The sequence below is a fragment of the Anolis sagrei genome, chromosome 5 (genome assembly GCF_037176765.1).
Source record: "Anolis sagrei isolate rAnoSag1 chromosome 5, rAnoSag1.mat, whole genome shotgun sequence".
NCBI lineage: Eukaryota > Metazoa > Chordata > Lepidosauria > Squamata > Dactyloidae > Anolis > Anolis sagrei.
This window is the reverse complement of record NC_090025.1, coordinates 171,442,012-171,577,606: the sequence shown is the minus strand read 5'-3', so window position 1 is coordinate 171,577,606 and position 135,595 is coordinate 171,442,012. Positions and strand designations below refer to the sequence as shown.

At 40.3% G+C, this 135,595-nt stretch overlaps 5 protein-coding genes across 6 annotated transcripts; 2 read left to right on the top strand and 3 right to left on the bottom strand.

Moving 5' to 3' along the window:
* Nucleotides 1–490: 490 nt before the first annotated feature.
* On the top strand, nucleotides 491–22,098 carry DRAM1 (DNA damage regulated autophagy modulator 1). The gene is made up of 7 exons (XM_067469234.1): nucleotides 491–1,310; nucleotides 13,418–13,485; nucleotides 15,725–15,867; nucleotides 17,516–17,693; nucleotides 18,977–19,035; nucleotides 20,746–20,838; nucleotides 21,737–22,098. The coding sequence occupies exons 1-7, from the start codon at nucleotides 1,120–1,122 to the stop codon at nucleotides 21,779–21,781; spliced, it is 777 nt and encodes a 258-aa protein (XP_067325335.1). The 5' UTR covers nucleotides 491–1,119; the 3' UTR covers nucleotides 21,782–22,098.
* An 18,284-nt stretch (nucleotides 22,099–40,382) lies between these two features.
* WASHC3 (WASH complex subunit 3) lies at nucleotides 40,383–61,618 on the bottom strand. The gene is made up of 7 exons (XM_060776876.2): nucleotides 61,445–61,618; nucleotides 56,309–56,407; nucleotides 53,249–53,314; nucleotides 52,783–52,914; nucleotides 52,544–52,651; nucleotides 45,758–45,822; nucleotides 40,383–43,726 (listed from the first exon to the last, which is right to left on the bottom strand). The coding sequence occupies exons 1-7, from the start codon at nucleotides 61,493–61,495 to the stop codon at nucleotides 43,642–43,644; spliced, it is 606 nt and encodes a 201-aa protein (XP_060632859.2). The 5' UTR covers nucleotides 61,496–61,618; the 3' UTR covers nucleotides 40,383–43,641.
* A 7,331-nt stretch (nucleotides 61,619–68,949) lies between these two features.
* NUP37 (nucleoporin 37) lies at nucleotides 68,950–94,088 on the bottom strand. Of its 2 annotated transcripts, none has more exons than XM_060776879.2 (10): nucleotides 94,017–94,088; nucleotides 92,951–93,162; nucleotides 88,823–88,947; nucleotides 85,889–85,961; nucleotides 83,796–83,890; nucleotides 75,102–75,192; nucleotides 73,051–73,232; nucleotides 72,570–72,620; nucleotides 71,500–71,593; nucleotides 68,950–69,484 (listed from the first exon to the last, which is right to left on the bottom strand). In XM_060776879.2, the coding sequence occupies exons 2-10, from the start codon at nucleotides 93,104–93,106 to the stop codon at nucleotides 69,371–69,373; spliced, it is 981 nt and encodes a 326-aa protein (XP_060632862.2). In that variant the 5' UTR covers nucleotides 93,107–93,162; nucleotides 94,017–94,088; the 3' UTR covers nucleotides 68,950–69,370. The 2 variants fall into 2 exon arrangements, with proteins under 2 accessions (XP_060632862.2, XP_060632860.2); XM_060776877.2 differs by having other exon boundaries at nucleotides 93,951–94,051.
* Nucleotides 94,089–94,108: 20 nt separating this feature from the next.
* Nucleotides 94,109–133,214, top strand: PARPBP (PARP1 binding protein). Its single transcript, XM_060776881.2, has 11 exons — nucleotides 94,109–94,227; nucleotides 97,317–97,470; nucleotides 106,305–106,529; nucleotides 109,609–109,719; nucleotides 111,642–111,812; nucleotides 116,779–116,933; nucleotides 125,200–125,383; nucleotides 126,620–126,786; nucleotides 129,530–129,611; nucleotides 130,527–130,689; nucleotides 132,345–133,214. The coding sequence occupies exons 2-11, from the start codon at nucleotides 97,321–97,323 to the stop codon at nucleotides 132,677–132,679; spliced, it is 1,743 nt and encodes a 580-aa protein (XP_060632864.2). The 5' UTR covers nucleotides 94,109–94,227; nucleotides 97,317–97,320; the 3' UTR covers nucleotides 132,680–133,214.
* On the bottom strand, nucleotides 132,963–134,337 carry PMCH (pro-melanin concentrating hormone). Its single transcript, XM_060776880.2, has 3 exons — nucleotides 134,071–134,337; nucleotides 133,309–133,501; nucleotides 132,963–133,043 (listed from the first exon to the last, which is right to left on the bottom strand). The coding sequence occupies exons 1-3, from the start codon at nucleotides 134,335–134,337 to the stop codon at nucleotides 132,994–132,996; spliced, it is 510 nt and encodes a 169-aa protein (XP_060632863.2). The 3' UTR covers nucleotides 132,963–132,993.
* Nucleotides 134,338–135,595: the final 1,258 nt, after the last annotated feature.

Sequence of the window (135,595 nt, the reverse complement as noted above, 5' to 3'; positions counted from 1 at the left end):
CTGTCTGCACGATCTGATGTGATCTATTGTTCCATTTGCTTCTTTGCAGAGTCTACATTTGGGATCTGACATTGACTTTTCAATTCTGGCTTTGATGGCATTTGTTCTAATGACTTGTTCTTGGGCTGCCAGAATCAGGCCCTCCGTCTCCTTTTTAGAGTTCCATTTGTGAGCCACAGTCATGTTTTTTTCTTTGTCAATTGTTGTTGTTGTTGTTATTATTATTACCTACCTGTGGAATGGTTGCAGCACTTTAACTCTGTGCTATGGAATTCTAGGTGTACTTTGGTGAGGCATCAGCACTCTTTGGGAGAAGTTTGAAAAACTACAAACACCACAACCCTGTAGTATTGAGCCATGGCAGTTCAAGTGCTGTTAAACTGCATTGATCTCTAAGTGTAGACGCACCAAAACTGGAACAAAAGGTAGAAGCGAAAGCGAAAGGAGAGCCTGCTTCCGCAAAAAAAGGGACAAAGAAGGAAGGAGATTTCCTCATGTGATGAATTGGAGAGAGAGAGAGAGAGAAAGCTTGCGCCTTTGTCCAATTCCGTGGCTTACTGTAGTTTACAGAATTTCACAATGCCGCCGAGGCCACTTGGCAAAGACTGCGGGGAAATTCCTTCCCCGGGTTTGCTGAACCTGCGACTCTGAAGAAAGGAAGAAGAGAGAAAAGAAAAGAAAAGAAAAAACCCGGGTGGAGGAGAGGAAGAAAGCCCGGGTGGCGGGGGAACTTCTCACAAGGGGAAAGTTCCCTTTCTCTCTCTCTTTTTTTCCCCCCTTTCTTTCGCGAGGGAGAAAAGGAGATCCACCCAAAAAGGCGGCGCGTGGGGAAGGCGTGGGTTTCTTTTTTTCTTCTCCTCCACCTGGAACTTTCTGTCCCAAATCTGTGAAATGGGTGCGTGGGGTGCCTGCAGGAGACTTCCTCCAACTCCGAAGCGCTTCTTTTAAGCGGCACCGGAGGGGACTTGGGGTTTTCAAAGAAAGCGGTGCGTGACTTCAAGGGCTTTGTGACTTCACTGGCGGGGGCGGGTGGCTCACGGCCCTCTGTGACCCCCAGGCCTCCTCCTCCTCCTTCCTCCTCCTTCCTCCTCTTCATCTTCCTCCTCCTCCTCTTCCTCGATGGCTGGCCCCGGAGAGAGCCAGGCGCTGCTCCCGGGCAGAGCAAGGTGGGCGCAGAGGATGCCCGGCTGCCTCAAGGGCGCGGCCCTCTTCCCGGCCCTCCTCGTCTCCTGGTCTTCCTCCGCCTTCATCGTCTCCTACGTGATCGCCGTCCTCGAGGGACACGTGGAGCCCCTCTTCCCCTACATCAGGTGAGTCGCCCCTGGGAATCAGAGAATCATGACCTTAGAAGAGACCTCATGGGCCAGCCAGTCCAACCCCATTCTGCCAAGAAGCAGGGAAATCGCATTCAAAGCACCCCCAACAGATGGCCATCCAGCCTCTGCTTAAAAGCTTCCAAAGAAGGAGCCTCCATCACACTGCTGAATGGCTCTCACAGTCAGGAAGTTCTTCCTAATGTTCAGGTGGAATCTCCTTTCTTGTAGTTTGAAGTCATTGTTCCTTTGCGTCCTACTCTCCAGGGCAGCAGAAAACAAGCCTGCTCCCTCCTGCTTATGACTTCCTCTCACATATTTATACATGGCTATCATGTCTCCTCTCAGCCTTCTCTTCTTCAGCTCTTTTAGCCACTCCTCATAGGGTTTATTCTCCAGACCCTTGATCATTTTAGTCGCCCTCCTCTGGATACATTCCAGCTTATCAATATCTCTCTTCAATTGTGGTGCCCAGAACTGGACACTGTGTGATTCCAGTTGTGGTCTGACCAAGGCAGAATAGAGGGGTAGCATGACTTCTCTAGACTCCTGTTGATGCAGGACAAAATCCCATTGGCTTTTTTTGCTGCCGCATCACATTGTTGACTCAAGTTTAATTTGTTGTCCACAAGGACTCCAATATCTTTTTAAGATGTATTGCTTTCTTGTCACACATCCCCCATTCTGTATCTTTGTATTTCATTTTTTCTGCCTAAGTGGAGTATCTTGCATTTGTCCCTGTTGAACTTCATTTGGTTAATTTTGGCCAATCATCTCTCTAATCTGTTAAGATCGTTTTGAATTCTGCTCCTGTCCTCTGGAGTATTAGCGATCCCTCCCAATCTGGTGTCATTTGCAAACTTGATTATCATGCCTTCTAAGCCTTCGGCTTAGTCATTAATAAAGATGTGGAACAGGACCGGGCCCAGGACAGAACCCTGTAGCACTCCACTCATCACTTCTTTCCAGGAAGGAGACCCAGCCCTGGGCAGAGCACAGCATCCTCCACTTGCAAGAGACCACAAGGGCATTCTGCCAGCCAGGAGCACGCAATCCATGCACACCTCATAGATGGTCATCTAGCCTTTGTTTACAACCCCCAGAGAAGGGGGCCAACTTGGGCCCTCCAGGGGTTTTGGACTCCCAACTCCCACCATTACTAACAGCCTCAGGCCCTTTCCTTTTCTCCCTCAGCCGCTTAAGCGTGAGGGCCTGAGGCTGTTAGGAATGGTGGGAATTGGAGTCCAAAATCCCTGAAGGGCCCAAATTGGCCCATGCCTGCTCTACACACCCCAAGGCAGTGTATTCCTCTGCCCAGCAGCTCTCACCATCAGGAAGTTCCCAATGTTGGAACGGCATTCCTTTTCCTGCAATTTCTATCCATTGCTTCCTATCCCAGCTACAGTTTGATTATTTTTTTATTTATCATGTCAGGAGCGAACCAAACAATTGCACTGCATTAAAAAAAACACAGATTTTGCAAACTTGGCATTCTATTAAATGTCCTTTGATCAGTAGCTGGCCACTTGGGTGCCTCTGGTGTTGCTGCAAGAAGGTTCTCCATTGTGCAAGGGGCAGGTCTCAGGTTGCATTGCAGTAGGTGGTTTGTGGGTTGCTCTTCTCCACATTGGCATGTCATGGATTCCACTTTGTTGCCCCATTTCTTAAGGTTGGCTCTACATCTCATGGTGCCAGAGCACAGTCTGTTCAGCGCCTTCCAAGTTGCCCAGTTTTCTATGTGCCCAGGAGAGGGGGGGGGGGGTTGTCTCATTTAGTATTAGCCATGGATTGAGGTTTTGGATTTTTAGCCTGCCACTTTTGGACTTTTGCTTGGTGAGGTGTTCCAGCAAGTATCTCTGAAGATCTTAGAAAACCATTTCTTGATTTAAGTTGTTGGCGTGTTGGCTGATATCCAAACGGGATGGACCGGAGATATCAATGCCTTGGTCTTTTCACTATTGCTTGCTACTCCCCGGCGGATGTCATGTGGTGAAAAACTGGCTAAACAGTGTAATTTCTCCAGTGGTGTGGGGTGCAGACATCCCGTGATAATGTGGCATGTTTCATTAAGAGCCACATCCACTGTTTAACGTGGTGAGATGTGTTCCACACTGGGCATGCAGACTCAGCAGCAGAGTAGCAAAGCGCAAGGGGACATGAGAGAAGCCTTCCTGCAGGATTGCGAGACATACGGATGTCCCCTGGGCAATGTTTTTGTAGAAGGCTGATTCTCTCATTCCAGAAGCGACTTGCAACATGCAGTTTAATAATAGTAACTTTATTTTTGTACCTTGCCTCTATCTCCCCGAAGGGACTCAGGGCGGCTTACATATGGCCCAATGTGCCTAAGACATCACTTAAATTAAAAACACATAATTCAATAACAGAATAAAAATCAAACAATATTTTAAATTCTGTGCAACAGGTTTAACCGTTGAGCTGCTGAACTTAGTGACCAAAAGGCCAGTGGTTCAAATCCAGGGAGTGGGTTTTTTTTTTTTGTCGTGTCAGGAGCGACTTGAGAAACTGCAAGTCGCTTCTGTTGTGAGAGAACTGGCCGTCTGCAAGGACATTGCCCAGGATGCCCAGATGATTTGATGTTTTATCATCCTTGTGGGAGGCTTCTCTCATGTCCCCGCATGAGGAGCTGGAGCTGATAGAGGGAGCTCATCCGTCTCTCCCCGGATTCGAACCTGTGACCTGTCGGTCTTCAGTCCTGCCGGCACAGGGGTTTAACCCACTGCACCACCGGGGGCTCCTTGGGGAGTGGGGTGAGCAATTGCAAACCCTGGCATTCTACAGCATTGTGTCATGGTGGTTAAACTGGAGGCAAACTCCATTCATTCTACAGCAGGCATGGACAAACTTAGGCCCTCCAGGTGTTTTGGATTTTAACTCCCACAATTCCTAACAGTCTACCAGCTGTTAGGAATTATGAGAGTTTAAGTCCAAAACTCATGGACTTTTAAGTTTTCTCATGCCCATTCTACAGAGTTGATAGATGAATCATAAGTTTCTAGAGCAGTAGAAAACAAACAGTGGCCATCTGGTCTGTGTTTAAAAGCTTCCATAGAAAAAGACTCCACCACACTCCTTTGAATCCATTGCTTCATGCCCTAGTCTCTTGAGTAGGGGTCCTCAAACATTTTAAACGGGGCCTATTCATGGTTCCTTAGACCAGTGGTTCCCAACCTTTTTTTAATTATTATTATCAGGGACCACTTCACTAGGGACCACTTTGACCAGGGACAACTCTCCAACATTAGTGCCAAAAGAGTTACGAATCGGTTTTTGGTCAACTTTAGATTTGGTTTGGTTATTTGGAGTGCTGATTCCGAAAATTGCATTGGATAGACCACATCAGCTCTAGTTTCTGATACAGAACATATGCCATCCAGCAGTTGCCCTAGTGGTGCAGTGGGTTAAACCGTTGAGCTGCTGAACTTGCTGACCAAAAGGTTAGTGGTTCGAATCTTGGGAGCGGGGTTAGCTCTCACTGTTAGGTCCAGCTTCTGCCAACCTAGCAGTTTGAAAACATGCAAATGTAAGTACTGCCTTGGCAGGAAGGTAATGGTGTTCCATGCAGTTATGCTGACCATATGCCCTTGGAGGCGTCTATGGACAACACTGGCTCTTCAACTTAGAAATGGAGATAAGCACACCCCTCCCCCCCCCCCCAAATTGTCAGACACGACTAGACTTAATGTTAGGGGAAACTTTTACCTTTACCTTAGTCACCATCTGCTCGTCCACAGAAAACCATATTTAATAAGCCTCAGCACTATAAGAGGATTTCATGAGACCCGTTGCTTTCGTATTTCAGTTCTTGTGGACCACCAGTGGTCCATGGACCACAGGTTGGGGACCGTTGTGATGGAGGCAGGGATGTATTATAGTTTGAAAAAACATGAATGAATTCCTATGCACACTACATATATCTCATTTGTAGTGCAAAAAAACATGAAAGAACAATCCAGTATTCATTTCAGTGGGAAGTGAGGACCGGCTTTTGGCTGATGAATGATGAGATAGACAAGTTAATTCGGATTGTTACGGTTGCATGCCTTCAAGTCATTTTAGATTTAGGGCAATCCTAAATCTAAATTTTAGGGCAGGAGCCAGTTCCTCTTCGTTTGAGGACCCTTGCTCTAGAGCATGAGAAAATAAGCTTGACCCCTTCTCAATATTACAACTTTTCAAATATTTGAACATGGTTATCATGTTCCTTCTCACTCTCTTTTCCAAAATAAACATACCCAGCTCCCTGAGCTATTTGTAGGACTTGGCCTCCAGACCTTTCACTGTTTGGATCTTCCTTCTCTGGACAGATTCCAGATCATATTGCTTTACTAGGACCATCTTCCAGGCTTGTGGGATTTGTGGTTCAGTGTGGTATTTAGAGGGTGCTATGCCTTTCCCCCCAAATTGGGAATTATATCAACTTAATTTTGTTGGATTGTCAGCATGGTGTAGTGTTTTGAGTTTTGGATTATGACTCTGGAGACTGGGATTGAAATCCCTGCTCAGCCATGAAACCGGATGACCTTGGGCAAGTCACACTCTCCCAGCCTCAGAGGATGGCAGTGACAAACCACTTCTGAACAGACTTTGGCAAGAAAATCTTGTGATAGAGTCATTTCGGGGTCAAGAATGGTAGTTTAGGGCAATAGATTGGTAACACTCAAAAGGATGATATAGTAGAGTTGTGCTAGTCTGCAAGCCTCTGTCTCAGGCATGAGCAAACTTGACCCTTCAGCTGTTTTGGACTTCAACTCCCACAATTCCTATCAGCCTACACCGGCTGTTAGGAATGGTGGGAGTTGAAGTCCAAAACACTTAGAGGGCCAAAGTTTGCCCATGCTTGCTCTATCTCAGTGTTTCTCAACCTGGGGGTCGGGACCCCTGGGGGGGTCGCAAGGGGGTGTCAGAGGGGTCGCCAAAGACCATCAGAAAACACATGACCAACAGAATACACTGTGTATTCTGATGGTCATGGGGGTTCTGTGTGGGAAGTTTGGCCTAACTGTACCATCGGTGGGCTTCAGAATGCTCTATGATTGCAGGTGAACTATACATCCCAGCAACTACAACTCCCAAATGTCAAGGTTTATTTTCCCCAAACTCGATCAGTGTTCACATTTGGGCATATTGATTATTTGTGCCAAGTTTGGTCCAGATACATCATTGTTTGAGTTCACAGTGCTCTTTGGATATAGGCCAACTACCGCTCCCAAACTCAAGGTCAATGCCCACCAAACCCTTCCAGTATTTTCTGTTGGTTATTAGAGTTGTGTGTGCCAAGTATGGTTCAATTGCATCGTTGGTGGAGTTTAATTTAAATGTACCATAAATCCCAGCAACTACAACTCCCAAATGACAAAATCAATTCCTCCACCCCACCAGTATTCAAATTTAGGCATATTGAGTATTTGTGCCAAATTTGGTCCAGTGAATGAAAATACATTCTACATACCAGATATTTACATGATGATTCATAACAGTAGCAAAATTACAGTTATGAAGTCGCAACAAAAATAATGTTGTGGTTGGGGGTCACCACAACATGAGGAACTGCATTTAGGGGTCACAGCATTAGGAAGGTTGAGAACCACTGCTCTATCTATTGGTGCATTGCAAGTTTTTAGGAAACTAGAATGCCAGAGTAGGATGGAGTAGAACAGAATGTCTTATTGTTCATGAAAACCTTTGGTGTGACCTTTGACAAGTCACACTCTCTCAGCCTCAAAGCAAAGGCAAACCCCTTCTGAACAAAAATTGTCAGGAAAACCCTATGATAGATTCTCCTTAAGGTCACTATAAAATAGAAAATTTTCAAAGGCAAACAATAACAACACATGGGAATATAACAACAATATGGAACAAAAATGGAAGAAGTCCCTCACAGGTTGGGAAAAAAACAAATATCAGTCTGTCACATTATGTCATAGGAGAAGGCCTGAACCAGAAAGGGGCTCGCTGGCAGAGAATGCTATGTATCTACCATTAAACTATCAATCCCAATATTCCTAAGGATAGGGCCATCAATATGAAAATAGTAAAAAATTGTGTAGTAGGGCTACAGGCCTACAGATAACAGCAGGAAGCTTGTGTGTTACATCAACAGGATCAATTGGCAGAGTTTTCCTTTTTGTAAATGAAGGCTATCATTTTCAAACTGCTCCATGGAAACAGAAGTAAGGATTTAACTTCAGAAAATAGATAACAAATATGTTTAGTAGGTAGCAAAGAAGAACTCAACAGGAAAAGTAGCACATGTGAAGGATTAGGCTATCATTTTTATATATAACAGAATTCATCCTGTCCACCAAGTAGATTTAGGATTATATCTGAAATCACTAGAAAGGACAATTGCAGTAATTAGCTCTCATCTGTATTAGTGTGAATTGTTTTTGGTCCTCCAAATATTTTGACTTATACTTCCCAACAGGCCCTTGCATGTTGCTGGTAGTAAGGAACTGAAGATGTTGAAATTCAAAACATCTGGAGGAACGGAAGGTGTTGCAATCCAAAACATTTGGAAAGTTACCTCTTTCCTGCAATGGAAGTTTTCTCAGAACAAGGGCTGCAATCAAGTAGTTCTCAACCTTTTTGACCAGAGACCACTTTGGACAGGGGCCACTCTCCAACATTAGTACCAAAATGGTTACATATTTTAGATTCGGTTTGGTTATTTGGTGTGCTGATTCAGAAAATTGCATTGGATAGATATCAGCTCTAGTTTCTGATACAGAACATATGCCATGCAGAAAACTGTATTTAATAAGCCTCGGTACTATAAGAAGGTTTTGCTAGACCAGTTGCTCTTGTTGCAACGGTGTAGTAAAGATGAGGCCATGGGCCATACTTTAGTTATTGCGGACTATTGGTGCACAGACCACAGGCTGGGAACCACTGCTATGTACCAAGAATAGGAACTGCAGCTGTGCAAATGTTGGACAGCAGCTTCTGGTGTTTCTCTGTTGGCTATGCAGGGCAAGGCTGTTGGAAATCACAGTCTAACATCATCTGGAGAGCACACGATTCACAGCCCTACTATCTAGATAAGGCTTATACCTCCCAACAGGCCCTCCACATTTGTGGATGTAACTTTTGTGGATTTGATTGTTCACTTATTTTATTAATAACTTCCCTGTTTGAATCTTTGAGTCCTCCAGCATGACTCTGGCCATGCTGAAGAACCCAGAGATTCCTAAGGAGTTGTTCTCCCCTCCTATTTTCACAGGGGTCTTCTGTTCCTAAATTACTGTATATACTTGAGCATAAGCCTAGTCTTTCAGCCCATTTTTTTGGCTGAAAAAGTCTCCCATGGCTTACACTCGAGTCAAGATAATTTATTATTTTACTCAGTTATTATTATTACATTTATCATTTTACTATATTATTATTAAATTTATTATTTGATTCTATTATTGTTATTATTGCATTTATTATTTTACTCTATTACTGTTATTATTACATTTCCATTATATTACTCTATTATTATTATTATTACATTTATTATTTTACTCTGTTATTATTGGAAGGCTACTTAAGCACATTTACATTGAAGAAGTTAAGAATAATGGTTTAATCAGAGTTGGGCAGTCTTATCTTAAATTACAGTTTAATGCAAATGCTAAAATTTTTTTAACTTACTGATGCCTCAATTAATGTAATTCTATTGGTATGTATTTTCATTTTGAAATTTACCAGTAGCTGCTGTATTTCCCACCCTTGGCTTATATTCAAGTCAATTTGTTTGCCCAGATTTTTGTGGTAAAATTAGGTGCCTTGGCTTATATTCGGATCGGCTTATACTAAAGTATATATGGTATATGAAAGTGGATGGGCTGTTGTGAGTTTGACGAGACTCAGTAGTATATGTAGAGTTTAGCATAAGTGCCCTTTCACATTACACAATTACAGTCATCCCTCCACATTTGCTGAGGTTAGTGGCACCGAAATTCCCTGTGAAAGTGAAAAATAGAATAAAGAAATTACATTAACAATGGAAGGTGGCCTCAAACTGCTATGTGTTTTTTGCCCATTTTTTTTCTGGGAGAGATTTGCACGAGGACTCTGAAGGCATAGGAGGTTAACTCAGACATTCCCATCCCTTTTCCTTAATGCACACACAGCATACTTTGGTGGCATGCGTTTTGTAGTTACCACTGTTTGAAATCAGATTGAAGTTGCATTGAAAGATCAGTGTAGATGTGCCCTTTGTCTTAATCTTCATTTTGATCATGTGCTTTTATGATTGTCACAAGATGCCCTAAAGTTAACCTTTGTAAAAGGAGAACCTTGGTTTGGAGTCAAAGCCAAGTAGAAACTGAGATTCCAGGCAGAGCTGTGACTTTGGTGCCTTTTGACCATCTGATAGAGAAGTTGGCTTTACTGCAAGATTATTCAAAATGATTCTCACAGCATACTACATAAGACATATAAAACCACATAGTGGGATTCCTCTATTCATTGCGAGAGACCTCTAAAAATTGTAAACCATTGCAAAAATGTTATATCATGAAATCACAAGTTTTTTTAAAAAAATCAGATTGATAAAATGAATAACTTCTCTAATCTGTTCAGGAAGTCACAAAAATGTGGTTTGAGCCTTAGAATATTATCACAGATTTTAAGGAAGTACACCAATTATAAACACTGATTTATCAGTACACTAATAAAGCAAGCAGCATCATAGAAACATAGAAGTCTATGACAGATAATGCCAGGTTTCTCTTTAAGGACATAGCAATTTGCAATAAATCCTAAATACTTAAGGATTTTTTTTAAAAAAACTCTCTTTATTATCAACCCTTTATTTGTTGCTGAATGGGGAGCATAACATTCAATTCAAATACTTTTTTGGTAAAGTGTCATTTTGAGCATAATGAACTTGAAAAATCACCTAGAACTTGATGGAAAAGAAAGACAGCAAATTCCAAAAGATAAGAATTGTACATGCTTGAATTTTGAAACAGTTATTAAATCCTTTCCTTTAAGGGTCCTTCCTATTGATCTTTATTGTTGTATTTGTCCTTATTAGAATCTATCTTGAAAAGAACTGTAATCATATTCTGGCTTCCTGGAGCCCTCGGTGTCTTGGGAAGACAGGAGGACAAATGTCAGCGTGCTGGAAGAAGCAAAGACCATCAGCACTGAAGTGATGTTCTTACACCACCAACTCTGCTGGACTGGCCATGTTGTCCGAATGCCCGATCACCATCTCCCAAAGCAGTTACTATACTCCCAATTCAAGAACGAGAAACTTGTCAATTGGTACCAAACTTGTTTTGACAACATTGGACAGCCAGTGCCCTCCTTCCTGTTCTGACTGTAGTGGCATCTAGCTAGTGCAACATGGCTAGTGTCTGTTACATGTTACTTAGGTTGACATTCGCTGGGGCACAAAGGCAATCAGAGAAGGGCTTGGGGAATGGAGGGTGTGATTTCTCCTCTCCCTTCCCCTCTCCCATGTTGCCCTTGCACCCTGGCAAATGTGAATCCAGGCTTTGAGCAATGGACACTAACCACGTCATACCCGGTGACTACCTCTGTGTGGACAGTCAGGGTGGTTGCCCAGTGGTTTTGCACTTCTGGAAAGTCAAGACTCCTTCCCATCTCTGCAGTAGCCAGGGGATGGCAGTCAAAACCCTCCCAGGGGCAATCCAGAATTTGACACTCCAGATTGACCCTGGAGTAAAGAGTCAGTGTAAATGTATCCTAAGGAACAAAGGAAGCCCCACTCTAGAAAGTTAGAAATTTGGGAAATGGATGAAAATTTAATTGGATGGACAAAATTCTTATTTGGGGAGAGTGCCCTCATTCTGTCCATCCTCTCATATGTAATCATACTTTTTAATGTACTGTGCTGTTAATTTAGTAGTGTTATTAAAATATAGTTTTGTAGTAGGGCTTATTTGTTGTTATTGTAAACTTTATTTATACTCTGACTTTCCCATCAAAACTGCAGCAGCTTGCAAATTAAAATGGTTACAGTATAGGTAAAAACACAAAAATAGTCAATATCCAAATAGGATTAAAGTATTCACATTTCCAAAGCATTTTAACTCCTACATCAAACCTGAATGTGAAAAACTTAAATAAGGATGAATGATTTTCAGTGCAATTTGGAATGCTCTTAAGCCATTAAGTGTTCATGGAAGAAGTTCAGATTGTGCGTGAGTCACCTGTACAGGCGCTGTTCTCATCTTACCTAGTGTTCTTCAAAGGATCTGAAGTGATCACAGCTCAGTATATTATTCAGGTAGCACGGGCCAGTTTCAAATTGCAAAAGTACTTCAGATTTGTCCTAAGTGGTTCATTTGAGTTTCACACTGCAGGTAAATTTCCTCCTGGCTTATTTCTAATGAAATTGTGAATGTAAGATACTTTTAAAAACACATAAACATGCTTCTGAAAGATGTCTTTAAAAAGTTATTCAGTCATATTCAACCCAGCCAGAGGTTGATACTGATAGAGTTGAGTTGTTAGTTTTTTTACTCAGGACCAAGCTATAAGGGCTTGGATATGTTGACTGTCACAGGATGTCTATGCCCTACACCGCTGGAGAAATTATACTGTTCAGCCAGTATTGTACCACCTGATATCCATTGGGAAGTAGCAGCCTGTAATGAAAGAACAAAGGCACTGAGATCTAAGGCCCATCTTCTACTCAGATATCAGCCACCGTCCCAACACCTTAAATCAAGAAACAGCTTGATATAAGATCCACAGAGATAATCGCAGGAATACCTCAGCAAGCAAGAGTCCAAAAGTGGCAGGCTAAAACCCAGAACCTCAAGCTGTGGCTGATATCAGATGAGAAATCCCACCCCCCTTCCTAGAAACACAGAGGACTGGGCAACTTGGAAGGGGCTGAACAGACTGTGCTCTGGCACCACGAGATGCATATCCAATCTTAGGAAATGGGGCTACAAAGTAGAGTCTGCAACATGTGTGGAGAAGAGCAAACCACAGACCACGTACTACAATGCAGCCAGAGCCCTGCCACAATAGAGGACCTTCTTACAGCGACACCAGAGGCTCTCCAAGTGGCTAGCTTCTAGTCAAAGGAAATCTAGTATAATGCCAAGTTTTTAAACTTTGTGTTTTTAAATAATTATAACTGTATCTTCAACTCATTTCTGACACGATAGATAAATAAAGTATGCTAAGGATACTTAACTAAATAGCCTCCCTTTACCCAAATCTCCCAAACCTGATTAAAATGTCATTGACTGTGTCTTCAATAGCTGGCAGAATGGATCTCTTCTTCCTTGTGTATCTAGTGCCTGGTAAAGTAGGTTGAGTGGGATTATGTCACAATTGTGTCCAAGTAGCAATCACGAATATAGAATAGTGACAGATGGGTAAGTCTAGGTAAGGGTTCCGTATTCACAATCGCTACTTAGCAACCATGGTGACACTGTTGTCAGAAGGGTATCTTTCCTCTTCGCCCATTGCCCAACCTACTTTACCAGACATTACCTATATGGGGAGGAGGAGGTTCATTCTGCCAGCATGGTGGCAGAGCATAGGTGACACATGTTTCCATTAAGTTTGGGGAAGTTACTTAGGCAAATATTCTTATTTAGATGATGTAGGGCCTTTCCACACAGCCATATAACCCAGAATATCAAGGCAGAAAATCCCACAATATCTACTTTGAACTGGGATTTCTGAGCCCGCACTGCTATATATCCCAGTTCAAAGCAGATAATGTGGGATTTTATTCAGCTGTGTGGAAGGGACCCCAGTTAAGGACACTGGCCATTAATTCTTTTCTTTTCGAACATAAGTGGTTATTGACTTACAGCTTCTGGGAGCTGAGATCCAAAAAAAGGTTCAGGTTGTTACACTTGTGTATTTGGGAGAGGGTTTGAACATCCTTCATTGATTTCAGTAGAAGTTGTAATTATTCTGTCTTGCTCCTCTTTGATTAGCAAAGCCCTACATTCTCAGGCATGAAATATAATCCAGCTTTCTATTAGCAGACAGTAAATTTAAGTATGTTTATTAATTTAGTAGAATAAGATTATTAATGTGACCTCTGCAAATTAAATTAAAATATGCTCTTTTTGGTTTGTTTGCATTTGTATTAGTGATACAGGAGCAAAACCTCCAGAAAGTGGTATATTTGGATTTATGATTAACGGTTCTGCCATCCTAGGTAAGTATCTGTCTGTTTGTTTATACTGTAACTGTTCCATATTCATGATCACTACTAAGTCATGATTGTGACAGTATTGCCATGATTGTGTCTTTACCCACACACCCACTTTATGTTGAATGAAAAGTAATGCCTCCACCTTCTTAATTCCTCAACAGATGGCAGTACTGGTATGTGGCAGGTACTGGCTTGTTTAGTAGACTCTCCTTTGCAGTTCCATTTGGGCGGAAAGCCTTAGCATTGAATGGTTCTGTTGTTAAAGTATGAAGTATGGAACCCTGCACAGACGGTCGGTCAATGCGACTTAAGCAACGTGCAGTCATTGAATTCTTGACAGCAGAAGGTGTCACCCCAAAGGAGATTCATCAGAGAATGCAAGCTGTTTATTGTGATTGTGTTGATGTGAGTACTGTGCATCATTGGGTGAGTAAGTTTAAAGATGTTGATGTGGGAACATCTGACTTTCATGACAAAAAGTGTTGGACGTCATGTGACAGCAACCACCGAATTTCACAAGCAAAAGGTTGACAGATTGATTCAGGACAATCATCATATCACTCAGAGAGAAATTTCAATCATAATTGGCATTTCACAAGAACATGTGAGTCACATTATTGCTTTGTTTGGCTATCGGAAGATGGGTACCCAGAATGAGAGAACTGTGAGATGCTGGTTGCGGAAACAGAGTGTCGACTTCTTCCGTGACGGCTTCAGAAAACTTGTTCATTGTTGGCAGAAATGTATCCAATTGTTTGGTGATTATGTGGAAAAGTGAATAGTGGAAATAATCTAAGGATTATTTCTGCATTTGATTTATTAAAATATTCCCATCCAAACCCAAGTAACACAGGTGGAGGCATTACTTTTCAGTTAACCCTCGTAGATATGCTGATATAGGCTTCCTTATTTTATTGTTGTCATTGTTGCTGCTGCTATTTATATCTTGTCTTTTTCTCTGTCTGAGATGCAAAACAAATAATTCAAAAGATGTCATTTCATGCCTTATCAGTCACTGTTGTCTTAGTCTCTTCATTTCTGTACTTAATTCAAAGCAATCATGCTTATAACCTATTCCCATATATATCAACATACAAATTAAAGCCTATCTTATGTGCCCCTGCTACTCTGTCATAAAGTTGGTATGGTAGATATAATTTGGGATGGGGAATCCATTGACATTTGAATGTTGACTGTGTGGATAGGAGATTTGCTGTTTTGCAAGACTGGGAAAGCTACATATTCACCCCTATCCCATACAATTAGCAAAAGTTGGTGGCTTCAAACATTCATAGATAAAAGGAGTGAGTTACGCTATACTCTCGCCAAGCTCAATTATATAGTGTCTCTTAAGTTAACGAAGGGTGCATCTATACTGTAGAATTAATGCAGTGTAACACCACTTGAACTGCTATGCCTCAATGCTATGGAACTATGGGTGTTGTAGTTTGACAAGGGCTTTAACTTTATCTGGCAAAGAGTGCTGGTTCCTTACCAAACTATACCTCCCATGTTCCATAGCAATGAGCCATAGCAGTTAAATTATGATCAAACTGCATTAATTCTACAGTGTAGATCCAACCCAAAACAGAATTCAGTGCATGTTATACAGATGGTGTGAGGTTTTGCAGATTTCATCGCTGGTTTTGAGGAGGGAGATTATGGTTGCTAACCAATGATACTTGGAGAGCCACATGTTCCCCATCTCTAGTAGAACATGTTCATTGGTTGAATATAATTGCTTGGCATTCTGCATTGAATGCAGTTGTGAATTTGCGATATAGGATTACAGGATGCCAAGCAATTATACAATCTTTTGTTTCTATTCACACTTGTGGCACTTTTAGTATCGCAGAGACCTCCCGAAACACACCTTAAACTCCAGTGAACTACTTTGAGCAACAAAAGTGGTGGTGGTGGTGGTGGTGGGCACAGGATGGCATGGGCATATCTTTTGCCCCTTTTTGGGTAGCAAGGAGGTGGCTCCATCATCCTGAAGTCCCCCTCCCCATTCAACTGCACTACAGACCTTGGTGGCTCGGATGATCTCCTGGAGTTCAAGGTGGGTTTGGAGATCCATTCCTTAGGTCATTTGAAGCTACATTTACGTTGCTATGAATGTGATGCAGAATGTTGCCCAATATTTTCCTTTTGTTGTCAGAACCAAACTAAATTATTAAGTAGTTTGCTTTTTGAAAAATGTCTGAATATTTTTTTTGCTATCTCTCTGTGTGTCTTTTAGGTGCAGTTACAATGTATATCAGATATCTAATTGTAAAAAAGCAAAATGAAATTACGGATTTTATTTCTCCTTGGTGCAATCTGGCGGCACTGACCATTGGGCTGCTGGGCTGTATTGGAATGGGAATTGTTGCAAGCTTCCAGGTAACGCTGAATAAGTACATCTTTATGTTTGTCATGTATTAAATTGTGCACCATGAAGCATTGAATGTCCTATTCTAAAAGAATTTTAAGATCATGCTTTCAAAACAACTCAATTCAAAGCAATAGCAGAAAACTAGAATGGATATTGCAAGAAATGTTAAAATTATTTCCATTTAACATTGATAAAAACGGTCCTAAAAAGGTCTGTCTGAAGCCATTTACAGGTGTTTTCATTCCATTATGTGACTCCAATTATGTATTGTTTCCAACCCAAAGTTTAGAAAAGTTACTCTTTTTGCAGTATTTCAAACCCCCCTCCCATGTACTTCTGATATTTTTGGAGTATTTTTACTACAGAATGTATGTAGATCATGAAATAAGTGCTTTCAGTTTGCAAGGAATTTTTCCATAAGAGGGAGAAGAAAATGATTAAATCTTCAGGACAGATGGAGAAGTAATTTTGAGCAACATTAAAAAAATTGTTAAAGGCTGACCAGAAAATAACAAGACCCTCATTAGCATTGAATGGCCTTGTAGCTTCTCTTCCAGGGAAGAAACAATCAGGGCCAGCTAACACCTCGCAACAAAAGATGCCTCCAGGCAGAATCAGCCAGGCTTTGAGCCAGTGAGATCATTCAGTGCTAATCAAGGTGACATGAGAGAAGCCTCCCATAAGGATGGTAAAACATCAAAACATCCAGGCGTCCCCTGGGCAAAGTCCTTGCAGACAGCCAATTCTCTCACACCAGAAACAACTTGCAGTTTCTCAAGTAGCTCCTGACATGAAAGGAAAAATCAGGCATGGACAAACATCGGCCCTCCAAGTCTTTTGGACTTCAACTCTCACAATTCCTAACAGCTTGTAGGCTGTTTGGAATTGTGGGAGTTGAAGTCCAAAAACACCCGGAGGGCCTAAGTTTTCCCATACCTGGTATTCTTCCATTGCTTTGAGGAATCCAAAAGTCCTGGAAACAGATGAAAGTCATAGCAAATTACAGGAAAACGAAACCACCTCTCCTAGTATTGGGGATTAGGGATGGCATTAAAAATGTCATCACAACATAATCTTGTTGCACTTGTGTTTACCAGGATTTGCCTGGCATGGCTTAGAATAATTCCTTAGTCCAGGATGATGTGAATAATGAGTTTGCTTGAATTTTTTTAAAGTCATGCTCAATAGGAAAGAACCCATTAGTCAGCTTCTACTCAGTGGAAGTACTCCCTCCTTCAGTACATTGAGCAAGCGTAATAAACTGTTCTGAGATTCCAGGTTCTCTGGTATTATTTTGATTGAGATTACAGCCTCTTGGTAGTAACCTATTATTAACATATTGCCCTAAACAGCAAGCAATGCTAATGATCCAAACCATGCTCATATGTTGAAGCAGGGATTTTAGACTGACGTTTGCTTTTTCAAAACGTAATAGGCTAACTTTTTAAAGAATAATGACAATCTTGGTTGGCAAAATATCTCAAGGAAATGATCCTGTATAATTCGGAGATTGAACATTTGAGCAAGCCATAATTACAGAGTCTTTTTTATCTAACCCTGCACCTGTTTTTCTGCTTTTGGTAGTTTGTGTCTATATTAGTGCAACTGAAATCTTCAATAAGGCCTTCTCAATTGTCTTCTCAATTCTCTTTGCAGGAGCTCACAGTCCCTGCTGTACACGATGGAGGAGCCCTTGTGGCATTTCTCTTTGGTACTTTCTACATTATGTTTCAAACATTCATCTCTTACAAATCGTGCCCGCAGTGGAGTACTCAGTGTATATGCCTCATAAGGCTGTTCCTCTCTATAATTACTGCAGTCGCTATCCTCCCCAGTATCCTTTTTGGGACATTTCTAAATATACCAACTGGACATTTGGTTGGGGCTTCAGGTCACTGTAATCCAAAGATGTGACTTAGGTATCTAAAATTTATTTATTTATTTATTTACAGCATTTATATCTTGCCCTTCTCACCCCAAAGGGGACTCAGGGCAGATCACAGAACACATACATGACAAACATTCAATACTGTTAAACAGACAGGACAGACAGCTGATAGAGGTATTTTGTTGGCACCCCCCCCCCCCCCCCCAACTTCAGCATTCTGGAGGGAGTGCTGTTGTTCCATCCTCTATGACGAAGAGCCTTGATCACAGACTTCCTCCTTCTTTTGATAGCTGGCATTTTTCTGGTATTTCTTTTATGGTACCAAAAATACCTCATTGCTTAAGCTGTACCTAATTTCTCTACTCACAGCTCACAGCTGTTTTCGAGCTGCTTAGGTGGACAGTAAGCTAGGCTGAAGGTCAGGTGCTCAACCTTTCCAGGCTTCGAACTGCCAACCTTTTGATTGGTAAGATGTATTGCTGCTGGTAATTAACCAGCTGTGCTGAAGCCCAGCCCAAAACATTTTAATATTTCTAGGTCTTGTAATAACTTTCTATGTAAATAAAGTAGCATGCTTATCTCACTTCAGTCAACATGTTGCACAAGCCTAGGAATACAGTCATAATATCTGAATAATATGAGCATTCCAAATTAGGATCTCAGCTATTTGATGGCTTATTCTGAGGTATCAGCTCTTTCAGTTTGTTTCCATCACAGATTTAGTTGCAGTAGAAACATGGCAACAGTGAGAGATCTGAGGCCCAAGACTCTCAAGTACTGGACAGACAATCCAAAATGAGAAAATCAAAAACAGAAGGGGGTAGAATTGATCTTTTGGCTTTTGTGAAATTGTGTTATTGGAGTTTTGTTGTTGTTGTTGTTGTTGTTTTTCTTTTCTTTTCTTTTCTTTTTTTTTTGCAGGACTCCCCTCAATCTATGCATTTAGAAGTTAAATAACCAGTCCTGGAAGTTTCCAGTCATGCTTGTTTGGGCAAGAAATGACTATCAGGGAAGTTGAAAGTGGTCAAGGATTGCAAAAGCATCACTGTTTTTGTAGCAACAGAGAGCAGGGTTGCATGTGGTCCCACGGCTGGATTTTCCCTATCCTTGGTTTACTTGTTAAAGGTGTATAGCAAAAGTGTGCAATTTGTGCGACATGGGTAGCATAGTACATTTTATGATTCATTTTTAAAACTCTGTTATTTCCTCCTTAATCTTTCATTCTGCAGTGATTGCATGTGCTTCACTAATTTCCATAACAAAAATTGACTGGAATCCAGGTGAAAAGGTAAAACCTCATTAGGTAAAATATTTCATTCTTCAGCCAGTTAGTCCATGATTAACTGCTATTTAATTTTGGCTACGTTCAATAGAGAATTGCAATTTTTTTTCCTGGAGCAAGTGCAGGGGTAATGTGACCACAGTCTTCCACAGTTGCCCTGGACTACATGGATCCTGGGGGCCATTCAAACTCCCAGACCCCATGAGCAGAATAGCACCTTGTTCTCAATCCCAAAAAAGAGAGATATGCACACACACAAGGGATATATAATACATTTAGAAGATCAATGCACACACACAAGGGGTACATAATACATTTAGAAGAACAACACAAACACACAAGGCATTTTCACACACACAAGAAACATTTTCACACACACAAGGAGTATATAATACATTTAGGAAAAACTTTGTGCTACTGTTTTGGTTTTGCAGTTGATGGTAGCTGCAAATTTCTGTTATTTTGTACCTGTAATTTCCAGCTATTTTGTCTGTGGATATTTTGTGCCACAAGAGGGAGCAGTGCCCTTATGAATTCTACACAATAATTAAGATGTGTATTGTAGAAGGCTTTCATGGCTGGAATCACTGGGTTGTTGTAGGTTTTTTCGGGCTATATGGCCATGTTCTAGAATGCCTCTAGAACATGAACATGGCCATATAGCCCGAAAAAACCTACAACAACCCAGTGATTCCAGCCATGAAAGCCTTCTACAATGCACATCCAATTAAGATGTGCTTCTAATGACACTGTTATGTACCTTTATGTGCCTTCAGGTTGTCTGTCAACCTATGGCAACCCCACTAACTGTCAGTTTTTCTTAAGATGATTTGTTGTTGCCTCCCTCTGAAACAGCCTAGAGTGCACAGTATTCCCTAGCGTCCTCCATCCTAGAATTAAACCAGGCCTGACCCTACATAGCTTCAGAGGGCGCATCTACACTGTAAAATTAACACACCTCGACATTACTTTAACAGCCAGGCTCAGTGTTATGGCATAATGGGAGATGTAGTTTAACAAGGTCTTTTGTCTTGTCTGACAAAGAATACTGGCACTTCACCAAAGTGACAAAGAGAGCTGGTGCTTCACTGGAGCCCCCAGTGGCACAATGGAATAAACCCTTGTGCCGACAGGACTGAAGACTGACAGGTTGCAGGTTCAAATCAGGAGAGAGTGCGGATGAGCTCCCTCTGTCAGCTCTGGCTTCCCATGCGGACATGAGAGAAGCCTCCCACAAAGATGGTAAAGCATCAAAATATCCAGGCGTCCCCAGGCCAATGTCCTTGCAGATGGCCATTTCTCTCACACCAGAAGTGCCTTGCTGTTTCTCAAGTCGCTCCTGACACGAAAAAACAAACAAAACAAAACAAAAACCAAACAATAGCTAAATATCTCGCAGTATGTAAACTGGACAAGTCCATGGAGTGGAACTATGGCAGTTGAAGTCATTATCAAGGCACTATAATTGTGCTGTGTTGAAAAGACAACAGAATAACAAAAATCACCAACACCACCACAACCTCTTCCTTAATATGATCTCAGTTGGTGTGGTGCTCGAGGGACTCTTGGATAAATATTCTCAGCAGGGGACCTCAATTTTAGAGAGACCTACATTTAAACAATCATCTACTTACAACATTGCACTCCCAGAAAATGCTAAACCTTTTAAATCTATTTAGAGTTTGTTCTTATTGTTTTCATTTCTTCTTCCTATAGGATTATGTGTATCATATTGTGAGTGCATTCTGTGAATGGACAGTAGCCTTTGGTTTTGTGTTCTTCTTCCTAACTTTCATCAACGATTTTCAGGTGCGTATAATAGATGGCAGATGATTTCATATTCAGAGCAAACAAGTCAGCCTTTAAAAGCAACTTTATAAACTGTATTTTAATTAATTTTGAAGAAAAAGCAGAAATGAACCTCTAATTTACACTTTGGGTCTAATCTGTTGTTTCTTGCTGTTTGCTGCAAACTTTCGCTCTGTTATCTATATATCAGAACACTAACAAAACTTTCAAAATTGCATTATTGTTTCGTTATTGGTGATTTCTATGACAGAAGCAATTAGGAACTGCCATTTATAACGAAATTTTGAAAGTTTTGTTAGAAAAATTTTCACCACCAGAATTTCAGCAACATTATAGAAGCAAAGCACCAGCGCCCTCTAGTTTTGTAAGTACTTTAGAACTATTTAGAACCATGGATCGCCCATGCCTAGTATCTAAATATCCAGGTCTGTTTTTGTCCAGATTCTAACATAAGAGTGAGAATTGTGTGGCCCTCCAGATGTTAGACCAAAAGCAACTATCATTGAAGTTTCTCTTCATAGGCTATGCTGACTAGATCTCCTAGGAACTGGAGTCTGGAAACATCTGGAGGACTTTGAGATTCATAGAATCATAGAGTTGGAAGAGACCTCATGGGCCATCCAGTCCAACCCCCTGCCAAGAAGCAGGATAATCTCATTCAAAGCACCCCTGACAGATGGCCATCCAGTCTCTGTTTAAAAGCCTCCAAAGAAGGAGCATCAACCACACTCTGGGGCAGAGAGTTCCACTGCTGAACAACTCTCACAGTTAGGAAGTTCTTCCTCATGTTCAGGTGGAGTCTCTTTTCCTGTAGTTCCCAACGTTCACCTGATAAATGAGAAGTTTATGTATAATGAGTTACTGATGTGTTGCTCTTCTTGTTTTGTTTTCATTTTAGAGAATTACTGTACGGATAACAGCAGAACTACATGAAAACCTTTGACTGCAGTCATTGTACTTAGGATCATAGATGCTGGAAATGGAGGGGATTATTCAACAAATTCTTCCCCAGAAACAGGGACAGTCAAAACTAATGTGACAAGGACCTGCTATATCAACGTTGAGATTTGTGTAAGGAAGAGAGCATGTTGCGTTTACTGATAATCATGAATGTATCATTTTTAATCTTTGTTTTAAAACTCTTTTGTATTTTAAATATGCTTTTGTTTTTACTTTTGAAAAGTAAATCATTGAAAAATGCAACTCTTGAAGTTCCTTGGCTGTATTTGTTTAGTCAATAAAAATAACCTCAAAATGAAATTCAGGCTGCGATCTAATGCTGTTATTTTGAAGTAAGTCCCATTTGAATCAGTGGAATTTCCTTTCAAGTGAATGTGTTCTGAATTGCACTTTAAAATGGCCACTATTTAAAATGCACTACCGTAGAGTCTCGCTTATCCAACCTTTGCTCATCCAACGGTCTGTATTATCCAATGCAGTCTGCCTCCCACCCGGATCCACTACTGTTTCAATACATTGTGATGTTTTGGTGCTAAATTCATAAATACGGTAATTACTACATAACGCTACCTTGTTTTGAACTGCTTTTTCTGTCCATTTGTTGTAAAACATGATGTTTTGGTGCTTAATTTGTAAAATCATAACATAAATGGATGTTTCTTTTCCTTAATCTCTCCTTATTATCCAACATTTTCGCTTATCCAATATTCTGCTTGCCCGTTTATGTTGAATATGCGAGACTCTACTGCAGGGGTCCTCAAACTTTTTCAACAGAGGGCCAGGTCACAGCCCCTCAAACTGTTGGAGGGCCGGATTATAATTTGGAAAAAAAATGAATTAATTCCTATGCACACTCTACATATCTTATTTGTAGTGCAAAGAACACTTTAAAAGAATACAATAATTAAAATGAAGAAGAATTTTAATAAATATAAACTTATTAGTATTTTAATGGGAAGTGTGGACCTGCTTTTGGGTGATGAGATAGGATTGTTGTTGTTGTTGTTGTTGTGTGTTTTCAAGTAATTTCAGACATAGGTTGACCCTGAGTGAGGGCCGAGTAAATGACCTTGGAGGGCCGTATCCAGCCCTCGGGCCTTAGTTTGAGGACCCCTGCTCTACTGTATTTGCACTACTTAAACGGCCACATAGTGTTAAGATTGTGATTTAAGGACTGGGTTAACACAGTTGTTGTTGTTCTTGTTTTGTGCCTTCCTCTCAACATTACCTAATGTTGACCCTATTGCAATGTTTTCTTGGGAGGAATTGCCCATGGAAGTTTTACCATTGCTTTCCTCCGAGGATGGGAGAGTTAACTTGACAAAAGTTTCCTTAGCTGAATGCGAATATGAACCCTTGTCTCTGGAATTGTAGTCCCAACACCCAAAGTACTATACCACGCTGACTCTTAACATATTGATGTCTGCCTTTCGAGATTAGGAAATAGCTCTGATATCGAGAAAGGTAGTTCTTGCATCCAAGTCCCTTTCGGAATTAATGGGGCTTTGCACCATGTGACTTCGCATCTTGCTAGTGACGTCAATAGGCAAATCCTGTCATGTGTACTTGGAAGTAGAGTAAGTGTGTATGGAATTTAAGTGTGTATGGAATTTCAGTGTAAAGAATAATTTACCTATGAGTATTTTTTTAATTAGAATAGAAATGGTTACAAGCCTTGTTATAAACACACATACACAAATACTTATTTTGTCCATGGTTTTAAAAAAGAAAAGATGACAATGTAACATAGTGAATTCTAGGAGTCCCTGGTGGTACATACAATGGGTTAAATCCTTGTGCCTGCAGGACTGCTGACCGAAAGGTCTGCAGTTTGAATCTGGGGAGTGGGGTGAGCTCCCATCTGTGAGCTCCAGCTTCCCATGCCGGGACATGAGAGAAGTCTCCCACAGGATGGTAAAACATCCAGGTGTCCTCTAGGCAATGTCCTTGGAGACAGCCAATTATCTCACACCAGTTTCCCAAGTTGCCCCAGACATGAAAAAAATATTCTCACTTACACAATATTAATTTTCTAACAAATGGAATTGAATTTTTAGATTTACTGTACATGGCAATAGTTAAAATTAGGTAAAATACATGTAGAGAACTGGAAAAGAATATTGGAAGAACATCTGGTAGTATGCGAAGATATGACTACTAATCTTGACATTGGACAACAAGAGTATGTTCTATTATGTTACACAGAACATTTGGAACTTTCAAAACTTTAGATCAGGGGTCCTCAAACTTTTTAAACAGAGGGCCAGGTTATAGTCCCTCAAACTGTTGGAGGGCCGGATTATAATTTGAAAAAAACAAACCATGAATGAATTCCTATGCACACTGGACATATCTTATTTGTAGTGCAAGAAAATACTTTAAAACTTTAAATGAAAAATTTTAACAAATATAAACTTATTAGTATTTCAATGGGAAGTGTGGACCATTTAAAAACATTTAAAAACAATACAATAATTAAAATTAAGAACAATTTTAACAAATATAACCTTATTAGTATTTCAATGGAAAATGTAGGCCTGCTTTTGGCTGATGAGATAGGATTGTTGTTGTGTGCTTTCAAGTCATTTCAGACTTAGGTTGACCCTGAGCGAGGGCCAGGTAAATGACCTTGGAGGGCGTTATCCAGCCCCTGGGCCTTAGTTTGAGGACCCCTGCTTTAGATGATGTGTATAATAGCACTTGAGTTGAATATATAGATGTAATAATTACGACAAACATAAGTTCTCTCCCCCTCAATCCCCTTCCTCTTCCTCGGTGATATAATAGAGGTATGTACAGTCCTAATCTGCTGTTTAGAACTCCATTACACTTACTCCCCTTCTTTGTTCTCCTTTTTACTTTGTGCAATTTTTAAAAATACGTAATAAAAATTTATGAAAGATTAAGAATAAATTAACCTTCTGATAGTGCTAGTAAACAGTCTTTCTTTGGAGGGAAAACTAGGGCTTCGAGAAATACTCTTAAAACCAATGATTGCAATTTTTTGTTTGTCATGTCAGGAACGACTTGAGAAACTGCAAGTCGCTTCTGGTGTGAGAGAATTGGCCATCTTCAAGGACGTTGCCCAGGGGATGCCCGGATGTTTTGATGTTTTATGATCCTTGTAGGAGGCTTTTCTTGTGTCCTCATATGAGGAGGTGGAGCTGATAGAGGGAGCTCATCTGCGCTCTCCCTGGATTCGAACCTGCGACCTGTTGGTCTTCAATCCTGCCAACACAGGGGTTTAACCTGGGGGCTCCAGTGATTGTAATAATATGCGGAAACCCTCTGTAACTCAGTAGTAGTACTACTTATCTACATATGTATAGGTTAAATCAATTGCTCTTCTTTATAACTAACAAGCACACCAAGAGTTTTGGAAGAACATACCTCTTTTTCCTATAGTAAGAGAAGAGATTAATTTAAAGTTAGGGACAACAGGAGGCATGGGATCCACTAAGGTAGGCATCCTCAAACTGCGGCCCTCCAGCTATTTGGGCCCCCAACTCCGAGAAGCCCTAGCCATCATGTTTAATGGTCAGGAATTCTGGGAGTTGAAGGCCCAAACAGCTGGAGGGCCGGCCTCAGTTTGAGGATGCCTGCACTACAGTTTGGCTCCAGAACCACCTGTGGAAACCAAAATCTATGGATACTATAGTAGTAAATTGTGTCTTTTATATAAAATGGCAAAATCGAGACTTGCATTATGGATAGGGAGGATTATTTGAAAATGCTTTCTGCACTATACAGTAGATGGCACTAGTAGACCACATTGGTAAATCATTAGGCTAGAACGCACTAAGAATTGACTTATCGCCTGATGAAAAAAGAAATGTCTTGATAGCTTCACTCTCCCAGCCAGGCACCCATGTAATGTGGCTGATTTTTCCGTGACTGTAAAGAAAATCAGCTATTAATCTTCATAATCACACAATTCAGATAAAATAGTAAATTCACTTAGATTTTCCTCTCTTCAAAAATTATCAGTTGCTGAAGTTTTGGCCTTCAAATCCCACCTGCTTTAGGGATTCTGGGCATAGTAAGCCACACATGCCTGATGAACCACGTAACTCTAAACATATTTAGTGTTAGAAGTCATCTCAAGACAATAAGAGTTCTTCTTTATCTCCATCATATGCTAAGTATAACCATACTTACTTTTTATAATCTGTGCAGCAAATAACTGTGTGAAGATGAGAGTGATCAAAGAAGCCAAACCCAACTGTTCTGGTACAGCTGTACCAGGAGCTCCAACTTTATTTGCTTTGTATTAAATGTTTGATTGCAGTCCTAGGTTTCAGGGACTCTGCAGATAGGTGGCTTCTTTTGGTTGCAGTCATAGGGCACGTCACCTGTCCATCATCGTTAAGTTTTGGTCCCGCCCCTTGCTCAGGTCAATTGGGAAGGGAAGGGAGCCATTTTTAGTTAGTTTCAACAAGGGAAGCTAATGTACAAAAGCTTCAACCCTCAAGAATTTCCAGGAAAACAGCCCTAAAGACCAAAGAACTCCAGCTGGAGAGTCTACTGCCTTACTGGTAGGTCCACTTGGCGTTCGAGACGCAGTTCGACCCGGTAGTGGAGCCCACATCAGTAAGGGTTAGATTACAGTCAACCTGGGAGACGTTAAAAGGGGGAATTTTCCTTTAAAGAAGAAGTTATTGAAGATAGTTACCTGTCCTTTGTGGGCAAGATTAGGAATTCACCAGTTGCCTAAAAGCTTGGAATCATTTGCTTAACTTTACTGAAGACAAGAGAAGTTTTTATTTGATTGTTCATTAATAAAAGACTTTGTTGTACTTCACAAGCCATCTAAAGACTATTTGTGGTGAAAAACCTCTGAGAACTTCTCTTTAGGTTCCCTGGCTTCCCGCTGAGCCAAGGTTGCACGTCCTATTCTAAAGGAAATTCTTCACAGGCCCAGCGCGTGACAGAGCACCAACTGTGGCTCTAACAGTGTAGATTTGTGTGTGTGTGTGTCAGGAGCAACTTGAGAAACTGCAAGTCGCCTCTGGTGTGAGAGAATTGGCTGTCTGCAAGGATGTTGCCCAGGGGACACCCATATTTTTTTTATGTTTTACCATCCTCGTGGGAGGCTTCTCATGTCCCTGCATGGGGAGCTAGAGCTGACAGAGGGAGCTCATCTGTGCTTTCCCCAGATTCGGACCTCTGACCTGTCTTCAGTCTTCAGAACTGTTGGCACAAGGGTTTAACCCATTGCGGCTCCTAACGGTGTAGATGTTACTGAAATATACAATCAGGAATAGTTTGGGCTATTCATGCAGGGTGTTTTTGGTGTGTGCAATGCACAGTGGTTGTGTGTAACTGACAATGTTGGAAGTGAAATTCCACATACAGAACCACCCAATCTGCAGTTGGACCTCTGTGTTGAAATAATCATGTGCATTGTGATACAAGAGGACTGTCACGTGCAGTGGCTTATAATGTGCATTTGTGCTACATTACTGTCCAAGGGTTACGTTGTGGAAGTCGACAGTTATTCCACTGGTGGAATAACTAAGTTCTTCTTCTGGTTGTTTTGTTTTTAATTGTATTTTGCCCTGGGCTTGGCCCTGTTGTTGTTGTTCTTGTTGTTATTTATTTATTTATTATTTATCATTATTATTTACTTTATTTGTATATCGCTGTTCTCAGCCCTTAGGCGACTCACAGCGGTTAACAACAAGAACAGCAAAAATTCAATCCTATCAACACACGGTATAAAAAACAGTTAACATCGTAACATATTATAGAAAAGTATACAATTAACAACAATATACAATTAACACCAATAGCCATTCACTAGCGTCTCATCACTAAAAACTAAAAACCTGTTGCTGTTGCTGTTGTTCTCCTTCTCCTTCTCCTCCTTCTCCTTCTCCTCCTCCTCCTTCTCTTCCTCCTCCTCCTCCTCCTCCACCTCCACCACCACCTCCTCCTCTCCCTCCTCCTCCTCCTCCTCCTCCTCCTTCTTCTGGTGTTTATGCTATGAGTCACCTCTGCAATAGTGCTGCCAGGTACTTCAAAATACTTCAGTTTTAGATACTGGACCTTGTATGGCTTCTAGGCCTTGATTGGTTCACACAAGCGGCATATATGTACCCTTATAACTCCTTAAATTTGTTCCTACATATATCTTACAACACATTACCTGAAAATCACCACAGTATTCACTGCCTCCATCAACTTAATTGGAGAATCACACCATGAAAGGTAATCTTCAGAGAGATTCACTTCGTTGGTGTGTTTCTTCCGCTTCGTTCTCCTGGGTCAAAAGGGGACTCCTGAGAACGTGCAGAGTGCATGCCCCATCACTACCATTTTCATTCCCAAGCAGTAAATGCAAAGGAAAGCACTCTTTATGGAGCAATTCATGATTTTTACTGGGCTTAAGAAGTTGGTTGTCATGTGCAAGTTTAATTTTTCTAAACCATGTTTGGTTTGTTTATCCAATTTTATTCTTAGGTACTGTGTCTTTAGGGTTAAGAAGTACTGCTAATGAAAGGAGAATTCCATCAGAACATTAGGAAGAACTTCCTGACTGTGAGAGCTGTTCAGCAGTGGAACTCTCTGCCCCGGAGTGCGGTGGAGGCTCCTTCTTTGGAGGCTTTTAAACAGAGGCCGGATGGCCATCTGTCAGGGGTGCTTTGAATGCAATTTTCCTGCTTCTTGGCAGGGGGTTGGCCCATGAGGTCTCTTCCAGTTCTATAATTCTATTATTCTAATGGCCTGAATACCCAATTCCTTTTCATTGTGACTACTTTCCACTCTTTCCTACCTTTTTGTTTCCTATTGTTTCCAAACCATAAAGAGAAATTGGCATCCCACCCCATGGAATGGCTGCTCTCCTACTAAATCTCCTCCAAGGCCTTTGGTAGGAAACATGATCCAAAGCTTTCTAAAAAGCCATTGACACTTTATTTCGTGGGTCACCAGTGCCCGCATTTGCTTGCTGAAGACATCCCAAATCGTTCCAAAGGGCTGAAGCATGACTCCCCTTACATAAGCCATGTTGACTGTTTTTCACCATGGCATCATTATTCCTTCAACAGTGAAAAATCGCTCAACCAGAATGCAGGAGAAAAATGACTTGAGGTTTATGCCCTTTATTTATGGAGACAGAACCTAATCGGTGTCTGCAAAGATTCCAGACCAAAAAAACACAAGTCCTGCCTGGTTTGTTCACCCTGGCAAAAGGAGCCAGGTCAATTTGTCTTTGAAACAAGCATGTCATCTCTTTATCCCAGGCACATGCCTGGACAATGTAGAAGCTGTTGCCTCGATTCTTAGCGCTTTCGAAGGATGCTTGGAGACTGGGCTCAAATAAGAGCAACTGGTTCAACATCAAACACACGGACAGAATAAATTCAACTCACATCTGGATTCTCCTCTTCCTCGAAGGGCTCTGTGGAGCAGACGGAGGTGGCAGAATTTCAAGGTGATTGAATGGATTGATTGTAACACTTCATACTCCCTTTGGTGTCGAAAACCATGACTGGAATTCTGTTGGTGACTTTTAAAAGCATGAGTTAGGGTAACTGCATGTTTCCAGGACAAGTCATCTTTTTCAGAGCTAAAATTTCTCTCCTGGCAGATTTTTAAATGTCTGGGAATTTTTTAAGTGCCCACTGCTGTTTGACTTTCTACTTGCCAGTATTGCCTGCAAGTCATCACAAAAACCTGTGATCTGAAATCTATATAAATAAAAATGTAATGTACATTTGTGGGATTAACATAACTCAAAAACCACTGGGCAAATTGACACCAAATTTGGATAGCATAACCTAATAAACCACTCTTTGTCCTTCACTCAAAATTTGTAAGTTGTAGTTCTTGGGATTTATAGTTCACGTACAATCAAAGAGGATTCTGAACTCCGCCAATGATGGAATTGAACCAAAGGTGACACACAGGACTCCCATGACCAACAGAAAACACTAGAAGAAGTTGGTGGGCATTGACCATGAGTTTGGGAGTTGTAGTTCACCTAAATCCAGAGACCACTGGGGACTCAAACAATGATGGATCTGGACCACACTTGGCATGAATATTCCATATGCCCAAATATGAACACAGATGGAGTTTGGGGGGAATAGACCTTGACATTTTGGAGTTGTAGTTACTGGGATTTATAGTTCACCTACAATCAAAGAGCAGTCTAAGCCCCACCAACGACAGAATCGGGGCAAATTTCCCACACAGAACCCTCATGACCAACAGGAAATACTTAAGGCCATCCAGTCCAACTCTCTTCGCCAGGGAAAGAAAATCTAATCAAAGCCCTCCTGATAAAGAGCCATCCAGCCATAGATATAGATAGATAGATATTATTCACACAGAGAGAGATATAGTATCATAGATTTGAAAGGGACTCCTAAAGAAGGACAATGATACGTTGCATATTCCAGAGTAGGCAAACCAGACACTCCCCACATGAACACTGACAAAGAAACAATAAGAAATACTGTTTACCCACAAGCATAAATAAATTACATAAATTAGATACCATTACTTTATTTTCCAGATCACCAGACTGGGCCACAGCAACGCGTGGCAGGGGACGGCTAGTCTATATAAATAAAAATGTAATGTTAGTGTGTGGGATTAACATAACTCAAAAACCACTGGACGAATTGACACCAAATTTGGACACAATACACCTATCAGGCCAATGAGTGACCATCACTCATAAAACACTGAAAAACACAGCAGAAGAGACTTAAAAAGCCAAAAAAAAATACATTACAAAGCATGTGCAAAATATACACACAAACACACATATATACACATATACACAAATACACACATATGCACATGTTGTTGTTCATTCGTTCAGTCGTCTCCGACTCTTCGTAACCTCATGGACCAGCCCACGCCAGAGCTCCCTGTCGGCTGTCACCACCCCCAGCTCCTTCAAGGTCAGTCCAGTCACTTCAAGGATGCCATCCATCCATCTTGCCCTTGGTCGGCCCCTCTTCCTTTTGCCTTCCACTTTCCCCAGCATCATTGTCTTCTCTAGGCTTTGCTGTCTCCTCATGATGTGGCCAAAGTACTTCAACTTTGTCTCTAGTATCCTTCCCTCCAATGAGCAGCCGGGCTTTATTTCCTGGAGGATGGACTGGTTGGATCTTCTCGCAGTCCAAGGCACTCTCAGAACTTTCCTCCAACACCACAGTTCAAAGGCATCGATCTTCCTTCACTCAGCCTTCCCTAAGGTCCAGCTCTCACATCCGTAGGTGACTACAGGGAATACCATGGCTTTGACTAGGCAGATCTTTGTTGCCAGTCTGATGTCTCTACTCTTTACTATTTTATCAAGACTGGACATTGCTCTCTTCCCAAGAAGTAAGCGTCTTCTGATTTCCTGGCCACAGTCTGCATCTGCAGTAATCATTGCGCCTAGAAATACAAAGTCTGTCACGGCCTCCACGTTTTCTCCCTCTATTTCCCAGTTGTCAATCATTCTTGTTGCCATAATCTTGGTTTTTTTGACGTTTAGCTGCAACCCGGCTTTTGCGCTTTCTTCTTTCACCTTGATTAGAAGGCTCCTCAGCTCCTCCTCGCTTTCGGCCATCAGAGTGGTGTCATCTGCATATCTGAGGTTGTTAATGTTTCTTCCAGCAATTTTCACCCCAGCTTTGCATTCATCAAGCCCCGCACATCGCATGATGTGTTCTGCATACAAGTTAAAAAGGTTGGGTGAGAGTATGCAGCCTTGCCGTACGCCTTTCCCAATCTGGAACCAGTCTGTTGTTCCGTGGTCAGTTCTGACTGTTGCTACTTGGTCCTTGTACAGATTCCTCAGGAGAGAGACAAGGTGGCTTGGGATGCCCATCCTACCAAGAACTTGCCACAATTTATTATGATCCACACAGTCAAAGGCTTTAGAATAGTCAATGAAGCAGAAGTAGATGTTTTTCTGAAACTCCCTGCCTTTCTCCATTATCCAGCAGATATTGGCAATCTGGTCTCTGGTTCCTCTGCCTTTTCTAAACCCAGCTTGAACATCTGGCAACTCTCGCTCCATGTATTGCTGGAGTCTTCCTTGCAGGATCTTGAGCATTACCTTACTGGCATGAGAAATAAGGGCCACTGTACGGAAGTTGGAGCAGTCTTTTGCATTTCCCTTTTTTGGTATGGGGATGTAAGTTGATTTTTTCCAGTCTGATGGCCATTGGCATGCATCGCCTTGACAGCATCATCTTTTACGATTTTAAACAGTTCAGCTGGGATCCCGTCGTCTCCTGCTGCCTTGTTGTTAGCAATGCTTCTTAAGGCCCATTCTAATTCATTCACCACACCGTCAAAGCTATCCTCGATATTGTTATCCTTCCTATGCACATATATACACACAAAACACATATAAACAGAATGGGCCACAGCAATGCGTGATAGGGGACAACTAGTCTATATAAATAAAAATGTAATGTTTGTTTGTGGAATTAACATAACTCAAAAACCACTGGACGAATTAACACCAAATTTGGTCTTTGGTCTTTTAATTTTTTTAACCTATTCTCTGATATGATTAATCTGATATTTAAAATTGTTGTTGTTATTTTGGGAGTCATGATCAGCAGGTAAATGTTACCTAAATCAATCAATTATTAATAAACTCCCAAATGAGAGAGAGAGTCCTTTTCAGGAAGAGGGAAGGAGAGGGAGGTTACTTTACTTCTTTCCTTTCCCATCCCATCGTTCCCAGCTCTAAAATTTTGCTCCTGCCACTTTTCCTCCAAACATTTTGGGGAAAGTGTTTCCAAAGTGAGCTGGAGCAGCAGAGAAAAAAAAGGATCAAACCCATATGATGTACCTGCTGCATCTCCACTCTAAAGTTACCCCTCTTGAAACATCTTTTCTCCTTCCACAGCAACAGCAAAAAGTGGAGTTGTTGGGAGTTTTGTTGCACACATTGGTGTGTTATGTTTAGCTAGGCTCTCACCTCCAAAACCACATGAATATAGTCAAGCACACTTAGCACCTGGCCACTGTCTCCCTCACTTGGTCTCTTAAGCTGAACGTCTGTTGCTTTGATCAAGACACCAATTGCTGAAGGCCAAATAAAATCCACTGCTAATGCAAAAGCATGAAAGTGAAGCTTTAAAAGAGAGGGGGGGGGGGAAGAAAAACCCAAACTTGGCCCGAGTGGCAAACCCTGGCGAACCTCTTTTTTGGAGCTTTACGAGGAGAGAACATGAAAGAGGTGAAAGAAGGACACGCTGTAATCCTCTGGAGTGGTCCCATGTGGGGTTTTTTTCTGGTTCAGTGAAGGCGGGGTGCATTTCATTCTCGTCCTTCCCTGAAAGCACAAAAGAATAAAAATAAAAAAACCCAGAGATTGGCAGCTTTTAACTCCCCAAGTGTTTAAACATACGGTTCCAGAATGTCTCCACTGAGCCAAAGAGAGATATAGTTTCTTGTGGGTTTCTGAGCTTAATTTGTGTTTTCGATTAAACAAAGTGAACGTTAATGCAGATCTAAAAAGAAAAGATGAGAAATAAAGAGTTCATGACAAGTACGGGGCTGAGATTTTTCAAATAAAAAAAACAGCTGGACACATCAAGAAGAGTTGTCTTCAACAAGAGTGATTGCTCTCGAGAATATGTACGCTTTACTTTGGCATTTCCTCGCTTTGGTTTTGGGGCACATAGTTGGCAGCGTTTGCTCTTTCGTCTTCAGGCTGCTGTCGTCATTTTGTGTTACATAATAATTCAGATCACACAGATTGTCTTGGCAAAACAAATATATTGTGCACAACTCTAGTATGTGCATGTAGTTCCACCTCTTCTGTTCCAGAGCCACGTTTTCTTTGTGACCATAAACAATTTTTCACTACCTCCATTTTGTGATCTTTTTTCAATCTCATGCTACCTGACAAGCTTAATACTGTGCATGTATGTTTAAAAAAATCTTGTGGCTCTGTGAAAAGGCAGGAGGCTACAGAGGGGTATGCCAACACACGAGCATAGTGCTTGGTGAATGGCAACATCAAAGTTTGCTTTTTGGATTTTTAAGCAATGTTTTTGAGCCATGGTTGGCTGAATCCCTGGATGCAGAAGCCATGGTTCCAGAGAGTCAACTCTATTGGAAGATACATTCTCAAAAGAGCAACAACAAAATTCAGTCCAATTATTTTGCACCTACCATCTCTAGCTTTAAAACGGCAGAATCTTTTTTCCAGGGCTCCTGAGTCTTCCATGTGTAGTGAACTGTAGCTGGGAATTGGCAGAGTCTGTAGGATCTTTTCTGTTAAAAAGACCATCTGCATGGAGTATATTCCAAAACAAGGTCATGGGAAGGCAGATTATGAAGTGAGAAATTGTTGGGCTATGTTTTAAATTACTAAAAAAGCACCAGCTATTATATCAAATTGGGTTTTATTTTGTATGTTCATGCATTGTTGTCGTCGTGTTGTCGTGTTGTTGTTGTTGCTGTTAAATTGGAACTAGCAATACATCTGAGTATTTTCCTGAGATTGTAGCTTTGGTTTCCAGGACCAAAATGCTTTTCATTATTCTACTGGCAGGTATTTACATTCCTAAAATCAGTGTCTGGCAATGAAAAGGAAACTGAAAAGACAGCTTGAAGCTTCAAAGCCTCTTCTACTTTAATGAACTCCTTATGAGCAATACTCTTGTTATTGTGCAAAGAAATGAAGAAGCTGTAATAAATGAAAAATTTTAAAAGCAAATTAAACATCTGTAATGATGTTAATTTAAGCAAATAATATAAAATATGTATGGTAGTACTCTTGGGTTTCTGATAATGCAAAAGTTTGCAAAGAAATTTATTTCAGACTTTGCTGTATATCTTTTTTTTTTTTGAAAACCAGAATCTCCATAACCACAACTGTTTGAAAATCATAACCTTTTGTGAAAGCATGATCTTCGAGAGAAGAGCAAAAAAACCTCATTTGAGTAAAATCTTCTCTTCAGTGGTATATATCCACTAGGGCTGGGTAACCACGGAAAAATTTGTTTCTAAACTTGATTAGTTTTTAGGGGGTTTTTGCGTTTTGTTTTTTAAAAGAATTCCGAAATTTTTCTTTAAAAAAGTTCAAAATTACGAAATTTCGTAAATTACGAAACAATTACGAAACAATTACGAATCGATTCGTTAATGGCGGACGCGATTGCGCAATATGCAAAAAAAAAAAACCCTCCAAATGGGACAGGGGAAACTTCTGAAGCTTCCCTCTCCCTCTGTTGTTGACTGTTGGTGTGATAATTTATTTTTTATCACTGATAAAACAAACAACAACCCTAAAACTTGCACCAGACATACGGAAACAATTACGAAAGAATTTCGAAACAATTACGAAACAATTACGAAATAAATTGAAAAATTTGTTTCGATTTTTAATTGCTCCTGCATGGCTCGATATTGGATCATATGCTAATTTAAATACGAATTAATAACGAATTACAAAATTAACGAACGAAACCGCCCAGCCCTAATATCCACATGTACTTATGCAAGGCAATTTGGCTTTCAGATGTTAGACTGATAACCTACAAGGGGCGTTCATTGAAGATTTTCCCTGACCAACTTCTATTTATTACAAGATGCTAAAACTGCACATGTGTAATGATATGTCTCTATATGTTATGTGCCAATTTACAACTCAGAAGTGATAATAGTCTTAATTTTACATGTGCTGAAGTAGTGTGAGGTTTGATAATGGATCCAGTGGAATACCGAGCAGTCATCAAGTTCCTTTACTTGAAAGGCCACACACCAAAGGAGACATTCAATGAGATGAAAGAGGTTTATGATGATGATTCCCCTTCATATGATGTACCCAAGAACTGGCATCATCAATTCAAATGTGATCAGACTTTGGTGCAAACAGCTACAATTCCAGGGTGACCCCTGTCTGCTACTGATGAACACATCATCCAGCAAGTGGAGGTTGCCATTTTGGAAAATTGTCATGTAACCATTCGCCACCTAGCAAATGTCAAGATTAGTGTGGGGTTCATGGAAAAAATCCAAGATCATCTTCACACACATAAGGTATCTGCTTGCTAGGTCCCCCGGCTGCTCACACCTTTCCAGAAGCAGGAATGAGTCAAATGCGCTCAGGCTCTATTGATGATGTGCCATGGAAACCAGGAAGACTTTTTCAACAGACTGATCACACAGGATGAAAGCTGGGTCCATCACTATGATCCTGAGACTAAAGTCCAGTTCATGCAATGGAAGCATCATGGCTCATTACCTCCAAAGAAGGCACGTGCCCAACTCTCGGCAGGCAAGGCCATGCTCACAGTATTTTGGGACCAGCACCGAGTAGTATTGATGAATTTCCTAGCAAAGGGTACCATGATTACTGGGGCATACTATGCTTCACTACTGTGGAAGGAAGCCACCAAAACCAAGAGACGTGGCATGCTCACCAAAGGTGCCCACCTTCTGCAAGACAATGCACCAGTTCACAACTCACATGTTGTCCAAATGGAAGCATGTTCCTGTGGCTTTGAAATTCTACCGCATTCCCCTTATTCACCCAAGCTCACACCATCGGACTTCCACTTCTTTCCAACAATGAAGTAATTTTTGAAGGGCAAGCATTTTTCAGATGATGAGACTCTGATTTCCAAAGTCATAATGTTGCTTTTGGAGCAACCTGTCAACTTCTACAAGCAAGGTGTTTACAGTTGTTTAAAAAGTTGGGAGGAGTGTGTGTCCCTATGTGGCACCAATGTAGAGAAGGACTAATAGCTGTACCAAGGTTCATTGCTCTCAGTCCACAGGAAGTGGGCCAGGGGAAATCTTTAATGAACACCGCTTATAGTTGTCTCTGTTCTGTTAGGAACCGAGATTATGCCAATGCACAAAATATAGAAGTTCTTCAGAAGTGTTTTCTTCAGTGCCCAAAAACATCTACTCTCCCATAAAATATCTTGTTTCTATATCATGCTCTTAAGAGACAAAAATAGACTTTCGTTTACTCACAATCTTCATCTATTCATCACACAGGTACATAACCTGTCAGTCCAGTTACAGATGGTTTCGAAGTGGTTTCTTTGTGCAGGCAACACAGGACATCTTTCTTTCAATCAACAGCAACATGGGTTTGCAGTTAAGAGTGCAAAGTCTAATGGCGTCTCTGCTCTAAAATGGAGTCTGAGCTCTGAGCAGTCTCAGAACTGATCATGTGGTCTGCAGCCCCTCCCACGACTTCTCAGAAAACATAAAGGGAAAGTTGCATACCAAAACATACATATACAATATAGTAAGCAAACAGAATCATATACAAACTAATTAGTAGTGGAGGCTTGAAGAAGAAGAGTTTTAAAGAAGAGTTGTCCTTAAACCTAAAACTTGCATATCGGAAAAATTAGGCTTCAATCTGGCTGCTAGTTCCTACCAGCACAAAATAAATACCTGTTGAATCAAGAGTTGATAAATCAATAATAGTGTAAGTTCAATGAGTTTGTAGTTGAGACTAACAATTACCCTAGAGGCAAGCAGCTAACACTGAAACAAGAAAACACAAAATCTGGAAGATTTGCCTCACCCAGCCACAAATGAACAGGATGCTCGGTCCTCACTATATTGAGCTGTGCTCCTATTTGCATTACAATGCACCTTCTTATATTTACATCAATAACTTTCACTCGACACAATTCTCATTCTGATTTGTTTGAAGTATTTATCAAGTGATCCCTGTCACTCTAGTAGTGGATTTTCCATGTTGTATTAAAGCAATGGCAAAGCTCCACTGAATAAATCTCGCCAAGAGGAACCTTTGACAGCATTGCTGTGGGACTGAATGGAGCTGAAGACATATAACAAACAATTTATGCACCTCTTTTATTTCCAGGTTATAAATGACATTTCTCCATTCCAAGCATATTTCCTGGTAATTTCCATTAAATACTAAAACTTTGTACTCCTTGAAAGAACATGGCATGCATCTTCCTCCCCAGTCGAAAGAATTTGTGGAGTAGATTGTTTAGATCAATGGAATCAAGACATATGTGTGGCTCCTTTCCCAAGTGTCATCCTGTGCAGTCCACCCCCTGCTCCATCCCCAGTATGGCCATACAAGTTGTGTGTTTGTGTGTGGACTATGAGAGTTGTAGAACTGAAAACTATTCCAAGCTCTGCATGCAACGGAGGGAGACAATTACGTTAGTTCGATGTATATAGAGGCATGATGCCCACCATAATTTTCAATACTGCCCTGCAGGTAACACCCACCAATTATTTTCTTTCATTCAGTATTAGCTGTTCCCAGTCATGCTTTGCTGTCACCTCTATCTGGTTCCTTCCTTCTCTTTCTCTCCCCCCCTTTTTCTGTCCGTTCTTTTTTATCTTCTTCCTTCCTTCTCTACCTCTTACTTTCCTTCCTTCTTTTTCTCCTTCCTTCTTTCTCTCCTTCCTTCTTTCTCTCCTTCCTTCTTTCTCTCCTTCCTTCTTTCTCTCCTTCCTTCCTTCCTTCCTTCCTTCCTTCCTTCCTTCCTTCCTTCCTTCCTTCCTTCCTTCCTTCCCTATTTCTCTCCTTCACCTTTCTCTCCATCCTTCCCTATGGCCTTCTTTCCTTCCTTCAGTTTTTGTATCTTTCCTTCCTTCCCTCCTTCCAGGGTAGTCATTTTTGCGCAGGCGCTGTAACATCTTTTTGCTTTTTTGTGTTTTTAAGTCCTTGCCACTTTTTTTTGGGGGGGGGGGGGGGGTTGATGGTCACTTGTTGGGTTGGTAGGTGTCTTGTGGCCAAATTTGGAGTCATTTCGTCCAGTGGTTTTTAAGTTATGTTAATCCCACAAATGAAAATTACATTTTTATTTATATAGACTATAGTACAGCACTGGTAAACTATGGATGAGGACAGGCAGATGGAAACAAAGTGTGAGCTTTGTATACTATAAATCCCCAAACTTAGTTCTGTAACAGTCCAGTGTCTTTCTTCTGGTTATTTGCTTGAGATGGCAGATGTGTTGGCTTGTAATTTTAAAACATATGGGAAACATCTGCATCTGGGTCATTCTTTATTGCTATTTGCTGTTGACCATCGCGCAGGGCTGAGATTTATATTAGTTCACACTTCCCTTTCGTTGGGTGGTAATTTCAAGCAGTTTTAGTAGGGCTCTTTCTAGTGAGGATGGGAAGGGGTTGTCTAGGGTGGCAACTAACCCTAAGACTATTTTTTAGTATATTAAAGCTCTCACAATCCACTACCTAGCATAGCAAGTGTCTCTGCCAGTTGGTATATTCTGGTGACTTTAGCCCTAAAAACCAACTTTTCCATGTTTCTGGTGGGATGCAGAGAACCAGTAGAAGAACATTGACAAATCCCAAATGGATCTTTGCATTGGGTAAAAAAAAAAAGCATTTTCCTAAAATCTCACCAGGATTCATTTAGGTGAATTTTTTATTGTATAGTTCTCCTGTCCAATTCATCGAATTTTAGGAGGTGCTAGTTCTCCATCTGCAGCTGCTTCCAATTTGTAAGATGAAAAGTATAAGAATGGCACCATGACATAACGACTAGTTCAGTGGTAGTGCTAGGAGCCATCAATCTTGAAGAAACACCAGATCAGAAAAGGGACTTATTTCGTGTAAGTGGATGCTGTTGTCCATTAGATTTCTCAGTACGTTGGAAAAAATGATGCTTCCAGATATGTCATGTCATTGATACTCAAGATTTATTGGGCTTTGACACACTGGTCTTCTGTTTATTAGCTTCCTAGATTTTCCAATAATCTCCTCAATCTGCTTCCTTATCACAAAAGAATATGTTGAGAAGGTGACACACAATACAAAGACAGAGGAACTGCACAATGTTTTGAGGATTACATTAAGAACGGCTAGGTGGCCATCTGTTGGGGGTGCTTTGAATGCAATTTTTCTGCTTCTTGGCAAGGGGGTTGGATTGGATGGCCCATGAGGTATCTTCCAACTCTATGATTTGATGCGGAAATTGTATATGAGAACATTCTTAATTGCTATGGTTCCATGCTGGGTTTTTGGTCCAGTGGAGAGGTTCTTAGAGGCTCTGCTAAAGAACTCTAGTGTTGTGTGCAACTTTCTTAACAATGCCAGAGCAACTAGGAATCCTATGTTACTTGGTTTTGCTGTACTTAAAGTTGTTGGCCTTTGGGAATCGTGCATCTGTTGGGGGATTTTTTTTTTAAAAAAAAGACTATTATGATTTTTGTTGGAGCCCTCGGTGGTGCAATGGATTAAACCCTTGTGCTGCCAGGACTGCTGACTAAAAGGTCAGCTGTTTGAATCTGGGAAGCCGGGTGAGCTCCCGTCTGTCAGCTGCAGCTTTCCATGCAGGGACATGAGAAAAGTCTCCTACAGGATGGTAAAATATCTGGGTGTCCCCTGGGAAATGTCCTTGCAGACAGTCAATTCTCTCACACCAGAAGTGATTGCAGTTTTTCAAGTCACTTCTGACAGATTTTTTTTGTCCTATTTCCTTTATTACAGCAAGCCCATTGAAAGGTCACTCTTAGTAGAAAAGTGGACTATCTATTTTTAAACAAACAAATTAGAAAAAGGATTTAAAAATAAAGATGTGCTGTTTCAGATTACTCCAATATTTGCATCTACATGTAGGACAAAAAAACCACAAGTTTGCTTTACAAAAGATAACTTTAATTATGGATGCATGCTTTTCAAATATAGAGGATCAAGTTCAGAGTGTATACAATATTTGTATTATTAGGCAGCATCGGTAACAAGAAATTAACTACTGTAAGTAATTTCAGGCTGACAAACAGATATGGTTTATGAAAGTTGCATTTTTAAATGAAAAAAATCTAGATACAAGTTCAACTCTTAGATTTGTTGCTTGAAAGAAGTTGTCTTGATCTATTCCAAAACAGTTCATATTTTCAGACTTAAAGAAATGCCCTGGAATGTCTTGTCTTAACCAGAAAAATGGTGTGAGATTTGACTTTGCAGCTGCAGCAGGAACTCTTCTGACCCGAGAACCATAAATCCCTGACCCCTCATGGCTCAACTTCAAACTGAACACTTATGGGCAATGGCCATCTTGGCTTTCGTTGTACATAACGTATAGTTAGCATACACAAAGCAAATTGGAAATAACTGAGTAGCAATGTGATCAGGCCAACTAGGAAAGTAGCAACAGATAGATACAGGGTAAACAACTAAAGGATGCGTGAGATGTACACAGAGCTATCTGCCATATGTAGATGCATGAGGAATTCATGATCAAGTGCAGCTTGTTATTGAGTATACATAGTATTAGTATCCTTTCCCTAGTGTCCCTGTTTGTGTGGGAGAATCCTATGGTTTACAGGGACGCTAATACATATTCCCCTGATCACACTCTTTGGTTCTTCCCATGAAAACAATCAAGAACCTATCAGGAACAAAAAAACCCTTACTGTTATGCCCATAACAGTCTCCTGTCTTATTTCCAAACAAGACAGGACTCTGATCTCAACCTGAGAGCCTTCTTTAAAATCTGGCTTCTCATAGCAGCAATAGAGTTGAAATACTTGCTCAGATGTACGTAGTGTTAATCCTAGCGAGTCCAAAGTGATTGAAGCCACTTCTGTTGGTAAGAAAGACCAAGCAGGAGGAATTAAGCAGTGCTCTTAGTTGTGAATTTTAGGATTTTCTAGAATTCTGGTTATTGGTTTGGCAAATGGGACCCATATGTGTACATTTAAAGCATGCTCAAAGAGTACAATATGAAATCATCTTAAGGCAACTTAAGATCACCAGTGAAAATCACCTCAATTATAGTCCTATATTCCATTTTAACTTCCAAGGGGATATCCCATGGAATTCTGGGATTTGCAGTTTAAGGAGAAACATCTGAAACTCTCAATCTGAGATCCTCAGTTCCTTCTCCAGCTATGAGCTCTAAACTCCCCCAGGGTGTTGGCATGGCATTAGAAAATATTGGCATTAGAAAATATTGACCATTTCCACTACCTTGGCAGCCACCTCTCCACAAAAGTCAACATTGACACAGAAATACAACACTGCCTGAGCTCTGCGAGTACAGCATTTTTCTGAATAAAGCAGAGAGTGTTTGAGGACTGGGGCATCTGTAGGGAGACCAAGGTGCTTGTTTATAAAGCTATTGACCTCCCAACCCTGCTATATGCCTGTGAAATGTGGACTGTCTACAGATGTCACACTCAACTCCTGAACAATTCCATCAGTGTTGCCTCCAAAAAACCTGCAAATCTCTTGGGAAGACAGGCAGACAAATGTCACCATGCTGGGAGAAGTGAAGACCACCAGTACTGAAGCGATGTTCCTACGTCATCAACTCTACTGGACTGGCCACGTTGTCTGAATGCCTGATCACCATCTCCCAAAGCAGTTATATACTCCCAACTAAAGAACGGGAAATGTAATGTTGGTGGACAGGAAAAGAGATTTAAAGATGGGCTTAAAGCCAACCTTAAAAACTGTGCCATAGACACTAGGAAATGGGAAGCCCTTGCCCTTGAGCTGGAGGTCAGCTGTAACCAGCAGTGCTGAAGAATTCGAAGAGGCACGAATGGAGGGTGAAAGAGAGAAACGTGCCAAGAGGAAGGCACATCAAGCCAACCCTGACTGGGACCGTTTTCTACCTGGAAACCGATGTCCTCACTGCGGGAGAACATGTGGATCAAGAATAGGGCCCCACAGCCACCTACGAACCCATCACCAAGACACTACACTTGGAGGACCATCATCCTCAGGCTACAAGGGATCGCCTAAGCAAAGTTGTCATGGTAGTTAAAATGGACACAGAACATTATATTTGTGTAATATGGATGGGACGCAATGTTGAAAATTTACTTAGGGTCCTTTATATAGTATTTGATCGCCAAGGCTCCTTCCGATTCTTCTTTCCCCACCCATTAAGACATATTCACTTTGAAAACCTAACAACGGATCTCTTTATCATGTAACTCATTTGTTTTGAAATAAGCAGTAGGTCTTGTGTGTAAGCAGTTTGGTTGCAGCAACCTTTCAAATGCTAAGTCACAGAAATATTTGCTTTACTATACTAAAAATCCCTAAGAAAATAAGGTTTTCCCCCTATAAGCAACCTGAATCTTTTTTTTCTTGGCTTTATTGTAATATGGATGAACAAGAAACAAGAAATGCTACACCAGACACTGAAATACCATTGGAATCCAGTCGACTTGGCTGGCAGTGATACAAAAGGCAGATTTTTTTTTCCTGCTACGTTACCTTAAGAGCGAAAAGCTAGACAATGGGAAAAACAGTGCAGCATTTTTGTGTAGCAGTTTCATCTCTCAGAATAAAGATTGGTTCGTTTCATACAACCACCAAGCTCCTCTCTTCTTCTTTAGGCCTATGTCTTAAATTACTGGGACAAACAAATATTTATCCCAATATATGCAAATTGAAGTTTGAATTCCAATTCAATCATGAAGGAACACAATGCAAGAAATAATACATAGCATTTAGTTAGCCGTATGGAGGGGAAAGCCAAAACATTTTGAGGTAATTTACAAGGTTTTGCCCAAAGAATGGTCTGAGTGACAGAATTCTGTTGGGTTTATACACATGAATATGAGTCCCTCTCACACCTTAACTTCACCCTGAGCTTTCTTGGAACAACCACAATCTAAGTAAAGGCCACTACACAGTGAATTTCAGTGCACATGCTGCCAGCCTCCCTTCAGCAGTGACTGGGGCCTCCATTTAAAACTCTCTGGAAGACAATGAGAAGATCCCAGTGCAACATTATTCTTTCTTAAAGAATACTTGGTCTGGATTAAGCCACCTGGCAATCCTTCAGATTAAGTACTCACAAATGAAGTTTGAGAAGGGCCTCTGAAGAAAAACCATGGATGCACACACACTACAAAACCCCATATCCCAAAGCCTCTAGTCACTAAAGGAGCATTCGCTGTCAGAGGATTCCTCTGCGTTTGCTTCATCTTCCCAACCAGGCACTGCAGCGTCTGGTGTACTGAAAGGGAAAAGTAAGAAATCACAACTCCATAGTTTAGAATGCCAACAGACATAAAAACTAAGTGTCAGACTTTAAGAGCTTCTGGAAGAGTAGCTGCATTAGGCCACAGCAGCAACACAGCAAAAAACAAAAAAAACAAAAACCAACATTAAAATAATTCACAACTAAGAAACACTGTTTTTTTCTAGAGAATGCCTGCACCAACTGTATGAAGAGGGCCAATAAGGTGTAATATATGCAAGAGTGTGCAAGGAGGCTGTAAATGTGAGATAAGGTTACACTGGAGTTACAATAATAAATAATAATGAAACTTTACTTATATTTCGTCCTATCTCCCCTGGGGGACTCAGGGTGGATTCCAACAAACAAAAAGGCAAACTTTCAGTGCCTCAATAACATTAAATGCAAATATAAAAACCCAAGAAAACACCACATAAATAGCAACTTCAGCATAACAACTATAATTTAAATGAAACATAATCAATTGAAAATTATAACTAACATAGAACTTAAACATAAAACATCCAATTTAATATATCAAAACAACATGAAGGTTCACAAATGTGTGCATACATTGCATGGCCAAAGTTGTGAAATAGGCTAACGTGATCTAAAAAGGCTCAAGTGCATTTATACTATCCAATCAACTGTCTGGTATTAGCTTCTCTTCATCTAACCCTCCTCCTCCTCCTCTCTATATGCTTGTGAGCAAAGATAGGCTTTCAGCTGTTTTTTGAAGGAGAGAAAGGAGGGCAGCTTTATTTCTTTATGGAGGGAGTTTCAGAGAAGGAGGGTGACTGGGGAGAAGGCCCTCTCTCTCTCAATCCCGCCAGCCGTGCTTGAGATAGGGGTCAGAATGAGAGCAGGGCCTCCTCCAATGACTGTAGTGCCCGGGTTTCTTTATAGGTGGAGATGCAGTCAGTCAAATAACCTGGATCTGAATCCTTTAGGGCTTTAAAGGTAATAACCAGCACTTTGTATTTAGCCTGGAAACAGACTGGCAGCCAGTGGAGCTGCCATAGCACGGGAGTAGATCTCTCCCTGTACAGGGCTTCAGTTAGTAATCTGGTTAGGATTCCTGCACAAGATTTGCATCTCCTGAGAGAGGAAGCACAGCTTCTTCAGGCTGATAATGCAGGACGTTTCCCAAATAACTTAAACGTTCCCCTGGAAGGGCTTAAATTATATTTCTTATTCGAAGTCTATTGACACATACATCTTAATTCGATTTTCAAGGTTCTCTTGAAACTTCTAAAAAAACCAACATAATGTATATAAGTCTAGAAATGTTAGTCAAGAAATTGAATACCCAAACCTGGAATGGCTTATACAATGTTAATACTGTTGTTTGACTCTTATCATCCCTTTCTTTGAGTAACATAGGGAAAGGCAAGGGGTTAGCCCATCCTGGAAAAACCTAAAAGAAGCATCAAGCTCCTTTATCCTTTCCACTGCCATCCACTTCTGTTTTTGTTTTAATGCCTGTGCAGAGAAATGGGGGAAGTGAGTGCCCCTACAACTGATGCTGAACTTCCACATCTTAGCAGTATGACCCATGGCTTATTCACAGGTCATGTCAAAATCCATAATTCTGGCCTAAAGGCTGCCCCTAATTCACACAGTGGTATATAAAGGTAAAGGTCTAGTTGTGTCCTACTCTGGGGGTGGTGCTCATCTCCATTTCTAATCCAAAGAGCTAGCATCGTCTGTAGACGCCTCCAAGGCCATGTGGCCGGCATGACTGAATGGAACCTTCCTGCTGGAGCAGTACCTTTTGAACTACTCACATTTGCACGTTTTCGAACTGCTAGATTGGGGCTAACATTGGGACCTCACCCTGCTCCCTGGATTCAAACCGCTGACCTTTTGGTCAGCAAATCCAGCAGCTTAGCAATTGTACCTACTTCGCCTCCGGGGGCTAATATATGAGTATCTATGGTAAGCTTCCCCCCCTTCCTAGTTGCAAACCCCAACTCCACCAGGTCTCAATGACACTAACGTTCAAACTAAAAAGAAGTTGCCACTTACTCAAGGAGATCTGGATTTAACCCCTCAGAGATCATTTTGTTTCTTATGGCCATTACAGGTACACCCTGTGAAAGAGAAATGTTTAAGGTCCATAATAAAATCTCACTCAAAGCCCAATGTTCTGCTAAATAAAATATCCCCTCCCAGGGGGAGAAAAAAAAAACATTTAAGGAAAACTTTTAGAGCTGAGAAATTGATGTTATTCAGCAAACATAATTAGGATGATCAAATGAGTTTTTCTATGGCTGCTCTACAGCAGGAATGAACAACTTGTGGCCCTCTAGGACAGCTCCCATCACCTAAGATTGTTTACACTGACTGAGTTGCAATCCAACAGCATCTGGAAAGCCACACACTGCACTCTCCTCCTTTACAGGTACAAGAGATAGAGGGTTTTGGGGAAAAATCAGTTTTCTTGTAACTTGGTTTATTCTAGAGTCAACAGTTAGGTTACCCCTTAATTTAATTATTCTCAAATAAGGAGCGGAGGCAACTATTCTCTTTCATCAACTGCCATTCTTGATGTGAATTTCTTCTCTCATTCCTTCTGAAACTGATGGAAGGCACTCAGTGCTATTTTTTAGCTACTACGTATACCAGATGTGCAATGTGGGTCCAAATCACATTATCACTGTTTGGCAATATGATCACAGTGGAAGTGCCAAAGAAAATAAGAAACTTATCCTGCAAAGAAAATAAAAAGTGGATAAATACGTCAATAGCAAAGCAAAGTCCAATTCCACACTGATGGCATTTGATTTACTAACTGCAACCCAACAAGAGATGCAGAGAACAGAATTTGTACATGCATGAAAAACATCAGATTCTGGACATTTTAAACAAAGATTCATCTAGCCCAGAATTCTGCCCACCAATCACCAGTGTGTTACCTATGGGAAGCCCCCAAGTAAGGCATGAATGCAGTAAAACCCTTTTGCGCACATTTCCTAGTCACTGCATTGTTTAGGACAGGACTGCAAAAATCTGTGGCCCTTAAATATTCTTTGACTCCAACCACCAACAGAAATGGCATATCAGAATATGACTATGACCTTACCCACACTACAGTATTATAGAGGTTTGACACCAGTAACTTCCATGGCTCAATGCTATGGAATGCTGGGATTTGCCGCTTGTGCAGTATTTACACTTCTCCCTCAGAGTGCTGTGTTGTCACAACAAACTCTACAACTCAGGATTTCATAGGATGGACACTAGTTAAAGTGGTATCAAACTGCTATAATTTTGCAGTACGAATGGTCTCCATGACCCATGGTATTTTAACAGGAATATGCACAGATTAGAAAATTATTTTTTTGGTGATACTGGAAAACATTGATGGTGTTTCCCAGGGTGCACTCAGTAACAATCTAAAATGTAGAGGTAGTTAGTTGAATCATGTGTGTTGAATTCAAAGACATGGTTGTGTTAGTCTTGACTATCAGCACATGGGACTCTGTAGCACCTTTGGGACTAACTTAAGTCCACAAAAGGTTATAAAAGTGTAATAAAATTCCTAATATTCCAAACTTACATGAGTAAGTCTTTGAATGCTACATATATGACTGGGTAGTTGTTACAAATGCACAGTTTTATTGTTTTAGCAAGCTTATGTCTCGCTGGATCCCCAGAAGTCACACAGCTTATGGGAGCAGCACTCTGACCATCTTGTCTGGAATAGATTCCACCATGTGAATTAATATATTTGATTCAACAAATAAGATTTAAGTATCTTGAAGTGTTGAAATGATTAAGGAATGTGTATGTTGTTTTGCCATGTGTGCTGGGGAAAGCTATTCTATTCTATTCTATGTACAAGATTGGGTAAGCATTTTTCTTCATCTCCTTTGACCCTTTCTTGATAATTACAATCAAGAGCTTTAATATAGAATGGTTTCACCAAATTCCACCACAAGACCTCTGTTGAAACACAAAATGTTCATAGTGGTGGGCATTAGTGAATTCTGTATAGTCTTTCACAGAAAGTTTGCCTACAGTTTAGAGATTGCTCTCCCTCAAACTGAAGCAACCTCTTTTCATATTTTTTCTAGCAAGAGGCCCGTGACCAATTTGAAGTCCAAACCCTCAGCTAGGGACAATCCAAGAAAATCTTGCTTCTGTGTTTCTGCTGTTGAAGCTCCAACAGAACTTGTTGCTTTGCCATCATTGATTCAAAAGGTCAAAAGGAAAAAATAACAATGTCCAATTTCTGATTTCCAAGGTCTACTGGAGGTCTGAAAAGGACGTGAGAGGCCTCAACATCTAAGTGAACAGTAGTATGTGGTTGGTTTTGGCAGGGAACGTATGTATTTTGGCCAAGGTAAGTCAGAAGGCATTAAAAAGTAGCAGAGAGCCATGGCTGGCGCTCCAGAGAACAGTGTCTCTATTAGCGTCACTGTGGAAAGCAGAGAAAGCGGTCAAGGTTGGCAAGCAAAGACGGCGCTAATTTGGTGATTAATATTTTCCTGTACACACCGGTACTTGGGGCTTTCTCCTCTCTGCTCCCCCCACAAAAAAACTGGTGATCTCCAATAAAAACAATTAAGTTCAGCAGTTTAACAGTGGGAATACACAGAGTTGCCATAGAGTCACTGAGATCTTTTTATGACTGGGCGTCTCCATTAGCCATATGGAAAAAGCATGGAGTGGTTGGGTGGGGATGGAGCCTTGTAGCTTGATTCTATTCTGATAAACATTTTCTTCCAATTTGATAGACTTCAAGCAATGGCAGAGCTTAAAACGAGAGTCCCAAAGGTTCTCACCTAGGCTTCAACCCCAGGAAGTGTCATGGGAAATATGAAGTAAGAAATGGATGAGATGAAACCCATATCGATGCTTTGATGCAGTTGAGTTTTTACTTGCCAAAAACTTTATCTAACATACATATCACACTGAAATGATTTATAGTCAAATAAAAACACACGAATTGGATCATATAACTAATGCAAGAAGAATTTAAGATCATATTCTGGGGGCCTATAAATGGTTAGCTTAAGGTTTTATGAAACAGGTGGAGACGTTGTCCCAAGCAGAAGATAATTTACTTCCAGGCCCACCTTTAAGACTGGAGAACCACAGCGTTCCCTTGCAATTTAAAAGAGAAAGCTTATCTGTCTTAAGGGCCAGAGCTGGCTTGGTTATTGCTACAGATGGCTCTTGATATTATACTCTCTTCAATTTTGAGGCTTGCACCACATATCTGAACTCGTTACACCCACTGAAGCAATTTGCTTCCCATGGATTTTTGCCATCATTAATATTACTTTAAATTTGCTAGTGGGGCTATCTAATTCTTCAGTTATCGGGTCAGAATAGATCCATCTCCTTAGAGACTAAATTGTACCTTCTAATTGCTATGCCACAAACCTGGACACATGCTTGGAAGGGGGCGGAGGCAGGGGGTCTGCCCTAAAACTGGTAAGTTGCCTCAGATTGCCAAGTGGAAAATCCTTAGCCTCCAGGGGTTCAGACTTCATTATGGCAAGGCATTATGGGTCAAGTACACTCAGAAAGATCCCCACAAAAGTTAAAAAGTGTAATCCCTCCCCAGCATACATGTTACTGACTTCTTTCCCACCAAGAGCCCTGACCTGACTGCCTTGAAGCCTCAGCCAGCTTTTCATGCTGGTCTGAGAAACCTATTCCTTGCCAAACCCCTTGCTAGTCTGTGCTCCAGCTTCTCCTCCATGTCTCCTGTCCGGCCAAAATTGCCATCTTGCCATTCCAAAGACACCTTGACCACCTTTTAAAGCTACTCCTGGTCATCCACTAACTCACACCACTCCTTCTGCTCCAGTTTTCTCCTCTCAGAAGCAGTGGGGTGAGCCAGTGGATCTTGGGAGAGTACAGGAGATGGAGAGAGGCTGGAATACAAGGAATGGAGCAAGAAGATTGAGTTAGTTAAGAAGCTGGTACAAACTCACAAATAATCAAATCTGGGAAAGAAAAACTCGCAAATGTGGAGGGCTGTCTGTTTTCCTTAGAAAAGGCCCTCTTGAAAATGAATCATCATTGCTGGCTGAAGGTTTACTTGAAGAACACACAGAGGAAGGTTTCTCCTGTGTTACTTGTTGATTGAGGAATGCATTGATCTCAGAACAGTGAACTGTTCCATGTTCACTACTTTAAAGATGAGTGTAAATACTATCTTGGACTATCTACCCATTTAAGTCATGTTGAGGCTTCTTGATTATTGTGTTGGTCATAATTAGCAAATGCATGTATTTATTTGGTGGAAATGTGGGCTTTGTTGTTTATTTGTTCAGTTGCTTCTGGCTCTTCGTGACCTCCTGGACCGGCCCACGCCAGAATCCCTGTTGACCATGGCCACCCCCAGCTCCTTCAAGGTCAAGCCAGTGGCTGCAAGGAAAACTTCCATTCATCTTGCCCTTGGTTGGCTTCCTTCCATTTTCCCCAGCATCATTATCTTCTCCAAGCTTTCCTGTCTTCTCATTATGTGGCCAAAGTACTTCATCTTTGCCTCTAATATCCTTCCCTCCAGTGAGCAGTCGGGCTTTATTTCCTGGAGTACGGATTGGTTTGATCTTCTCACAGTCCAAGGCACTCTCAGAATTTTCCTCCAGCACCACAGTTCAAAAGTGTCTACCTTCCTTCGCTCAGCCTTCCTTATGGCCCAGCTCTCGCCATAAGGGGAATAACATTGCTTTAACTATGTGGATCTTCGTTGCCAGTGTGATGTCTCTACTCTTTACTGTTTTATCAAGATTGGTCACTGCTCTCCTCCCAAGAAGTAAACGTCTTCTTCGAAAGGTAGTATAAAATACATTAAATAAAAAAGGCCATGTTCATGCCTAAAATGCACATTCTGCTAGCACAGGGGAAAGGCAAAAAACTTCTAGATCAGCTTCTAATATTTTCCATTGACATTGAAGGCATGGCATGTGAAAAGGAACAAGTTTGTCCTCTTTCCATAACTCAATTTTCAAACGAGAAAGAACTAATTCAAACTCAGGAAATGGGCATCTTGTAAACAGATCTATGTGCATTACAGCAGTTTTCCCCATGATAACCTATACTGGCAATGGGACTATGGGAACCATTGCAGGATGGATCCAGAGGAGCCGGGTACCTACAAAGGGCACCAGGTTAGGGAATGTGATAGTAAATTGTCAGGCATGCATTTCAGCTGCCACACCAGTCTTTCCAGGTCCAGTGGTAATTATCAAGCCATACAATGCCAGTGCCCCATTCCAAATTCACAGGAAAATTGTGTGCGCCAACAAAACAGCCCAGTGGAATATCCTAACAACTTACTGAATCTGAATGCTTTGTACTGAAGCCTGACTCAACAGCAACTGCTGGGCACAAGCAATCCAATTAAGCTGTTAGTTCCATTTTAATTTCAAGAAGGCTGCACATTATGGTCCAATAAGGGGAATTATGCCAATGGCTGGTTAAAAATAAGACCAACTTGCATGGTGTGAAGGCAAAAAGCACCTCTTAGGAAAAAACATGAAGGCTTATTTCCATTTTATTCTCCAGCAAAGGAAAATGTGGATGTGCATCCTTTGCCTTTGCCCCACCAAACAACTTTGGTGAATGGGAAACCTGAATGGCTTTGGTCTCCCTTGCTTAACCGCATTTGCTGGCCTTCTTGACTCCATGGAGATACAAAAGGCCAATGTCTTGTATTCCAAGGAAAAGGATGAATGATCCATCCATCTCCATTACAGAAGAATTAGAAATATATATAAAACTTTCAATAAAAGTAAAAGGCTTATTTCCATTTTATTCTCCAGCAAAGGAAAATGTGGATGTGCATCCTTTGCCTTTGCCCCACCAAACAACTTTGGTGAATGAGAAACCTGAATAGCTTTGGTCTCCCTTGCTTAACCACATTTGCTGGCCTTCTTGGCTCCATGGAGATACAAAAAGCCAATGTCTTGTATTCCAAGGAAAAGGATGAATGATCCATCCATCTCCATTAGGTAAAGGTCTCCCCTGACCTTACATCTAGTAGTGTCTGACTCTAAGGCGTGGTGCTCATTTCCATTTCTAAGTCGAAGAGCCGACGTTGTCTGTAGATAATTGGACAACAATCCAATTTGGGCAATAATCCAGATGGTTATTTGGACAATAATCCAAATGAGAAGCAATTAAGCCCTATGCCACTATGGCCACCACTGAGCTAAACAGCATCTTTCATATCACAGCTAGAACCACTTTTCCAACTCTTGGTCATTGTCACAGTGTGCTGGGGAAGCCTGGCTGTACATGAACCAGTGCACACAATACATGTATAATACGACACCTGTGAAACAATAGGAGATTAGGAGTCAGGAGAATTGCCTTCAAAGACAGTTTTACTTTATAGGAACCCCCAGTGGCACAATGGGTTAACCCAGTGGTTCTCAACCTTTGGGTCCCCAGGTGTTTTGGCCTACAACTCCCAGAAATCTCAGCCATTTACCAGCTGTTAGAAGGCCAAAACATCTGGGGACCCACAGGTTGAGAACCACTGGGTTAAATCCTTGTGCCGGCAGGACTGCTGACTGAAAGGTCTGTGGATCGAATCTGGGGAGTGGGATGAGCTCAAGCTTCCCATGTGGGGACATGAGAGAAGCCTCCCACAAGATGGTAAAACATTTGGGTGCCCACTGGGCAACATCCTTGTAGACGGTCAATTCTCTCACACCAGAAACAACTTGCAGTTACTCAAGTCGCTCCTGACATGAAAAAAACAAAACAAAACAAAAACACAACAAGACTATAGCATGCAGTCACATTTGGTATCATGCTAAATCTGAGGTAATAAAATTGGCTTACCACTTGAACCATTTTGAGATATCTGGCATAGCGGGGATCCTTTGCTACAGTTGTGATATTTTTTGTGTCTTCTTCTGTCTTCTGTTGTCCAGCTTCAGGTGAATTACCCTATCATACACAGAAAATGTTGTGGGTCAATCTTTTAAAAACACAGCAAAGCTTTGTGGTTTTTAAAAGAAAGATCACCTTGAAAAAAATCCCAATTAGGAAGTGTCCAGTTGCTTTATGCTGATTTTTACCTCTAAATGAGGTGAAACGTTTGTTGACTGTGGATCTATAGGGAGTTGTGAGACAGGGCCATTTGTAATATTGTTGTCGCTGGTGCTGGATACTTCAAGCTTGACATCTTCTAAGCCTGGGATAGAAGACAGCTGAAAATGGGAAGCAATGAGAAATAATTTTTTGGATTGGTTAAACAATTCATAGTGGCTTAGTCAGCAATTCTTCAGAATTCCGAGTTACATTGATGGGATGCTTGTGATTTAAGCCTTGCACGTTTTCAAAAAGTTCACCTCCACGTTGCCCCACTCCAGCTATTTCCCATCTGTTTTCATTCACATTCAGTCATTCTGAAGAAATACTCTTGTTTTGTTTGCAGACTGACACAATTTTTGATTAAAACTGCACTTTACGAATTACACAAGCACAATCTTTTAAGTATGTTGAAAATAACCACTAATAAGAAGAGATGTATTAGGCACAAACCTTTGCATCCAGAATATTGAGTGTAGTTTCAATTTGCTGAATACGGAGGGAAAGTGCTGACAATTTCTGGGAAAAGAAGAAGTGAAACATTACACAATACTTTATTCACTGTTAATTTTTTTCCTACGCCCTTCCTCTCCTGTAAGGTTTGCCTCCCCCATGGACACTTATTACCTCAGTCTTTCAGAGAAAAATATGCAGCACATAATACAAGTATAGTGTAAGTCTTGTCACACAGATGGAAACACCTCATGATCGATCACAAATATTACCACATGGTTGATCGCTAATACAAATACTGGGCCATGAACTTGATACCTTTAAGCAATAGAACACTTACCACACTGAGGAACCTTGCAAATATTTACTAGCTTAGAAAAATGTTTAATAGCTCATTTGCCCCAAATTACTCACATCTACCAATTGTGGCTTAAGGAACAAGGAAAAATAAAAGTGTTGGCTTTCATACAACCTTTTTCCTTAGTTGCCTGGAAGCAATTCCTTCTTGCCACATTGCTGCCCCTGGCTTGCTTATAACAACATTTGAACCTGGTTCTTTGGCTTCTCCAGAGAAAATGGCCTGTTGCTGGTTCATTTCTCTGGCTTTGTTGTAATATAGAGCTATAGCCGATACACATATACATGTCTGGCACAGAGAACTTTTGTCAAGTCACCAAATTGTGATATGGAGATTATTTTATTTATTTACTTGTATCCCACCCTTTTCACCCCAAAAGGAACTCAGGGCAGCCTCACAATCATCAGCAATTTGATGCTCAACAAACATATTCCAAAAATAACAACTACAATTAAAACAGCAATGAAACACCAATTTTTAAAACCGCAATTAAAAAACCGCAATTAAAATCACGCAAATTCAAAATCAAAGTCCAGAATCAGTCCACTGCCTCGTTGCTCTCCATTATTGTACTGCTATAGTTACTGCTCGAATGCTTGGTCCCATAACCTTAAGTTATGGAGGGGGCTGTTCTGATTTCATTGGGGAGGGAGTTCCACTGATGAGGGACCACCACTGAGAAGGCCCTGTCTCCCATCCCTACCAGTTGCACTTGCAAGGGAGGTGGGATTTAGAGCAGGTACTTCCTCCACGATCTTGACCTCCGAGGTGGGTCATAGAGGGAGATATGTTCAGACAGGTAAGCTGGGCCAGAACCGTTTAGGGCTTTATAGGCTAAAGTGAGCACTTTGAATTGTGCTTGGTAGAAGACTGGCAGCCAGTGGAGCTGACATAACAAGGGGGTGGTATGTTCCCTGAACACTGCTCCTGTGAGCAATCTATCTGCAATCCCCAGTTAATAAAATCTCTGAAAAAGAAGCTCAATTTGCCAAATGGTTATTCCTGAAATGCCTTTTTGTGTTCATTCTCTGTTTAGATAGATGGATTTGCATTGAAAGGATGGTGGAGGACGGTTGGAGAACAAATTGGAGCTGACACGCTCTCCCCGGATTTGAACCTCCGACCTTCAGTCCTGCCAGCACAAGGGTTTAACCCACTAGTTTAACCCTAGTATTCCAGATGAGATCTAATCAAAGCTGAAGAGAGTGGGACTATGATTTTCTCATGAAATACATTAACTGGGGAATATCTGTAGTTTATTGATTTATTTACATAAAGAATAATTTTGGAGAAACAGAATCTTGAAATGCTGAGAAGCCACATGCTGAGACCTGCTACCACTTGACTGTGAGAGTATTTTGGGTGACAATTTACAAAACAAAGGTAACTGAGGCAAACAACCTGTACAGTGTTTAAATAAACCTGCTTAAATAAATCACTTAATAGACATTTAAAAGAAGCAGAAGAAATGAGGAAACCAGAGTCTAAGGAACACTCAGCAAATATCTTCTTTCACTGCCTTTTTAGACACTTGATGTGTCACAACCAACTGAATACCATTTAATGGCCCATTTCACCCAAGACAGAAGTGCTCTTGGTAACACTCATGAAAGACCACAAATATGTTCCAGCCCTACCTGTAAATGTTTGGAAGAAAAAAATGCAACATGTGAAAGATTTCTTTAAAATTGCATTTCTTAAAAGTTAAAAACTAAAGCAGTTAAAATTGATAGGGTGGGTTTAACTAATCGTTGCCATATGCAACCAGCTTTGGCTATTGTAACCGTTGGCAGATCTGTAGCATTCTCACTGCCTCCTGGCATGGTAATACATTCTTGCCAGGTTCACATAGCCAAAAGTTTTTAGCACCCTGAGAAACATGCCATTCAGCAAACATAATATTGCGGATGGAGGGGGGCAGATGTTAGTGGGGTTATTTTTTTATTTTTTTGTTTCCAACTCTTTCTTGTTTGTTTTTTTAAAATGGATACTTCTTTGTTCTTCAGAATGGATGTCATTCTTGAAGGAAAAAAAGACCACCCACAGCCATGCAGGACTTTCAATTAAAAAAATCCTAATCAACTCACTGGTTTTTAGCTCTTTGAAATAACAACAACAGCAACAACTTTATTTGTATCCCACCTCATCTTCCTGGGGGGACTGAGGGCCCCTTACAAACAACAATGAAAGAAAAGCAACATTCAATTAAGTAAAGGTTTCCCCTTGACATTAAGTCCAGTTGTGTCTGACTCTGGGGTGGATGATGAAGTGATGGTGGTATTTTCCATTTCTAAGCCAAAGAGCCGGCGTTGTCTGTAGACGCCTCCTAGGTCATGTGGTCAGCATGACTGCATAAAGCACTATTTCCTTTCCGCTGACCAATTGATCTACTCACATTTGCATTTTTGTCAAGTAGTCATCTTGTTGTTTTGCATCCCTCTGTTTCACCTGACCACATCCAGGTATTTCATATACTTCTAAGGTCTATCCTGTATGTTTTTCAGGATGTAAGTTCAGTTGAAGTTCTGTTTTATCTGACTGTTGGCCCTCAGCATCTTCCAAAGGGAATGAGGTTGTCAATCTTCTCTGACACTTTATCAGGTCATGAAGCTTGCTGCAAACTAAAGAATAAGCAATACAAATCTGCCTGCACACAAGCACAACTAAAGTTAGGCATGCGATGTCGTGCAATGTCTACATACCTCCTCACAAACTGTGGAAAATCGATTAAGGAATTGAACTGTGTGAACCACAAATTGGTTTAGAAACGCCACTGTTCTCTTCTGTTGAATGGCTGGAACCTGTATTGTACAAACACAAACATACAACAGTGAGACTGATTCAGTAAAATCTCCCAGTCCTTTTCTTTGGCAACAGAGCTTAGCCAATTCCTTCCCACACAAAGTTGGGATGTATACATTTGACTTGGTTTTGTTTCTGATATATCGAATTGCAATGTATTGTTTTCAAACTAAAGCTCCAAGTTATTCAACTCAGTCAAGTAAGTCATACTGCAAGTCATCCAAATGTAACCTTATCCTTTAACATGGTTGCAGTCTCTTCTAGGTTTGGAGTATATGAAAATGGCTCAAACACAATCTTTTTTAAATCTAAGCAATGTATGCAACTCTAGAAGCTAGCTGAATATAGAAGAAAGGATCAGGCAGAAAAGAGAACAGTATTTGGAACTCTGATCATCCATTGAGCTCACTGCAGTATACAAATACACCAATTCTTACACTGAAAAACACACAAGATGGATTTACACAAATACTATGGTCTAAATATTTTTTGTTTTAAATTAATTTTTAAAACCTATTATCTTTCATTTGAAAAATGTAAAGTACCTTTTAATGTTTTCTTAAAATAATTAAAGCCTAGCTCTAAGAAATCATTATGAATAATTATATAACTTTGAATTAAATTGTAAATTAACTATGTGCATTCACTCTCAAAGCACTGCCTTTCTCTTAACGTGCAAAGATAATGAGCAGAGAATGAGCAGAGAATTTGGGAAGATGGAGTAATTCTAAGAAGTCTGGATACCAAAATAGGATTCCATTTTTGACAAATGAAATAAAACCATAAACAATTAGGAATAATTTATCTGAATATGTACTATATCTATATTAAACAATAAAGTTTACCTAAGTATTGTACTTATTTTTTTCTTTTCATGTCAGGAGCGACTTGAGAAACTGTAAGTCGCTTCTGGTGTGAGAGAATTGGCTGTCTACAAGGACATTGCCCAGGGGATGCCTGGATGTTTTGAGGCAAGTGTGAATGTTGCAATTGGCCACCGTGATTAGCATGAATGGCCTTGCAGCTTTAAAGCCTGGCTGCTTCATGCCTGGGGGTACTCCTTTGTTGGGAGGTGTTAACTAGCCCTGATGAATTACTGTCTGGAATTTCGCTGTTTTTTTTTTTTGTTTTTTTTAGTTTTGCTTTTTATTTACAGTACTGTCCTGATTTTATAGATTTTCAATACTGGTAGTCAGATTTTGTTCATTTTCATGGTTTCCTCCTTTCTGTTGAAATTGTCCGCATACTTGTGGATTTCAATGGCTTCCCTGTGTAGTCTGACATGGTAGTTGTTAGAGTGGTCCGGCATTTTTATATTCTCAAATAATATGCTGTGTTCAGGTTGTGCTCTGATCCTGAAATGTCAGGAGAGAATGCTTCTGGAACATGGACATATGGCCCAGAAAACTCACAGCAACCCAGTTATTCTGGTCATGAAAGCCTTCAACAATACTTTTGCATTTTGTTTCTTTGTTTGTCAAAACTATAACACAATGAAAAAAAATGTTCAGAGTCACAGGGCAAATCCACAGTATTCACCAATTGTGAGTCCTGATTTCACCCACGAATCACCCCAAAAGACTCCAATCAGGAAAAAAGTTCAGAAAAGTACACTTCATAAATTTTCTTTCCTCAGATGTTTTCTACTGAATCAATCATTATCACCATAGCAAAACACGGAAGCTATCAGCCCCCTGCTTTACCAACTCCCACCTACCTATCTATACAGAAGATTTTCAGTTTTATGGTGTGCTTATGACAATTATTCAAGTGAGGCTGTTCATGGCAATGTGTTTACTTGAATGTTTTATGATGCACCTATGAAAATGCAAATTCTCAGCTCCTTTATGACTTTTGTGATTAGTTTCACTCTTTTTATTTTATCAATTGCATTTTTCTCTAATATTAAGCATATTACAACAGGAGTTGTAATCTTTAAGCCTTCTGCCTTTGAGGCATTGAGCTTGCATCAGGACATTCAGCACATACTGTGACTGTAAGCTTCCTCAGACCAATCACCTGTTCTGATCTATTCTACCAATCTGTCCACAAATACAGGTTGAATAAGTCTTATCAAGAATACCAGAAGGCAGTGAGAAATGGAAATAAAAGATCTTTCTTATTGAAAAAAAAAAAAGAATACTTGGGATCAGAAGTGCTCTGGATAATGGATATTTCTTTTCTTTTGGAATGCCTGTACTTGGATACTATGGTTTCAAACTTTAAATCTTTGGCTATGCTTACTGCTTATTTTATTTTGATTTTACATGTTTTATGTTAAACTTCAATTGTTATGGTTTTTTTTATTTCTTTTGGCAAACATTTGTACTGTTTTGATTTTTGTTGTACATTCTATGCTGCTCGTGTTTGTATAGTTGTTGTCTTGTAAGCCGCCCCAAGTCCCTCTGGGGAGATGGGGTGGGAAACAAATAAAGTTATTATTATTATTTGTATATGCACACATAGCAGAAGGAAACACCTTTCAGACCAAATCCAAGTATAAACAGAAATGCATTTATATTTTATATACACATATTCTGAAGGTAATTTTATGCATTTTTTTTTAATAATTTGGTGCATGAAACAGTTTGTGTACACTGAACCATCAAGAACCATCTTCTTCAGGAATGTTTAGCCTGAAGAAGAGAAGGCTGAGAGGAGACATGATAGCCATGTATAAATATTTGAGGAAGTCATAGGGAGGTGGGAGCAAGCTTGTTTTCTGCTGCCCTGGAGACTAGGAAGCGGAACAATGGCTTCAAACTACAAGAAAGGAGATTCCATCAGAACATGAGGAAGAACTTCCTGACTGTGAGAGCCGTTCAGCAGTGGAACTCTCTGCCCCGAAGTGTGGTGGAGGCTCCTTCTTTGGAAGCTTTCAAACAGGGGCTGGATGGCCATCTGTGAGGGGTGCTTTGAATGCAATTTTCCTGCTTCTTGGCAGGGGGTTGGACTGGATGGCCCAAATTCTATGAAAGGAAAGGTGTCACTTTCCCAGCCGAAGGACTTTGGAGTGGATTGTTGTAGGTTTTTCGGGCTGTATGGCCATGTTCTCTCCTGACATTTTGCCTGCATCTGTGGAAAGCATCCTCAGAGGTTGTGAGGTTTGTTGGAAACTAGGAACATTGGGTTTATATATCTATGGAAGGTCCAGGGTGGGAGAAAAAACTCTTGTCTGTTGGAGGTAGATGTGAATGTTCAAATTGGCCACCTTGATTAGCATTTGATGGCCTGACAGTTTTTAGCCAAGCACATACAACCCAGTGATTCCAGCCATGAAAGCCTTCGACAAGACTTTGGAGTATTTGGGATTTCAGGATAATGAATGCTAAACCTGTAATAACATAGCAAACTTGGGCTCTCTAGGTGTTTTAGACTTCAACTTCCTACTGGCTGTTAGGAATTGTGGGAGCTGAAATCCAAAACACCTAGAATCATAGAATCAAAGAGTTGGAAGAGACCTCATGGGCCATCCAGTCCAACCCCCTGCCAAGAAGCAGGAATGCTGCAATCAAATCACCCCTGACAGATGGCCATCCAGCCTCTGTTTAAAAGCTTCCAAAGAAGGAGCCTCCACCACACTCTGGGGCAGAGAGTTCCACTGCTGAACAGCTCTCACAGTCAGGAAGTTCTTCCTCGTGTTCAGATGGAATTTCTTCTCTTGTAGTTTGAAGCCATTGTCCACGTCCTAGTCTCCAAGGAAGCACAAAACAAGCTTGCTCCCTCCTCCCTGTGTCTTCCTCTCACATATTTATACATAGCTATCATATCTCCTCGCAGCCTTTTCTTCTTCAGGCTAAACATGCCCAGCTCCTTAAGCCGCTCCTCATAGGGCTTGTTCTCCAGACCCTTGATCATTTTAGTCGCCCTCCTCTGGACACATTCCAGCTTGTCAATATCTCTCTTGAGGTCCCCAGTTTGCCCATGCCTGTACCTACAAGATAAAATGCAGCCTGCAATAAAATATGGGGCATTGTGTTTCTGCCACAACACTTGTAAACAATACACACACATGAGATCAATGTGACTCTGAAATAAAGGAATATGAGGAGGAGAAAGAAGGGAAGGGAAACTGACTTGATAGACCAGGCCTGGGCCAACTTGGGCCCTCCAGTAGGATGTTAGAAATTGTGGGAGTTGAAGTCCAAAACACCTGGAGGGCCCAAGTTTGCTCAGGCCTATATCAACAAGATAAAATGCAGCCTACAATAAACATGGGGCATTGTGTTTCTGCCATAACACTTGTAAACAATACACAAACATGAGATCAATGTGACTCTGAAAGAAAGGAATATGAGAAGGAGAAAGACGGGAAGGGAAATTGACTTGATAGACCAGGCCTGGGACAACTTGGGCCCTTCAGTAGGATGTTAGAAATTGTGGGAGTTGAAGTCCAAAACACCTGGAGGGCCCAAGTTTGCTCAGGCCTGTATCGACAAGATAAACTGCAGCCTGTAATAAATATGGGGCATTGTATTTCTGCCATAACACTTGTAAACAATACACAAACATAAGATCAATGTGACTCTGAAAGAAAGGAATATGAGAAGGAGAAAGAAGGGAAGGGAAACTGACTTGATAGAGCAGGCCTGGGCCAACTTGGGCCCTCCAGTAGGATGTTAGAAATTGTGGGAGTTCAAGTCCAAAACACCTGGAGGGCCGAAGTTTGCTCAGGCCTGTATCAACAAGATAAAATGCAGCCTGCAATAAATATGGGGCATTGTGTTTCTGCCATAACACTTGTAAACAATACACAAACATGAGATCAAAGTGACTCTGAAGGAAAGGAATATGAACAAGTGGAGAAAGAGAAAGACAGGAAGGGCAACTGACATGATAGACCAGGCCTTGGCCTAACTTGGGCCCCCCAGGTGTTTTGGACTTCAACTCCCACAATTCCTAACAGCCTACTGGAAGGCCCCAGTTGGCCCAGGCCTGGTTGAGACCCTGCCTGGCTTAGTCCCGGAGCCCATCCATCACTGGGGAAGGCGAGGCCTGGCTTGAGAGGCCAACCAGGGCCCTGCAGCCGCCGGTACCTTGGTGAGGTCGATGCCCGAACCCACGAGTGGCAGCCCGTCCTCGTCCATCCCCGCAGGCGCTCATCGGCCCCTCCTCCAGCGGAAGAGCGCCTCGAGAAGCGAAAGAGCCTCTTCCCGGAAGCGATCGCGAGATCACCCTCCACCCTGACCCGGCTCATCGGCATTTCAGGCGCTTGGGCTGCGAGACCGGAAGCCGCCGCTCTCTGAGCCGCGTTGCATCATGGGGACTGTAGTTCTGACACCCGGAAGTCTCTAGGAAAGTAGTTTTCAAATACATATGGATTCCATCTGCCTCGTTTTCCTTGAGGTGATCTGCAGAACGCGCTCTGGAGTTGTGCCTGAGGGCATGTCCACATAACCCAGAATATCAAGGCAGAAAATCCCACAGTATCTGCTTTGAACTGGGTTATCTGAGTCCACACTGCCATATATTCCAGTCCAAAGCAGAAAATGTGGGATTTTATTCAGCTGTGTGGAAGGGGCCTGAGTTACTTTAATTATATTTCAGTGTGTACCTATCTGTATATGAACTTATATGGGGATGTCAGTGAATATTTGTATTCTTTGGAAATATATTTTTGTGTTTGAATATTCCAAATTTGTGTGTGTGTGTGTGTGTACACATACACACAGTATATCCCAATTAAACATAATTATGTACTATATGCAGCAAAGCCTAGAGAAGACTATTATGCTGGGGAAAGTGGAAGGAAAAAGGAAGAGGGGCCGACCAAGGGCAAGATGGATGGATGGCATCCTTGAAGTGACTGGACTGACCTTGAAGGAGCTGGGGGTGGTGACGGCCGACAGGGAGCTCTGGCGTGGGCTGGTCCATGAGGTCACGAAGAGTCGGAGACAACTGAACGAATGAACAACAACATGTACTATATGCATATAGTTACCCATAATTATATTTCAGTGTGTGCCTGTCTGTGTGTGAACAACAAATAGTGTGTGAACAACTAATGCAGACGTCTATGATAATGATTGTTTTTGACTTGATATGTTTGTATAATGTGTTTTTAATTGCCTTTTTGATGTTGTTGTGTTAACCTTTACTATGTAAACCGCCTTGAGTCGCCATTTCGGCTGAGAAAGGCGGTATAGAAGTAAAGCAAATAAATAAATAAATTTGTGTGTATACATACGGGCGTATGTATATGTGTGTGTGAGATTGAGAGAGAACAATATATAATACTAATAGTATAATAATGGTAGTGTATTATGTGCTGGCACAACAGTGCCAGGAGATTTGAATTCCTTTTCTTGCACTGCTAGTTTGCATGAATTTATTTAAGCCATGCATTTTGCAATAAGGTAGCTTCCCTCAGGTTGCAATCATAGGGCCAGCAACCTGAAAAATCATTGTTAATCTTTAGACCCGCCCCTTTTCCCATGGTTTTGGAGGGAAGGGGGGATTTTGTTCAGTCTCACTGTTTGAAGCCTAAAAGCAGAACGTGTGGGATTCTTTTTCCCACCTGCACAAAAGCTTCACTTCTCACAGCTTTGCTGGGGGAAAAAGAAAGGTTCCACAGCTTTTGCTGGGGAGTAAAGAAATAGATCCACAGCTCTGCTGGGGGAAAAGGAAAGGTTCCACAGCTTTTGCTGAAGGAATACAGCCAGCCTTTGCTGGGGCAACAGGACAGTTCCTACAGCCTTCGTGTAGAAACTAAAGGACACCTTTCAGCTTGGCAGATCTACAGCCTAGCATTGATGTCTATAACCTCAATAGAACTTTGTGTTGGGAAATTTAAGGGACCCTTCAGCTGAGGCACCCCGGCGTCCCGTTGAGCATACAGAAGGCACGTCCTGTAAACAGACATTATTTCAGGCCCAGCATGCGACAGCACATATTATATATATTGTGGTATACTAATAATATTGCAGTATAGTGGTATAGTACCATATGGCAGTATATAATACTAATGTGCAATGCTAATAATATAATATATTTTATATAATAATATAATACAATGTAATATACTCCTAATACAATATCATATATTGTAATATAGTAGTAATAATAATAATAATAATAATAATAATAATAATAAACCTTTATTTATACCCCGTGACCATTTCCCGCAGGACTCGGTGCGGCTTACAAGAGGCCAAGCCCAAATACATCACAAAACACAACAACAATACAACAATAAATAACTCATAACAAAGCAAAACAATACAATAATGACACGACACAATTAAAAACCTGTGGTAGGGCCAAATGTAAGAATTAAAATTTTAAAATGCTGGGCATGTCCAGGGAAATAGGTTGGATATTTTAAAGATAGGTGGGCGTGCAGACAGTACTAACTCTCTCATAAAGTGCATTTGGAACATATTGCTTGGGAGTCCTTGTTCTGGGAAGGCATATAATAACAATATATTAATTATAATTACTACTGATAATATAAAACAATATATAATGATACAGTTTTATTTTTGTATATTTTTGTAATATTTTTGATTGTGAGTTGCTTTGAGTCTCCCATCTGGAGAGATAAAGTGGGATGAAATGAAAGTATCTCTGTAACTCATGAAGCTGCCACCAATTATGTAGAGCAGTGTTTCTCAACCTGGGGGTCGGGACCCCTCTGTGGGTCGCGAGAGAGTGTCAGAGGGGTCGCCAAAAACCATTAGAAAACATAGTATTTTCTGTTGGTCATGGGAGTTCTGTGTGGGAAGTTTGGCCCAATTCTGTCCTTGGTGGAGAACAGAATACTCTGATTGTAGGTGAACTATAAATCCCAACAACTACAACTCCCAAATGTAAAGGTCTATATTCCCCAAACTCCACCAGTATTCACATTTGGGCATATTGAGTATTTGTGTCAAGTTTGGTCCAGATCCATCATTGTTTGAGTGCACAGTGCTCTCTAGATGTAGATGAACTACAACTCCAAAACTCAAGGTCAATGCCCAGCAAACCCTTCCCATATTTTCTGTTGTTCATGGGAGGTGTGTGTTCCAAATCTGGTTCAATTCTGTTGTTGGTGGATTTCAGAATGCTCTTTGATTGGAGGTGAACTATCCCAGCAACTACAACTCCCAAATGACAAAATCAATCCTCTCCACAATCCCACCAGTATTCAAATTTGGTTGTATTATTGTATATTTGTGCCCAGTTTGGTCCCGTGAATGCAAATATATCCTGCATATCGGATGTTTACATTAGGATTCATAATAGGAGCACAATTACAGTTGTGAAGTAACAACGAAAATAATGTCATGGTTGGGGGTCACCACAACATAAGGAACAGTATTAAGGGGTCGCAGCATTAGGAAGGTTGAGAAACACTGATGTAGAGGATGAGGCTTTGTTTATTTGGGGGTGAGGCTTATATGAGAGGGATATTTCTAAGACACCTGTTTATTTCACTTTAGTATGTGTAATCCAATGCAACCAGTTTATCTTTGACTTCACAAAATCTGCAACTTCTTTTCTTTTGAGTAATCTTCTCTTAAATAAATAAACCTGAATTCTCAGAATCTGAACTGAATATAAACATTTGTTTGAAGATTTCTCAGGTTCACAATGCTTGGCGGTTACATATTATCTTATTATTGTTACACTTAATTCTTGACTCTTCCAAAAACATATAACTGTTACACTTTTAACAACAGATTTTCTTCTGTCTCTTTAGTATCTGCAGTTTAGACTTATAAACTATTCTCAGTCTCACTCCTGTTACTTCAGATTTGGCTTTTACTCTTAACTACTCCACACTGGAGAACAAATACCTGGCTCACTACTTAGTGCAGCCTTTCTTTCCCTGACTACCTGTTAGAGCTTAAACTGTTTGGTCTAGTTCCACATAATTATAAGCAACCATCCTTTGGGCTCATCCAGCCACCAACTGACCCTTTTCAAATCAACATTCTTTTTTTTCAGTGGCAGTTGGCTCCGGCCCTTGCTCTCTTGCCTGGGGAGTTATGTCACCATGGCCTGGGCTTCTAGCCACCCCCTAACTAACCAGCCCATATATCCCAATATTAATAAACATACCCCAAAACCTAGACATTTCGCTACACGGGATATAAATAAATGAATTATATGCAAGCACATACACACAGCTAGCTTCCAACTGCTGAGGCCAGGCAACAAACTGCCACAAAAGCACATGAAAAACCCCTTAATGTGCATCAGTTCTGTGTGGCTTTTGTAATCACCATCTGGGTCTTAAACTGGTTCTGAAATTTTGTATGCACTTTCTTCAATATCAGTTTGAAGCTGCACTAAATGTTCAGTTCATATGTGGCTCAGGGAGTAAAATTAATGTGATTCAGTGTCCCTTTAACTACCATGGCTCCGTGCTGTGTGGAATCACGGAGGGCGTTATTTTAAAAGCTCTTTAGTTTTCTTTGAGAACAGTGCTGGTGCCTCACCAAACTGCAACTCCCAGGATTCCATAGCATTGATCCATGGCAGCTAAAGTGGTGCCCAACTGCATAAGTGCTAGTGCAAATACACCCAGAGAGACCGGGAAAAACTGTAATAGAGGAGGACAGTCAGCTAGGGTGAAGAACAGAATAGAGTTATTGGGAGCTGTGAATAATTGAACACTACAGGAGTTATTGCGCGATCTAAGTATGTCCTAATAAACTTCTGCTAATTCATTCTCTTTTTTAAACAACTGTGGCTGTTACTATCAAATTTAGATAGACTATGTGATTATACTTACCACTGTGAATTCATGGAACACATATTGTTCCATATAAATATGACCTTAAGGCCCAAGTACCTAGTTCAAGGAGGGATCTTGATTGACGGTAAAATGGTGAAGATGACCAATGTAAGCTTAAGGTTTAGCACTGTGAGGCAAGTCTGGAAAGAAGCTCCATCACAGCTCCTCATCCCCTTTGCAGAGAAACCTTTCTGACTAGCCCAAAGGCAAACCCACTCTAAACAAATCTTGCAGAGACAACCCCATGATAGGGTTGCCTTAAGGTCATCATATTTAGAGTCAGCATATGTTTCCAAGAACATGAACAAACATGATATACACAAACAAAAATTACTATCCCTTTCAAGGGCAAAAATTACTACCCCTTTCAAGGAAAGAAGTACAGCTATTGTTGGCATGGAATTAAATAGTGATAAAAACCCTTTGCAGGTTACTTTATCTGTCTTACAGACTGCTTCTTTTTACTTTTACATATCTGTTTTTGGGTGGAGGAAGGCTGCAATTCAACTGTAAGAAAGACCCAGAGCCAATCTATTACATTTTCCCACCAAAGAAATGCAGTTCAACTCAAGGGCAATTGCACAAATTGAAAAAAAGTCAGTTTAAAGATGAATATTGGGTGGAGATGCAGAGTTCTGCCAAGTGATGTCTACACAACTCTCAATCCTCTCCTGCAGCAGTGAAAACAAGGAAAGAATTAAGAAAAGTCAAGTTGGGTGCCATAAAAATGGTACAATTGAGGCACTCCAAACAAACATACATTAAAAAAACCCAAACTAGGGCTTCCTCATTAATCAAAGTAGCCAAAGAACCCAGCAAGCCAGCCAGAAGGTCTCTGCTGTACAGTGGATTGTATGAATTTCATATGGTGGCTTATATTAATCTACCAGTTCCCAAGCTGTTCCTTTAATAATTAGCATAGAAGTCAAAACAACTGCAGAACCAGCAAATTGCATAAAGAAAAAAGCTGGTCCACGGCCATTTCCAGACATAGTGTTCCCTGATCCTCCATCAGAGCAATAATTAATTCAATGAAAATTGAAAGGGTCAAAAAATATGGTTTCCAACCCCCCCACTCCCATTTGCCATGAATTTCCACTGTTTTTTTTTTTTTAGAGTAGGTCTGGCAAGATTGCATTAGAGGAACTCCAATGTCATCAGATGGGGTTTCATATTAAGAAAGGGATCTGAGTTACTTAAAAACAAACTGAGTGTTATCATTTCACTCTGTTGAGTGAGACTTATAAGAGGTGTATACTTTTGGGTAAACTGCAGGACTGCTTATTTTTGAGCCTTGATTTTGTGGTGTGTGCCTTCAAACTGTTTCCAATGCATAGTGATCCTAAGGGACCCTATCACAGGGTTTTCCCAGCAAGATTTGTTCAGAGGGGTTAACATTCCTCTGTTGCTGAGGATGTGTAACCCGCCCAGACAAACCCTGATCTTCAGAGTCCAACAATCAAACCACTTACCACACTGGCTCTGATTTGGCTAGTAGCACTAAATCTATAAGGGGTACCTATACAGTTGGCCCTCTACATTTGTAGGTTTCACTTTTGCGGATTTGATTATTTGCAATTTTGATTAATATGTTCTCTCTAGGAATTCCTTGGTTCTCTAGCATGACCTTATGGTCAAAGTGCACCAGAGTTATGCTGGGGGATCTAGATTCCCACAGAGAACACTTTCCTAGGCATTTGTAAGTCCTCTCATGCAATTCTATGGCCAATTTCCAGTGGAAGTTGACCATACAGTCATGTTGAAGAACCTGGTAATCCTCTTAAAATGTTCTTTGTCATATCTAGTTTTCAGTCCATAAATATTTAATATTTTCTCTAATCCCTGGTTGCAAGTTTGAACCCATGTAACTGAAATGTTTAAAAAATTAAGCATACAATACTTTTAACATAGTGATAACTATGTTAAATTAGTTGTGGGTTCTAAAGGAAAGGAAATCAGGAAACCAACATGTTTATAAACGGATATAAACTGTACATATTTAGGGAGAAATGTAGATTTTATCAAACATATCCATCTCTGAATGTTAAATTTTAATGAGCCTATTCTAATGTTGTCAGCCAGTAGCCTTTAGTTCAGTCACTAAACCTTTGGCTGAAGTCAAGTGGGAATAAATTATAACATTAGAACATGCAATTACAAATTACAACATTTGAATCATGAATAATATCAAGTTCTGACTTATGGTTTAGCAATAATAGATATCTTCAATATCTACAAATTGAGTAACTGTTTTTGTATCATAGGACTAGTTAAAGTTCTAGATTAAGTCCCCTAAGTGCTTGTTATTACTCTCTGACCGTTCATGAAGCATTTTGCGGCCTTTGGCTGCTGCAAAAAAGAATTGAGCCACCTGCTCTGTCACCCTTCTGTCAATGTCACACAAGAGGTAACTAAGGTACCAATTTAAGTTTCTTCCTAGCCACTTGGTAAGTAAAGGGAAGCACATATGTTATAGTTTTGACTATACTCTAATAGTGACTAAACCATGATCCACACTATTAATACAGGATTCCTTTTGTTAGCATTTCTACCTGCTTTTCTTTTACAATTTTCCTCATACATATTTTATAATCAATGCTTCTGTTTGTTACAGATTGTTCAATGCCACACTTCAATAAAATAATTTTTGAGATACCAGCTTTTGTTTCTTGATGAAGGATACACAAAGTACAAGCCGGAAGATACACAAAGTACAAGCCAACAACAAATGATAACCCAGTGGCAATGTGTTGCAAAGGATGCAAATTTTGTGGCGCAAGGAAGATTAACATCTGTACAAAATGCTTCCAATCTACATTTGAATGCATAATGTTTATTTTATTGTATCCATTTTGTATTTGTGGGAACAATTCAAACAAGTAATGCAATCACAATTTTAATGTATAACAATATGGTCATGACACAGTGACCAGTGCCTCTTCTGCCTCAAAAATGGCAATTTGCATTCAGTTGAAACCACCTAATGAGCATGATTTAGGTGAAATGTCAATTTTGGTCTACAGCCATGCCTGCTGAGTCTGTATCCAGGATTCCCTCCCTTCTACCTTTTACTCCAACAGCAATGAAGCTGTGTTTAACTGTTGCAATTCTAAAGTGCCGCCACGCAAACTCTTTATTTATTGGATGTATAAAATATAAAACACACAGTATATTTCAGTATTTGTGACAGCCCCTATAATCCCTATATCCAAGGCATTTAACTAGCATGTATAAATATTTACAATTCAGTTGCCCAGAAAAAAAGTTTATGATCTCCTCCCATGGCACATATTGAAAGTGTTCTATGCCACGTTAAACCAGATCCTACAGGAGCAGAACCAATAAGGATGGGCTGCAGAAAAAGAGAAAGAAAGAGAGTTTAGATATCCTTGCTATTCAAGTTGTACAATGTAAAAAAAAACTTAATTAAAAAAAATCAACAATCTTCAACTAATCACTTCCTGTACTGCATTTACTTTCCAAATTTACTTCATACATATCAGGGGCTCTTGCTTGTAATCTTACAACAAGAAGGCAAAGACTATGCTGCTGTAGCATAAAACAGGATGGTAAAGCTCACTGTTCATGGGGGATGCCTCTAGTTGAAATTCTAGTGAGCCTTCTTATGTTCTTGCTACAGATTTGGCACTATATCCCACAACCTGAAACAACTATCTGTCTTCATTCTGGCCCTTTCCCTGCTGCTTCTGTCACATTTTTCTGCCAGTCGAAGGTCAGATGAGAATCTATGCATGTTATGTTGTTTAATTTAGATTTTACATTTCAGTTATCACTAGTAAGAAGAAAATCAGCCACAATATTTTAATTGAATGATTCATCTAGATCAGGCATGGGCAAACTTCGGCCTTCCAAGTGTTTCGGACTTCAACTCAGACAATTTCTGGCCTCAGGCCCCTTCCTTTCCCCTCAGCTTAAGTGGCTGAGGGGGGGGGGGGGAAGAAAAGGGCCTGAGGCCAGGAATTGTGGGACTTGAAGTCCAAAACACCTGGAGGGCCAAGGTTTGCCCATGCCTGATCTAAATAGAACCCAATGTTTATAATGTAAAATAAGTTTTAGATGCCACTACAGTTTTCAATACAACACAAAGTTTTGAATATTTTGCAAGTCTCCAATTTGTTATTACTTTAATTTGTAGAGAGCACACCGATACAAAAAACCACAACTCTAAGGAGTTGTCACCCAAAATGAGGCATCAATCACAGTTTCACAATCATTGCTTGTAAAGCCTCAATGCCTGTTGGATCCAGATGTACTTTCAATGTGCTTAATGACATTCATAACTATACACGTTTCTGGTCCCAATTCAAAGGGCAGGTTATTACTACATAGGCCTACATGGTTCAGGTCCAACAAATCTTCATGATCACATCTCCCCCTTTGAATCAGCGTGGGCTCTAAGATTTGCCAGGGAGGCCCTCCTCTTGGTCCCACCTCCGTCTCAAGTGCGGCTGGTGGGGTTGAGAAAGATGGCCTTCCTGGTGGCGGCTCCTGGCTTTGGAATGCCCTCCCCAGGGATGTTAGGCTTGCCACACATTACAATGTTTTCACAAGGAGCTGAAAACATGGCTTTTCAGACAGGCTTTTGGGAATGATTAAGAAATCTGCTAATCTAAGGACTAAACAATTTAATATTGACCCTAGCATTTTAATGGCTGAACTGAGGTGCGGCTGGAATGCTATACTATTCATTTTAATGGTAATTAGTACTATGTTTATTGATTTTTAAATTGGACTTTTTGTAATGTGTTGTTTTTATCTTAACTGACGTTATTGTTTAATACGGTGATGTAATTTTACCTCAATTTTATGTGTTATGGCACTTGTATGTGCTTCTGTAAGCCGCCCTGAGTCTTCACTGGGTGATAGTGGGAGGGTATAAATATATTATTATTATTATTATTATTATTATTATTATTATTATTATGCCCAGAAGCAGAATTGCTAGAGGGTTTTGCTTTTTAAACAACAGATCTCCATGAGGGATTTTTTTAAAAAAAGTTTGGAATACAGCATGATAATATGCTGTTTTAATAGTAGCATTAAAAAAACCCAGGGACACCTAAATTCTTGAGTAAAGCATCTAAAATGCAATGTCTAAAGCTTTGGACTGGAGCCTATAAGTTTTTTCTTTTTATTCAGGACATTACAACTGCAGACAGTGTTCTCTTCAAGATGTTCTGATAAAGTGGTTTCAAAGTACATGCAGTCCATCTGTATTCATTTTGAGCCACAGAGCAAACAAGAAACCTAGATGGGACTAAATCTCCTGTTTTTTAAACAGAGCAAATTGTAATTTGGAAAACTCCCCAGACATGATCTTTACATCTCAAATTGGCAAAAGCTTACCTGAGGATGTCCTAAATGATGAATTAGAAGTTGACTGGTCATCTTTCCTGGATAGCCAGTAGTAGCGAACAATTTTTCATTGACTTTGGACCACCTACAAATGTAACGGTCCAAATCAAAACAGTTTTTACATAAAGAAATATGAAAACAAAACATACTAAATACGTAAGTCACTACCCTACACTACAGTTCAACAGAGAGCCAAGCAAAATGTTAATATCAACCTCACAAGATCAGTGGAATACAGTGCTTAATTTTGTCTGACTCAGTCTCAGTCAGATTGTGAGCATGTGTCTCTCCTCACAACACATACTTTTATGTCTGCAAGCATGAAAATTGGTTGCATTTTTGTCACACAGAAAGAAATATACATTAATCTCCAAAATTGGCATATCGAAAAAAGCAAATAAATTTTTTTTCTGAAAATGTCTTCAAGCTATGATATAATTCTTTCACTCCCTACTTCAGTATTCTTTCTCATCAGGCTAACAGTAAATGGAAAATATATCAGTGACTTTAACTTTTGTGAATTTGATTATTCCCAGATTATTTGCCATCACAACCGCTGCTGCCCTACACCATTTTCAAAAGAGACTGAAAACCTTGCAAGACTAAGAGAAATTGTGAATGTGCAACAAGGTTTATATGTCCCTATTAAAAATGGAGTAGGGCAGCAATGGAGGCAGAGGGTGAAAAAGACAGGTGAAAGTTGCATAATCCAGTCCCTTTTGCTCAGTGCTGCTGTTTTGCCAAGGAAGAATAAGAGAAAGGGCTATTAGGAAAAATATTTACACAATGACAAATTCTGGATTCAGCAGAAGGAAGCACTGGCACATTAGGGGAAGGTAGGTAGGATGAAACATGGGACAAGGAAATGCCAACCGTGTTAAGAATTAATTTAGGTTGTATGAAAGAAGAAAAAACTATGTAATACATCTGAAATGTAAATTTTTATTTTTGGAAGATTGTACATATCAAAGAAAACTTAAATTTTAAAAGGTCTCGCAGCATTAGAAGAGCAAAAATTAATTGCCCAGAGCTCATTTCATAAGATTCAACATCTTGTTTACCTGAATAATCTGGCTCTATCTGCATGGACAGGTCTCTTTTCCACAGGATAACTGTGAAAGGAAATAGTTATTTTTAGCTGAAATCCACTCTCTTATTTCATAAGGCAACAAAAAACTGTCTAGAGAAACTGCACACATCTTTTGGAAACCACTTCCACATCAAGAAAATCATGCTATCTTTGCCCCAAATTAACCCAGCTGCCACTTAAAAGTAGAAAAATTCTATTTTCAAACACATTTAAAAACTGGATACTGAGTTTGGATATTATGTGAAAGGAGCAACATACAAAACAACTGATGACAATATTGCATAACTCTCCCAATTTGCTTATAGCAATATGATCTCAGGTGGAAGGAAAGGTTTAATTCACTTGATAGACAGATCAATACAGTTCTATCAACAATTATATATAAATATAAATTATATATTTACATTAAACCTTGTAAGTACTAAAAGGAGCAGAGTTATCAAAAACTATACCTAGATCGTGCAATGTCCCAGATATACCAGTCACTTCCAGCAACTGCTCCAACTTTAAAAGTATTTTTCAAACACCAGCTTGCTGACATCAGTGGTGTCTGATCAGTTGTGAGAGACAAAACTGCTTGATGGGTCACAAGATCATAGATTCGGATTGTTCCATTCTTCTCTGCGACCATCAACTAGACAGAAAGGAAGCAGAAAGTAGGAACTTTAAATAGTTATCTTTCCTAGTAAACCTAACATTGCAACAGACATTAACAGTACAAGTGCACTTCAGGTAGTGCTTTCCAGCCATTTTGATGTAGGCCAATAAGATTTAATTTCTCACTCATAAAAAGACACCCTTCCATAGATAATAATTTGTAACTACAACACTTATGCATATTTACTATAATAACCTAATCCAAACTAGTGTAGTGTACCACAAGTACAGAACATATCAACCATATGAACACATATCATCTACAGACCAACACATCAAGTCACAAAACAGACATTTATATAGCATGCAATCTAGGAATAATGCATGTGTAAAATCACATTTTAAAAAATCTTTAGGAGAAATGCTGAAAAAAATTACCAGTTTTTACAGGTGAGATACACTAGTGACAGTTACCGGTTTAATATAAATACCCATGTACAAGTCAGTGTCATAATTATTTGAAGACAGGTTTTGGGGACACAATTGTAAATTTTGCTTTGATCTATAGATAAGTCAAGGATAAAAATTAAGGCAAGTAACAATCAAATATTTTCTTCTCCTTTTCAAAAGGCACAGAGGGAATGTATTTAGGAAGACCTAAAGATAATGAGAGAATTTTTATTTGTGGAGTTCCAAGGATTGTGTGTGTAAATTGCATTACTAATCTTAAAATGTTTACAGCTATACAAATAAGACAAAGACTATAAAGGAGGGGGAAAATGAGAATGTGGTCTAAAAAGGATGTGTGGAAAAGAGCAAGGAAAGCAACTTGCCCCTATTAGGGACCCAATGTGAAGTCACGAGGCACAGCTAAGAAGCCTCTCTTGGCACTCTCACCTCATTATCCTTCCTTGCCCAGCCTCTACAGAAAGACAGCTCACCTTCCTTCCTCACCTACTCTTTTGGCATTCAGCACCATGCAGTGGCATTCAGCACTATGCAGAGGAGCCCAAGGCAGGTAGATGTCTCACCATTTGGGGTCCTTGAGGTAGAGTGGCAGTGGCCATTTTTAATAGAGGCTTCCTGAAGTTTCTCTGTGTCTTGCAAGACTTGCAGAGAGATTGCTAAACCTCACGAGGCTTGCACCTACATTTTAGGTCACTACTTAATGATTTTAAGCTGATTAATTTTTAATTGGAAGCTATGTTTGTATGGAGCTTGGGTTATACAGCATTTAATCATTGCTGCTTAGTGAGAACAGGAGGAATAAAGACAGATTAGATAGGCTAAATTTACTAACACAACATCTACTATACACACAGTACATGAAAATAAAAGTCCACTTCCATGCATAAGTTAAGCATCTCAGAAACTTTGCGAGGCAATCCTGAACTTTTCTGTTTGGAAATAAACCTCCCACAACATCCAAGAAACACTGCAGGAGTTTTAATCCAAAACATGAGAGCAGGATATTAAAAATCTTTACCTCAAATTAGGTATTGGTTTGAAGATCAATGGTGAATTAGAGTAATGAACTATTTTTAATTGCATATTCAGTTGCTTTTTTTATCCTGCAATTCTTCTAAGAGATCAGTAAAGCATATATGGTTAACTTGTACTGAATTTTCAACCAGATTATGTGAAATACGGTATGATATGAGTTGGTCACACAGCGAATTTCACTGCCAACTGGAGGTTTGAAAACAGGTATTTTTACTTTTACCATCATCAACCACAGTGGTTTCTTTTTTTTAAAAAAAATTAAATGTATCTTTAGCTGTATGTTTCCAAGATTTTTTTAAAATATTGGCAAAATTCTCCATAGTTTCAGTTTTGAAAACTATTATTACATAACTGAAGGCTTTTCATGTTTGGCAAAGGAACAAAATACCTGTAGAATACTAACCTTAAATTCCTCTTCGGGATGCCAGCTCACACTCATTCCAGGAGAATGTAGAATAAAATAATTTTTCAAGTTCCCTTCCAAGTCCCAGACTCTAAAAACAAAGGATATTAAAGTTGCACAAATATTTAATACTACTACCTTCCATTTAAAGCTAGTAAGACAGACTGTACTCTTTCTTTTGACCACAAACACAGCTGACATATATTGCTTATGGTAGCCAATGAAAATGTAGACTCATGCATTTCCTTATTAAACAGACTAGAGGATGACTATCTGAATGAGCAGGAAAGTGATTAATACCTCTTGACAACAAGGTCACACACTTTAATACTTATAACCTCATCTATTAAATTTTAGGGAGGCATAAGACACCTTTCAGTTTGTGTGAGTGAGAACAAGTAAAATACAAGGAGTATCCAGAGCATGCAGACCTGAAATGCCCCCAAATCTCTCCTGCAATTTCACATTTTGTTGGAAAAGACTGTCAATGGCAGATGACCAGTACTCGAGACATCTTGTTTGATAGTTAAGTTTCAGATGTTTGACAAGTAAGATAAGCATTTAAAGGAAGTTTGCAAATAAAGTGAAGAGAAGACAAAGAACTCATAGGAAAGACCAATTAAGAATTAAGGACAATAAATCAAGAGGAAGATAGGCTTAATGATTACCAGCCATAAAGCTCAACATTCCTCGGAACATCATCTGACCATCACTATTAAAAGCAAGTGATAATAAGACCATGTATCTCTGTGGTTTCTCTATGCATGGCAGGTGTATCCAATAGCCCTTGCGGTCTCTTTCCAATTATATGATTCTATGTCACCATTGATTTAAGGTGTTTATTACCCTAAAAGTTATTAAGGACTCCCAAAGTGGAAGGTAAACAGTGCAAACTCTCTTCCCAATAGAAAATGGAAGGCATGTCAGCATCCCTTCTTTTCCCCTTACTTAAATAGACACTTATGTTTATCAGTATGTCACACGTTTAGACTGGTATCAACTCCAAATTGGGGATTAAAAAGCTTGTAGACTATGTGTCACTTGCTTAAATAATAAATATTTTATAATTACCAAACAAGGAGGATGTGTTCTCTTGTTTAAATAATAAATATTTTATGATTACCAGACAAGGAGAATGAAGTCCAACTGAACAATCCTCCAAATCATTGTGTAATTTTATTGTGCTTTTAGGTATTCTTAATAAACGTCTAAGTAAAATGTTCAATTTAATCTTCAGTGAAAGAGAAAAAAGTGAACAGGAAAAAAAGTTTAATGAAATTTGCTGAGAGATCTTTTGAGTTCAGCTCTCACCAGGGTATTGAAAACGTTTTATTAGAATCGGAATCCACTCTTAAGTAAATGATATTGCAAGTCTAGACAAAATAGATGTGAAATAAAATAAATACAATTAGTTAACAGTATGAGCCTTCCTGTGCCAAACCTCTAGAGATGAAGTATTTATTTACTTTCCCTGTTGAAATCCTAGGGCCTCTAAATTTGGATAGATCAGCATTTCTGGATTTTTTTTTAACTGCACACATTTTGTGAAAACAAAGAATATCTACTTGATTAGGTAATTTACAGACAAAGCTCTTTCTTCTTCTGCCAGAGTTTCTGCCTTGTAGATCTTTCCAAGTCAAATCAACATTTTCTGTGTGCACGCTTTTACTATGTGGAGAAAGGACCATAGTACAATTTAAAATGGTGAATCATTTTGGCCAAATATCATTTTTTTTCCCAAAGGCCAAAAAGCTGAGATAAAGACAGTGACAAGAATTATATTTATTCCTCCAAATTTATGATTTAGAGCCCATAACGGCTTTATGTTTTGTTGAAATACCATAGTAAGATCACACTCAGTAACAAATATCCTTGGCGAGAAATAGAGCCCAACACCCTTTTCTATCTACTTCCCCATCTTTTCCCCACTCTGCACAACCTAACTTTGCCAGTGCATATTGTACATAAAGAGGGGAAAACCTTTGGTCCTCCAGAGATTTTGCACATTTGTTCCCAAAAATCTCAACAATAATATTAAGAGATTACGGGCATTATAGTCCCAAATATCAGAGAAAAGGAGATGTGAAAAACCAAACACATCTATGTGTAATCAATAAAGGACATTAGGTTCTTGTGGGTTTTTTCGGGCTATAGAGCCATGTTCTAGAGGCATTTCTCCTGACGTTTCGCCTGCATCTATGGCAAGCATCCTCAGAGGTGTGAGGTCTGTTGGAAGTAGGAAAAATGGGTTTATATATCTGTGGAATGGCTGGGGTGGGGCAAGGAGCTCTTCCCTGCTGCACTTAGGTGTGAATGTTTAGCTGATCACCTTCATTAGCATTTGAAGGCCTGCCTGAGTCTGGGAAAATCTGTTGCTGGGAAGTGTTAATCTGTGCCTGGTTTTTTCCTCTCTGTTGTTTAGCTGTTATAATTTTAGAGTTTTTTAATACTGGTAGCCAGATTTTGTTCATTTTCATGGTCTCTTCCTTTCTGTTGAAATTGTCCACATGCTTGTGGATTTCAATGGCTTCTCTGTGTAGTCTGACATGGTGGTTGCTGGTGTGGTCCAGCATTTCTGTGTTCTCAAATAATATGCTGTGTCCAGGCTGGTTCATCAGGTGCTCTGCTATGGCTGACTTCTCTGGTTGAAGTAGTCTGCAGTGCCTTTCATGTTCCTTGATGCGTGTCTCGGCGCTGCGTTTGGTGGTCCCTATGTAGACTTGTCCACAGCTGCATGGTATACGGTAGACTCCTGCAGAGGTGAGAGGATCCCTCTTGTCCTTTGCTGAACGTAGCATTTGTTGGATTTTCTTGGTGGGTTTGTAGATTGTTTGTATGTTGTGTTTCTTCATCAGCTTCCCTATGCGATCAGTGGTTCCCTTGATGTATGGCAGGAACACTTTTCCTCTGGGTGGATCTTCATCTTTACTCTCGTGGCTTGTTCTTGGTCTTGCAGCTCTTCTGATGTCTGAGGTGGAGTATCCATTGGCCTGGAGAGCCCAGTATTATAGTATTATAACTTCCATCACAATCACATATTATGCAACCATATGAACCCATGGTATTATTGGTTATTTTCACTGTGCACATGAACATGACTATTTCTTTAGAAACAGAAATATCTTCAAACATTTTAAAATAGTCAAAGTGCTAAGTCTTCAGATAGTCACAGAGTTGTAGTGTTAGAAGTCACCGCATGACTCATCAAGTCCAATCCTCACTAGTATAGGAATCCTCAGGTAAGGCACTCCTGACAGATGGCCATACAATCTCTATTTTTAAAAGATCCAAGAAAAAGGAGTCTACCACATCGCAAAATAGCCTGTTCTATGGTGATAAATTTTCTCATGCTATCTGGAATTTCTTTCCAATATTTAGCTAAATTCTCCAGTCTTACATTTTGAATCCATTGGTTCAGGTTTTACCCTCAAAAGAAGAAAATAATCATACTTCATCTTCTACCTGACATTCCTTCAATTATTTGAATATAGCTAACATTTCATCTCTCAATCTTATCTTCTCCAGATTAAAAACAAAACAATAGCCCAAACAGTCTTTAATGGATCTTCATAGATCTAGTTTTGAGATCCTTTATTAGCTTGGCAACTGTAGGTGGGATATATTCCACTGTGTAAATATCTTTTTTAGAGTGTGAAAATCATCATGGGCCATCACTCGTGGCCAAGTATGATTGTCTTCAAAGGGTAGAGTCTTGGTGGTGGTTCCGAAAGTGATTGTAGAGACGAATTCTGGAACCACATGGTCTTTCACACTGCAGACATACATCTTCAGATGAAAGGCGGTCCCGATAAGGGTTTGCTTGACTCGCCTTCCTCTTGCCACATTTCTTCCTTTTGCCCTCTATTCATGCTTCTTCAAAATCCACAGCATTGTTGGTAACAGCTGTTCTCCAGTTACAATGCTCGAGTGACAGGATTTCCCACTTCTTGGTGTTTATACCACAGAAGCTACTTGCAGTTTCTCAAGTCACTCCTGACACAACCAAAACAACAACAACAACAACAACAACAACAACCACATTTTAAAGGCTGGCTTTAAGCCCATATTTAAATCTTTTTTTGTTGTCCACCGACATTCCATTTTAAAGATGAGAATAAAGTAACTGCTTTGCAAGATGGTGATCAGATATTCAGAGTGTGATACTCAGAACTGGAAACAGTACTCCAGGGAAGTTCTGACCAGAGCTTTCCAAATTGTGTATCACAATACTTTAGTGTGCTGGCTGCAATGTGTAGATGTGTGTGAGAACATAGTGATGAACCTCTGAGTCTATGTGAAATAAGTAATAGCAGCTTGCATGCAGTTATTGTATTAGTGTTACACATTTTTTACATTCTTACACGTATTTCCACATTGTTACTCATAATTGACAAAAATCTTGGAAATGTACGGAATTATATATTTAAAATATAAATGAAAGGTTTTCATGAGATATGCAGGAGCCATGGTGGCACAAGGGGTTAAACCCTTGTGCCGACTGAACTAATGACCTGAAGGTACGTGGTTCGAATCCACAAAATGGGGTGAGCCCCCGTCTGTCAGTTCCAGTTTCCCATATGGGAACATGAGAGAAGCCTCCCATAGGATGGTAACACATCCAGGCATCCCCTGGGCAACAGCCCTGCAGACAGCCAATTCTCTCACAACAGAAGTGACTTGCAGTTTCTCAAGTCGTTTCTGACACCATTAAAAAAAGAGACTGTGTCTCCCTACATTTTGCTATTACAATAGAAAATAATATGTGTCCATGTCTCTTACAAGGGATTGGTGTAAAACTGAATTACAGTGTTGCAAAATGATGCATGTCTAAAAAGTGTGCCATCAACACGAAATGTTTGAGAAGTTCTGATCTAGATGCTGTTTATGCAGAATAAATTTGCATTGGACTCTGTTGCTAAATCGGACTGCTGACAAACATTTAGCTTGTGATTTATTAAGTGGCCTACTGCCTTTTTACACCATTCTATATTTTACCTGACAAAATATGGTAATCTTACATTCATTATTGCAGCAGCGCACTTTGTTAATTTTGACCCAGCTCTCTAATCGGTTAAAGTCATTTTGAATCTCGATTCTGTCTGCTCAAGTATTATCTGTTCCTTCCAGTTTAGTGTCATCTGCAAATTTCCATAACCTTTCACACACAGAACCCATATCCTACTCCACCCATGCAAGAAATCAGCAATTGTGGAACTGTCTTTAATTTGGAAGAAGGATAGGCAGTTCCCAGTTGATCTCTGTCTGTCAATAATCAGGGCAATCACTCAAATATTTTTCCCTTGTCTTAAGTGCACAAAATCTGGGGAAGTTCAAGTCAAAAAGCTAAGCTGCAATCAGTTATCACTGTAAACTAGTTACAGATGATAAAGAATACAGCTGAAGATAATTTGTTTTCCTTAATTATTTCCTTCTGAAACAAACAATTATTGATGAGAAGGAGGCAGATAACCGGCAAACAGAGAAAAAACCACTATAAGTCAGTGAAATCCTCAATGAAAAGAAAACACACAAGATTTTTTAAAAATGAAAGAAACAATAAAAACACTGGGCAGAGGTTTGCACAATAAACAGCATAAAGATATGTGAACAGAATACTCAGGTCCAGACATTTAGTCAACATTGTCATGCCCTTCCAAGTTGAATTTGGGAAGAAATTTTATAAAGTGGAAGGTACTTTCATGTTAGTGTTTAGCTTGGTTTTCTAGGCAACCACAAATGATGACGGCAATACTGCTTTCCTTTTTTCTTGTTAAAATCCAAGGAACCCACAATTCATGTTATATGGACCATCCACAGCAGATGTGTCTTTGGGAAATGGCTTGATTCAGAAGCATGGGCAATTCCTCTACTAAAAGCATTAGTTGAAAACCTCTAAATCATTTTTCTTTGTTTTTGAAGTAGGGGATCTAGACAAGCCAGTACATGAAGGAATTTATTTATTTATCAGACCAGAAGCAAACCGAGGGTACATTTGTAATATATTAAAAAACCCACAAAGTTTAAAAAACTTTGGCATTATACTAAATGTCCTTTGACCAGTAGCTTGCCACTTGGAGTGCCTCTGGTGTTGCTCTAAGGAGGTCCTCCATTGTGCATGTGGCAGGGCTCAGACTGCATTGCAATAGCTCGTCTGTAGTTTGCTCTTCTCCATACTCGCATGTCATGGACTCCACTTTGTGGCCCCATTTCTTAAGGTTGGCTCTGCACCTCCTGGTGCCGGAGTGCAGTCTGCTAAGCATCTTCCAAGTCATCCAGTCTTCTGTGTACCCAGCGGGGGGTCTCCCATTCTGTATCAGCCATGGCTTGAAGTTCCAGGTTTTAGTGTGCCACTTTTGGACTTGAAGGAATTGATTTGCTCTGAGAGCAACAGCTAACAACAAATTTACTCGATGCATTTCATCTTGTTCATTTTATTGAACTGTACACCCCAACATGCTTCCTGGAAATAAACATCCATTGATTTCAATTGGTCTGCCTTGCAATTCAAGTGCCAGATAGAAAGAGAAGTAAGGGGAGAATAGCTTGACAAGAGTGGCGCTTTTCAATCCCAACTCCTGAAAACTTTATTTTAATAGCAACTAAAATATGGAAAAAAGACAAACATGGATACAATATAATTGTTCCCCATTCAGAGAAGAGCATAATCAACTTAGGGCCCTTTCACACAGCCATATAATCCAGAATATCAAGGCAGAAAATCTCACAATATCTGCTTTGAACTGGGTTATCTGAATCCACACTGCCATGTATTCCAATTCAAAACAGATAATGTGGGATTTTATTCAGCTATGCATTCAAGTACAATCAGCATTTTTTCCTTTTAATATTGCCCAGCTCCTTGCAATGACTAAATTGGAAAAAAGAACCTACATCTGCAGGACACATCTGAATTCAACAAAATGATCAAAAACTACAAATCTAAGGATCAGCAAGTATTCTCCTTATGTTGTCTTCTTTACTAAGGGAGGATTTTAGCTAAGATTAAAGTATTACAGTGCATAACAGCTACATTAGTGAATGCCAGCTATATACAGATCTTTAGACAGAAAGAGATTAAAACTACAATATAATGCAGTCTTTTTGAGAGTAAAACTATTTCAGTGCAATGGGGCTTATTTCCCAGTAGACATGGGTACAACTGCAGTATTATTTACCAGAAGAAAACAGCAGATTCATATGTTGTGATTCAGCAGAAACATTATTTTTGCTATTGTTGAAGGCTTTCATGGTTGGAATCACTGGGTTGTTGTAGGTGTTTCGGGCTGTATGGCCATGTTCTAGAAGCATTCTCTCCTGACATTTTGCCTGCATCTATGGCAGGCATCCTCAGAGGTTGTGAGGTCTGCAACAGCCTGAAAAATCTACAACAACCCATTATTTTTGCTAAATTTGTAGAAACAGAAAACAGAAACATTGCAATACTGGAATGAGTATTAGGGAAATTTATTTATTTATTTGCTTTATTTCTATACCGCATATTTCAGCCCAGACAGGCGACTCAATGCGGTTGCGGAAATACCCTGCCCTGTAAATTGGCACAGTTTAGGGGGGCATATCCTATTCCACATGTTTATAAAGCTTGAGTAAATCTTACACAAGTTACATTACCAGACTATATTAGTAAAGATAAAGATTTCCCCTTGACATTAAGTCTAGTTGCATCCGATTCTGCAGGGTAGTGCTCATCTCCATTTCTAATTGAAGAGCCGGCATTGTCTGTAGACACCTCATAGGTCATGTGGCCAGCATGACTGCATGGAGCGCCATTACCTTCCCACAGAAGCTGTACCTATTGCTCTACTAACATCTGCTAGGTTGGCAGAAGCTGGGGCTAACAGCGGGAGCTTACCCCGCTCCCCGGATTTGAATTGCTGACCTTTTGGTCAACAAGTTCAGCAGCTCAACAGTTTAATCCACTGCGCCACCAGGTGATCCACCAGTCTATATTACCAGTAGTAATTTCATCAAGAGTTCTTGTCTACTTTTACTACTGAAGAAATAAAAAAATGAGGGGTAAAAAAGAGGTGAAACATTGTGAAGAGCCGAGAATAAGAAACAGAAAGCACTGCCTAAAGAACTGCCAACAGTTTTTGGATGTGCAGGATGACTCCCAGTACAATCTGTCTTGGCAGAGAATGCCATGGGAAAAGCAAAGAAGAATAGCAAACTGAAATACCCTTGGGATTTACGTTTCTTTCATTTCTTACACCATGTATCCATTTTAATATCTAAAAAACAAATAGTTCAAAAAGTCCTCAGAAACCCTCTCAAGAAAAGACATCAGACGGTTATTTAACAAAATGCTAGAACGATTACATTTCCTAGTATATGACCATTATGACTTGGAGAAAATTGTTACTGGACAGAAATTATTAGCCAACTATAGCATTTCTGTCTGTGAAGATAAGGTACTGATGCCTAAATGTAGAACTCATTCAAGGTTGTGTGTTTCAAGTTATGCAATGCTAGTATGTTCATTATTTCTTTATTAAATAACACACAAAGAATACAATTAAATTAAGCCAGAGACTGTCCTATGGAAAATCTTTACTCCTGAATAAAAGACACCTCATTAGAAAATATATTATGATAACTATTCAAGTGCTCTTTTTCCCCACACATATGGGCATACACAGAGTTAGAATTTACATTAGGTTAATACAAAAAGCATACCTGCAAGTGTGGTCATCGCTCACACTCGCAATTTGTTGGCCATCTTTAGGTGAAAACACCAAATCATTAATGTAATCAGAGTGGCCTTCCAAAACCTGTTAACAGAAAGGGAAAACATTTTCACTATAAACTGGAAAAAGGCAATGTGGGGAAAACAGCATCTAGGATCTAAGCTCATTAGGGATTAAAACAGCCATCTGAATGTTTATCTAGAAAGCAAACAAAGACAATATGAAAAGCAGACCACTGATATTTCTGTGCTTCCAGAGAACTGATCTTGTTAAGAGGCTGTCATGTTTAAGAATAATAATTCCAAGAATTCATGGAGAACAACCTTACGTGAACTGCTTTGCAGCACACTAACCTCACATTTACAACTTTATAAATATACTAGTTTAAATACCCATTGATACCCGGGTTAGGTAATTTGTAATGATAACCATAAAAGGTATTCATTGTTGGGTTTTGGATTTTAAGAATGGACTCATTCAAAAATATATAAGGATGTGGGGAAACTACAACTCCTATAATTTGGTATTGTTCTAACCCCACCAGTATTCAAAGTTAGGCATGTCAGGTTTGCATGCCAAGTCTGGTCCAGATTCATTGTCGGTTGGGTTCACAGTACTCTCTGATTGTGGGTGAACTGTAACTCCCAAAATTCTACGGTCAATCCCAACCAACTGCCCCCCCCCCCCCGCCACAAATATTTTCTGTTGGTCATGTTAGCTATGTCTGCCATGTTTGGTCCAGATCCATCATCGTTTGGGTTCACAATGTTCTGTGGAAGTTGGAGCTGTGTTGAAAATCGGCCACCCACAAACATACATACAAACTTATATAGAGATAGGGCAATAACCACAACTGATCAGCAGGTTTAGCAAGGACATGTCACTGCTGTTTTGCTGAATCTGAACTAAACGTATCTCTCAAAAACAATACCATTTGTAATATTATATTCTAGGGAAGAGGGGAATAAAGAAAGAAGCATCAAAACTAGGAATGTACAACTGTCTTTTTTAGAGAGTTATTATGGAGAAGAGGAATATCCAACCTTTCCTGAGTGAGACAAGGTGAAAGAACTGAGGAGGAGCCAGGGATGTAGTATGAAATACTTTTTGATCCCTTGCCTTGGCCAACAGGAGTTAACTGATACCTGAATAGCTCATTCATTACTGGCTGAGAATAATGTAATATGCGTTACACCTGAATAAGAATCATATCAATAATGATACAGTTTCAGTCACAGGATATTTAGTCACATCATGTGTCACTTAGACAAATATAATTTTTCAAAGCCTGCCAGCATTAGTGAAAATGCAAAGTATCAAGGTATAAAAATTAGTACCATCATAAGCCTACTGACAACTGTAAACTAACATAATCATGGAGTATTAAAAACTGAGCCATAATAGCCTATGGTAAGAATTACTGTATTTATGACTGTATTGTTAAAATCACATTTAGAATAGATAAAATAAATGCTTTGAAATTTAAGCATAAACATAACACTTCAAGAAATGTCACCTTAAGAATATTATATTCTAAAATACAAGGTGCAATATGCTCCAATACAACTCTTACAAAAGTATATGTTGTTTTATTGAGATAAATTACCCATCTCTCTTATCTCCAATACTTCTTGGCTCTCCAGCATCTGTTTGGAGGCACAAGGAAAATAAATACACCAAGCTACTTTGAATCAACTCCAAAGCCCTGGAGTGGCTTATTTTATTGCAAATACTAAAAACTACAAACTATTTACAGAGGTAGCAAAGACGCGTTTATCCACCTAGCTGTACATCGTTGTTTTCAGATCTCTGCGGAATGTAATTACGTCACTGGAACACTCCAAAGTTATGCTCTAGGAATCTATCACAGCTCTATGCATTTAACTCTCACGTTACATTGTTACATCCAACAGTTTAAACTATTACAATATTTCATTACATTTAAATCACCATATTCTAATAGTATATTCTACTGATATTAGAGTCAGGCGTATAGAATTGCAGCCTTAATATATTCATAAAGAAATATAAAAGCAAGGGTGAAAAATAGTAAAATTCATTCTGTCATTCCTTGTTTCTCACCTTATATTCATCCTTGTCTTGGAGATCTGATGTGAATAATCTTAGCTTCTTATCAGAAGCAGCAGTACAAAACCTAATCAGAAAAACAGACCAGTATCAAATGTGATCATGCAACTAAAACATAGACAACTATCTTAGAGACATATTTATTTCTCAAAGAAAATCTACATGGCTCATTATGAAGAGGGAAAAAATAAACTACCACAGTTCTCTGAATGTCGATATCAAGTCACAGCCATTAAATGTGCCAGTGCATTATTATTTTAAGCATTTTCACCTGCTCTAAAAATTCACCTAGTGTGGTTTAGATATAATCTATTAACACAAGGCAGTCATATAAATGATATAAAACAAGAGAATAGTGGAATGGGGGAGACAAAAAGAAAAGTTAGGCACAGTTGCTCCTAATGACAACTGCCATTTAATTTGAGTAGCAAGTGCCTAATTTTGCCTTTTGCTTCCAACATCCCAATAGTCCTTTGTGACACATCTTTTAGATGATATGTCTGTCTTGTTTTAGCTGATATTTATGGGTGTTTTAATCAACAGCAGTTAAATGCATTGCACACATTTAAACTGTGGTATTTTTTTTAAAAGTGAGTGGGTGAAATGGTTTTGGACAAAAAGTTAAGAAACTGAATGAAAGTAGGGATGGATAGCACCTTAGACAGAAAGGCTGGATCTGTTTATTCGTTTATATGTTATATTATATCACCTTTCTCCTAACAAGGCACTTTTAGAGTCAGAATAAGTTTTTTTTTTCCTTTTGAGGTCTGATAAATATTCTGATCCACAGAAATTGCTGTTATCTGTGATAAGATTTTTGTATCATGAAAGGTACTTTAAATGTCAGTATGTGTAACAAAGCTTCATACATAGGCTCAAATAACTGTTCATACTAAGTACAGTACTAAGTTTATATCCCAAGTAGGAAACATGTATAATATTACTGGATACTTTAGAATAGCCACTTGTTGATAGTGGTGCGGATCATCTGATGAAGGAATTTCTGAGAATCAGCCAGGAATTGGCAAACTTGCATGGCCACTTGTAAAAAATCCTTAAGACAGTATGTGGATTAGCTGTCAATTTTTTGCCTTGCAATTTGAAAACAGCCTACTGTTTTTTCAGTGTGTTAGGACAAAAGACCGCTGTCCAAACCTGGGTGCAAATAATCCTAAGCTATCTCCAGTCCTCATGTCCTGAAGCAGAACACCATGAAGCTGACTCTTGGATTTCAAACACCTTTCATGTGATTTACGATTTCTGTATGTGGACAATCAATGAGAGGCCAATATAATTTCTATTACATGAATGATCTTCCTGTCATAATTAAAAATAAAGTAATCAACAGTGGAGTTATATCAGATATCTTTTGGTCAAATGAATTAGAAGGAGAAACCATGGTCTACTTATCTAGAAATGACATTGGCTCTATTGTAAACAAATTTGCCTAACATTCTTGCCATTATTGGAATTGAATGATACGAAACTAACAATGTGGTGGCTAAGGACACAGGACCATAATGCTCTCACACTCCTGTCCACTGAGTCAAAATATTGAGGAAATTTTGCATTTCTTAAACATACACTTCCCAGTACCCTACTGCTCTAACTGATTAGCCAAATTTAAGCCTCCTCTTTCTATGGGCACACCATTGAATTTTCCATATGAATATAGGTATTCCCCTTTTACCATTTGAGTTAGGCTTGTGCCTGAAATCACAACCATCTTCTCTGTTTCTACCAATGGCACCCTCTTTTGTAACCTGTCTGAGTCCACCTTAAAATACAGCTCTTCAGTTCATGACAACCCAGCATGAAGCTTTAACAGTATTCCAAGATGGAATTTCAGAAATAACTGCAATCGTCAGATGTGAAATTGTGCCCAAGGCATCAGCTGAATCATGAACATTAACATACCTAGAATCTGAGCTAGATGTGTGACATCTGCATATTTTACTGTTGCCAACCTTTACACACTCTTCCAAATATTTCCAAATACTTTCCTTTTCACAGAAACAAATATGCCTGATGTGTCTATTTCTGCTTCCAGATGAGTCAAGCACTTGGCTGGTTGACTGTGACTCCGTCTCAAGGTCACCAGAAGATACTAGGTGCTTTCTTTGATTTCTCTTTCTGCCTTGCACCTTTTCTTTAAAGTATTGTGTATAAGTATATAAAAAGCTGGATTCCTCATTTCCTGAAATTAGCTCTCAAAGGAGCCAATACTTGCTCAAATACCTGAAATGCAGATATAACGACAAAACGAGGACTTTGAACTGATATTTCTTTCCATAGAATCTGAAAGGAACATTTTGCAGAATTGTCCAATTAGGACATGTAGGTAAGCTCCCAGCATATCTATTGAGGAGAAATAAGCACCCTTCGTAGTTTATAAAGTTTCCATTTTGACATGCTGATACCTGACAAAATTGTTCATGAAATCTAGGAACGGATGATAACCTCCAATGTGTTTTCGGATGGTAAAAAGGACTGAATGAATACTATTGGACAATTGACTTGAGAAAATGAATTCTATATCATCAATCTGTTGGTGGAGGGTTTTCTGATGCACACATCATTTTCCTCTTTGATCTTGGGCAAATGAGAGAAAGGCATCTGCAATCTGTCTTTCTGTGTTGTAAATTCCTATATCTAATATCAAAACCCAGCAATCTGGAGTTGGTTCAAAAAGTGGCAAAAAACAGAATGACCTTTCATGTCAGTATTCCTGCTCTGTGGCAGTGTGAAACATCTTCCAGTTTTCTCTGGAGTCTATTATCTGAATTCAAATTTAGTTCACTTCTACTGTACTCAGATGTTCCAGAATCAAGCTGCCTTCAAAAACCCGACCCAAGGCAAAGGAAAAGAACAGTGATCAGAAAGGCTTCCTCTTGGAACAATAAAACAACAATTTTATTAGCAAATTACCGTATCTGAGGAGGTAAAGCATCAAGTCTACTTTCTGGACTCCATCCAATGGCATCAACTCTAATTCCATGATGAAATATTCTTTGTGTTTTATACTGTATTCCTTCCACTTCTGCATCTTCCTCCTACAAAAGAATACAATACTTAAAATAAGCCAAATAGTTATTAAGTACATCCTGGTCACTAGATTTGAAACTAAGCGGTCACTTTATCACTTTTGCTTCAGAAAAGCTTTAGGTTTATTTTACTAAAATGCTTATTTTATTTATTGGCTTTATACCTCACTTTTCTTCTACAATGGGGTTCAAGACAACATGTTTACCTTCTCTTTAAGGACATCTGTTTTGAAAGTGTGGAATGGTCACTGAGAAATCTCAAATGCCAGCATCCACCACCCTAATCACATCTGCTAGTGGATCAGAGTGTCCAGTCACTAACTATAATCTTAATGGTTATCCAGGATCATATAGGTGTCTGTATTTGTATGCTGAATAGATGCAGAGAAACTTGTCTATGCCTCCTGTTTTCTCATACTGATTTAAAAGTACCTGTTAACTTTTCCATTAAGTCAAAGGGCCAAACTCAATTTAACCATGCATCAATATATACATTTGCAGATTTCCAACAACTTCTTGTGTTGCTTCTGTCCATCTCAAATTTATAAACTCTTTATTTTTTTAAAAAAAATTGAAAATGATAGTTTTTCATTTAAAAAAAATAATAACTTTTTGTCCTGTCATTTCAGTAATAAAAATGATCAGATTGGGAAGTCTACCCAAAAGTGCTTCACATTTTTAATATGAAGCTCACATATGATTTAGCGTGCCTAACATATTATATCCCTATCAAACTGTGCCAAATTAGAATAAATTTTATACATTCTTGTTAGTGTATAATGCCATCTACCATACTCATGTATAAGTTGGTAACTGGGTGTTACACAGCAGGACAGAGAAAGCATCCATCCACTTCACACATTATTTATGTCCCTCCTTGAGTCTCCCAGACTGGGACTCAAGCTGGCTTGCAAAAATGACAGAATACAATAACACACATATAGTTACAAACACACACAATCAAGACTAATATAGTATCAATTATATATGTATTAATACAGCCTGAATTTACACATATAAAACCTTACTATAAAGCAGATTAAAAACTGAAGGCTTCATTTTAGGTTTATCCTCTGAAGATGCCAGCCACAGATGCAGGCAAAACACCAGAAGAAAATGCTGCTAGAACACAGCTATACAGCCCAGAAACCACACAACACTTCAGTGATTCTGGCCATAAAAGCCTTCAACAATACATTTAGATCTATGCAGCAAAGAGCTGGCTGCAGTGCAGAGTTCAGCTGTCATTGCCTCCTCAAATGATGTCACTTCCTAGTCTAGTCTGCTCTAGATGGGTTCAGTGGCAAAATACAGTACCACTTGAATGCACTGTTGAATCGTGACAGGAAAATATTTGAGTATATTTTTGTATTTCTTGATCTTAGAGAGCTTGTTTGTGTAAAAAAAAAAGGGAGGGGGATAGACTCACATGCAATGTGTAGGCTGCCCAATGATGACTTACAAATGTAAAAGCTAAAATTGCTGCCTTGAATTGTGTCTAAAAACTAAAAGGCAAAGAATATAAACAATTCATAAAGGGTGTAGTCAGGGTTCACTCTGAATTATATCATTTTATTTAAAATGCTATTGAATTTCTGTTTGAGCAGTTAAAGTTTGCCCTTGGCTATTTTGGTAACTATTGAGTTCAAGGACCAAGCTGTCCTTTGGCAAATGAGCAGGATAAGGAAAACTAAAAGCCAAAGTAACAGGTGGAAGTAATATAGTTCAAGTGCCTAGTTTTCATACAATCCTTACTGTTGCAATCCATACCAGTTAGTTTCTAAACTGTTTTCAAGGGCAGCACTATGGCAACAGAGCACAGTAAAGTAAGTTAACTTGAATCATAACTAAGGCATGTGCTGCTGTGATCATGTGAGCTAGTCTAAACTGGTCCAAAGCACTCATGGCGACACATGTGCCTCCATGGACAAAAATGAATCCTAGAGCACTTCTAGACTGCATACAAGGTCAATGTATGTCTATTTAGAATCAGATTTTAAATCTAGACCCAGATTAGCACAACTACTTCTGTCTTAACATTAGATTTCATATTGGTATTTCCTATTAATTCTAGTTCTTCCTTCAGAAATCCAAGGTTGCAGTTGCCTCCCTGAGATTACATGGTGAAAAAAGTACAGAAGGGGTAAAGATGCTTATTAGTTTAATACCTCAACACAAACCTATATACAGAACTATCAGTGGGTTATGTAGATGCTGAAAGGTATTTGGGAGAAGACTGAAACCAGGGAAACTATAATATTAATGACTAAAAAACTGGATAAAATGTCCTGCAACAACAGATTTTAAGTGCTCCTACCCTATGGAAAAAATAAACAACGATCAGCAATCTTTTCATCCTGGGCAGAGGTGATTAATAGGGTGGTGCACGGCTCTGCCCTAGGCCCAGTGCTGTTCAACATCTTTATTAATGACTTGAATGAAGATTTTGAAGGCATGCTTATATAGTTTGCAGATGACATCAAACTGGGAGAGACATCAGAATTCAAAATTACCTTAACATTAGTAGACCACAAGTTGAACATGAGCCAACGATGTAATGCAGCAGCTTAAAAATTCAATGGGAGTTTGGGCTGCATCAAAAGAAGTCTAGATCAAGGGAAGTCATGGTGCACCTCTAGTCCGCTGTGGTTAGACCACAACTGGACTACTGTGTCCAATTCTGGACACCACAATTCAAGAGAAGATATTGACAAGCTGGACGGGATCCAGAGGAGGGCAACTAAAATGATCAAAGGTCTGGAGACCATGAATCCCTATGAGGAGCACCTTAAAGAGCTGGGTATGTTTAGCTTGCAGAAGAGAAGGTTGAGAGGAGACGTTATTACCATGTATAAATATTTGAAAGGATGTCATAAGGAAGAGGAAACAGGCTTGTTTTCTGCTGTGCTGGAAACCAGGACTTGGAGCAATGGGTTGAAATTACAGGAAAGGAGATTCCACCTTAACATTAGGAAGAACTTCCTGACAGTAAGAGCTGTTCAGCAGTGGAACTCTCTGCCTCTGGTGGAGGCTCCCTCTTTAGGGACTTTTAAACAGAATCTGGAGGTGAAGGGTCTAAAAAGGAAGTCATTGCTTGTACAAGCAGAAAGGTACTGTTAACAAGAGGTTCCATATCTACAAAAGTCCACCTCCAGTTCTGTCAAAATTGTGGAAGTCACATAACCATAAAAATGAACAATTTTATTTCCCAAATGTAATACAATCTGAAGACAACAGGTTTATGGATTTTTTTTTTACCGATAACTTTTAGGGTATCAATCAAGTAAGATTAATTTGTTTCACAAGACCTTCAGTGGTCAACATCATGTAAATTCGATCATTTTAAAAATTACCATCATGGTCACAAAGTAGTTCCTACAATAGGAACTTAACTGTAATACGTACAATTTGGCAACTATGATGTCCTGTGCTGTTTCACATATCACTCTCAGCCTGGATATCAAAGAATGGGAGTTCTTAATATCACTTCCAAGACAGCTATCAGATCATTTAGTGCAGGGATCCTCAAACTAAGGCCCGAGGGTCGAATACGGCCCTCGAAGTTCATATACCCGGCCCTCGCTCAGGGTCAGCCTAAGTCTGAAACAACTTGAAAGCACACAACAACAACAACAACAACTATCCTATCTCATCAGCCAAAAGCAAGTCCACACTTCCCATTGAAATACTAATAAGTTTATATTTGTTAAAATTGTCTTCATTTTAATTATTGCATTGTTTTAAGTGTTTTTGCACTACAAATAAGATATGTGCAGTGTGCATAGGAATTAATGCTTTTTTCAAATTATAATCCGGCCCTGCAGCAGTTAGAGGGACTGTGACCTAGCCCTCTGTTTAAAAAGTTTGAGGACCCCTGATTTAGAGGCACTATTAGACAGTGAAGTGGAACTATATCAACAATCTTCCCAACATGTTTCTATTATCAAACACTGGAAACTAGCTGAATGGCTAACATGGTACCTGGTCACTGTTAACTATAATGCACACTAACCTGAAACCTGCAAGTTCCAACAACCACATAATGATTGCCACCATATGCTATCAGAGAATCTGCAGTTCCGCTCTCAAATGGGCTGAATTCCACCACATGCACATAATCTTCACATTCCACAGTATAGGATGCACTTCGGGAAGCTTCCTGTTTCATCTTCAGCGGAGGTATTCTGAGTAACCAGATGGAAGACTCCTCAGCTGGACAAGGAGCTAAATAGTAAACATACACATAGTTAGATAACGAGGCATGTAGCCGGGGAGGAGGGGGGGCTTGAGGGGCTTCAGCCCCCCCCCCCCGAAATTCTCATGGTGGTCCGCGAAAAGGCCTTTCTGGTGCATTATTTAAACTGTTATGTTTATTCATATCATGATCTGATCACCATGCTCAATATATCCTCCTGAGGTTTGTTTGTTTCTGGCATGCCAACCCCAATGTTTCGCAATCAAGACATGCAGAAAGGAGGGCAGAATCAAAAGTTTATTGCTTCAGTTGCCAAGGAAGTATGCCATGGGAATTACCAGATTTGACATATGCTTCAGTTAGGAGGGGATTCAGAGTGGTACGCAAGAAGGCCTTACTGGTGCATTATTTAAACTGTTATGTGTATTCATATCATGATCTGATCACCATGCTCAATATATCCCATATGCATGGGGGTATTGGGATAATGATACAAAAGGTTTGCTAGGCTAGACCCTCTTTCACTCAGACTCAGCCCCCCACCAAAACTCAGCCCCCCCCCGAAACCCCCCCCCCGAAAAAAATTTAACCCCCCCCCCCCAAAAAAAACCCGAAATCCTGGCTACGGGCCTGTAGATAACTCTCATTGTTCCAAATAATAATAGTAATAATAACAAAGCCCCACAAAACGTTTTTGGTGTCTTGCTTTTTAGGGATGTCTCTGGGTTTATTTGGGGGGCCAGTTCAGAAAATTGCATTGGATAGAACCCATTAGCACTACTTTCTTAGATATAGATATCAATGAACGTTCCCTTACTTAGAGCGGCCTGGGGTGTTGAGCGGCCGGTGGATTCCCACGCAAACAATCCCTTCGCTCGCTCACCTCATTCGTTCTGTTACTCTCCCGCGAAGAATTCGTGAGGCAGCTGCGCTTCCGGGTGAGAGTCTCTTCCGGGTCGCCGCGGGTCCCGCTTTCCGATTGGTTGAGACGCGCAGCGTTCGAATTCAAACCTCCGCCGCTGACAGCTGCTTCTTTGGCTCTGTGGAAGGAGCCTCCTTGGAGGGAGCGCCTCGAGGAAGGCCGCAGTGCCCAGGTGAGGGGCGTGGGGCTCCAGTGGGACTCGACTCCACCTGAACTGCCCTGGCTCAAGGCTATGGGACCCAGGGAGTTGTAGTTTTACAAGGTCTACAAGGCCTTTCTCCATCTCTGGCAAAGAGTGTTGTCCCTCACCAAACTACACCTCCAAAGATTCCATAGCATTTAATTATCGCAGTTAAGGTGATCTCAAACTGCATTAATTCTACAGTGAAGACTAGGCCTGGGCAAACTTGGTCCCTCCAGGTGTTTTGGACTTCAACTCTCACAATTCCTAACAGCCTATCGGCTGTTAGGAATTGTGAGAGTTGAAGTCCAAAACACCTGGAGGGACCAAGTTTGCCCAGTCCTGATATAAATATTGCGAAAAGGGACAACAGAAGTGTAGTGGTTTGAGCACTAGACTGTGACAGTGGAGACTTGGGTTCAAATCCTTACTTGGCCAAGGAAACCCTCTGAATGGCTTTGTCCGAATCTCATCCTCTCTGTCTTAGAGCAAAACAAAGGCAAACCCCACTCTAAAGAAATCTTGCCAAGAAAATCCTATGATAGGTTTGCTTTATTTATTTATTTACGACATTTAAATGCCACCCTTCTCGCCCCGAAGGAGACTCAGAGTGGCTTGCAAGATATATATGCATACAATATATTAAATTATTAGCATAGTATAATATCAGTTGTACTGGTCCATTGGAGGGAAAGATAGTAGAGGCAAAAATGAAGTACTGCATCATGAGAAGAATGGAAAACTTAGAGAAGACAGTGATGCTGGGGGAAATGAAAGGAAAAAGGAAGAGAGGCCGACCAAGGGCAAGATGGATGGATGGCATCCTTGAAGGGACTGGATTGACTTTGAAGGAGCTGGGGGTGCTGACGGCCGACAGGGAACTCTGGCGTGGGCTGGTCCATGAGGTCACGAAGAGTCAGAAACGACTGAAGGAATGAACAACAACAATATCAGTATTATATATTACTATATTGTACTACACCATTACATTGTAATATTATTAGTAATTTTAAAGTAATATAAAATATATAATTATAATATTATATTATTAGTAGTAGTATTATATTGTATTACATTATAATATTATAAATATTATATGTATATACAATATATTATATTATTAGTATAGCACAGGAGACAAGATGGAACTGTCTTCAATTGTAACCCTCTCTCTCTTCACTCTGCCCAGAGCAACTCCCAATTTTAGAGCCAGCATAAGTTAGAAATGAGTTATCGATTTATTTATCATGTCAGAAGCAAGTTGAGGGTACAGTTAGAATGCATTTAAAAAACACAAAGTTTAAAAGAACTTGGCATTATGCTAAATGTCCTTTGACCTGAAGTTGGCCACTTGGAGTGCCTCAGGTGTCACTGTGGGAAGGCCCTCTGTTTTGCATGTGGCAGGGCTCAGGTTACATTGTAGTAGGTGGTCTGTGGTTTGCTCTTCTCCACACTTGCATGTCGTGGACTCCACTTTGTGGTCCCCATTTCTTAAGGTTAGCTCTGCATCTCATGGTGCCAGAGGGCAGTCTATTCAGCGCTTTCCACTCTTCTGTGTGCCCAGGAGGGAGTTTATCATCCAGTCTCAGCCACTGATTTAAGTGCTGGATTTTAGCCTGCCACTTTTGGACTCTCATTTGCTGAGGTGTTCCCGTGAGTATCTCTGTAGATCTTAGGAAGATGTTTCTTGATTTAAGGTGTTGGCATGCTTATTGATATCCGAACAGAGGATGGGCCGAATATGTCACTGCCTTGGTCCTTTCATTGCTAACTGCTACTTCCCAGCAGATGTCAGATGGTGCAATACCAGCTAAACAGTGTAATTTCTTCAGTGGTGTGGGGCGGCATGTCTTATTAAGAGTCACATCCACTGTTTTAATGTGGTGAGATGTATTCCACACTGGGCATGCATAGTCAGCAGCAGAGTAGTAACTCACAAGGGCAGATTTCTTCACTGTGTCTGGTTGTGATTCCCAGGTTGTGCCAATCAGTTTTTGTACAATATTATTTCTAGCACACACTTTTTGCTTGATATTCAAACAGTTCTTCTTATAGGTTAGAGCATGGTCCAGAGTGACTTCCGTGTATTTTGGTGTGCTGTAATACTCCAGGGATTCATCTTAAGAAATGACTTGAAGGCACATAACAAATTTCTTCCAAGGAGCCTAGGCCCAGCTGTAGATGTGAGTCCTGTTCACTAAGTCAATGTAGATAAACCTTCCCCGGGTTGTTCTCTTTTAGATGTGTTTAATTGCAACTTGTATCCCATTATAGACTAGAATATCTGGACAGGTTCCAGGGCATGGCCGATGATAAAGATGCTTTATCATATCTGACAAGGAGCCCCCAGTGACGCAGTGGGTTAAACCCCTGTGCCGGCAGGACTGAAGACTGACAAGTCACAGGTTCGAATCCGGGGAGAGGCGGATGAGCTCCTTCTATCGACTCCAGCACCCCATGCAAGGACATGAGAGAAGCCTCCCACAAGGATGATAAAAACATCAAATCATCCGGGCGTCCCCTGGGCAGCGTCCTTGCAGATGGACAATTCTCTCACACCAGAAACGACTTGCAGTTTCTCAAGTCGCTCCTGACATGACAAAAAAAATCGTATCTGATGCCCTTTTTTGAAACCACCTTTCTAAAATCTAAAATTCTAAAATAAATTGTGTTCTTATGTTGAAAGTGCCATTCCTGTTTAATTGTGCAGTACTTTGAAAGTAGTTATAGTCCAGAAACTACATTGTTGTAGCTGTCACAAACTATGTTGAATTGGTTGAAATTATGAGATATTCATTGAAAAATATGGCAAAATGTGCTGCAGTGTGGGGCTGCATTTGGCTGATGAAAGAGTCAAGTTAATTAAGATTGTTGTTGTTTGTCTTCAAGTCGTTTCAGACCTAGGGCAACCCTAAATGTAAAGTTTAGACTGGGGGCCAGGTAAATAACCTTGGAGCACCGCATTTGGCCCATGGGCCTTAGTTTGGGGGCCCTTGCGCTAGTCCATCTTTTCCATTTGAATGTTCACAGGTCCTCTCTCTCAGTTATGTTCATTTTATATCTTGTTTTATTTGTTTTAGGATCATGTCATTTGTCCAGCAAAGAATCTTGGATATGATTCGGTGTTTTCGAAAGGAATGGCGCTTATATTCAGATTCTGAAAGGACAACTGTATGTGGTATAGACTCCATGCTGGTGGCTTTGCAGCTATCAGTTGCAGAAATCAATAAAAAGGTTAGTGTACTAAGAGACAGTAACTGGCTTGACCTTGAGCTCTGATGTGGGCTGCTCCATGAGATCATGAAGAGTCTGAAGCGAGTGAACGAATAAACAACAAAACAACAACACATATTCATTGTTGCATTTGTAAACTGCCCAAATTAAGTTAATATGTCTGAATTATTTATTTGTTCAGAACATTTATACCCGTCCTTCTCAATCTCTGAAGATGGACTCAGGACAGCTTCCAACAGGCAACTATTTGATGTCGACACAATATAATAAAATAACATAAAATACAATTAGCATACATTAAAAACATTAAAACAGTTGCTGGTTCAAATCGACATCCAAATCAGTCCACTGCAGTCCATTTAAAGCTTATCTTCACCAGTAAATCAGTCTATTCTGCAAATGCTTGATCCCACAGCCAGGATTTGAGTTTCTTCCGGAAGGTCAGGAGGGATGGGGCAGATCTAATCTCATCAGGAAGGGAGTACCACAGCCGAGGGCCCTGCCTCATACCCACGCAACTGCAATGGCGTTAGGACCGAGAGTAAGGCCTCTCTGGATGATCTTAAGGTCCTTGGTGGTTCATGGAGGGAGATACGTTTGGACAGGTAAACTGGGCAGGAACCATTTGGGGCTTTATAGGTTAAGACCAGCACTTTGAATTGTGCCCGGAAACTAAAAGGCAGCCAGCGGAGCTTGCGTAACAGGGGAATTGTACATTCCCTGTTCCCCTCTCCCGTGAGCAACCTGGCTGCTGAGCGTTGGACTAGCTGAAGCTTCCGAGCAGTCTTCAGAGGCAACCCCACATAGAGTACATTGCAGTAATGTATTCGGGATGTAACCAGAGCATGGACCACCATGGCCAAGTCAGATTTCACAAGATATGGGTGCAGCTGGCACACAAGTTTTAACTGTGTGAAAGCTCCCCTGGCCACCGCCGAGACCTGGAGTTCTCTGCTGGCATCATAAACTGGACACAGGCAGAACTGGACAATTTGGACAGAAAAACTAGAAAACTCATGACCATTCATAATTCATTACATCCTCACAGTGATGTCAACGGGCTCTATCTGCCTAGAAAGTCTGGGGGCAGAGGACTTTTACAAGTAAAACAAGCAGTCGAAGAAGAAAAACACTCCCTGGCAGAATATGTAAAGGAAAGCCAAGAACCTGCTTTAATTGAAGTCAATCAGAAACTTCTCAAAGCACAGCAAACCAAGAACCAGTACAAGAAAACTGCACTCCAAACCAGAGCTGACAGCTGGCACAACAAAGCTTTGCATGGGCAGTTCCTTGAGAAGATTGAAGGAAAAGTTGACAAGGAGAAGACCTGGTTATGGCTCTCATGAATGGAACCCTGAATAAGGAGACAGAAGGCCTGATTCTTGCAGCCCAGAAGCAAGCCATCAGAACCAATGCAATTAAGGCCAGGATTGAAAAATCAGCGGATGACCCAAAATGCAGACTATGCAAGGAAGCTGATGAAACCATGGATCATATCCTCAGCTGTTGCAAGAAAATTGCACAGACGGACTACAAACAAATACGCAACTCTTTGGTCCAGATTATTCATTGGAACCTATGTCACAAGTACCACCTGCCAGCAGTAAAGAATTGGTGGGATCATAAATCTGCAAAGGTTGTGGAAAATGAACATGCAAAAATACTGTGGGACTTTTGAATCCAGACTGACAAAGTTTTGGAACACAATACACCAGACATCACGATTGTGGAAAAGAAAAAAGTCTGGATTATTGATGTCGCCATACCGTCGCATTGAGGAAAAAAAAACAGGAAAAACTCAGCCGCTATCAAGACCTCAAAATGAAACTTCAAAGGCTCTGGCAAAAACCAGTACAGGTGGTCCCAGTGGTCATTGGCGCACTGGGTGCCCTGCCAAAAGATCTCAGCCGGCATTTGGAAACAATAAACATGGACAAAATCAAGATCTGTCAACTGCAAAAGGCCACCTTACTTGGATTTGCGCGCATCATTCGAAAATACATCACACAGTCCTAGACGCTTGAGAAGCATTCGACTTGTGATTTTGTGATACGAAATCCAGCATATAGATCTCGTTTGCTGTGACATACTGTACTTTTGTGTCAATAATAATAATAATAATAATAATAATAATAATATCTTGACCTTGTGAAACACAATGTGGATTAGCCATTCATTTGGGCATGGAACGAGCTAACTGCATTCTCACTGTGTTTTATTGTTTTTATTTTAGTCAGTAAATACTTCCTAAAGTATTGCTTTTTAAGCATTTCTCTGTACTATATTGTAAGCTCACAGCAGCCGCTCCCAGAAATGACACAGGACGCCAATCCGTGATCAAACAGGAAACTTTTACTACTGGATGCATATACACAATGAAAGCCAGGATTGGCACACGGACGCAAGTCAACTCTTATATACCCTCCCCCACATTCGAATCCCCTCTTCCCGCCTGACAAAGATCCCGCGCAATATTCCCCGCCAAACCACCAACGGCCCCTCCCAAGGCCACCAGCTGCAATTCCTTATCAGTTCTCCATGTCAGGAATCCGGTTTTTTGCGCCAACATCCAAGGCCAGGAAACCGAGTCCTGACATAATGTCCCCCTCCACCTCTTCTTCTTCCTGGAAGGGAAACATACGTCACCATTATGTCCCTTCTTTGTCTAGCGGGCCTTGGTATTTCTTTAGCAAATTACAATGGAATGTCGGATGTACCTTCCCCAATGTCTTAGGGAGTTTCAGAGTATATGTCACTTCATTTATTTTGCTAGAAATCCTGAAGGGACCAATATATTTGGGAGACAATTTCCGAGAGGGGGTATTTAGCTTGAGGTTTTTTGTGCTCAGCCACACTAGATCCCCCTCCTCCAACTTATCATCTTCCCTCCTCTTTCGATCTGCAAACAGTTTATATTTTCGTTGGGCCTCTCGTAGTGATTTTGCCACCTCCTCCCAGTTCGCCTTCATTTTGTCAGGCCATCCTTCCTTCCCCCCCAGTTCTTCCCCCCAACTCGGCAGTTTGGGTAAAGGGGTTACTTCCATGCCGTACACTATTTCAAAGGGGGATTTCCCTGTGGATGCGTGACAGGCTCCATTATACGCAATTTCTGCAAACGGGAGTAAATCGGCCCAATCGGTTTGGCATTGGTTTGTGTATGTCCTTAGGAACAGCCCCAAGGTCTGTTGCGTGCGTTCGACCCCCCCATTGGTCATGGGATGGAACGCTGAACTCAGGGTCCGTTCCACCCCCATCAACTGCATGAACTCTTCCCAGAACCGGGCCGTAAATTGCACCCCTCGGTCACTAATCACCTGGTCTGGACAACCATGTAACCAATAGATGTGTTTTATGAATAGCTCAGCCAATTTCTCTGCAGATGGTAATTTAGGCAGCGCTATGAAATGCGCTTGCTTTGAGAACAGATCCATCACCGTCCATATCTAACGTTGACCTCGGCTAATTGGGAGTTCGCCCACAAAGTCCATAGCAATTACCCTCCACGGTTGTGATGGTTCTGCCACCTTTTGCAATAACCCCGTTGGTTTTTGTGGGGTTGTCTTACTCTGTGCACACGCATCGCACCGGGATACATACATTTTGGTGTCATTCCTCATCCCTGGCCACCAACACTGACGTGCCAACATTTTTAGGGTTTTCATTACTCCCCAGTGTCCCGCTCCCTTACTGCCGTGGCATCTGACCATCATTTTTTCCCTCAGGTTGCCTGGGATGTATAACTTTCTATGTACAAATCCCAACCCATCCTTCCATTCCACCTTTTCCTTATTTCTTTCCAGCCACTCATCCTCCCTGCATGCCTGCCTTATCTCCTCCTCCCATCCTCCGTCTTTGCTCTCAACCCCCACCAGCCTCTGGCTGCGTTCCGTTTGCGCTCGTGTTTGCACTGCCATGCCCCACTGCCGTTCTGAGAATATGCTCCCCTTCGGGCTTCGCCCCCTCCCTTCATCCTCCGGCATTCTCGACAACGTGTCTGCGACCACATTTTGTTTCCCCTTTTGGAAACGCAGCTTAAAATCAAATCTACTGAAATACTGAGCCCATCTTATTTGTTTTGCTGACAATTGCCTGGGTGAGGTGAGGTATTGTAAGTTTTTATGGTCGGTCCACACTTCAAAGGGGATGCCGCTTCCCTCTAGTAGGTGCCTCCACGTTTCTAGAGCCCTCACCACTGACAGAGCCTCCTTCTCCCACACCGGCCAGTTCCGTTCGGTTTCGCTGAACTTTTTTGAGATGAACCCGCAGGGTTTCAACCTCCCTTCTGGGTCCCTTTGCATCAGGGCCGCCCCGTAAGCCCAATCTGATGCATCACAATGGATTATGAATGGTTTGGTCAAATCGGGGTGGATTAACACTGGTTCCTCAGTGAACCTGCATTTCAGTTCTTCAAAAGCTTTTTGGCACTCTGCTGACCAATTTAGTTTCGCTCCCGGGGATCGCACTTTCACCGTTTCCCCCCTTCCCTTTGTTTTGAGCAGTTCAGTTAAGGGCAATGTTATCTGCGCAAAGTCCTCTATGAACCCCCGGTAGAAATTTGCAAATCCGAGGAATGATTGCAACTGTTTGCGCGTTTGGGGAGGGCTCCACCCCCTGACATCCTCCACCTTTGCCGGATCCATTGATATCCCTCCCTTGGATATCCGGTACCCCAGGAAGTCTATCTGTTCCTTATTGAACTCACATTTTGATAGCTTTGCAAACAGTTTTGCCTCCCTCAATTTCTGGAGCACCTCTCTCACCAATTTGACATGAGATCGTCTATCCCGGGTAAACACAATTACATCATCCACAAAACAAAACACCCCGCGATACAATAATGGGTGTAGCACCTCATTAATCATTTGCATAAATGCTGATCCAGAGCCTTTGAGCCCAAACGGACAAATTAAATATTCAAAATGGCCCAGCGCACAGGCAAACGCCGTTTTCCATCTGTCCTCAGGCCTTATGCGCAACTTGTGATAGGCCTCGATCAAGTCAATTTTCGTGAACACCCTTGCTTCTGACAACCTCGATAGCAAGTCCTTGGTTAGTGGCATGGGGTAGTTGTTGGTGGTACTCACTGCATTCAGCCCCCTATAGTCCACGCACAGTCTCAACGAACCGTCCTTTTTGTGCCTAAACAGCACTGGGGCTCCCAAGGGTGACTCGGATGGCCTTATAAACCCTCGGGCCAAGTTCTTTTCAATATATTTTCTCAGTTCCTCCATCTCCTTGACCGACATTGGGTACAATTTACTCCTAGGCAACTTAGCATCCTCATTGAGTTCAATTTTTACTTCGACCCTCCTAGGAGGGGGAAGCTGGTCCGCCTCCTTTTCGTCAAATACATCCTCAAAGTCTCTGTATTCAGGGGGAATTTCCTGCACCCCACCCGCCGTGTTTTCTTCCCCCTTGCAACATTTTCCTCTTTCTTCGCTCTGGAATGTTATGCTGCCTTCCCTCCAATTGATCTGTGGGTTGGCTTCCTTTAACCATGGCATCCCCAGTATTACATTGTAAGTAGCCATAGGGGATACGACAAAGGTTATGCTGCCTTCCCAGCTCCCCACTTTACATCTCACTTCTCCCACTTCAAACCGTGCCGGGGCCCCAGCCGCCACTGACCCATCTAGCTGCGAGAATGCTATGGGGCTCTGCAAGGGGGTTTTCTCACATTTCAGTTCGTCTGCTAACTCTGGGGCCATAATGTTTCTTGAGCAGCCGCAATCCATGAGAGCTTTGCAGCTGGCCCACTTCCCCTCCCCTTCTAGCCTGATCGGGAATACTAGCATTCCTGGGCTGTGACTCACCAGATCTCCCACTGGGGCCCTAGAAGGGGGGCTCTCCTCCGCTCTCTTCCCTGCAGCCGGCTTGAACTTTGGGAAATGGGACTCTCCCCCTTTCCTTTGTCGGCATTCGGCAGCCCGATGGCCCAGGCGACCGCATACATAACAGCCGCCCCTCTGCTCCTTGGGCCCTCCGGTTGGGGCTTTCCCGACCGTGCCTCTCTCCGTCCTCCGACTCTCCTCCTTTGCTCTCGTCTGCTGCGGCGCCGCTCCTTGATGCCTCTTGACCTGTGCCAAGGTTGTCTCGATGCGGCCGGCCAGCTCAATCCATCCACCTATCTCCTCCGGGTCATCGCGATGAAGCGCCCAGGTCAAGATTTCCTTCCGCAGGCCCTCTTTGAAGATCTGGACTTTGGTGGTGTTGGACCACTCTGGGACCTTCTCCGCCCTCAACCGGAATTCCTCCACGTACTCAGATACGGAACGATGTCCTTGGGTTATCGTCTGCAGCTTTTCCCTCGCCAGGACCCTCTCGAGCGGATCCCTGAAGCGCGCCACCATCGCAGCCAGGAATCGCCTTGTAGATCCCAAACATGGGTCGTGCCTGGCGTGGAGCTGGACGTACCACTCCGCTGCTCCCCCTCTCAGTGCTGCGCCCACTGCTCGCACCCTGCTTGCTTCCGATCCGAAGGTAAGGGCGTTATCTTCTAGATATCCCCTCACCATAGTCAGGAAGTATGCGAGGTTCCCGGCTTCTCCTCCGAACTCGATCCTCAGCTCCTCCCTCCTAGGTTGGTATGGAAGGAGCTGCCTTTCCCGGTTCTCTGCTCGCGGTGGCCCTCCCTGGAGCCCTCTCTGCTCCGGGGGCAATTCCTGACGCCCTGTGCCGCGCCCGGCTCCGGCCGGGGGCACCAGGAACGTCTGCTGGGGCACCAGTCCCCGGGGTCGTTCCTCCTCCTCATCGCTCTCCGCAGCAGCCCTCCAGCTCGTCTGTGTTTTAGGACGTGCCCCGGGTCCCCGGTCACTCCTCTCCCCCGCGCTCCACATCGATTCCCCTCGGGGTGGTGGTTCCTCTAACAGGGGGGTCAGCCTCTCCATCACCTTTGACATCATCGCGAGGGTAGTCTCCATTGATGCCATCTTTTCCTCCAGGAAATCCAATCTCTGCGGGGAGGGAAACTCTAGCCCACTGCTTTCTCTCGTTACTGCCCCTGCCCCCTTCACTCGCCGCTGTGTGACTCCGTTGGGCTGGGCATATGCAGTTGATGAAGCCAAGGCATTCACTCTCTCCAGCTCCTCTTCTGCATTTTCGAAAGGGGAGGCTGGTTCTCCCCCCTCCGTTGGATCTTCCTCCCGTTGCATAGGGGTACCTCACCACAGCCGTGGGATGGCCCCGAAGAATCCTGGCTTAATGTAAGCTCACAGCAGCCGCTCCCAGAAATGACACAGGACGCCAATCCGTGATCAAACAGGAAACTTTTACTACTGGATGCATATACACAATGAAAGCCAGGATTGGCACACGGACGCAAGTCAACTCTTATATACCCTCCCCCACATTCGAATCCCCTCTTCCCGCCTGACAAAGATCCCGCGCAATATTCCCCGCCAAACCACCAACGGCCCCTCCCAAGGCCACCAGCTGCAATTCCTTATCAGTTCTCCATGTCAGGAATCCGTTTTTTTGCGCCAACATCCAAGGCCAGGAAACCGAGTCCTGACACTATATACTATGGAAATCTTTCACTAGCATGGTATGATTGTGGATTTCTGCAGTTATATTTAGAAGCCTATGTCTATTCTTTATGTATACTTATTTTTTATTTATTTACTTTGTTTTATATCCCGCTCTCTCTGCCTCATTGAGGGATTCAGAACAGCTCACAGGCAGCAGGCATTCGATGCCATTCACCATAACTCATATCATACTGAAAATGCATATCAATAAAAACATATAAAATTTATGTAACTAATCTAAAAATAATAATACAGGATAAGACACTGATTAAAACCCCTATCATTAAAGTTCAAAACCACCACTTTCCCATTGCTTTATTCCATATCAATTGCAGTTGACCCAACTTAACTGTTGTCTTCCCCAAAGGCTTCCTTCCAAAGGAAAGTTTTTATTTGTTTCCTGAAGTATATTTCCTTTACAACTCCACTTAATTAATACTGTAAAAAGACATTTACCCATATATACTGTATATACTGTAATTAGAAGTGGGAGTGTTAAGGCTGTTAAAATGGGAGTGTTAAGTGTTAAAATATTCTAAAGAAACTTGATTGTTGCAAAAATGTTTGGAAGAACTACTTTGATATAAGATTCCCGAACTTTGCTTTCCATTTTATCTGTGTGAAATATAATGTTTCTGTTGTGTATCAGAGAATTAAAGTTTTGAACTATGTGAACTTCCTCTATAAATTAGCCAGCTGGCATTTGTTCCTAACAAAACATTTTTCTCAGTTATACTATAACTTCTTACAATCCTTTCTATGAATAATATGCTGTTGCATTGGGCACCTGATCATGAAAACTGATTTCTGGAAAGCATTTTTATTTGCATTTGAAATGTTTTTATTCTAGCAGTATCAACACGACTCCTCAACCTGTGGGAAAAAGTTTTGGCTTAATTATAATGGAGCTAGAGTAGCTATTATTATGTTTCAAAATTATGTTTAAGAAATGTTTTTTTAATGTTTAAGAAATGAAAACTAGTGTTGAAAGACATCCTCAGTTATCTTAAAGGCTAAAACCCTATGCCCTTAGAAATGGCTTTCTGTCAATAAAGTATTTTTCATCTTGATCTGTTCTTTTTTATAGTATGGTCATAAACATTTTACTGTACAGCAATGCATTTTTTAAAAGATTTGGAAAAAATAAAAAAAAATACATAGTTATTTTTCTAAAATAGTCCCTCAGCCACATTCAATATTAAATTTATCATTTAAAAAAAAATTCAGGACAATAAGATTGTTTTCTGTTCTTGTGCATCTGCAGCTCCTGTTCTGAATAAATGATACAATGTTTATTTTTTTATTTAGCACCATGGAGATTTTAATGCATCTCTCAGTGAAGTTGTATTATCGTGGAATTACTTTTTACTGGACAAGCTTGCCGTATTACACAAAAACATGGAACCTCCTGAAAACTATGTGGAAATCAAAATTGCTTATGATAATTTTTTAAGATGCTGCAACATGCTGGATCTTATTGACATATATAAAAAATGGAGGGCGGTATCACTGGAAAATGAATTTATATCTTCTGTAAGTACTTACATTCTAGTTATGTTATATGCACTTGTGTAATTATTTAATATCCTTTCTTTCTCCTCGTTCAGCTATTTGCAGACACCAGTGACCACCAATATACTATATATACTTGAGTATAAGCAGAGTTTTTCAGCCCTTTGTTAGGCTGAAAAAGCCCCCCTCGGCTTATACTCGAGTCAAGGTTATTTATTATTTTACTCTGTTATTATTATTATTATTATTATTATTATTATTACATTTATTATTTTACTTTATTATTATTATTATTACATTTATTATTTTCTCTATGTATTGTTATTATTACTGTTATTATTTCACTCTGTTATTACTGTTATTATATTTACATTATTTTACATTATGATCATTACATTTATTATTTTACTCTATTATTATTCGAAGGATACATAAGCACGTTTACATTGAAGAAGGTTCGAATAATGGTTTAATCAGAGTCTTATCTTAAATTACAGTTTTATGTAAATATTCAAAAACACTTAACCTACTGATGCCTCAATTAATGTAATTTTATTGACATCTATTTTTATTTTGAAATTTATCAGTAGCTGTTGTATTTTCCACCCTCGACTTATACTCAAGTCAATACGTTTTCCCAGTTTTTTGTGGTAAAATTAGGTGCCTCAGTTTATATTCTGGCCGGTTTATACTCAAGTATATATGGTAGGTGGATTTTTTTGAAGATCTCAAGAGTGTATATATTTTTTCTTTTTCAGGTTATTGCTATGCCACAAAAATGACTTAGTAGGTGTGTACTAGTAAGCATGTTTGTGGGCTTAACTAGAATAAAATGTTGTAGCCAAGAAAGTAATGTAGATGGAACCAAATTAGCTGCACAGTAATCCTAAAATCCATGCGAAATCCTCATATTAGCTGTATTTGCTACTTTAGTTTTCCTACTAAATCTTTGTCGAGGCTAAAAGCAATGTGGCTTATGAACTAAGATAATCCTCTCTAATGCATCTGGCGCAACACTACAAAAATGATGCTCTTAACGTCAGAGTCACTCTGAATAAAACTCAGAGAAGTCAATTTAATCTAAACAATATAAAGAAAAACTGCTGGGTATTATAAGATCAGGAACATGTTATGAGGAAGAACATATCAGGAGGGACTTTGACCATCCAAGTTGGGACTACTAAGATCTGAAGTCATATGGAAAACCAAAGCTTCCTTCCCTGGCATCCTAGATTCTGCCTTAGACAGTCGGTCTACCTCGCACAATGCAGTGGGCAGCAGAAGCTTGCTGGGATTTCTTAAGTAATATTAATATATCTTTTTCTGAGTTGTTATAGGAATGAATATATTATCTCTGCTTGATACTGTGGAGAACTAACAAAAACCTAGAAATAATTTTGTCTGTTTAGTTAATGTTGATGGGTGGAGGGTTTTTGTTAAATCACAGACTGCCAAAGTGAAAGAGGTTTTTATAGTTCGGGTATTCCTTGTAGTTTCCCATTTTATAACTCCATCAGTAAAAGAAATAAAACTTTAAAAATCTAAAGTTATATTCTAGATTATCTGTACTTTAATATACAATAATCTTATGGCAAGACAAATTTTATAAAAAAAATGCATTTTATGTTTTTAAAATAACACAGCCATTTTCATTCTCTAATGGGATCTTTTTTTTATTTTTCCCAATTTTTATCCCCCCAAAACTAGTTCCCCCAACCCCAAAAGATTTCAAAATTTCGAGAGATTTTACATCTTAGGCCACTATTCATTTCCTTGTGCTAGCTGAACTCATGTCATCTCAGTCTGTGTGCTTCTTAAGGGAGATCCTTGAGGCTTCTGTTTACATTCACATGAATGGAATATGAGTATTGTAGAATGTAGATAAGGGAAGCTACACAGAGGTTTGCATTTTCATTCAAATGAACACAACCCTAATGTAGACTCCGTATTCAATTTCCAGAGACTGATACTGGGGTGAAACTGACATTTACTCTCACTTTTTTTCCAAGTCAGAAGCAACTTGAGAAACTGCAAGTTGCTTTTGGTGTGACTGAATTGGCCTTTTGCAAGGACGTTGCCCAGGGGACGCTTGGATATTTTACCTCCTGTGGGAGGCTTCTCTCCTGTCCCCGCATGGGAAACTGAAGCTGACAGACAGGAGCTCACCCCGCTCCTCAGATTTGACTTTTTGGTCAGCAGTCCTGCCAGCACAAGGGTTTAACCCATTGCGCCATCAGGAGCTTCATTTTCTCTCTCTGATGTTAGTTGAACCAATTCTGGGCACTGCAATTGAAGGGAGATGTTGACAAGCTGGAATGTGTCCAGAGGACAGCGACTAAAATGATCAAGGGTCTAGAGAACAAGTCCTATGAGGAGCGGCTTAAAGAGCTGAGTATGTTTAGCCAGCAGAAGAGAAGGCTGAGAGGAGACATGATGGCTATGTATAAATATGTGAGGGGAAATCATAGGGAGGAGGGAGCAAGCTTGTTTTCTGCTGCCCTGGAAACTCGGATGCGAAACAATGGCTTCAAATTCCAGGAAAGGAGATTTCACCTGAACATTAGGAAGAACTTCCTAACTGTGAGACCCAGCATGTAGCTGAAGCCCCTAAAGCCCCCCCCCCCCCTGAAATTCTCATGGTGGTCTGCGAAAAGGCCTTACTGGTACATTATTTAAACTGTTATGTTTATTCATATCATGATGTGATCACCATGCTCAATATATCCCATATGCATGGGGGTATTGGGGTAATGATACAAAAGGTTTGCTAGAGTAGACCCTCTTTCACTCAGACTCACCCCCCCCCCTCCCCGAACCATAATCCTGGCTACGGGCCTGGTAAGAGCTGTTCAGCAGTGGAACTCTTTGTGTGGTAGAAGCTCCTTCTTTGGAGGTTTTTAAACAGAGGCTGGATGGCAATTTGTTGGGAATACTTTGTATGCAATTTTCCTGCTTCTTGGCAGGGAGTTGGACTGGATGGCCCACAAGGTCTGATTCTATTAAGGAATAATATTGGATTAAGATGGGAGCTACAGTCCAGTAATATCTGGAGGAGCATACTTTTGACATCAAGCCATTAACGTTTCTTTGTTTTCCTAAGGAACAACTACTAGAATTCATTGCAGGAAAAATGGATCCAACTAATGAGAACAATTCCATCCTTTCTCCATCCTCCATACCAAGTAATAGATTGAGCCAGGATAATGAAGAGGTATGATGTGTGATTTTTGTATTGCATAGCAAAGTGAGCTGCTATTCTGTGTATCACATTTTGTATTTCCTCATTTCAGTAGTGATTGTCTATATAGGAACCACACCTTTGTTATACAATTGAGAACTTGAGCTTAATTTCAGCATTCGCTGAAAGACACACAAAAAAACCCAGGTATAGTTCTAAAGGTATCCTGTTTTAATATCAATAAGTCTACATGCTGATGATAAATGTTAGTTGGTTACTTTGTATTTTGCACTGTTTTATTTTATTATTATGTTTTATTTATTTTATTGCGATGTTATTTTGCCGTTCTGTACTTATTGTGCTGTAATTGTATTACCAGGCTTGGCCTCATGTAAGCCGTCCCGAGTCCCCTCTGGGGAGGTGGTGGCGGGGTATACATAAAGATTATTATTATTATTATTATTATTATTATTATTATCATCATCATCATCACTTCTCAGAGAGGCTACACCAAGTGTGGAGAAAGCATCATCTGCAGGTAGTCCCCAAACTCTTTGGGGTGCTCATTCCTTCTTAGCTAGAGGTGCTTTTGGATAAAACTACCTATCCTGTACCACAATTTCATCACAAATTAAATGTAGATCAGAAGTCCTGTTTGGAAAAGCCTTTTCCTCAGTTTCCTGAATCTAAAACAGGAGAATATGAGCACGTGCTAAAGTGGTGGAATTGCTCCCAGGGATATTTTCTTTAAGTTTAAAATATTTCATGGGTGTAGACTTGGCAGGGATATGGCTTTCCATATTCCCATGAGAATCCAATGCAACTTCCCAATGCTGCAGTTTGCTTATTTCTGGGCTAAAGAAGCAGTGAACCTGTTTTTCTTTAGCAGGCTGTGTAACCACGAACTCTTTTTTCCCCTGTTCTCAAAAGGTAGAATTACAAGCCAAGGTTTTGTTCTTGATTATAGCTTTAGCTTGTTGAGGAGAGATAAGTTAGTATTCCTGGTACATGGATCACACTAGACATAACACACAATAGCAACAAATATTTTGTTCATCCACTCCTGTTGGCAGAGAGCAGAACAGGGGAGCATACATGATCATGTTGCTTGTATACACTGAGTCAAGGATTTGGGGAAAAGTTATTTCTTCATCAGTATCTTGCTTTGCAAAAATAGAATTTAAAATATGTAGACAATATTGGTAAAATCAAAGTTGAAAAATCCTTTTTAATCTCCAATTATGTTTCCCTTCCAATGTATACCGATGCCTTATCACACAAGCCTTATTAATGGCGTTCTGTTCTGAAGTTAACATGATTCCTGAAAATCTGACCTAAATGTGAGATGTCAAGCAAACTATTATTTGGAGATATTCATATGGTAAACGGTTTAGGTAACAAAATAGTTTAGATGATGAAATAATGTATTATCAGCTGAGTCAATATTGGAGGGTGGTTTTGGGGGGGGGGGGGGAGTAATCCCATACTGCATTTAGAACTTTCATATCTGTAGAAAATATATACATGGTTTAATTTTTCTACAGATTCACTTATTCACTTAGAGCCTCCTATACAAGCTGCATTAGACATGGGCCAACTTTGACCTGCTAGGTATTTTGGACTTCAATACCCACAATTCCTAACAACCAGTAAGATGGCTGAGATTTCTGGGAGTTGAAGTCCAAAACACCTGGAGGACCAGCATCTTCTTGCTGTTAAGTCTGTTGTTTGTATGATTAACAATATTACAGTTTGCAAAGTCTTGAAACATATCCCTACAGTTATGGAGATTGTACTGTGTTAAATGTGGTTTGCAAAGTTAGATATCTATGTAAACCTATGTTTGTTTACTCTGTTCATCAACTAAATGACAGCATTTTTCCTTTTTATGTCAGCAATTCTTGATGCATTGTTAAATTATCATAGAATAAATAACATACTCATGTTTTATGCAGCTCCCACTGAAGGTGAAGAAAATTCTGTATGCATACTTAAGCTTACTAGCTAATTCCAAGAATGACCTGGCCTTTGCTTACATTTTAAACATCCCTGACAGAGGGCTTGGAAGAGAAGCTTTTACTGACCTAAAACATGCTGCACGAAAGAAACAGATGTCCATATATCAGGTGTGTATGATAGATCTTTTCTCACTTATTTGAAAGGAAAATTAATAGGTTGATATTTTTTTAGAAAGTACTCATGTTATTAGAGGGTGAATTGGGATTCCTTTTTCCCCCAGGCAAAACTATTACATACAAAGTGTAATTTTCTATTGGAATAAGAGCAGGGGGTTGTTTTGGTGAGAAGTTATTTAAATATGTGGTGTAAACATGGACTCTGAAACTGTTCCTTCCTATTTGGATGATCACTTCAGTCCAGTCCTACAGAAAAGAAAAGGATATCCAAATAAGAAAAACTGCCAGTGGATACAGCCCTCTGGAGTCAAAGAGTTTTCACCCCCAAATTTTTGGAGATGGGAAGAATGGAGAGTCTTGAAGAACCTGTAAAAATGGTCTTAATGTTGTAGGCAGTATATAAGCTACGATTTCCTTAATTTTTCATGAGACATTATTGATTTGGCTTTTGATAAAGTCCATGACTAAAAGTTCACAAACAACTGTAGATGTCGCAGAAGTTTTTCAATTGATTGAAAGCCAGACAATTATCAGGAAGCAGGTCAGTTCTTGCAACTGGAGTTTTGTGAGCACTTGGGTTCCTTAGGGACTGGTGCTTTTTAGGGACTGGTGCTTTTTTTTTTTTTTACCCCCTCGATGGACTGTCACCTTGTCGTGGTGAGGGGGCTTGCGTGTTCCGATGAACCTGTGGGCACAACAACTGGAGTCGTGCACTCCCAGGAGTGGCTGCGGGGGAGGTTCCAGACCGAGCACAGTCCGAAGACCCAAAGACCTCAACGGCGGAGCAGGCGGAGGATAACATGGCACATGTTACAACGGCTGCGAAGGCGGAAGAAGGCTGCAACAGACTGAGAAGCCACGGTCATTGTGTTAAACTACATCACCAGTGGAACCTCACTCTGTGAAGTCTGTGTGTTGATCAGTTGTGCACTGACCTCCACACATTAAAAAAATCCACGCACAGGCGTCTTCCACAGAAAATAAAAACCAACCAACCAAAGTCCCATGGCGATCAGCGAGTGGCGACGGGGGCAGGACTGTGAAATCTGGAAGCCCCTAGTCACAGACTGGCACATGGGCGGTGGGTACGGACTCAGTCGTTCTACCTCAAGGTCCGAGGCAGTTGAGTAGTTCGGCAGCTGTATCCACGACTGAGCAGCCCTATTGAGGACCCACTCTGCTCACCCCACATGGGGAGGGGGCTAGAAAAGGTGCCCCAAACATAGTCTGCCTCACTCATCCCTGACTGGACTGCCGCGTCCAGTGGGGTCACCACCCTGCGGCCAAAAAAGAAAAATGAACTTCGGTACGTGGAACGTACGGACTCTGATGGACAACAGTGGCAGTGAACGCCCCGAACGCAGAACTGCCATCATCGCAAGGGAGCTGGGACGCTTCAACATCGACATAGCAGCCCTTCAGGAGACCCGGAGAGCAGGAGAGGGACAGCTGAAGGAAGAAAAAGGAGGCTACACCTTCTTCTGGAAGGGACTGCCCGAAGAAGACCAAAGAATGCACGGAGTTGGCTTTGCTATCAGGAATGATCTGGTGAAACATCTGACCGAAGCACCCACTGGCATCAACGAACGTCTCTCAACCCTCCGAATCGATCTTGCCAAAAACCAACGGGCAACCATCATAAGTGCCTATGCACCAACACTAGACGCTGATGAAGACATCAAGGAGAAATTCTACTGTCAGCTGGACACCGTCCTATCGGGGATACCTAAGGAGGACAAAATCATTCTCCTGGGGGACTTCAATGCAAGAGTCGGGCGAGACTTCGACCTGTGGCCAGGCACCATAGGAAAAGACGGGGTTGGAAACAGCAACTCAAATGGCATCCTGCTTCTCACCAAATGTGCGGAGCACAACCTTGTCATCACCAACACGCTCTTCCGCCAGAAAAACAAGTTCAAGACATCATGGAAGCACCCCCGGTCAAAGCATTGGCACCTCTTAGACTATGTAATCACACGCGCCAGAGACCGCCGTGACGTGCTCCTCACAAGAGCCATGACAGGTGCTGATGACTGCTGGACTGACCACAGGCTAATTCGATCCTCGATGGCTATCAAGATCGCCCCCAAGCGCAGACTCCAAGGAAGGAAGACAAGGCGCAAAATGAACACCCAAGCCCTTCAGGAGCCCTCCAGGCGAGCCCATCTCCAAACAGCACTCAAGGACCATCTACCCACAGAACACCCCAAAAATGTTGAGGAACATTGGAACAAACTGAAGACCTCCATCATCCAAGCTTGCGAAGAAACTATTGGATACCAAGCCAAGAAACATCAAGACTGGTTTGATGAAAATGACATCGAGATCCAACAGCTAATTGACAAGAAAAGGAAAGCCTTCCAAGCATGGCAGAGAGACATCAACTGGGCTGCTAAGAAAAAGATCTATGCTAGTGCAAAAGCTGAGGTCCAAAGAAGGACAAGAGAACTCAAGAACATCTGGTGGACAAAGAAGGCCGAAGAAATCCAACACCTGGCAGATACCCATAATGCTCAGGGATTCTTCAAAGCCACAAAGGTCATCTATGGACCAAGAAACCATGGCATACAGCCTCTACGCTCATCAGATGGAACCAAACTCCTGAAGGACCAAAACTCAATTGCACTACGTTGGAAAGAACACTACCAAAGCCTCCTGAACCGCAGCTCCAATGTGGCCGAAGAGGTCCTCTCACAAATCCCACAACAACAAACCAGGGATGAGCTTGCAGCACTGCCTAGTTTGGAAGAAGTCAGCAATGCCATCAGCCAACAGAAGAATAACAAAGCCAGTGGACCAGATGGGATCCCTGCTGAAATCTTTAAAGAGGGAGGACCTGAGCTAACACACCAACTCCACCAGCTCATAGAAAAAGTGTGGGTGACCGAGAAAATCCCAGCAGATTTCAAGGACGCCACCATCATCACCCTCTTCAAAAAAGGGGAAAGAACAGACTGCGGAAACTATCGAGGTATCTCCCTTCTAACCTCCGCTGGGAAAATCCTCGCAAGAATCCTTGCAAACCGCCTTCTGCCCCTCTCAGAAGACACCCTCCCAGAATCCCAGAACGGCTTCCGCCCCTCCAGAGGAACCGTGGACATGATCTTCACTGCACGACAACTCCAAGAAAAATGCAGGGAACAAAACCAACCCCTGTACATGGCATTCATCGACCTTGCAAAGGCATTTGACACAGTGAATCGCAGCGCTCTCTGGACCATCCTCCACAAAATCGGGTGCCCTAACAAATTTGTGAACATCCTGCGGCTCCTCCATGATGACATGATGGCAACAGTCTTGGACAGCAGTGGCTCCCAAAGTGACCCATTTAAAGTGGAATCCGGTGTCAAACAGGGATGTGTTATCGCCCCAACTCTATTCTCCGTCTTCATCGCTATGATACTTCACCTTGTTGATGGGAAGCTTCCCACCGGAGTGGAAATAATCTATCGGACAGATGGCAAGCTATTCAACCTCAGCAGACTGAAAGCCAAAACCAAGGTTACAACAACATCTGTTATAGAACTCCAGTATGCTGATGACAATGTCATCTGTGCGCATTCAGAAGAAGATCTACAAGCCACTCTAAACACCTTCGCAGAAGCATACGAGAAGCTCGGCCTGTCACTGAACATTGAGAAAACCAAGGTGCTGTTCCAGCAGTCGCCAGCCAATCCCTCTCCAATGCCAGTAATACAGCTTAATGGTGTCACATTAGAAAATGTGGACCATTTCCGCTACCTTGGCAGCCACCTCTCCACCAAAGTCAACATCGACGCCGAAATACAACACCGCCTGAGCTCTGCAAGTGCAGCATTTTCCAGAATGAAGCAAAGAGTGTTTGAGGACCGGGACATCCGTAGGGAGACCAAGGTGCTTGTCTATAAAGCCATTGTCCTCCCAACCCTGCTATATGCCTGTGAGACGTGGACAGTCTACAGACGTCATATGCAACTCCTGGAACGATTCCATCAGCGCTGCCTCCGGAAAATCCTGCAAATCTCCTGGGAAGACAAGCGGACAAACGTCAGTGTGCTGGAAGAAGCAAAGACCACCAGCATTGAAGCGATGGTCCTCCAACATCAACTCCGCTGGGCCGGCCACATTGTCCGGATGCCTGACCACCGTCTCCCAAAGCAGTTGCTCTACTCCGAACTTAAGAACGGAAAACGGAACGTTGGTGGACAGGAAAAGAGATTTAAAGATGGGCTGAAAGCCAACCTTAAAAACTCTGGCATAGACACCGAGAACTGGGAAGCCCTGGCCCTTGAGCGCTCCAGCTGGAGGACAGCTGTGACCAGCAGTGCTGCAGAATTCGAGGAGGCACGAGTGGAGGGTTAAAGAGAGAAACGTGCCAGGAGGAAGGCGCGTCAAGCCAACCCCGACCGGGAACGCCTTCCACCTGGAAACCAATGCCCTCACTGCGGAAGAAGATGCAGAGCAAGAATAGGGCTCCACAGCCACCTACGGACCCACAAGGAAATCCATAATGGAAGACCATCTTACTCGTCCAACGAGGGATCGCCTAAGTAAGTATCGCCTAAGGTGCTTTTTAATTTGTTGATAGAACATTTGGAACTGAGTACAGCAATTTTGAGTGTTGAGAACAAAAATGGATTTCCAAGAGCTCCAGCGCAACCTCTCCAAACCAGGAAAATGTGCAAAAACTGGTGAAGCATAAAATGATTTATTCCTTATTCAGAATTCCAAAATCTGCAGTTTTCCAAAATCATTCATGTAGGTGGATGAGATAGTGACACCTTTTCTTTCTAATTTTATATAAACTTTATTTCATGCATAAAATTATTTTAAAATATTGTTTATAAAATGGCCTTCCGGCTATGTGTATAAGGTGTCTTTGAAATATAAATTAATTTTGTTTTTTTATGTACAAGTATTATTTTATTAGTACAAACACTGACTATTTTATTTAGCAAAATTATGCATTTCTTATTAGATGGCGACCTCTTTTATCCGAACCATAGAGCTTGGTGGGAAAGGATATGCCCCTTCCCCAGATGATCCTTTAAGAACTCATGTAAAAGGCCTTTCACAGTTCATTCACTTTATGGATAAACTGGAGGAAATCATTGGTGAAATTCCAGATCCAGGGTAATATTTTTTTTACATTTCTATCTATATCCAGTGCTGTTTAAGTTTGATTCTATTATTATACTGAAAGATAATATATATAGACAATTGGAAAGAACACCAAGGTCCATGTAATTTCAAAACTCTGCTGGGCAGGAATATACAACTAAAGCAGTCCTTCGAAATGGCCATCCAGTCCTGCTCTGATCTTCAATGAAGGAGAGTACACCACTTGTCAGGTAATCAATTCCACTGTTGGGAGAAATTTCTTCCTAATATTTAGGAATCCCTTTACTTGCAATGACATGGAGCAACGAAATGAGCCACGGAGCAGTGGGTTATGGCTCCTCCTCTCCTATTCGGCATCACACAATGCACGAAGAGACTGCCGCATGCTCACACGGGGTTTCACTGTAAGCCCTGCCTGTTGTGACAATTAGAATAGAAGAATGCCATGACGTATCTCACACAAGCTGTGTCTGTTTAATTGGTTGAGTGCCTCCATTGGTTTCAGTTGCATCCTGTTCCTATTGAGGTCCTTAAGTCTGATTGCCTTGCCGCTTGCTCTCAGCTTTATCTTTTGGCTTGGCTTAGCCTCTCTAGCATTGAATCTTTTTGATTTTCCTATATTTTCTCCATTCTTTTTATTTAGTGGGGCTGAGAGTTGGGAAAGTGTGGGACAGGTGGGTGGGATGCTATAAAAATAGCAGAAAGGTAGTAGTAAGATTTTAAATTGATTTATCAGATGAGGATATATAGAAAAATAACCCCAACGCTCCTCAGCCAAAATTATAAAGCCATCAAAAGGTAGAGGGAGTATGGTTGTTGAACCAACTGTATATTTAAAAGTTAGGAACTGGGAACCACTGGAACTGAGAGACTTAAAATAATTCTTCAAAAGATTTCTGCTGCCACCATATTAATAATAAACAGGCTGAGGTATTATTGAGAAATTGTTCAGTAACACACCCTGTGCCACTATAGATTCTTAAAGGCTGTTAAAAGCTGACTTGAATAACGCTTTGACCACAAAGGTATTCACACTGAAGCTGGTATAAGTTGATAAAAATAACAAGAACGTTTATTGAACAGGCTTGAAATATTCAGGTACAAATGCTTAATGGTTTCAGTAAAATACTGGCATAAAAAAGCTTGTGGTTGCGTTTGAGTAAAGATCTTAAAAACTTCTGGGTTACAAGTCTTAAAAGTTCCACCACAGAAAATTACTTCAGGAAATGAATCTCTGATAGTAACTCCCCCAAATCCCCCTTAGGAATCTAGCCAAAAACCCTGAACTAGACTTCCTTAGGAAATGAACAGACCACTAACGGGGTGCTGCTTCACACAGTATTCTAGCTATATTCTCAATAGCTATTCTGAATACTAAATAAAAGACTGACCCAAACTTCTTCAAAACCCAAACTGCTCTTGCTAACACCCACATTTCTTCTCTCTACCCGTTCCAAACTCCAACTGGCAAACTGGGACCTCAAACCTCAGTTTAAAAGCCACTTTTTTCCTTTAGAACATGTAGGCACCGCCCCCATCTTCCTAACCAATCCTAGCCTTCTAACTTTCCTTCCAAGACTAGAACACGCCTCCTCAAGACAAACCTAACCTAAGGTGGCGTCTCCCTGTCTCCCTTTCCTTAAATGGATGCCATGGCTTCACCAGGCCCACTCCCTTAGGCTTCCGCCAGCTAGCTAAGATAAGGGATTCATTACAGATGCGCGTGTGTGCATTTGGGGACCTGAGAGAAAGAAAGAGCATCTCTTTGCTCTTCAAAAATATTTGGGTTGAGTCACCCTTTCACTTCTTTTTCTCCTCCCCTCCCTCCTTCAAAAATACTTTTAAACGATTAACAATTATTATTAATAACAATAATCCCAGCGAACAAACAGAAAAGCCTCATTCTCAGAAAACTACCTACTTATAATTTCATTCCTTCGCGAACAAATTCTGTTTATGAAGAATTTTTTAAAATTAAAATATGCATTCCTATAAAAACTAGGGGACGTTTTCAACCTTGTGAACCTTGCTGTTTATATTTTTCTCTGCTCTAAAAAAAGAAAAATTCCTAAAAATTAGGGGATGATCCAAACATTATAAAACTCGGTGGACTAACAGTGATAGAGATGTCCTCCAAGTGATGTCAATTTCATCCCGATAGCCCTAAAAATGATGGGAAGGGGAGCTTGGGAATCTCCCCTCCCATTGCTGCCAATGGGCCAGATCTAGCCACGATTTTTGGCTGTGGACCGAAAACAACTATTCAGCTACCTGCCCGTTTTCAAGAGGTGTGCGATTTGCTTTGGTCAGGTCTCCCGAAATTCAGCAAGCAGAAACAGATCAAGGTTCAGCCGAAATGAACAAGCCTATTGATTGCTAGTAATAGCCAGGTGGCTACATGAGGATTCTTCCAGTGTTCTTATTTCAATAGCTATGACAGTGGGGTTTAAGACTCCTGAGAGGTAAGAAATTTGAGTGAGGCAGGATGAATATCTGATAAAGAGCATTAAAATATGCAAAGATTTGAATGATAGAGTATTAATTTTGTCTGTCATTTGGATGACAGGGTATTCTCTCTGCCATTATTTAAATTGGTAGATTTCCATTTAATTTGTGGGTGTAACCCTTGATTATACTTGGCAGGTCTTAACTTCCAAAATCTATGAAATAATATGTTATTATGCTATTAAGATCTCTAATATGCTCCTAATTATGTATTTCTACTGTACAACAATATGACAAATGTAATTTCTTAATTATAATGTGAATATATACTTCTACAGTTTGTTATGACAGGAAAATAAAAAAAGGCTGATTCTGCTTTAGCACTTTTTGAATAGTCATTGGGGACAGCCATTCTTGGAATGTTCATTGGTGAAATAATTATGCTTTATCTGATTTTTGAATAATATATGTGGCTTGTCTCTGCTGTTTTTCTCATTCTAAAAATTCCCAAAGCAGTTCTTTCTGTAAAGTTATAGCCTACCCTCCAAATTTGTGAGATAAACATTTGCAGATTTGATTATTTGTGGATTTGATTATTTGCCACTGCTGCCTGCCCTGCAGTAGTTTTGACAGAGACTTCGATAACACCAGTATCGCTGGAGGAAAGCAAACTTGCTGGGTAGTTGGGCTCAGCTGTGCACATACTCACTTGCTCACTTAGGTGGGATGGAGAGAAGGAATGGAACAAGACTCACTCAGCTAGAAGAAAAGCAGGGGATGGAACCAGGGGAGTTGGAGGAGAGAGTGGGTGGTACAGGTGTCCCCAGCACAGATGGAGGGAGTGGATGAGAGAGGAAAGGGGGAGAAAGCACAGGTGAGTGGTTGAGATGGTGGCAGCAGAAGGGGGACTTATATTATGGTGGCGGCAAGCACATGAAACATTTGCAAGGTCTGTAGGTTCCTATTAAGCCCCATGGAGGTTGCTACCATAAGGCTCCTTCTCACTGCCCTTGCCCTGCACTGCTGTCATCCCTCTCTGGTGACAATAGGAGCACAAGAATCATGGCTGCTGAAAATCCTTTGGTGCCAATGACACCAAAGGAGATTTTTGCAGCATCCGGGTTTGTAGCATGCATATTTGGGGGTTTAAGATATTTGCTCTTTTCTCATTTTTACAGAAATTCTGCAGCCCTAACCATCATGAAAGTTGAGGGCTAAGTGTAGCTTCAATAAGATTTGAATACTTAAGTCATTAATTGCCTTATGTTCTTATAGCTGGGTGGAGAGATGAACATGAACACATTGACAGTTTCTCTGCCAGCATCACGAGCACACAATATCCACTGTGGAAGGCTTGCAAAGAGACTGTGAATGTGTTCACTTAAATATGGCTGCTGCTGCCCCAGTTATTTTTAATAGTGACTTCACCACCCAAATACTTAGTAATATGTGTGTTATGCATGTCCACTTAAATATGGAGGACCTGTTTTCTTGGGAGGAGAGCAATGACCAATCTCGATAAAATAAGTTAAGAAACATCACACTGGCAACAAAGATCCGCATAGTTAAAGCAATGGTATTCTCTGTAATAACCTATGGATATGAGAGCTGGACCATAAGGAAGGCTGAGTGAAGGAAGATAGGTGCTTTTGAACTGTGGCGTTGGAGGAAAATTCTGAGAGTGCCTTGGACCGCGAGAAGATCCAACCAGTACATATTTCAAGAAATACTGCTCATCTGCTCACTGGAGGGAAGATTATTAGAGGCAAAGATGAAATACTTTGGCCACATAATGAGGATAGCTTGGGGAAGACAACGATGCTGGGGAAAATGGACGGGAAAAGGAAGAGGGTCCAACCATGGGCAAGATGGATGAATTTGGCTTGACTTTGGAGGAGCTGGAGGTGGCCACAACCAACAGGGAGCTCTGGCGTGGGCTGGTCCTCGAGGTCACGAAGAGTCAGAAGCGACTGAACGAATAAACAACTGTACACCCCTTTTGCACATTACTACAATGACACTTTCATAGCTGATTCAGTTTCATAAATTTGTAAATTTATGGAGGTTAAGGGTATGTGACCCAGTTGGAATCCAACTGAATGGGGATTCACTGGTGTCCAGAGTCATAGTTTGACTTTCAAATAACTTCACTGGTTTCCCACGCTTGTTTTACATGGTGTTTTTTTTTTAAGTACCCTGCAAGGTAGATTATTTTGCTAAAGAGTGAATCAGTCTATTCAATTTACTCAGAAAGAAGTCTTACTGTGTTTATTGGGAATTAGTCCAATGTAACTGTGCATAAGATTACAGCATGAATTCTTCGTTTATGATTTCTCATGCTTTAAATTACATTGGAAGTACATTCCTGCAGGGAGAAATATATAATTAAATGTCAGTAAAATATTTGGAGCTTGGAAGGAATTTAGCTCAAATATAACTTCTCCTGTGACTAGAACTCAATAATACAGATCATATATCATTTTTTAAAATAAAGTTTTTGAAGTAGTTAAAGTGCTGAAGAGTTTACAGTTCCAGGTTCAGCACATGCCACCATTGCCCCCCAATCATTTTATTACCCACCTTTAGGTTCAAGTACCTATATTTTGACAAGACTAATTCCGCTAAATTTTACTTATTTAATGAAATATCTGATGTTTTTGAATGTTATAAAATAATATTTTGAGAAATATATGTTACCTGCAGAAGACCCCAGGGGTGGGGAACATACTGAATTTCAATTGAATAATGTTCAGTATCTTGGGATGTTTTTTGGAGTTACTTCTTGTCTGATGGCTCCTTTAGTCTCAACGCTGAAGAAGTTTTAAATACGTATACATGTTAGTATTTTGTAGCATAAAAAAAGAGGGGGGAAGCAGGGGTGGGGGATATAGTGAACACCTTTAAAACCAACTGGTTTTTATTTAATTTTATTCTATCTTTTGTAGATATAAGTCCACTTTTTCAGCTGTAGTACAGAGTGATACCAAGGCCTCAATATAAAGTATATTTACACAGTTGTGGGAGTAGGACATATAGGATTGGGAAGAAAGGTATAGTTATGAAAAGGTTGGGTGTAAATGTAGTTCATCATAATCATTATGCTTTCTGGTTTGTCATGTTTAATGATTTAGCAACAGACCTATCAATAGGTTTGAAGTTAATTTTCCTGTTAGAGAAATGAAAACAATGTTGTACACAATTATTTTCCTCTTACATAGAAAACACACCGATACGATTGATCATTCGTATGAAAGAAGTGAGCATTTGTATCCTTTTAAATAGGTATTTGATTATTCCCACACACCCTCCCTTAATATTTTCTGCAAGATGACCAGAAGATCTGAATCAATAGATGGCTAGTAAAAGGTAAAGGTTTCCCCTTATATTAAGTCTAGTCATGTCCGACCCTATGGGTGGTAGTCATCTCCATTTCTAAGCCGAAGAGCTGGCGTAGCCTGTAGACACCTCCAAGGTCATGTGGCCAGCATGACTGCATGGAACACCATTACCTTCCAGCAGAAGCGGTACCTATTGATTTACTTACATTTGCATGTTTTTGAAGTGCTAGGTTGGCAGAAGCTGGGCCTAACAGCAGAAGGTCACCCTGCTCCCCGGATTAGAACCCCCAACCTTTCACGTTCAGCAGCTCAGCAGTTTAACCCCCTGCGCCACAGGAAAAGGTTATGGTGTAACACTGATGCAAGTAAATAGGAACCAGCTATGAGTTGCCAATGTATTACTAAGCATTAATATCACTTGCAAAGTGTTTATTGTGCAAGCAAGGTAAAAGAAAAACTTAAGTAACCCAAATGTTAACTGTTTAGATCTTCTGGTCAGGTTAAATCCTTCATATGATCTATAAACAGTATACTTAATCTTTTGGCAAAATATTTCAGCACATAATAAAACAATCTTCCATTTGCAATCCTAAACATACTTATTTTGGAGGAAACCCAATGGAATTTACGTTTGAATTAATATGGGCTGTGTTGGGTTGGAAGACAGGTTTGCTTATATTGTACATGAATGCAAAATGAAGGAAACCATGGCATCATGTCTTACTGTTAATCCCTTACACAGTAGAACAGCACTTTGTCTTGGCCTTTCCATATGAAAAATGAATGAACTTTTCCTTTGGTTGCTCCAGCTAAAGTGTTTATATCTGATTGGGAATGGGGATTTTTTTTTCCTGGAAATGAAGAATGTGAGAAGAAGGATTAAATACTAGCTAAGGATACTAGCTAATTTGGAGCAGTAATACTAGATAGATTGTGATCTGAGGCTTACTTGTTGGGGTAGGATGCTGCCAAGGAATGATGGCAATAAGATACCTTGATACTTTCAGTTCACCATACTCAGATGTCACCCTTAAGAAATTCATGATCTAAAATGCATACAAGATAAAAACAGAGAAAAGTACATACTGATGGGAGGCTGAAAATATTTCAAGAGATTTATTATTTGAAGTCTTGTGCAGAGACTCTAGTGCAGCGTTTCTCAACCTGGGGGTCTTTTCTGTTGGTCATGGGGTTCTGTGAGGGAAGTCTGGCCCAATTCTATCGTGGGTGGAATTTTGAATGCTCTTTGAGTGTAGGTGAACTATAAATCCCATCAACTACAACTCTCAAATGTCAAGGTCTATTTTCCCCAAACTCCACCAGTGTCCATATTTGGGCATATTGAGGATTCCTACCAAGTTTGGTCCACAGTGCTCTCTGGATGTAGGTGAACAACAACTCCAAAACTCAAAGTCAATGCCCATCAAACCCTTCCGTATTTTCTGCTATTTGTGGGTGTTCTGTGTGCCAAGTTTGATTCGATTCCATTGTTGGTGGAGTTCAAAATGCTCTTTGATTGTAGGTTAACTACAAATCCCAGCATCTACAAATCCCAAATGACAACATTAATCCTCTCCCCAACCCCACTAGTATTCAAATTTGGGTGTATCGGGTATTTGTGCCAAATTTGATCCAGTGAATGAAAATACATCCTGCATATCAAATATTTATATTACGATTCATAACAGTAGCAAAACTACAGTTATGAAGTAGCAACGAAAATAATTTTATGGTTGGGGGTCACACAACATGAGAAACTTATTAAGTGGTTGCAGAATTAGGAAGGTTGAGAAACAGTGTTCTTGTGTCGCCAGTGACTGAAATTGAGGATCTTTACATAGGACAAGCCAGGTTTGCTTTCTTGTTACATTAGTAATTCAAGCCAAAGTACAAGAACTAATAAAATTAACGTTGTATAAACATACATAATGTACAAGGACATAACTTGTTATTGGACTGGAAAGTTTATTCCTTCCTATTCATACTAGGAGTGTACTTCAGATGCTTAAAAAAACTGTGTTCATTGATTCTCTGTTCATGTTGGCTGCTTAATTATAATAGGCAAAACACTTCTGGTGGCTTATGTGCTTCAGATTGTATAGTCAACAGAAATGTTGTATAACAAGTGCTGGATGATTTCAGTTCTTCTGAATGCGTTATTCCCTATGTGGTTAATGAGTGTGCAGATAATGTAAGCGAACAGATAAAGCCGCAATTTAAAGTTTTTGCTGCTAGGCTACTTTCTTTTTCTGTTTGAAATAGTCAAGGATGAGTCCATTGTCCCTGCTTCTTAACTCTTATGATCTCCCAGTTCTTGAAAGCAAATGAACGCATTTAAGGGCAGGATCTCATTGCATGATGCTGTGCAGCTTAATAGATCAAAGCTGTTGGGTAAGCAATTTTGAATAGCAATGAATACTGTCTGTTTTCAAAACTCTTAAATATATTAAGTAGTGCCAAGATGAATATGGAAATGACCCTAGGTTTGTTTTTAGACTTGCAGGGGGTCGGATTCTATCAACAATCAAGATGCATTTGATAAAAGGCCGAAACAGCAAGGATCCCTTTTGTCAAGCAGCAGAGGAAGTTGTACAGGATTTGGATTTGAGGATTAAAAATATTAAAAATTTTCAGCATGAGGCTATGGCAGCTAACAGCACTGGAATCAGTCCAGCCAGGGTAAGGGGCCTCCTTTTGTTCTTCCAAATTAATAAGAGGAAAGCGAGAGAGGATATTTCCCTAAATACCCAGATTGTAGCAAAGGAGTGAGTAATTCAAGTTTCCTCTGAAATGAGGGTATTGAACTTGTTGAAATAAAGGATTTGCTAATGTCCTCACAAATATTTCTAAAGATTTGTGGGTGAAAAAAAACTTCCTTGGGAATTTAATGTTGAACAGTTTAATTTATAGCAGCATATTCTTGATGATTTTGTATTCTATCCAAATTTCTTTAGATTCTGTTTTTCAAAAAAAACCCTTGGCTTGCTTCCCTTATCCTATTGAAATATATCTATTGAATTCTCTTTGGTGTGGTGGCTTAGGGGGTCTTTGGTGGGACGAATTTGTAATATTAAATCAACATAAATTAGTTCACTTTTTGTTTATGAACCAAACCAGAAATATAAAGAAATGTTTCATTCTACAAAGTTTGTTATCATGAATCAAAATGCATATGTATTTTGTACTTCCTTCATATGAATCTAAGTGCTTTACATTGGATGAGCTAACATTGTATACCAGGCACGGGCAAACTAAGGCTTGGGGGCTGGAAACTGCTCCCTGGATGCTTACCTCGGACCTGCCTCGTTTTTCCTATCCTCTTGGCATAAGGACATGGCGGCCCATGGTGTCCTTATGCTAAAAAGACAAGGGAAAAAGGCATTTAGCAGCCAAGCGTCTTCTGGAACACTCTCAGCCACCCTGTGTCTCACTCTCCTTCTCCTCCCGGCATAAAGATGGTGCAAGTGGACCCATTCTTATGCTGGGATGATGACTCGAGGAAGGCACGTGGTGGCTGGGAGCCCCCTTGGATTACTCTCAGCCACTGCCTGTCTTGTCCTCCTCCCGGCATAATGCCCAGAGGATCAGGGGAGGAGAATCGGGGCAGTCGCTGCATTTCCCACCTTCCTACCAGCATAAGGATGGGGCGAGTAGCCCTGTCCTTATGCTCAGAGGCCTTGCCCAGACCCCACCCTCTCTCAGGCTCTCCCTGCCCAGCATGTGCTGACCCCCTCCCTCCTGACATGACCCTCCCAGCCAGGCCTGCAGTGCAGCCTCAGGGCAAAAAAGTTTGCCCATGCTTGGTGTAACTCTGTATTCAGATCCCTCCTATGTAATCTTATTAAACATCATAGTATAATAGTATAGTAATTCTGCATAATCTTATTGAATCTAATAATCAATATTTAATTGCAGCCCAAAGTGCATTCTATAAACCATGGAACTGCATACTGTGGCAGAGATACTGTGAAAGCTTTATTGGCTCTTCTGGATGAAGCAGCTGCCAGTCCTCCTCCGAACAGCAAAGCTCAACTGTTGTTTGGTGAAGAATTTGGATTCCCTTCTACCATCTTGCTATTTAGGCAAGTGCTGAATAGAGATAAGAACAAAGTTGCTTATTTTTTGAAGACAGATTATTTAAATCTTTGTTTGTGTTGGTGGCAGCGTTTAGGTGGTGAATCAGGCTGAAGCCAATGATAGACAGAGCTGGAGCCAAAATGGCCAGCTGTCTCCACAATTTCTGTACTTCTCCCTTTCTGTTTATGGTTTGATTTCTGACACCCCATTTTCAGGAAGGTTGAAGGACCAAGCAACTATCCCTGGGTTATCTCCTTGTGCTAGCTTTCAAGGTCAGTGACCAGTGTTACCACCACTGCTCTTCCCTCTTTTTCCTCCTGTTTTGTTAGATAACCCTGCATGCTCTAAAGTGAAATCACTCTCTCTCTCTCTCTCTCTCTCTCTCTCTCTCTCTCTCACACACACACACACACACACACACACAAAGTTAAAAGTGCAACCCAGCTCCATCCATGGCTGTCTCTCTCTGTGTGTGTATGTATATAATACAGTATGACTCCCATATCCATGGGGAATACATTTCTGGATCTGTGAAACTGCAGATAATAACGAATCCTTTTCAATGGGGCAAATAATAGAGTACCAAGAAAAAGGTGTTGCTTACAGAGGAGGCCCTAAGACTGCCTGGGATTTCTGGGAGTTGTAGGCCAAAACACCTGGGCACCCACATGTTGAGAACCACTGTCATAAGTGGATAAGTGAAACCATGAATAAGTGAAACCTTGAATTGGTTCCATTTATATGGGGGTTAATATGTGTATTTTCAAAAACATCTGTCATTTCTTCCTCTAACATTTCTCTTGTCTTGGCACAAGGGTATAAGCCAGGGTTAGTGGATTGTTTCTAGACAGTATCAATCTCTTATTCTCTTTCTACCCAGTTGTAGAAACAGACCTTGCTTACCATGTCTGAATAGATCACTTGCAGAGTGCTGCATAAAATTTTGGCCAAAAGTCACAGGTTGTCAATCTCTACTATGTAAAAATTATTCCTTATACAGATAAAAAATGGCCAACACTCATAGTCTGGAAGTGTGGAGCATGTTTATGATAAGTGAATCCCCCAGGAGGCAGATTCATTCATTAGTTCTGGAATGACCAAGTAAATGTGATAATATTCTGGACCAACAAAATTATTATAATCCCTTTGTTAATGCAACACAGAAAAAGAATGAAAAGGAAGAAGAACATACCAAGATGGTTACTGTCTAAACTGTTGTACCTTGCTAGGAGTTACATGAAATATGTTTATTAAGCAACCTTGATGTTCCTTATGGCCTGGATCTGTCTAATGGCATTCTGCTTGCAGAAAAGACATGCTCATACAAAGTTAGTTTTATATTATATGCGAAGGAAGAACTCAATTCAGTATTCAGTTGGTCAACGAGCTGCATTCCCACTTGTGGAAGTAGTAGTATGCCCAAGAATCATATGGATCATCTGGAAAAATCACTGGGAATGCCATTGGTGCACTGATTCCTTCCATGAAGATTTAGTTGAGTTTAAGCAATTATGATTTTACAAAATGAAAAAAAAAAAATCTACAACATTTAACAGACCATCACAGTCACTGTAATTGATCTGGAAAAGAGATGCTGTCCCTTTTATGTAATGTTGATATGAGGGAGACCTCCACATTTAAGGTGTAGTCTTAATTCAGTAACTTCGTGGAATTTCCCCAGCACTTGCACATTGCTGCAATGACTTGGCAAGCAATATTAGAATGCAAGAGCCCATGATTCAAGGCTCCCATCCTGTTTGAATTCTGGTCTGTTAAGGCGTGGGACAGAAATGTATTTCTTTCTCTAAATGAAGTTGAATTCTTGAGTCACTGGCATGGCTTGCTACTCTTTCCTGGTACAGCTGGAGAAGGAATTTCACATTTATTAGATCTGTTTGTAATCAGACTAATAAATCTATTTTTGGTAATTAACTACATCCTTTTGGGATCTAGAACAAACATATCAGAAGTGGTGTTTGTTTTTAAATGATACAGGCCTCTTATCCACAATTTAGATATCCTCACTTTCATTTATCCATTCTCTGAAATAATACTCCCACGGAAGTGTTTGTGGGCCTCTCTACATCTCCAATGTTAGGTATGCTTCTAGCCCAATTATTTTCAAAATACAGTGTTTGCTATTATCTAGAGCAGTGGTGTCCAACCTTCTTTTTGGCCATGCCCCACCAGAACATCTTTAAAATCTTGATGTCCCCCTCCCTTGATGACATATCATTCTTATTATTCAAAAAGCGAATTCCTATTCATGTGAAGGAAACCCAAAAGCCCATTCAATTGGTCTAAACAAGCTTCCAAAGATCATGCCCTCCATGGAAGAGATCTAATAAAAGAACGAAAGGGCAGTTGAAGTACTGAGGAAGAAATCACTAAGAAATTGTTAAAATAATAATAATATTTTAACAGATCCTATGTGCTTTCAGAAGGCAAGCAGGGTCAGGCTTGGTTAGTATTTTAATCGGGAACTGCTGTGGAATACAAGCTACTGTAGACTATTTCAGAGGAAGGCAGTGGCAAACTACATCTCAGTGTCAAAAACCATATGAAATTCATGAAGTCAATATAAATTGTGGGGTTGAAAGCCATACACTACATCTGATTTTGGAGTGAGTGGTTTTGTTCCTTTAAAACAGGTACTCTCAATCTGCATAATATGAAAACACCACTAAGACTTTTTAGTGTATACTGTGGTCCCCATCACTGTTTACATATCATTTACCTATGCTGTAGATCTCCAGTACAACCCAGTGGAACTTCTCCAAAAGCACTGAGACAGCGGATTGAAATAGCAGCACGTGAAAGAGAACCGAAGGTACAGCAACAGCAAAATAATTGCCTTAATTTTTAAAATCACTTATTGAAGATTTAAACATAATTGAATATGTAGCTGCTATTAGTCCCAACAAAACATCCCATTCCTGTTTTGAATGGCTTGGATCCCAGTCACCTAAAGGATCGGCTCCTCCCATATCATTATATCCACCACCGTACCTAAGATCTTCTCTGTGCCCCTTTGACAGTAAAACAAAGTTGCATTAAAAGAAGAGATGGAGCCTTCATTGTGGATTCACCCAAATTATAGAATAGCTTGTCCATGAAGCTCAGGTGTGCTCCTCTCCTCTTGTTTTCTGAAGACTGACGAAAGCACTTTTATGCAGCAATCAGTTCCCATGGTAGGCAGATTGGGCAAATATATAAAAAGTTTTAAAAGAAAGAGACCGACCCTTCCTTCATTGTACTAAATTTTACAATAACATATTTGATATTACTGTATGTTGTTGTGATTTGTTTATATAGGTATAAGAAAGGTTTGATAGATTTCATAGATTTCATGTATTTGTATTTGTTTTTTTTCTCTTTCAAAAACTTTGTTATAAATTGGGGGGTTTTGTGCACTTAATCTCAAATGTTAAACTTCCCAGAATAGATACCATAATTATTGTCCTCTTACAGGTACAATATGTCCCATTTATAAGGTGAAGAATGCTATTTTTTAAAATTTAGGCTCGAATTTTTAAAATAACTTTTTTCAGTGTTCTGAAATTTTAGTGTGTTTGCATTTTCTGAGAATTCCTTCATATTAAATACTGTATGTGCCACCTCTTGGATATATAGAGAGATTTCACAGGCAATGGCTAAAAAAGCAGCAGGACTGTTTTCTGCCACAAAGAGATAAAACCGTGTCTTTATGAATGAATAGTTCACATACATCTGCTTTATTTTATAGCTTAAGCAGCCTTTAATTAGATCACAGTTTGCTTGCACCTATAAAGATGACCAGATGACAGCGTCAAAGAATCAGCACTCCAGCACATTTCATGTCCCATCTTTTGTACACCCAGCACCAAAAAGACTGGCAGCTCTGTTTGTTCAGGATGAGCTGACTGAAGGTAAGTTGAGTTGGCAATAAACCCTTCAAGACTTCCCCATTCCCCTAGATATAATTCTACATTTGTGATGAGTAGAAAAGATTTGCATGTGTTGACCTCTTCTAGAGTCTAGAGGTCTTCTAGAATGCTTGGCCCAAAGATCGTTTTGCATAGTGATCAGTCAGATGGTTCTGAGAACTGGACAAGTAAGACATTGAGGAAATAGATATTCCTGTGTACTTTGCTCCTAACAGTTGACAATTTAAGGTGGAACAGTGTTGTGTTTATCTACACAAAATTTAATTTTTCTTCTTGTTGCGCCACCATGTTTCAAGAACTCCTTCACAGTTGGCTTTCGTTTTTTATTGTTCCAAATAATTGTACATTATTTTTTCAATTGATCACTAGCCATGTGACATTCTTGATTTGAGATAAATTATGATCTCGTTAAATATGATTCAACCCCATGTATATTCTTGAAGACTCCTCTGTTTGCTTCTCCACCATTCAAGTATGTTTTTTAAAAGTCCTTTTTATTAATTTCAGTTTTTAAACATTCAGGCATTCAAAATCATTTTGTTGTCATTGATACCAAAATAGAATTGTATTGTCAAAGGCTTTCATGGCTGGAATCACTGGGTTGTTGTAGTTTTTTTTGGGCTATATTGCCATGTTCTAGAGGCATTCCCTCCTGACGTTTCGCCTGCATCTATGGCAACCATCCTCAGAGGTTGTGAGGATGCTTACCATAGATGCAGGTGTAACATCAGGAGAGAATGCCTCTAGAACATGGCCATATAGCACAAAATATAATTGTTTGTATGTTCTTATTTATCATTGCTTAGTATGTGATCCAGAAATACCACTAGGTGTGCTTTTGGAAGGCAGTCTTACATATGAATTTGACAATAATGGATACATCTTGCTGCAATTCCTGTAAGCATAACAGTTAATTCCCAAAACAGTTTGCATTGTGACTTTGTTCACTGTTGCATTTTCTGTGATCATGGTAAATGCAGATAACTTCATCCATGGTCATTAGATGGTTGTCTGAGTTGAGTTGGGACTTTACAAACTAAGTTACTTTCTATGAATTAGGCCTTCCTTAATCCATGGTCCAAATCTTTTTGCTGTCGCCCCCTTTTGACAGTATTTTAATAAAAGGCTTTTAAAGAGATTGTGGCTAATTACTAGAGTAATTTTCTTATTTAGATCAATAGATATTTGCATTATGCACTGGTTTAGTGTTTCCTGTATTCTTTTCTGAACTGTGGCTTCCCTGTGTGTTTCCTGGAATGGTTGATGGAATTTTGTTTGAAAAGAATGGCTAGGTTCCCTTATCACATTTGGTTTCAGTGGAATTCATAGACAGAGCAAAATTAGTCTGGAACATCAGTGTGCAAAGTGATCCTGTAGCACTTTAGAGACTAATGGAGAAAACGAAGCACTTGACAAAGTAGACTTAACAATCTATGAAATTTACGCTATGAATTTCTTTCTGTTAAAGTGCTGCAAAGACCATTTGCTTATTGATTTCAGTAGAATAGCTTCTTTAATTGGATTATGTTTAGTTCTTTTATAATGAAGCAATATTTTTGTAAATAACTAGCATACCAGAAAAAAACATGTAATAATTTATGGCTTTTTCCTCCTTAAAATGCACTATTAATCAACAGAATATCCACACCCAAATCTTGAAAGTGCTGCCCTTGGAACAAGTTCTGGAAATCTCCAACAGAATGGAAGTAGAAGTAAAGAAATAGGAAAACTAAGTGGCAAGCCAAGAAACAACTCAAAAAGGAAGCAGGTGGATAGGACAAGTGAAAATGCCATAAGCGCTAATGAACATGAATCACTTCAACACTTACTCAGTAAGAGACCAAAGACTGCAACAAGTTGCCAGAATAGTTTGGATACCAGCATAAAGAGAGAGAGGAAATGCAGCAAAGCTTTAGCCAAACATAAACTGATTGCTGGTCAATCAAAACTAACTCAGTTCTTTCGGTTGTAAATGTTATTATTGTAAAAATGTATAGATATATCATCACTTTCTAAACACTGAAAATTCCTCTAGTATCTCCTTTATGAGTGTTTGTGGAAAAAAATATGTACAGTATTCTGTGTTTGCAGAAATGAATCAACAAGTTTTGCAGAATTCTTAGTTTTAATAACATGCTGTAATTCTTATTGATCAGAGGACAATATGACACAAAAATATTCAGGATCTGGATGGATACATTGGAATACTTTAAACCACAGGTACATCTTCAGTGAAATGTCAAGAAATTATTTTATCTCTTCTAAATGATGCATTTCGGCAGTAATTTAAACTTGCCCACAAGGTCGATAGACTCTTCCCAACATGCACCTAAGCACTGAAGAAAAACATTCAAGATGAATAATTGACATATTTGTATAAAATGATTTCAGTTGGATTTTTAATTTTAGTTAAATGTCAACATGTTTTCCCTGTTTTCATATCCTTGAAGTTTTTTGGGGTGATTTTTTTCGAAATAAAGTCTAAGATTTCAAAACCATTTAAAAAAGAAATAGTGGCTGTTCAAATCATTGTCTCAAATATTACTACGAAAATCATCCAGTTATATCATTTGATCAAAGTAATCTCAGAATTATACTTACTGTCAAAATCTCTTCTTCCAATAGGTAATTTAACAGAATTTTCATCATCTCCAGTCTCTCTCCTTTCTTGTACTACTTCATTATTTTCAACATCAGCATCGGCTGACAAAGGCATCGGTCCTTCCCGTGCAAAATAAGGAAACTGCTTAATACCCAGTTTCAGTGGTGGTCTGTCATGTTTAGAGCCTATATGCTGAATAAAAAAGACAATAATTTATATATAAAGGGAACACAGTTACACTGGCCAGAATCCAAAGTAGAATGGCCCTAATCCTACCTGAAAAATCTCTTCAAAAATATAGTGTCCTTCTCATTGCAGATTATTAAGGCACACAGAAGATCAGAGGGTGAACAACTGACATCTCAATGTATGGAAGATCAATGTATGAAATAATTCCAAGATTTAAGATTTTGCAGGCTTGTGTATGCATATTCCAGGTCATGTTCCATAGTTGTTAATTGGTTAGAGCTTCATTTTTAACTGATCCTGTATTAAGCCACTAACGATATAGCTAAAAACAAAATGAGTATTTTGAAAGCCTAAGGAACAGTGTAGCTTAAAATAATGTGCATTGAAGGGTTTAAAATTGAAAATGTTATTTGAAGATTATACTGACATAAAAAGATTGGTGTTCTCTGGATGCTAAATACTCCACTCCTGTTAAACTATATATATTGGCATACAACTATATATTGGCATACAAGGCATTCTCTGTAAAGATTTATGACAAATCTTTTCTTTAAAAGGAAAGAAAAACTCACAGAAAATGTTTGGATTCCATCCTCTTCATCCAGAAAATTGCTGTCCTCCATTTTATAATGTTCAAGAGACGATACAGGCCATGACTTTTCAGCTTTGCCTCCATTCTGCATTACTTTCCCAAGGCTGAACGTACTTAGCAGCATATCATCTTCTGCTTTCCGCATAGACTTTGAAACTGAAAGTAAAAAACATTGAGAAAAGAGAGAGAAAGTGAGCACTAATGTGTAGAATGAGCTATACATTCTTTCATGCATTCGAGTTTGCATGGAAGTGAATGAAATTCAAATATTATTGGAAGGAGATGTTATGTTTGGTTACAAAAATGCTATGTTTATATAGTATGTGGGATGAATAGGTACCACTTGAATGGCTTATACCATTTGTAAGATGGCCATTTGTGAAGAGGGTGACCCTCCGTACACTATTAAGTTTCTTTTATTTTAAACCACTGGTGACTTTTTAATATACTTGGGATTATACTATATCACACATTGCAGGAGATTATAATTTATGACGACTTCTTTTGCCTCAACTACTTCTCTTTCTGAAGTGGACATTAATTCCCACTTCAGAAAATATCAGAAAGGAAACTAATTTGGTCATGAGAGGAAACAAGGAATGAGGAAATGGTCCTTGTCTGTAATGTGAAAATAACAGACCATAATGTTTCATAAATGAAATGCCTATGCTAAATGTTCTTTAAAATCATTAATAATGTGGACAAATCGCATAGAATCCCCTGTCACTTCCTCTCCTTAAATCGCTAGAATTCAAAGTCACTGAAATTAATTTGATATTCAATTAGTTTGGAACAAATAAAAATAAGTACTTCCCTTTTAACTAAAGAAAATTTGCTCCTAGAAGGTATAATGATTATCCCTAATCCTTTCATAGGTTTAGAAAAATCCACAGAGGATTAATTTGTCACTTTTATTTAGCCATAGTCCCTTGTCAAATCCAATGCGTTGTTTAGTTATTAAATTCTGTGGGAGAAATCAAGGCACATCATCACTGTGCTCTTACTTGTTAGCTTCTGGGAAAATTTCTGGTTACTGTTGAAATAACAATAATGCTGGATGTTATAACTATATCAGTGGTAGGTTCTTGTGGGTTTTTTTGGGCTATAGGGCCATGTTCTAGTAGAGGCATTTCTCCTGATGTTTCGCCTGCATCTATGGCAAGCATCCTCAGAGGTAGTGAGGTGCCACAAGAACCTAGTGATTCCAGTCATGAAAGCCTTCGACAATACATTATATCAGTGGTTTTTAACCTGTGGTCTGTGCACCACCAGTGGTCCCCGAGGACAAAAATATAGTCCGCAGCCTCACCGTTATGACAACCATGTGGCGACAAGACTGGTCTTGCAAAATCAGTCCCTCGTGTTGCCACATGGTTGTCATAACAGGGATGTCAGGAGGGGAGAGACTAACTACCCAGGAAAGATTACTACTACCACATCAGCTCTAGATTATTAAATATGGTTTTTTGTGGGTGAGCAGATGGTGACTACTGGATGGCATGTGT

Coding starts and splice junctions, on each gene's coding strand:
- NUP37 (XM_060776879.2), bottom strand. CDS start 93,106: ATGAAACAGGAAGCTTCCCGAAGTGCATCCTATACTGTGGAATGTGAA. Junction 73,233..75,101: donor ATCCCGAAGAGGAATTTAAG/GTTAGTATTCTA, acceptor CTTTCTGTCTAG/TTGATGGTCGCAGAGAAGAA. Junction 71,594..72,569: donor GATAGAGCCAGATTATTCAG/GTAAACAAGATG, acceptor TTACATTTGTAG/GTGGTCCAAAGTCAATGAAA.
- WASHC3 (XM_060776876.2), bottom strand. CDS start 61,495: ATGGACGAGGACGGGCTGCCACTCGTGGGTTCGGGCATCGACCTCACC. Junction 56,408..61,444: donor CGGGCATCGACCTCACCAAG/GTACCGGCGGCT, acceptor TGTACAATACAG/GTTCCAGCCATTCAACAGAA. Junction 52,652..52,782: donor ACGTTTCACCTCATTTAGAG/GTAAAAATCAGC, acceptor TGTGTATGATAG/GGTAATTCACCTGAAGCTGG.
- PMCH (XM_060776880.2), bottom strand. CDS start 134,337: ATGCAAACTCGAATGCATGAAAGAATGTATAGCTCATTCTACACATTA. Junction 133,502..134,070: donor ATGGAATCCAAACATTTTCT/GTGAGTTTTTCT, acceptor TTTTTTATTCAG/CATATAGGCTCTAAACATGA. Junction 133,044..133,308: donor TGGAAGAAGAGATTTTGACA/GTAAGTATAATT, acceptor GTTTTTCTTCAG/TGCTTAGGTGCATGTTGGGA.
- DRAM1 (XM_067469234.1), top strand. CDS start 1,120: ATGGCTGGCCCCGGAGAGAGCCAGGCGCTGCTCCCGGGCAGAGCAAGG. Junction 13,486..15,724: donor TAACGGTTCTGCCATCCTAG/GTAAGTATCTGT, acceptor TGTGTCTTTTAG/GTGCAGTTACAATGTATATC. Junction 17,694..18,976: donor TGCAGTCGCTATCCTCCCCA/GTATCCTTTTTG, acceptor TTCATTCTGCAG/TGATTGCATGTGCTTCACTA.
- PARPBP (XM_060776881.2), top strand. CDS start 97,321: ATGTCATTTGTCCAGCAAAGAATCTTGGATATGATTCGGTGTTTTCGA. Junction 125,384..126,619: donor CTGGAATCAGTCCAGCCAGG/GTAAGGGGCCTC, acceptor ATTTAATTGCAG/CCCAAAGTGCATTCTATAAA. Junction 130,690..132,344: donor TCAGGATGAGCTGACTGAAG/GTAAGTTGAGTT, acceptor ATTAATCAACAG/AATATCCACACCCAAATCTT.